At 57.8% G+C, this 139734-nt stretch overlaps 4 protein-coding genes across 5 annotated transcripts; 1 reads left to right on the top strand and 3 right to left on the bottom strand.

The window, feature by feature from the left end:
- Positions 1 to 25202: 25202 nt before the first annotated feature.
- RRM2 (ribonucleotide reductase regulatory subunit M2) lies at positions 25203 to 29799 on the bottom strand (the record flags this gene model as incomplete). 2 transcript variants are annotated; one of them, XM_084234655.1, is made up of 10 exons in its annotated part: positions 29764 to 29799; positions 29613 to 29687; positions 29030 to 29173; positions 28774 to 28890; positions 28058 to 28191; positions 27115 to 27209; positions 26865 to 26998; positions 25638 to 25742; positions 25433 to 25546; positions 25203 to 25355 (listed from the first exon to the last, which is right to left on the bottom strand). In XM_084234655.1, the coding sequence occupies exons 3-10, from the start codon at positions 29069 to 29071 to the stop codon at positions 25203 to 25205; spliced, it is 894 nt and encodes a 297-aa protein (XP_084090781.1). In that variant the 5' UTR covers positions 29072 to 29173; positions 29613 to 29687; positions 29764 to 29799. The 2 variants fall into 2 exon arrangements, with proteins under 2 accessions (XP_084090781.1, XP_084090782.1); XM_084234656.1 differs by lacking the exon at positions 29764 to 29799 and having other exon boundaries at positions 29030 to 29170; positions 29613 to 29654.
- A 19670-nt stretch (positions 29800 to 49469) lies between these two features.
- On the top strand, positions 49470 to 61131 carry CYS1 (cystin 1; the record flags this gene model as incomplete). Its single annotated transcript, XM_084235998.1, has 3 exons — positions 49470 to 49751; positions 58844 to 58896; positions 60936 to 61131. The coding sequence occupies 3 exons, from the start codon at positions 49470 to 49472 to the stop codon at positions 61129 to 61131; spliced, it is 531 nt and encodes a 176-aa protein (XP_084092124.1).
- A 6127-nt stretch (positions 61132 to 67258) lies between these two features.
- On the bottom strand, positions 67259 to 71815 carry KLF11 (KLF transcription factor 11; the record flags this gene model as incomplete). Its single annotated transcript, XM_084235997.1, has 4 exons — positions 67259 to 67539; positions 68632 to 69592; positions 70469 to 70732; positions 71774 to 71815. 4 exons carry the CDS (start codon positions 71813 to 71815, stop codon positions 67259 to 67261), a joined length of 1548 nt encoding a protein of 515 aa, XP_084092123.1.
- Positions 71816 to 91737: 19922 nt separating this feature from the next.
- Positions 91738 to 126993, bottom strand: GRHL1 (grainyhead like transcription factor 1; the record flags this gene model as incomplete). The annotated part of the gene is made up of 16 exons (XM_084234654.1): positions 91738 to 91852; positions 92852 to 92916; positions 95548 to 95633; positions 95935 to 96026; positions 97831 to 97868; positions 98736 to 98875; positions 100021 to 100072; positions 101709 to 101867; positions 115525 to 115619; positions 116511 to 116622; positions 116775 to 116931; positions 118238 to 118314; positions 119319 to 119709; positions 121526 to 121596; positions 123772 to 123958; positions 126974 to 126993. The coding sequence occupies 16 exons, from the start codon at positions 126991 to 126993 to the stop codon at positions 91738 to 91740; spliced, it is 1857 nt and encodes a 618-aa protein (XP_084090780.1).
- Between the last annotated feature and the right edge of the window lie 12741 nt (positions 126994 to 139734).

The following is a 139734-nucleotide window of genomic DNA, read 5'->3' as shown; positions in this document are numbered from 1 at the left end:
TGCGCCTTGGCCCTCAGCTTAGTGAGGGGTGGTGCAGCGTGGCTGTCCCCAGGGCTGGTCTGCTCGGGCCTCCACAAGGGGGGTCAAACAGCAGGCACGTATTCCTCAGTGTGGAGGCTGGAAGCCCAGATCAGGTTCTGACAGGGCTCACTCCTGCTGAACGCTCCCCCTGCTCTGTCCGGGGACACCCCTCCCCTCAGTGTGGGGGTCCTACCACCCTCCCCCCAATGGTGGGGAGCTCAGAGGGCTCCATCACCTCTTCCTGAGCCACAGAGTTAGGCCTGGGTGAGGCTCCAAGCACCCCTGAGGGCTGGGTGGGAAGGGCAGCCCCACCCCGTGAGGGCCAGGCCCTGTCAGGGGAGAGGGTGGGGTGAAGGGCTGGAGCTGGCCTGAGGGGCCAGCCTGCCTCTGGGGGACAAGCACCGCTCAGCATTAGCCACTGTCATTCATGGGGGGCGGGGGGGCAGAGGGGGGCACGCACCAGGGACAGAGGAAAGGAGACGAAGGAGGGAGAAGCGCGAGAAGAGAGCACGGGCTCAGCCAGCACTCGGGGGGGGGCCTGGAGCCCAGGCGATCTGCTCGGCTCTCTTAAGGTCACTTGGGGGGGCTACTCCCTACTTGCAGACGAGGACGCTGAGCACAGGGAGCTTAGTCACCCAGCAAGGACACCACCAGGGCCGCGTGGCTGACCAGGCCTTCAGGGCCTGCGCCGGCTGTAGCGCCCGGGGCCACCACCTTGAAATTCTTAATCATCTGTGAACACGGATGTGGGGAGGGGCCCCACGTTTCATTTTGCAAATGACGCCTCAGTCCCAGATGCCGCAATGAAGCCAACACCCTGGGTGCCCCCCCACGTTCTCGAGGCTGTGCCCGCCGGGCCTGAAGAAAGAGGCTGAGGGGCCCGGCCGGCACAGGAGCGCTGGGCAAAGGGCAGGAATTGTCCTTTAAGCTGGAGGCATAACTCAATTCTTCTTACAATTTCATTACCGGAAAAAAATCTATCGGCCCCAGGAGCATTATGCCCGTGAAACTGAACTGGAAACAAAAGGGCACTCACTGCGTCTCCCCGGAGCTCCAAGCTGAACCTCATAAGTCACTGACAAGTGGGGAGGGCGGCGGCCGGGCATGGCGCCCCCACCTGCGCTGCGGGGAACCCAAACCTCAGAGCAGAGCAGCACCCCCGGCCCGGGCCCTGCCGGCCCAGAGCCGGTGCTCGGCTTCCCTCTGACCCTGCCCACAGGGTGCGCGGTAGGGATTGGCACCCATGGGGCCAGGAAACAAGTCCCGGGTCTCACGGCGAGTGTGGCTGGGTCAGGATCCAGCCCCGGTTTGTCTGGCTCCAAACCCCACGCGCTGTCCCGTCACAGTGCCCCGAGGAGCCCGGCCCCTCTTCTCCGGCCTCGGCCACAGGAGGCGCAGTGCCCGGGGCTCCCCGCTCCCCGGCTCCACGGGGCCGGCGCTTCCGTCTGCCGTGTGTGCTGAGACCCCGTGTCCAGACGGCCTGACGCGGCTGGCACTCGGGATTTTTCAGTAAGAAAAGCTATTTGTGGGCCTCCCCAGTTGCGCAGCGGTTGAGCGCTGAGTTGCGAAGCTGCCCGTGGCCTCTGCAGCGCCGGTTCGATCCCCGGCCGCTCCCCGGCCACCGGAGGAGGGTCCCGCATGGCGCGCAGACCTCTCCTGCCGCCCGCTGCTCCCCTCAGCAGTGTCCTTCGGTCCTTCTGCCTGCTCTGCTCTGCTCCCCGCTCTGGCTCTGGTGAATTCTCTCACCCTCCCGTGCTTCTGACTGTACCCAGTGCTTGTATAGACAAACAAACAAACAAACAAATAAAAGCATGCCTCTATAAAAAAAAAAAGAAAAGCTATTTGTGGGGCCCTGGCTCGGGGGCTGCATGTCCGGACAGGCCGGGTGCCCTGCTCCTCATCAAGGCGAACACGGGGGGACTCAGGGCGCCCGCATCAGGCCACCTGCTGCCAGGACAGCTGGCTCTGGGCTCCCAGGTAGCCCGTGGTCCTTTCAGCTTTGCGGCTCATGTGTGGAGAGCCTCGGGGTACTCGGGGCCAACACGGCCCCAGCCTCACTCATCCCAGTCGCCCCACGCTCAGACCTTTCCCGGCAGCTGCAGGAGCATCCAGGGCTGCACAGCAGGCGGGTCGGGGGCCTGGTGGCCACTGTGGCACCTCCACCCCCTGGCCCACCGGCCTGGCCCTTCTCCCTTGGGTGCCCCAACCTGCATGGCTCAAACGTCAGCATGGGGCAGTTTTCACTCCTTCCCGAGCTTCCCTGGTCACCCCTTCCTCGGCCCTGGGAGTGGGCGGGGAGAGGACTGAAGTCGCTCGCAAGGGACATGGGTCGGGCTGCAGGGGCAGCTGAGTAGTGGGGTTTTGATGCCCTGTGAGCCCCTGACGACTCTGCCTGAGCCCTGCCCACCCGCTGCCCAGGGTGCATGCGGCTGAGGCTCCACACGGTCTGCTCCAGGCAGAAGGGCTCGACGGCCTGGGCCAGGCTGGGTCCCAAATCTCAAAGCAGCGGGCACGGGCTCTCAGGCCTGGTCCCGCTCTAAGGCGCTGCGTCTCCAGCACCAGCTTGTGCCGGGTTTTCGAGCAGCCTCCCTCCTGGCATCCGACTTCTAATCAGGGCTCACCCCCTGCCCGGGGTGGAGCGAGGGCTGAGACTCGGATCTCTCTGTTGCCTGGAAGCAGGCACGGGAAGCTCAAAGTCCTCTGCAGGAAAGCAGAGACCCAGCCTGAAGCCACCGCCTCTCGGTCGGGGCCTTGTCTGTCCCCATTACAGGCCCAAATTGACTGCAGCCACCAAGGGAAGCCGGGCTAATCAGCAGCCAAACATCTTGGCATTGTTCTCCCTCGCCCTCCCTCTCCGCCCACTTACACACGCGCACACGCACGCACACCCCCGACAGGGAAACAAGACAGCGCAGCCTTCCCGGCCCCCCTTCCAGCGTCCATGACTCACTGCAACCCCCCACATGCCTGTGCCCGGGGCTGGCACCCCCACCCTGGCCCAGAGACCCCGCCAGCCAGCCCCATTATGGAACGTTTTGGTTCTAGGTCCCAGTCACCTGCTCAGCCTCAAAATCGAACTCAGAGTCCAGCCACGAAGGAGAAAGCTCAGTGGGAAAATGGGTTGTTCTGGAAGGAGGGAGGAGGGTGCTGGAGGGCACAGGAGCTCACGGCTGAGGAGGCTGGGGGGTCTCTGCGTGCTCCTCCAAGCCAAGAAGCCTGCAGAGAAAAGCAGCCCTTCCCACTCCCCTGGGAGTAGAGCCAGGGTTTTGGGGTGCTCCCGAGCTGGCCTTTAGGCAGAAGTTGGTGGGCTCCCTGTGTCACGTATGAGGATGCTCTGGGCAGGCGGCCAGTGGAGTCAGGCTGCACCCCAATCTTGTTCTCATGGCTATGAGAATGTGGATTCTCAGCAGGTGGGGCCCCCCCTTTCTGTGCACTCAGTGTCAGGAGCTCAGAGAGACTGACTCAGCTTCCTCTCCTCCAGCGCAGCCTGTCGCCAAGGCACCTCCAGCCCCAGGGGCCTGGCCTCGCCCCAGCCTCCAGCCCTCAGGGACCCGGGTGTGCCTCCGCTCTCCTCCCTGCGCTGCACTCCTGAGAAGGCGGACCTCGGGTTCACTTACACCGTGTCCTGGAATCAGGGGGCAGGAGGGGGCTGTGAGGGGGTCTGCACGGGGCCTGACCAGGAAGCTTCAAGGCAGCGGCAGGCCCGAGGGGCTCAGGCCGCCTGGGCCCCCAGCACGCCGGCCTCTTCCTCTCTCACTGTCTCCAGCAAACCCTGCACGGGTCTCACGCAGCGCAGTCTGCAGCCCCTGGTGCTGAGCCGGTGCCAGGGACAGCTCGGCCCCCACAGCACGTGTGAGGACGTTTCGGGAACAATGACAGCCCCTTCGCCAGAGCGAGTCTGCAGCCAGCAGTTCATCTGATCTAATAATAGTGTTAATCTAATCTAATTTCCCTCCTGCCGCACGCGGGAACTACGGGGGGCGGTGGGGGGGTTGCCGGAGAACCGAGAGAGAAGCAAGTGTCCAGGGCCCGGCAGGCTGACCGGGAAGGACTAGGGCCGGGGCCGGGAGCCCGCTCTGTGCTCCCCGGGCCGGGGGTGGGAGCCCCGGGCCGGGGAGCATGTGCAGGGCGCGGGGTGGCCACGAGGAGAAGGCGGGCTGAGGGCGGAGAGTCAGTGGCCGGGGAGGAAGGGTGACAGGGCGGGTGGATGGGGAAAGGAGAGAGGGAGGGAAAGAGGGGGGCACGGGGGCAAGAAGGGGGGCCCCGGGGCCTCCCCGGTGGTGCAGCGGTTGAGCGCTGGGTTGCGAAGCTGCCCGCGGCCTCTGCAGCGCCGGTTCGATTCCCAGCTGCTCCCCGGCCACCGGAGGAGGGTCCCACATGGCGCGCAGACCTCTCCTGCCGCCCGCTGCTCCCCTCAGCAGTGTCCTTCGGTCCTTCTGCCTGCTCTGCTCCCCGCTCTGGCTCTGGTGAATTCTCTCACCCTCCCGCGCTTCTGACTGTACCCAGTGCTTGTATAAACAAACAAACAAACAAACAAATAAATAAATAAACATGCCTCTATTAAAAAAAAAAAAAGAAGAAGGGGGGCCCCAAAGGCCAGCCCAGCTCATTCTTTGCAGCTGTCGGGGTGTCGGGGTGGGGGAAGGCAAGGGGGGAGTGTGGGGACCCACTCAGACCCCGAGAAGTGGCGTAAAGATGATTTTATTTTAAACGAACATTTGAGATTCAGCAGGTGCAGAGACACCTTCGGGGACCGCCCGCCTCTGACCACAGGCAGCCCCCCGGGTGTGAGGCTGCACCGCACCCCCTCCCTGGGAACCCCGGGCCCGCACAAACGTTCACAGCCGCCTCGTCTCCTGCTTCCCAACAAGCCACTCGTCTTTCACGAACTTGGGACAGAAACCGGGGTCTCTGCTGGAGCCGACGGGACCCCCTCCTGTGACCTGCCCGTGAGCTTCGCGGGCCCAAGCGCGCACCCCAGCCCCGGAGGACAGTGTTCCCCCCAAGGTGTGGGGTGCTGCCTGAGCGCTGTCTCCAAAGGGCCCGGAGAAGCACCGCTGGGCAGACAGTCCTTGGCCGAAGGGCTTCCCAGACGCCCCGAGGCCGCGGCCACCGTGGCCTTGCGTGGGAGGGACATTGGCACTGCCAAGATCATCTTCAATTTGGAAAATGGGAACAGGCAGGCCATGCATCATGTGAAGAGCTCCAGTCGGGAACCCGTGATGCAAGCACGCGGGCTCCAGGGGCCCCACCCCTCCCCCATCCTGTCCTGGCCCGTCCGCGCCTCCCCCGTGACGGTCTGCCCGGCTGTGGGGGGCCAGGCTCCCGGCTGTGGCCCTCTCCCCATGAAAACCGGCCCGAGCCTATCTTGGTCCCCGAGCCCATGGGGCGACAGGGTGGGGGTTCCCAACTCCCCTTTTGCCTCCACTTCCCCTGTGAGCAGAACAGGGGGCAACAAACACGCAGGCAGGAAGACACAGGTGTGTGTACAGACACGCAACATGCACGCAGAGATACACACATGCACACACTCACACGGGCGTGCATGCAGACACACAAGCAGAGACACATGCACACAGACACGCACAGACACATCACACACAGCACCGACACACGACACGCACGTGTACACACACGCACACACACAGAGCACCGAGTCAGGCTGCAGCCCGGCGCCCGAGGAAGGGTCAGCGTCCTCCAGGAGCCGGTCTGCAGGTAATCAGGAAGCTGCGGGGGGGGGCCTGGGCTTGCAGGACAGCAGGGTCGGGGGGGGGGCACCCCTACCCTGGGGCACCAGTCCCAGCTGCTATAGTCTCTCCAGAGCACGCCGCCCCAGCTCCTGCTTTCACGGCCCCCCTCCCCGGCTCTGCAAGGCCTGGTTAATTTAGAGGAGTCATTTTAATCAATTAGATGAAGTGTAAAATAACTGCTCTGCTCTGCTCGGCAAATGGGGCTTGTCGTCTTTAAGGCTTTATTGAAAAGGCATTAAGATGGAATTGTGTGTTCCTGGCAGGTGGGCAGCGAGAGCCACGGCGGCTGGGAGGTTGGGGCTGGGAGAGAGTCTGCCTCGGACTGCGCCCACCATCCTCGTGACCCCATGACCATCCTGCAAACTGCCCTGCCCCTCCCCGGCCCCAGCCTTTGCACTTCCATACAAGGGGCTCACATCTGCCCCCCGCACCCCTAGAGACACGGTGAGCCGCCAGTGCAGACCCCACCCAACGCCTACTGGAGTAGTCAACGCAGCCTTTGCAGGCCCCTTGGGGAAGCGTCCTCCCGTCACGTCTTCAGCTGTCCCCCCCAGCTGTCCCGGGGAGGGCACATGGGCAGACCCGTTCACAACCACCTTCGCAGTCTCCACGGCTCCCTCCCGGCATCCAAAATAGGGGTGGAGTCACACAGGGGGCCCCTGCGTCGTGGGGTGTCCACACTGTTCTTCCCACAGAGCGCCCGGGTCCCCCTCATTGGGAGGTCCCACCTTTGGTGCTCAGCCCTGCTCCTGGCTGGAAATTTCACCCCATAGGATTCTGGGACCACATCCCCCCGGAAAACATGGACAGGGCACCCCCTGGTGTCCTATCAGGGAAAGATGACAGTGTAGTGGGCTGCCCAGCTGCGTGGACAGACAGGACGCTTCCCCTCCGGGCCACACGCCACTCCTAAGAGCACCCGGGCTCCTCACAGCAGAGCTGGGGGGCTCCCAGGGCCTGCTACTCTGGCCACCCCGCGCCTGTCACCTAAGGCATGACACGGGCCAGGGCACGACTCAGAACAGTCAACAGCTCCATGGCGGTCAGAGCATCAGCCAGGGGAGGCCAGCCTTGCCGGGGAGGCGGGTGCCGCCGACCCTGCGCCCGGTCTCTCATCTCGGCACCAGGGAATGGTTTACCCCCCTTACCTGTGACAAGGTGGATTTATAGGAGGCCCGGGCCGTGGCTCCGAGTATCTCCTGCGACCCCCAGCGTGCTCTGTGGCAACGCCACTGCCTCTCTGTACATCTGCTCCTGGGCTTCCCTGGAAAAGCGGAGGAAACAGTTCAAACTCTACGTAGAAACACTGTCCAAACAGACACACATGCATGCATGCGGCGTGGACACATCCATGGATGATTGCGCATGTGAACACGCATGCACATGTGCACACATGCTCTGGGGAGGGGGAGAGGACTTACACAGGCCGTGTCCTGATCTACAGCAACTGCAGACTTCCCCGCTGCCGGCGGCGAGCCACTCAGCGCCATCCTGTATTTTGCCACAAAATGGACTCAGTGAGGGCCTCCCCTGGTGGCGCAGCGGTTGAGCGCTGGGCTGTGAAGCCGCCCGCAGCCTCTGCAGCGCCGGTTCGATCCCCGGCCACCGGCGAGGGTCCCACATGGCGTGCAGACCTCTCTTGCCGCGCCCGCTGCTCCCCTCAGCAGTGTATTTGTTGGTCTGCCTGTTCTGCTCCCCGCTCTGGCTCTGGTGAATTCTCTCACCCTCCCGCGTTTCTGACTGTACCCAGTGCTTGTATAAAAAATAAATCTTTAAAAAAAAATATGTACTCGGTGAGGCTCAGAACCATTCCTAATGCCACCAAGCCAAGACGCAAAGCTGAGATCTGAACTTCTGCCTCTGCCTGGGAAGCCGAGGGAGCCACTGGCATTAGAAGTGGGGAGCCTGGAGGGTCAGAGGGCCAGGGTCTACACTGGGTCAAGGGAGCTCTCCGAGCCCTTCCAGCACCTTCTGGCACCATCTGCTCTGAACCCTGCAGCTCCCACCTGCCGTTCCCATGAAGAATGGGCTCCATCTGCTCCTCTTGCACAGCGCTTACTCGCTTGCTTCCTTCGCACTCTTAGGGAAACCAAGACCCTTGGGCGGGACCCTGGCCCAAGGTCACCAGCCAGCCCAGGAGCCGAGCTGAGCACTTCCAGGCGGTCCCGCCCAGGCCCAGCCTCTGCTGGAGGCTCACGCAGACCCCAGGCTCACCAACAGAAGCCCCTTTTTTCCTGTTTCTTCTCCCAACACTGTGCCCTTTGGCTGCCTGGGAAACAGGCTGACATCCACCGTGATTAGCTGGCTTCCCCTCCACGAGGCCCAGAGCTAATTGTCCTGATTTCCTTCCAAGAACGTCTCTCTGAATAGCCTTCGCAGGCACAATTAGGCAGGTTCGGCCTGGCTTTCACACTTCACTTCTGAAAAAATCAAATCAGTGAGGAGGAAGCAGCAGAGCCTCTCGGAAGTTCTCTGAGAGCTCCTTTGTGTGGGGAACAAAGCAGCACATAATTACCTGCTTAGCTGATGAGCTTCTGCCCTGGGCGACCCCCCCCCCCCCCCTTGCAGGGGAGCCCTCCTGCTGCCTCCCCCCAAGACCCCAACCCCCCTTCCTAGGCGGCCACTTCAAGAGAGCCACTGGGGCCCCACTCACCTGTCTCCTGGGATATGCTGGGGAGGACACACCCTTCCCCACCAGGCCTGCACCCACAGGCCAGCAGCCCACGAGTCACCCCCAAAGAGCCCCAACTCGGCCTGGAGATTCCGGGGGGCAAGTGCAGTCGCCTCATTGTGAAGATGGAGCAACGCAGCACAGGGGAGATTCAGCTCCAGCCCCACCTGGAATGCAGGTGTCCAGGCAGGTGCTCTGGCCTCCAAGCGGCCGGGCGCGGGGAAGATGGCGTCCTCTCGGCCAGAAAAACGCGGCCAACTAAAGGGAACCATTCTCCCCCTGAACTGGTCGTGCACCAAAGTGTGCACAGGCCGAGGAAACAGTGGCCAGTACTCTTCCGGGACAGAGAGGGGTCCTCCATCTCCATGTGGAGAAACCGAGGCCACAAGGAACCAGGGGAACTCACGGTCCAGAAACGGCAGAGCTCACCCCTCGAAACACCCACGCTCGCTATCCGAATCCTGGGCATGCTCACCCCGCACATCAGTGACCCCACTCCCAACACCGTGTCTGCAGTCCTAGCACAACAGCACCAAGGACTCAGGGAGCCCACGTCACTGACAGGCCCGCTCCAGAACATTCTAGGAACCAACAACTTTGTGGCCCAGCAGATCAAGAGCTGGGCCCAAGGGAGGTTCCCCTGATCGTGCCCAGCTCCTCCTCTCCAAGGCTGAGCACCCAGCAAGCCCCTCACCCCAGCACCTCTGTCCCTCATCTGTACAGGGGAGACAAGGCTGCCACCTGGCAAGCTGGCCGGCGGGTCCCCCACATGTCTGTAGGGGAATACCCCCCCTCACCTCCAGCAGCCAGCAGAGGCGGAGCTTCCTGCATGAAGCCTGGGTAATCCCCCACACGCCCACCCCCACCTCAGTCCTCCGTGGGCATCTTCCTGGTGCTTTGGAAAGCACCCGCCAAGCCCTGCCCGGACCCAGGCAGCAGCCGGCAGGCTGCAGGCCGCTGCAGAGCAGAACCTGGGAGGGGGGCCGAGCGGGGTGGGCCTCGGTCTCCTGCGGCTGGAGACAGAAACAGACGCTGGGCAAACGCTCCCAGCCAGGGGCATCTCCAAAAGAAACAGGAATTGGGTGTGCGTGCATGAGACTGCAGGGCAGGGGTCAAGCGGGACTGAATGGCTGACGTGGCCTCCGGCGCCCTTGCCGGGGTGACCGTCATTCAGCGTCCGCACCCGAGCCCGCTACGCTGGCCACAGCCCGGCAGCCGCACAGGCCCTGGGACCCCGGGGGGAGCGCCCGTCAACATGGCGCCACAGGCCCCTTTGAAAATGCCATCCCCTCCCCCAACTGCACCTCGCAGGACCAGGGGTAAACAAAACTAGCGCCAGACTTGGTCCGCATTCGAAATGGACATCCGCCTCCCAGCCCCAGGGAGTGACGCGAAGGACTAATTCAGCCAAACAGCTGGTGCTCGAGCCTGGCCTGTGGCCCCCACCCACCCCACCCCAGGCACCACTCTGTCCGGGTCCCCGTGAGGTGGTCCCCAGAGGTGCCAGGGAGGCACTGCCCGGGCCTGCCCCGGGTCAGCCGGGCTTCCGCCTGGATACAGCCTATCAGCCGCGGGACCCACCGCCCCGGCTCCTGGGAAGCACCTCAGCACCCCCCTAACCCCCGCCCGGAATGCCAGGCCTTGCTGGGGTCTCAGCCCCACTCCCTGTCCCGCACGAAGCAGGTTAGTATTTGGATTTACTGTACAAATGTGCACCACGAGTCCAAGAGGCCCTGTTACTGCAGACACGGAAAAGGGAATCAGTGAGTAGAGCAGGCGGCAGCACCTGGTCTCAGGCCCTGGGTGAGGAAGGCAAGGAGTGGGGAGCCCGGCTGCCGTCACTATGTGGCTGGAATGTTCTTTCTGCATGTGGGGGCTCACGCCCACAAGGGTTCCCAGGAGCACATGCTGCGGGGGCGCAGGGGAATGGGGACGGAAGACCCACCTTTGGCTCTGGCAACATGACAGTCACGTGGTAAGCGCATTTCAGAGGTGAAGAGGGCACAAAATCCAGACTGTAGTCAGCTGCAGAGCAAAAAGAGGTGACAAGGGGGACAAGACCCTTAGAATCACCTTTCCGGCTCACCTCAATGACACCGCCTCCAAGAAGTCCTCCCTATGGCCCCCTCCTCTGAAGACCACTTCACGTTAGACACTCAAGGCTGTCTCCAGCGCGTGAGCCGGGGCTCCCCAGGGCAGGGACTGTCTTCATCATCCCTCGTCCTGACACAGCAGGCACCTCAGACATCTGAGCTCCTCTCTCCCTTTCCACGTTGCAGGAGAAAATTCTGAGACTCTCCCACAACTATTCTCCTGTGTAATGAATCATTCCTCCCCAAACAACTGTTTTGGCATTGCTACACGGCGATTATTAGTACAATGATGAGAGCTAATATTGCATTAATTTGGTTGTGAATTATTTGTGTTGTCACAGTCGTTAACTCAGTGATTGCAATTTGGTTTTAATTTAATGTACCTCCTTGTGCATTCTGTCAAAATGTCCAAAAACAAAATAACCCAGAACGGCTTTCAGGATGGACTGGATGTCAAGTTTATGGGAACCCCACCTGTGGAGACCAGCCCCGGCGTGAGGGGGGCCAAAGACAGCGGGCACAGACAGGGGGCCCAGGGTCCTCCCACCTGCGGCCTGTTCTCCAGGCCCCTCAGACCCTTAAAGGCAACCATTGGGTGGACTCACTCTCTGCCCCTGCACGTCCCTTCTCTCTTCCTGCAGATGAACACTCCCCCGAAGGCAAACAGACCCTGGGCCTGCCCCCTCAGTTGACTCAGTGTGTCTAATCCCTGAGGAAACTTCGCTGAGCCCCCAGCACCCAGGACCCCACCCCAGCCGCCTTCTTGGCTCAGGGCGTTCTCGCGGCTCCGTCACTCACTGCCGGGGGCCAAGGGGCTGGTCTCTGGGAGGACTGCGCACGCCTGGCCTGTTACAGGTTGTCTGGCAACTTGGCTTTAGGCCCGGCCACGCTGCCAAGGTCCAGCGGGCTCCTTGGGGTGCCTCCTGGGGTCTTCCCATAGGCCAGGCAGACCCCAGCCTGGGGAACCAGGGCCTTGGGGAGCAGTGTGGGTGGAAGCCTTGGAGTCAGACCATGCGAACAAGGGGCACGGCCTCCCTGGGCTGCAGCCTCCCACCCTGAGCGGAGCTCCTGCTGCGTGGGCAGCTGATGGCATAACGACTCCTCCCGAGGCACAAGGAGGTCCTAGAACCCTGACTCAGCATCGCTCCGAAGTGGGGGGCTCCGGCTCCGGGAGAACTCTGCAGAGTCCTGGCAAAGACAGGATCCGGGAGGGCAGGCACCAACCTGGCCAGGCCCAGAGGTCATGGCTGAGCACCTGCCCTGCTGCCTGTCAAATGAAAATTAGAGGCGCTAAGGCCGAAAGAAAAATTCTAAAATGGAAGAGGGGAAGGAATCAGAAAACTCCAGAGGAGTTCTGGAGGAAAATTCCAGAACCCAAGAGCAATGTGCATGAGAGGAAACCCAGGCCTGCCAGTTAAGGGCCTGAGCTGGGGACACACCCAGATCCATCTGCTTCCAGCCCTTGTCCTCCCCATTCTCTGGGCTGCTTGGCAGCTGACCAGCTGGATGCAAAGGGGAGCCGATACCTCTGTCTGCAGGATCAGACACAGAGGAGAACCTGGGCCAGTGGGGAGGGGTTCGAGGAGCCAGGTCACAATTTAGCATGTGACGTTCACATGCACAAAAAAATTAGCTATTTTGTTTCTCTGCAGCTAATCTCACCATTTTCACAAGACTCCACCCCATTGAAGAATGTGGACTTTCCAATTAAAGGAGCCTCAGTCCAATGGGGCCTTCCTTGTGCTTGAGCAGAGCAGAGGAGCTGCTGCTGCTACTTCTCCTTCCAGAAACTGCCCCAAAGAAGGAGCAAAAAAAATAAACTACAACCCTCCGTGCTTCCACCAAACACAAAAATGAATTTAAAAGGAAACCATAGACCTAAATAAAAGAGCTAAAATTATAAAGCTTTTAGAAGACAACATAGGAGAAAATCTTCTTGGCCTGAGTTGAGAAGGTTTTTGAAAAATGGACACAGACACCAAAAAAAAACATAAACCATAAAACTGAACCATAAACTAAATTTAACCAAAATTAAAAACCTTTGATTTTTCAAGACACTGTTAAGAAAATGTACAAACTGGGCCTCCCCGGTGGCGCAGCGGTTGAGCGCTGGGTTGCGAAGCTGCCCGCAGCCTCTGCAGCGCCGGTTCGATCCCCGGCTGCTCCCCGGCCACCGGAGGAGGGTCCCCCATGGCGCGCAGACCTCTCCTGCCGCCCGCTGCTCCCCTCAGCAGTGTATTTCGTCGGTCTGCCTGCTCTGCTCTCCGCTCTGGCTCTGGTGAATTCTCTCACCCTCCAGCGCTTCTGACCGTACCCAGTGTTTGTATAAATAAATAAAAATAAATCTTAAAAAAAAAATCTTAAATACAGTAAAATGCATAAATTAAAAAAAAAAAAGAAAATGTACAAACCGGAGAAAATATTTATAAATTCTACCTCTTACAAAGAACATATAAAGAACACTTACAACCTAATAAAACAGAATTTGGGCAATTGGTTAAAAAGATCTAGGTATGGGGGTCTCCCTAGTGGCGCAGGGGTTAAGTCTCAGCACTATGAAGCTATCGCCAGCCACTGTGGCCTGAGTTTGATCCCTGGCCAGGGAGCTGCCCACAGGGCGCAGCAGACCTCTCCTGTCTTGCCCGCTGCTCCCCTCAGCAGTGTATTTCACTCAACCTGCCTGTTCTGCTCCCCACTCTGTCTCTGGTAAATCCTCTCACTGCCCCCCTCCACCCCCGCACCTCAGGCCTGCACCCCAGCTCTTGTATGCATAAATAAATAAAATAAATCTTTTTTTAAAAAAAGGATCTAGGTATGAAAAATAAGCACAGGTAAAGATGCTCAAAGTTACTGATCACTGGTGAAATGTGAACTGAAGCCCCAGGGACACCACACGCCCACTAGCGTGGCTACACAGAAAAAGACTGGGGATGTGAAGCAACAGAACATTCTCATGCTCACGTGCTCACAGGCATGTAAAACAGACATCACTTTGGAAAATAGTTTGGCAATTTCTTAAAAAAATCATGTGACAGAGGCAGTCCACGGAGGGGGAGGGGCACTGCAGCCCAGTGAACGGCACCATCCCCCGCCCCCACTTCCATGCGGCCACCTTGGACTACAAGTCCCAGCCTGCCATGGACCAGCCCTCCCGGGCAAGAGCTGATGGCAACACGGGGCGGAGCTGAGTGGACTCCATAACATGGAAGGGGGTAGGTCCCTGCTCTGGCTTTCCGGGGGGGACGTGAAGGAGACATGCAGAGGCGAGGCACGTGGAGACTCACAGGTGAGACACGGGGGCAGCTGACGATGGTGGCCATGATCTTGCTGTGGGGTCTCCTCTGTGACCTGCGTCAGAACCCCTTTCCTGTGGTTTCCCAACCAGAAGGGGCCTGAGACTTGAGGGAATCTTTGGGGCTCCAGTGGCCCTGCTTTGTTTGCCTGGGCATTTGTCCATGAGGGATGGGTAATTTGGGGTGTTTTATTGGGAAATCATTAGTAATATCCTCGTCCCTGACTATACACACCTATTCTATTAAAGTTCTTTCACAGTAAAAATCTGCTACCTTTGCCTCGGCAACAGATGGCAGGACCCCATTTTAGAAAATGCACCCCATTTGTTCGGGGTCCCCTGGGTGCCCCTGGCTGGCACATGCTAACAGATTGAACTACACCTACTCTAGCACCAGCCATTTGCTCCTAGGAGCAGTCATTTGTCACTTACATGCACACACCATGGGGGTCCCCAAGCTGCATCACACAGCCTGGGGTGCAGTGGGTGATACCATCTAAATTTATGTAATTACACGCTAGTGTTCACACAACAACCAAGTCGATTTCTCAGGACATGTCCAGCACTAAGTGCGCATGTCCATATCCGCCCAAGCGCAGCCCTAAATGGTGTCTGTGCCGAGGGTCACAGAGCCTTCCGCATAACAGCCAAGCAGGGGCTCACCCAGATGCAGCAGGCCCGGGAACGTGTGTGGTCTCTCGCCGTGGAAGCAGCACAACACAAAGCAGAAGGAAGCCCGGATGATTTTCAAAATTAATATGAAGAAACGAAACGAGTCAGGCAAAAAGGTTCTATTTATATAGATCTGGACAATGCACACGAACCCAGAGGAAAGCTGAACTTAGCTCTGCAGAGAGCAGGTCAGTGGCTGACTGGGATGGGGTGAGGGTGAGGAAGAGCATCGGGGGGAATCACAAAGATGAGGAACAGGGTCGGGGGGTGACGAGACGCTCAGCAGCTTGATTGTGGGGATGGCTTCCCATGTCAAAAATTATTAAATTGTACACATTAAATCTGCACGGCCGTTACATGCCGAGTCCGCCTTAACGCAGCTGGGAAAAGGCAAAATAAATCACTCCAAAGTCACTCCGAGAAAATCTCAATACATTCCAAGAAGCAGAAACCATGTAAAATATTCCCTAATCACAGTGCAGCAAAACTAAAATTTATGACAAAACCTCGGGGGAGAAAAGTTTCCAGCTCGAGGGAGGAAAATTCTGTTAACTCAAGACTCAAAGAAGAAGCCACACCCCAACCACAGGCCGTGTGGAAACACCAAGACAAAACACTACAGATTCCATGGGAAGCAGCTAGAAGAGGCCTGAGGGGAAAATCCATAGTCTTAAAAACTTATATTTAAATAAACAACAAAAAGAAAATCAGCGCGTGTCCAACAGGAAAGTCAGAAAAAGAACCGGATCAGCCCGGGAACAGGCATACACGGCGGAGCCGCCCTTGCAGGCACCGCTGCCCTCCTCCGAGCTCCAGGCGGGTGGGCGACCCTCCACCCTGCCCGCACCCCGCCCGCCCGCCTGGCACCTGCTCCCACCCACCCCAGCCAGGACTTCAGGCCTCCCCCACTAAGCCTGGCCCGCCAGGAGGCAGAGGTGGGGGGTGAGCTGGTATTTGGAGGGAGGGATGGGGGTGATGAGCAGGTATCTGGGGGCAGCGGGGGGGGGGGGGGGGATGAGCAAGCACTTGGGGGAGGGGAGAGGGAGGGGCGGGAGCACACCTGGCTGAAGGAACTAACCAGCCGGCAGAGGCCGGCCGAGGACAGAAGCCAAGGCCTCTCCTACCCCCTGCCCTGCTTTCTAGGGCAGCAAGCCTGCCTCCTGCCTGCCATTTAACCACGCTGAGCCCCCCTGCACCCCCCACCCCCAGACAGTCCAGGCCTGCCGCTCCACTTCGGTCACCTAGTTGCAAAATCCAAGCGCCACAGGGGCAGACGGGCAGGCAGGGAAGGCAGCGTGGGAGCGGTCTGGAGTCCAGCCCCCCTGCCTCTCGCCAGCTGTGGGACCCCCGGGGCCTCAGTGTCCTCAAGCATAAGATGGGGCCCCCCAAGCAGTGGGCTGGGGCTCAGCACAGGCACAGAGGGGTGTGACAAACGGGGTGCTGAGGGCTGGGCCCCAGGACCACTGCCACCTCGGGCAGAGGAGAGGCCGACCATGTAGACAGGGCCGCCTGGAGCCCCAGGCCCGGTTACACAAGCGGATTCTGGCTGCACTTCAGAGCCTGGCTCTGGCTCGGCGGGCTTTATCCCAAAGATGTGATTTCTATTTTGATGCCACGCGACATTTAATGAAATGACTTTCAGACAGCACGCAGCCTGTCGGAGTTATGAAACCACAGCTCTGGCTCGGCAACATGACGCACTAGGACAGGGCCCCCCGGTTGCTTGGGGAGCCGCCCCACGTCCTGGCGGGGGACACGCTGAGCGGGGATTACCCTGCACAGCCGGCCGCCCTCTGCCCACCCTCCCAGCTTCCCGACTGGGCGGTGACCGCAGCCTCCGCCCAGACTCCTGCCTCCTGTCTGCCTCTTTCCAAATCCAGTCGTTGAAACTGCAGATCACAAACATCCAGGGAGACAGGAAATCAATGGGGAGGGCTGCGAACAGCATTTTTAGAAAAACAAAAGAAAACACTGAAGGCTTTCCATGTGGTGAGTGAGCTTCGAGCTGCTCCTCCCGGCGGTGCAAGTCAGCTTCGCACCGCCCTCTGCCCTCTGAGCTGTCCCTCTGCTCAGATCAACCCCAGGCGAAACTTTCAGAGCAGAGCTCAGACCCCTCCGCAGCACAACGAAAGCCCCTCCAGGCCTGGCCCCTGCCCACGCCCCAGCCATGCGCCCCACAGCCAACACCAACCAGTGACGACCCCAATTTTCCCCCAGGCCCCTCCACACTCCCTGAATACCAGAGCCCCTGCTTGCCTTGCTCCATTCCAACTCCTACCTACACTTCTTCACAAGAAAGACGCCTCCTCTGGGATGTCTCCCTGATTGCCCACAGTCTTGGCAGCTCCTGGCCCCGTGCTCTCTCGACCTCGCCAGTCTGTGGCTCTCTCATGCCTCATCACTCCTGCCCCCAGCAGAGAGCAGGATCACTCAGGCTGAGCCCGTGGGTGCTCACCACCCAGAGTAGAATTGGGGGGCACCCCGACACCTGGCTGTTTCCTAAATGACCCCATGCCTCTTGCTAACCTCCCCTGGACTAAGATGACTTCCTGGACTCTACAGACATATTTCTGGAAGCCTTACATTCAGAAGGAAGTAGATGCCCTACAATTTCTCCACAATTTAGATGTTAAAAATAGGAATCCCACCTGGGCCTCCCCTGGTGGCGCAGCGGTTGGGCGCTGGGCTGTGAAGCTGCCCGCAGCTTCCGCAGCATTGGTTCCATCCCCGGCGGCCACCGGGGAAGGTCCCACACGGCGCACAGACCTCTCCTGCCACCCGCTGCTCCCCTCAGCAGTGTCCTTCGGTCCCTCTGCCTGCTCTGCTCCCCGCTCTGGCTCTGGTGAATTCTCTCACCCTCCCGCGCTTCTGACTGTACCCAGTGCTTGTATAAATAAATAAATAAATCTTTAAAAAAAGAAAATAGGAATTCCACCTACATGCAGAACAGTCAGTCAGGGGTCACTGCAGGGCCAAAATCCTAAGGTCACTCACATGTCCGGGGCCAACAAAGTTGCTGGGCTCAAACGCTGAACATAAAAGGCAGGCAGCTGTCTGCAGCTGGAGCCCCGGCCTCAAGGCCCCAGAAAGTTCTAGAACCACCAGGATGCCAAATGGTACTCTGCCAGTAGTTTCATAAAAATCATTTCCCACATGACAGCATCTGGACCAACACAGGTTCCAAAGAAAACTGAAGACTTGAGCTGCGCATGCAAGTGCTTGGGGCCCATCTCTGACCCCCAAGGACCAAGGCGATGCCTCGGACACGGTGCGTCTCAGGACTCTCCAGCCCCAGGGCCCGTGGGGGCCGCCAGCCTGGCCCGAGGGTCCACGAGTGCAGGTTCCAGCCCTACAAGCTGAGGCTCCGGGTGGAAGGGCCATCCCCAGGGGCAACAGGGCTGTCGCCCGCCACTTGGGGTCAGCCTGGCCTGGGAGAGGAGGGGGGAGGGGAGTGAGTGCCTCCACCCACCTCCGCGGGAGGCAGGGGCTCCTCCATCATGGTCTCGCAGGACCCTCCAGCCATGGTCTCCAGGAGGGACGGTTCTCCCAGGTCAGGCACTCGCCGGTTCAGGCAACGACCATTCACGGAGCCCCCGGGGCGCTAAGCCCAGGCCAGCCGCGGGCTGGAGACGTGAGGACCCCTCCCGGCCTCAGGGGACTCACCGGCCTGGGGGAGCAGAGCCGGTGATAAATGCTAAGGGCAGGCACAGCTGGAGGCCCAGGGAGCAGAGCGGGGACCCCCTAATCCAGCGCCACCGTCCGGGGAGCCCGGGAGAGGCGACCTCGAGGGGAGACCTGCTCGCGGAGGGTCAGTGCGCGGGGCCGCGCGGGGGCCGCGGGGGGCGGGCCTGAAGTCCGCGGGCCTGGGGGTGCGGCCCGGCGGGCACGGGCGAGCTCGAGGAAGCGGCTTGCGTTCTAGAAGGTGACTCTGGCCGCTGTGCGGACAACGGACCGTGCGGGGCAGCGGCGGGCGCGAGGGCCGCGCACACCGCAGGGCGGGGGCGCCCCCTGCCGGCCACGGGCGGCACAGCAGGGCCCGCGGGCCGGACGGCCGCGGCCGGGGCGCGGCGGGCAGTGTCGGGGGCGCCCGTGAGGTCTCGGGCGCGCGCTGCGCGGCGGTCAGAGCTGCGCTGAGGGGCGCTGCGACCCCACACTCCGGCGTGAGGCGCCGGGACAAGCCCTGGCGGCGGCAGCCGCGGCCGGGAGCGAGGCCCGCGCCGCCCAGCGCCGGCCCGACGGGAGGACGCGGGGCGCGGCCACAGGGGGCGGCGCGGGGGCCACAAAGGGTCGGACTCGGGGAGCCGCGGGGCTGAAACAACACCCCTTACCTGCGTGCGACCTGGGGGCGTCACTCACGCTCTCCGTGCCTCGAGCCCCGGCCCTGGCAAGGGACACCGTGAGGTGCGAGACTCGGGGCTTGGAGAGCACAGGCCGGGCCTCCCCGGCGGCGCAGGCGGCCGAGCGCAGCGCTGTGGAGCTGGCCGCAGCCTCTGCAGCGCCGGTTCGATCCCCGCCGCCGGCCTCGGAGCAACCCACACGGCGAGCAGACCCCTCCTGTCTCCCCGCTGCTCCCCTCAGCAGTGTACTTCAGTCCGTCTGCCTGTTCTGCTCCCCGCCCTGTCTCTGGAGCGTCCTCTCTCCCTCCAGCGCATTCGGACTGTACCCCGGCTCTTGTATAAATAAAATAAATCTTTAAAAACAAAAACAACAACAACAAAAAGAGCAAAGGGCCCCGTCTCAAAGGCAGTGGCAGCCGCACGGCGGAGCCAGGGCGGCAGGGAACCAGGCAGGCTCCTTGGGGAGCGCTGGCGGGCGGAAGGAAGCCGGGCCACTCGAGGGGGCAGCGCTCACCCTCCAAGGACACAGCAGAAGGAAAAAGCTGCCTGGGGTGTCTGGGACACCCCCCTCCACACCCCCACCTGCCTGGCCCGCCAGCTGACAGGAACCAGCACTGACCCTCTCCCCTTCTTCTCCCTCCAACCCCTTCCCAAGCCAAACCACTGAGCCCCAAATTGAGGTGCTTTCCAAGAACATGAAGACCCCCCCAACCAAACCAAGGGCCCAACGGGCGGTGGCAGCCTCCTGCTCCCCCCACAAAGGGGGCCTGAGGGGCTGCACTGCCACTGAGGTTTGGAGCTGACTGCCAGGCTGGGAAGTGCTGGAGCAGGATTGAGATTCCAGCTATCAGGCGCCCCTAATCTCCTCAGTGGGTGTGAGGTGGGGTTTGAGAACTGTTTCTAGCAAATACTCCGGTCAGGTGGGGGTTTCTGATCCAGATCCACCAGGCAGACCCAATGGACACACTACCCCTTGGGGAATCCACTCTGGCCCTGTTTGGGTGACTCCGTTGTCAGCCCTACACTGCAGGGCCCCCCAGCACCGAGCCCCTCCTGCGTCCTTTCTGACCCCTTGGGGAAGAGGTGTGGAGCAAACCCAAGGTTGCTGGTGGGACATGGAGGAGCTGGGCAGGGGCTGTGTGCTGCAGGAATGCCCCTTGGGGGGACATATGTACCACTGACCCTCAGGGGTCTCCCACAAACAGCAGGAGCAAGCCACGCAGCCCAGGTTAGCAGGAGCCAGGCCTGTGGCTGCTCATAGCCTACCACCAGCTCTCAGCCAGAGACCTGGCACCTCCCCTCATCCAGGGCATGCCCCTGCCCCCACCTCCTTGACCCTCAGTGCCATGGGCCCCTCCAACCTCCTGCTGGCAGGCTCGAGGGTGCCTTCTGTACCCACTCCCTGGGATTGGTGGCATGGAGCCCCTGCCTTCAAATGCCACCTTAGTAGAAACCCCAGGCTGATATGTGGGCACCTCTGGCTCACACCTCTTCCCTGACTCCAGCCCCGCATTCTCGCCTGCCCGTTTCCCCACGTTTGGAGGCCTGGCCGGTGTGTGGAAGGCAGCCTGTGCCCAGCTGTCCTGTCCTCCCGGGGCCCCTGCTCTGCTTTCTTCATCACAGCTGCCGGCAGGCCCCTGCCAGGTATAGCCAGAGCCTTGGGGGACTCCCTGAAGTCCCCTCGTGCCCCTTGTGCCTCCCACGCAGTGGTAAGGCTGAAGTAGCGGGCAGGCTGGGGCACAGTGAAGTTTGAGGGGTTCAAACCTGCCAGGCTGTGTCTGACTCTGGCTGGTTTGTGTGGCTTTTGTTTTGCTTTTTTCAGTCAGCAAATTTCACAAAGGAAGGTTCTTGCCCATGGTTGGTTGTTCATGCCAAGGAACAGGGACCTCGGGGTGGGGGATGACTTGGTCACAAAGAGCATGGGGAGCCTCAGCGTGGGGGAGACCTCTCACCCTCTTGTTGGTTATGGAGGCAAATAGGACGCTGTTGAGCTGCTGTGGAGAAATATGGACAGGATGTAGGCCCTTCACCCCTGAGGGTCTCCTCTCTCTGGTAACTCAGGCTCTTACCAGGTGGCACCCCTCGACCCTTGACCCAAGGCTGTCTTCTCCAGCCTTGCAGGCACAGCTCCACCCCACTAAATCCTGTTCCCTGAGGCCTCCGACTCTGCCACACTCCCAGGGCGCCGGCTTCCTGAGGGAGCGTGTGTGCAAGCCACGTCATCTGGAGGCGGGAAGGCCTGCCGTCAGAACGCACATGCTGAAGGAAACGCTGGAAAACTGTTCATTCACATTACAGCGCTGGCTAACCTGCTCGTCAGAGCGAACTGGAAGTTTTGAGGGGCAGCTTCAGATTAAAAACCTAAACAATGGATTCACCTTTCAAATAATAAAGAGGTTCTTGGTGAAGAGACTGAGAATCATTCCATCTGGTGCTCAGTGAAAATACTCTGAGTTAATGTTGCAGCAGTGGTTGCGATGCCTTTATTAAACTCGAAAGTCTTCCGTCAAATAAATAACTGAAAAAAAAAAATATGCAGGCAGAAGTTGTTCCCTCCCCACGGCCATCGCCTCTTACCTGGATGGGTGGCCCTGTCTGAGCACGTCCCCTGCGGACGCAGGTCCATGCCGCTGACACCTGGCACACGGGAAGGGCACTCCCCTCAGAATGGGGTCTATTTTTAAGTAGATCAAGTATCTTTTCTTCTTACGTCACTGCTGATTTCTGGACAGTATCCGGAGTCTCCGCTCAGGTGCGGCCCCCATTCTCCCACGCCATCGCGCCCTGACCCAACACCACGGCCCCACGTGCTCCTCCCTCCCGTTTGGTCCCCCTACCCCTCCCCCTCCCAGATGCCTCAGGTCTAAGTCAGCTTACCTGGGCAGACAAGGCCCCTAGAGGCTCACCACACATAACCCCTCACCCCCATCTGCCTCATCTCCCCCTCTCTCTGGCCACAGAAAACAAGCAAGAATTTCCTCCTGCAGGGCCTTTGCGCTGGCCCTGTGGCTGCCAGAACTGGCCCTTCTACTTTCTCCCATCAACCTGTTGTCACTTCCCACTCTGGCTCTTCAGCCCCACCCCAAAGAGGGAAGACACTCCTGCCCTGCTCCCCTCCCCCATCCCTTGTTTCTTCAGCCCTGTCACCTCCTGACCCAGCGCTGTCCTCTGCGGGTTGGTTTTCCAATTTCCCCACCAGGGCCTGGGCTTCACCTGCTTTATTCTTCACCATCTCCCGGCACCTGCAGCAGAGCACAAGAACATGGATATGGGGGGGGTGGGCGGGGTACTCCTCCTGCTCTCACTTCCTCACTCTGATCACACCCTCCTCAGTGTGACCTTGGATGCTATGATCTTAAATGCAGTGCTCTCCAGGGGCCAGGCCAGCCAGCAGGTTCTCCCTCCACGCAGTCACAGGCCTTTGCCTCCTCCACAGCGTGCTTCACAGCCTGCTCTTTATGTACCTTGTGCTGTCGGCAGGTCTCTGAATTGCTCCCTAACCTTCCCATTAGCATTTATTGTACAAACCCGGTTAGGGTGCCCCTGCAGACCTTCCCTTTCAGACTATTTCCAGTCTCAGCTCTAACCAGAGAGGGAAGGCTGAGTCCTGTTAAGATTTTCAGAAGGGGGCCTCCCTGGTGGTGCAGGGGTTAAGACACAACCTATGACACTTATCTGCAGCCACTACAGCATGAGTTTGATCCCAGGCCAGGGAGCTACCCACATGGCACAGCAGACCTCTCCTGTCTCCTTGCTGCTCCCCTCAGCAGTGTGTTTCAGTCAGCCTGTCCTGCTCCCCGCTCTGTCTCTGGTGAATCCTTCCACCCTCCCAAGCCTCTGGCCTGTACGCCAGCTGTTACATAAATAAAAAATATTTTCAGGGCCTCCCCGGTGGCGCAGCGGTTGAGCGCTGGGTTGCAAAGCTGCCCGCAGCCTCTGCAGCCGGTTCAATCCCCGGCTGCTCCCCGGCCACCGAAGGAGGGTCCCACATGGCGCGCAGACCTCTCCTGCCGCCCGCTGCTCCCCTCAGCAGTGTCCTTCGGTCCTTCTGCCTGCTCTGCTCCCCGCTCTGGCTCTGGTGAATTCTCTCACCCTCCCGCGCTTCTGACTGTACCCAGTGCTTGTATGTATGTATGTATGAATCAATCAATCAGTAAATCTTTAAAAAAAAAATATTTTCAGAATGAAGGTGATTGAGCCATCCATGAGCACCAGAGAACCACTCACCTGCAGCAGATGTGGACGGAGTCCCTAGTGTGCACCCACACACCCCACAGGCACGAACCACAAGCCCCCCTGTCAGCAGGGACCCTACACACAGCTCCAGGCCCACCCACTCTGGCACCAAGTCCTCCTTCACCTCCAGTTACCACCAGATCAAGTAGAAGGTCCTGGCGTGGCATCCCAGTCCTGCCCCGCCTCCCTTCCCAACTCTTCCTCCTCCACCAAGTGCCCCCTGCCTCCACCCCCAACTACTCCTGCTCTGGGGCTTTACAAACCCATGTCACCCTTCCTTCCCTGGCACCAAGACGCCACTGGATACTCCCTCATCTGTGAAATCTCCCCCAGCTCCCCAGGCCTGGCATCCCCATGCGGCTCACAGTGCCCAGGCTGACCTGTCCTAGGCGAGTGCCCCGCGGCAGTGGTATGCTGGTAATGTTTAACCGACTCTCTGGGGAGGGGACCCCGGCTGGCACACTCTCAGCATGGAGGTACTGCCCCCCCCGCCGGGCTCATCCAGAGCCACCAGGGCTCATCCAGCGCCACCAGCGGCATCACTGACGGTGGAATGGGCGAGACACTCAGTGGGGCTATTTCCACCACAGGGATACGTAATTAGCCACACACAGGGAGACCAGGCTGGCATTTCTTGAATATAACTGGCTTAGTCCTAAGTGTGTGGCGTTTAATCTCCAGAATAGCTAACCAGCTCAGGGGTTGAAGTCTCCCCCAAATCCATAAACGGAACATCCAACCTCCCTCACTTCAAAATGACTTATTTGAAGACAGAATTTCAAGTAGGTGATTCTGACTGAGGCCCCGTGGGTGGGCCTAACCCCAGGGGACTAGTGTCCTTCTAAGGGAAGATTAAGAAACACCAGTTCTTATATGCATAAATTAAAAAAAAAAAAGATACATAGGGTCTAACACATTTCAAGCAGATTAGGAAGCTGAGTGAGCAGAGGTGAAATCTCACAGGCCAGGGTCGGTAGGCGTCCCAGTCTGCTTCCAACCCCCACCTGCAGCCACAACGCAACAAGGCCTTATTTGTTTTTTTGCCCCCCCCCCAAAGATTTGTTTATTTATTTATACAAGCACTGGGCACAGTCAGAAGCACAGGAGGGTGAGAGAATTCGCCAGAGCCAGAGCGGGGAGCAGAGCAGGCAGAAGGACCGAAGGACACTGCTGAGGGGAGCAGCGGGCGGCAGGAGAGGTCTGCGCGCCATGCGGGACCCTCCTCCGGTGGCCGGGGAGCAGCCGGGGATCAAACCAGTGCTGCAGAGAATGCAGGCAGCTTCGCAACCCAGCGCTCAACCGCTGCGCCACCGGGGAGGCCCAAGGCCACATCTGTTTTGCGCTATGTGGTGTAAGGCCACATAATCTGGACTTACCTCAGGTTAACAATCTTTTAAAACACATTTCATATGACATAAATTTGAAAAATGGACATATCTGTAGTTTTTTTTTTAATGTTTATTTATTTATGCATGCAAGAGCTGGGGTAAAGGCGGGGGGGGGGTGAGAAAACTCACCAGAGTGGGGAGCAGAGGGCAAGTCAGGAAAGGTCTGCTGCACCATGTGGGTAGCTCCCTGGCTGGGGATTGAACTTGTGCTACAGTGACTGCGGACAGCTTCGTAGGTTGTGTCTTAATACCCTGTGCCACCAGGGAGGTTCCTTTTTTTAATATTTTTGCCGAGGTAATGTTGGTTTACATCACTACGTTTTTTTTTAAAAAAAGATTTATTCATAGAGGAACAGGGTACAGGCCATAGCCGCGGGAGGGTGAGAGGATTCACCGGAGACACAATGGGGAACAGGACAGGCAGAGTAACGAAATACATTGAGGGAACCAGCGGGCGTGAAAGAAGAGCTCTGCCACGCCATGTGGGACCCTCGCCGCTGGCCGGGATCGAGCAAACCGGCGCTGCAGAGCTTGGGGACAGCTTTAGAGCGTGGTGCTCAACCGCCTGTGCCACGAGGGAAGGCCCTATTTTTTTAAAAAATATTTTTATATTTTTTGTTTTAAATAGACTGCTGAAGGGAACAGCAGGCGAGACAGAGTTCTGCCGCACCATGTGGGTATCTCCCATGCGGCGCTCAATCCACTGCACCAAAAGCAAGGCCCTGTACAGTTTCTTTAGGCGTCAGAAGTCAGCATCAAGGGTGAATGAGTTCTCTGTGGAACTTGACATCACTCCCATCCTTTGATACTCGCCTACCCTCTTTTCGAAGAAGTTGGTTTTTCCTTCCAGTGAAATATTCTCCATAAAGTCAAATGGATTTTCTACTCTGAAAATCTGAAAAGGTTCACAGGAAAATATAAATACGGAACACCAGTCTCAAAAGAACCCGAGGGACACAAGCAACACTTTACCTTGCTAAAGCCCAGCTCCAGCATCAGTCTGTCGGCCACGAACTCAATGTACTTCTTCATTAAATCGCAGTTCATGCCAATGAGGTTCACCGGCAGGGCCTGGGTGAGGAACTCCTAGGGCCAGAGCACGGTGTCTGGGTGAGACTGCGTGCCCAAGTTCCCTTCTGCCCCCTCCCCGCCAGCACGAGACTCCCGTGCCACCCACCTGCTCTATCCTCACAGCGTCGGTAATTATTTCTTCCACCCTACGCTCCGAAGGCTTGTGCAGCAGGTGTTTGAACATCAGGCAGGCAAAGTCACAATGTAAGCCCTGGAGAAAGACGTTTTAAGGTCACTAATGAAACGGCAAGGCCCCAGTCCTAGAGGTGGGAGGGGATGGCCTTTTTCTGCACTCTGCCGTCTGTCTGGCTCGGCCACAACCATGCCATGCCAGGTCATCAGGCGGGCTCAGGGCCATCTAAGGCCTTCGATGCAGCCACCTGGTCCACACAGCAGGCCCGGCCTGTGCTGTGTGGTGTCAAAGGATGAGGCAGGGAGCTCTGAACTGGCCACTGTTCCCAGCAGGAAAGGCAAAATTCAGTAACTAGGCTAGTGAAGTTTTTAGGATTACATCCTCAAGCCCAGGGAATCAGTAGTGCGATTTCAAGTAGCTTAGTGCTGAGAGCAGTCCTGATGGCCCCGTACAAGAAAGAACATCTTCCTAATGAGGGGAGCTCAACTGCGCTTGATCTGCCCTCTGGGCTGCAAACGGGGAGGAAGGAGGGAGTCGTGCTCTCTTCCTTTCAATGTGACTTAAGCTAAAACATCAGGGCACCCCAGGGACCTTCGCCTTCCTTTGTGTGGTATAATGTGAGTGCATTAAAGACGTACATGGATGGATTCGCACTCCACCAGGTGCTACAACTCCTTTGAAGTACAGAAGATCACACAGAATACCAAGTCAAAGCACAACACCCATGGGACCTCCCTGGTGGCACGAGAGGTTAAGCGTCAGCACTGTAAAGCTATCGCCAGCCACTGTAGCATGAGTTCGATCCTCGACCAGGGAGCTACCCACAGGGCGCAGTGGACCTCTCCTGTCTCCCTGATGCTCCCCTCAGCAGTGGATTTCAGTAGATCTGCCTATTCTCCTCCTCACTCCATCTCTGGTGAATCCTTTCACCCATCGCATCTCTGGCCTGTACCCCAGCTCTGGAATGCATAAATAAATTTAAAAAAAAAAAAAGGCACAACACCCATGACCACTAAGGGCAATCCATAGATACAGATGTGTAACACTGAGAATAAAGTAATTCTAGCAACCCATGTCAAGTATTTTCACCCTGCCACATATGGAATTCACACGGAGACCCAGTATCTCGGGTTTCTTCCAGCGAATACAAGCGTGTAGGGTGTTCGGGGTGCAGAGTAACCTGTTCTTTGAGCGACTCACCTCATCTCTGCTAATAAGTTCATTGGAAAATGTGAGGCCAGGCATCAACCCTCGTTTCTTGAGCCAGAAAATCGCCGCAAAAGAACCAGAGAAGAAGATTCCTTCCACTGCCGCGAAGGCCACAACCCGTTCTCCTAGTTAACAGACACCAAAATATCTCCGGTAACTCCATATTCCGACAAGAGCCGGCAAGCCAGCGGCATCATTTAGAACATGAAGCTTGGGTGTAAGCAGAGCCAAGTCTCCTCACCGTAGGTGGCCTCCTTGTCCCCAATCCAACGCAAGGCCCAGTCCGCCTTCTTCTTCACACATGGCATCGTCTCAATGGCGTTGAAGAGGTGCTCCCTGGCAGGCAGAGGGCGCAGCAGTTACGTTGAGGACTGTCTAAAGAGCTCTGGGACCCAGGCCAAACTGGGACTCAAATGGAAATGCTTTTTATTGGTTTGCTTTCCCGCCAGTGTTTTTCAAAATCTTAACCTTGACACAAATCTAGATACAGTCCTGCCCCATTAACTAAGGGGAAAAACTTGAGAGGTACAGAGTCACTGGGAGATTTGTCCTTGAGCCGAGGTCAGTTATCTACACAAGCCTCCAGGATCCACGCCTAGGCTCTACGCGGGGGCCGCTGTATTGGGGCTTGTCCCAGACCTAAGAGTCTTATGTGGTTCATGAAAGTAGCAGGGACTTGTCACTTACCCATCCTGTCCAGTCAACCTTTATAATGTAAAACAAGCCCTAAGCCACCTTTATTCCTCCTCTATCATCCTCTACTACTAAATATTAAATGTCAGTTCCATCAAACACCCTCTGCCAATGAATCTCACGTTCAGCTGCCACTACAGTGCAGTTCCTCCCACTCAGGCTCGAGGCCTCAAGCTCCTTGAGGCAGGTTACACCCTGGGTGCACTCTCTGCCCTGCCCCGGCCTCAGGAGTAATAGTCAGTCCAAGGTTTGAATTTCTCATGCACAGCCTCCAGAGATGTTTATTCAAAAGGCTTTACTGGATAGTCAACCATATACACTTCACCTCTCAGAAATGGCAGACCCTCACCACTGTTTCCAGGTGAGTGGCCAGGGTGAATTGGGCCTCTTCCTCCAGGCAGACATGGCTCTGGAAAGCCTGTATGTATTCCAAACTAGAAATAAAGTGACAGCTCGGGAGTCCTAAACACGCTGGCACACCCAACACTCACCTTTGTTCGGAATCTTTAATGTAAGTGTCAATGAGGAGACTGTACATTTCAGAATGTATGTTTTCCATGGCAATCTGGAAGCCATAGAAACAGCGGGCTTCAGTAATCTGAACTTCTTGGCTAAAGCGCTCCACCTAATGGAAAAAACAAAGTTCAACCTGAGTAAAATCACCACAGCAGGGCCTCCCTGGTGGTGCAAGGGGTCAAGCATAGCACTATGAAGCTATCCACAGCCTCTGCAGCAGTCCGACCCCTGGCCAGCTAGGGAGCTACCCACAAGGCGCAGCAGACCTCTCCTGTCTCCCTGCTGTTCCCCTCAGCAGTGGATTTCAGTAGATCTGCTTGTTCCGCTCCCCACTCTGTCTCTGGTGAATCCTCTCACCGCCCCCCCCCCAACCTCTGGCCTGTCTCCTGGTTCTTGTATGCGTAAATAAATCCTAAAAAAAAAAAAAAAATCAACACAGCAGCTGCTGGTGGTTACTATTGCTTCACTCCTTTTGGCCTTTCCTCAGGTTCAAGTCGGCACTGCTGTGGGGTAAAGCTGGACATGTCCTCTCATGCACCAGCTTACAGGTCAGGACACCGCGGCCCCCTATTTCATAGAATTTCTGCGAACATGTGATTACTGATGCCTCCTTTCCTAACCCATTACAAAGACCCACTATAAAAACAGAATCCTGAAGTGAATGGAAGCAGAATTTTTGGGGGGTACCTACCAAGTTTTCATTGACGATGCCATCACTGGCTGCAAAGAACGCCAGCACGTGGGATATAAAATGCCTCTCGCTGGGCTTCAGCGTTTCCCAGTGCTGAATGTCCTTGGAAAGGTCCACCTGGGGTCAGACATTCACAGGGGAGTCAGGCAGGCGGGACCTCCCCACACCCCCAGGAGAATGAAAGGGGGAGACAACAACGCATTTCCGACGTCAGGGTCACAGGCCCGCGGGGCTGGGGGCGCCGGGCGCGGGTTACCTCCTCGGCCGTCCAGAAGGAGGCCTCCGCCTTCTTGTACATCTGCCAGATGTCGTGGTACTGGATGGGGAAGACGACGAACCTGCGCGGGTTTTCCTTCAGGAGCGGCTCCGTCTCGCGGCTGGGCGCCGGCGCCTTGGTCTGCTGCCGGCGGGGAGGGGAGAGCGCGGCGGCTGAGCGCCGGGGGCGCCGGGGACCGGCCGGGTGGGGGCTGCGCGCGCGCGGGGACGCCCCAAAACCCCGAGAACGGCCGGCGGGGCCCTTCATTCCCGCGGGTGCCGCGGGCGGCAGGAGGCTGCGGGGAGGCTGGGCTGAGGGGCCGGCCCGGCCGCCCCCGGCCCCGAGGGCTTGCTCGGCCGGCCTCTCCACGCCCCGAGCCCCGGCCGGGGGCGACGCGGCGCCCCTCGGCAGAGAAGGTCGGCCGCTCCGCCCGTCCCGCCCCCTCGGTCTCCGTGAGCGCCCGCGGCGACACCCCAGGGCTGCACAAAGGGCGCGCGCGGGGCGGGGGCCGCGCGGTGGCGGGAAAGCGCGGGGGCGGGGCGGGCAGCCCGACGCCGGGCCCAGCGCCCCCGCCGGCTCCCACCTGCTCCGCGGGCTCCGGGAAGATCCTCCTCGCGGTCTTGCTGGCGAGGATGCGGGTCGCGCCGACGGCCGGGGGCTGCGGGGAGACGGGCGTGAGGGGCCGGGCCGCCGCCAGGACCCCGGGCGCCCCCCGGCCCCGGCGCGGGCCTCACCGTGTTCTCCTTGTCGGCCGGGCCGAGCCCCTTCCGCGGCGAGCCCTTCGGCTGCGGGGCGCCGGGCCGGGGCGCGAGGGGCGTGCGCGTCAGCGCGGCGGCCGCGGACGACATGGCGGCGGCGGCTGAGGAGAGGCGGCGGGCGGCGGGCGGCGAAGGCGCTCGGCGCGGCGCGGCTCCCTATTTAAGGCCCGCGCGCTTTTGGGCCGAGCAGCGTCAAGCGCGTCTCCCCATTGGCTGCGCCGCGCCGACGCGCGATGCGAAACCCGGGGCGTCGGCGCCGCGCCCCCCGCCCCTCGGGGCCCGCGCTGTGGGGCCGGGCGGGGCCGTCCCCGCCCCCCGGCCCGCGCCCCCCCGGCCCGCGCCCCCCCGGCCCGCGCCCCCCCGGCCCGCGCCCCCCTGCCCACGCCCCCCCCTGCCCGCGCCCCCCGGCCCGCGCCCCCCGGCCCGCGCCCCCCTGCCGGGGACCGCAGCCTCGCGGGCTTTGGCGCGCGGGGCCGCTTGAGGGTGAATGAGTCGGGACCCCGCCCTCGGGGCCCTGCACCCCGCCAGCCCGCGGGGCGCCCCTCCTTGTTCTGGGGGGCAGGTCGGCGCCCCTGCCTGGCGCCGCACGCGAAGCTCCTGGGGCGGCCTGCGGTACGCGGCGTGGGGGGCGGGGCCCCGGGCGCGGGCAGATGTGGGGGAGGGCCCGGCGGCCGCGCGCACCCCGGTCCTTAGGGCCCTGGGCCGGGCCCCCCGCAGCGCCCGCGCGGACCCGCTGCCCGCCTCGGGGAGACGCGGCTCTGCCCCCCGAGCGGGACGGGTCACGGAGGACACAGCCGTGGGGCCCGCTCTGATGAAAAATGAAACCCGAAGGCCCTTTGCGGCGCGCAGCCCCTGAACCTCCCAGGGACAAGGGGGGCCCCGCGCGGCCGCGGCCTCCGCGTCGACAGAGTTTTAAAGATTGTAAACTTGGGGCCTCCCCGGTGGGGCGGGTTGAGCGCAGCGCCGTGAAGCTGTCCGCAGCCCCCGCAGCGCGGGTTCGATTCCCGGCCGGCCAGGGAGCGACCCACACGGCGCGGCAGACCCCGCCTGACTCCCTGCTGCTGCCTCGGCAGTGGGATTCGTCAGCCTGCCGGCTCCGCTGCCCGCTCTGGCCCTGGGGCGTCCTCTCACCCCCCGCGCCTCTCACCGGCCCCCCAGCTCTGGTATAAAATACATCTTTTTTTTTAAGATTTATTTATTTGTTTGTTTATTTATACAAGCACCGGGTACAGTCAGAAGCGCGGGAGGGTGAGAGAATTCACCAGAGCCAGAGCGGGGAGCAGAGCAGGCAGAAGGACCGAAGTACACTGCTGAGGGGAGCAGCGGGCGGCAGGAGAGGTCTGCGCGCCATGCGGGACCCTCCTCCGGTGGCCGGGGAGCAGCCGGGGATCGAACCGGCGCCTCAGAGGCTGCGGGCAGCCTCGCAACCCAGCGCTCAACCGCTGCGCCACCCGGGAGACCCTAAAATATATGTTTTTTTAAAAAAATTGTAAACTTGGGCCGGAATCCCTGAGAAAAAGCTCAGAAAATGGCCGCAGGCCTGGGCGTTCACTTGATACTTTGGGGCTATAGCCCGAGGGGAGGCCGGGAAGCTTGGGGTGCGGACGGGACGGGCTTTGGGGAACAGTCCGGTTTTGCTTGGCGCTTCCCCTCAGGCGCGGGCGGCTGCGGGCGGGGCGCCGGGTCGCGAGCGGGCGGCCGCCTCTGGAGAAGCGCTGGTTCTCGGCCCGGGCTCGGCGCAGCCCCGCAGCGGGGCGGACAAAGCCGGCCGCGCGCCGCGGGGCGGGCGGGGTGACGGTTCGCGGTCGGCGGAGCCGGCCCCGCCCCCCGCGCCCCCCGCGCCCCCCGCGCCCCGGCCCCCCGCGCCCTGGCCCCGCTGCCGAGCCCCGGGCCTCGCGCGCGCCCCCTGCGCGGCCCCCGGCGGCTTCCCTGGGAGTCGCGCGCTCCGCGGCCGCCGGAGCAGCACCTCCGCGGGTCACCGGGCGCCCCGCAGCGCCCCGCAGCGCCCCGCGGCCGCGGGAACGCCCCCCCCCCCGCCCGGGCCGCGCGAGGCGGCGGCAAACGGCTGCCCGGCTCTCCGGGGCGGCCGCCGGGCCGGGCTGCGGCCCCGGCACCCCCCGCCGCCCCCGGCCGGGCCGCCGGTCACCCGAGGGGGGCCGCCGCCCCGCGCGCCCGCGCTGGAGCCCCCCGCGGCCCCCGGCGCCGGAAGCGGGGCGGGATCGGCCCCCAGACCCGCGCCGGGGCCGCCCAGGGGCGCTCGCGGAGGCCGGCGGCGGGACGGCGGGCCCGGCCCAGGGCCGTGCTGGGGCGCCCCCGAGGCCACACCCCCCGAGCCGCCCGGTTTCCCCGAGTGTTTCCGACACACAGAAAAGGAAAGAACTCCGCGGGCCCGGCCGCCTGCGGGTCTCCGCTCCCTGTGCTCGCCTTGCCTGCTCCAGGGGGCCGAGGCTCCTGGGCTGCGCGCCCGCGGCCTAAGCCCCTTCAGTAGCCCCGAAGATCAGCCCCTCCCAACCAGCGGCCGCGTTCACCCCGAGGGGAAGGCCCGGGTAGCTCAGGGGAGCGCGGCCTCGGGCTCCCAGTGCCCCGTCTCTGCTCCAGGCGGGGCTTTTTGACCTAAGATGGTGGCCTTGGTTACCTCTTCATGAGAGCTCCCACCCCGCTTCCCCACACATCCCAGGGTGACTTTTTTTAAAAAACATATATCATTGGTATATGTCATTACAAATTTTTTTAAGATTTATTTATTTATGCATACAAGAAGTGGGGGGCAGGCCAGAGGTGCAGGGGGTGAGAGGATCCACCAGAGACAGAGTGGGGAGCAGGACAGGTGGATCCACTGAAATCCACTGCTGAGGGGAGCAGCGGGAGACAGGAGAGTCTGCTGCGCCCTGTGGGTAGCTCCCTGGCCGGGGATCGAAATCGTGCTGCGGAGGCTGCGGACAGCTTCGTAGTACTGGTTGCTTCATGGGCCGGTGCTTAACCCCTTGCGCCACCAGGGACACCCCCCAGGTTGACGTTTTAAAAGTTCAAGCCAGTTTCTTTGTAGAACGTCCCACTTCTACGTGTTGCACAACTTCCCCATTCTGCACTTGCCTGGTTGTGCCCTCCTCGTGTCATTTGACTCCTTTTTCTACCCCGTGTTTATAGTGAGCTGGGAGCGAAATTGAAAGACTATCAGATTTCATTTCTTTTTTTGTGGTAAAATAGACGTAAGCTAAAGTTGACGATTTGAACCCTTCCGAGGCATTAAGTCCACTCACATGGTGTGCAGCCATCTGCACCATCCACCTCAGGGGAGCTCGCATCACCCCTGCTGAAACCCACCACACTGGTCAATGTTAGCCCCCCCACCCCCCCAGCAGAGAGCCGCCCATCTGCTTCCTGCCTCTGAACTTCCGGGCTCTGGCACCTCCTGTGAGCTGAGTCTTGAATCCTTTCGTGTTTCACATATTCCACTGGACAGTGTTTCCTGAGCCACTCATGCTGGGGCATGGGGTGGACGTTGGTCCTTCCTCTGAAAGCACGAGTCCTAGCCACTGGCAGTGTAGCGCGGTCCGTGGAGAGTTCCTTCCTGCAGCCTCTCCCCTGCCCTCCTTGGACTTCTGTTTCCAACCTCTAGGAAGCAAGGTCAACCCTCAAAACTGGGGGCTACTCCAGGTGTGACTCCAGGCACCTCCCTCTTCTTTCTGAAGTGGACACTCCCCTTTTAGACCTTCAGGAGTCCTCTGCTGGGAAACATGCATCCCCCCAGAACCCCCAGGAGAGTGGAAGATGGAGCACCTCCCTGTCCAGGGTAGAACTGCACAGACCAGGTGGGTGGAGGGTGGGACTGGTTCAGCCTCCCTCTGCCCATGAACCACAGCACAGGCACCACCCCCACTCCCACCCCACCCCTAAAACCTGCCAGCAGTGGGGGTGGGGGCCTCACTCTCCACACACCTCCCCCTTGAGCTCTCCCCTCCCCCTTAGCTTACCCTAGCACCCCCTCCTCCCAGGGCCTTTCCTGGCAGCCAGCTCTAGTCTTCCTGCTTTCAGGTCAGGCCCGCCATATCCCCCAAAGCTGTGTCTGAGGAAGATTTCCCGTGGGTTGGCTTAAAAGAGAAAAATAAATAAGAATGTAAGGTCATGATTTTTCAGGCCAGGGGATAATTTTTTACTCGCCTCCTTCCCTGGACAAGGACTGTGTGGTGGGAGGGCCGTCGGCTTGACTGATACTCTGATCTGGTAGGCAGGGAGCAACTTCGCAAGCAGGATTCAAATCCTATCATCAGTGAGCCAGGCGGGCTGGGGAGGAGCAGGGAAGGGCAAAGTCAGCCTGAGCAGAGAGAGAAAACCCCCGGGCCTGGGATTACCACCCCCACGTTTTAGCTAAATAATAACTTTAGGAGGAGAAGAAACAAAAACCAGGTAAATGGATCCTTCATGACTCGATGACTCACTTCCTGGAAGCGAGATCAAGAGCGGGAGTGGGTGCCAGGGGGGCGGGCACAAGACACCACGCCGGGTCGGGTCTGGACTCCAGCGTGATTCTCCTTTATGGGGTGGCCTGGGCAGGTCGTTGGCATTTCCGAGCCTGTTGCTTTCCTGAGAAAGCAGTGAGGACCGTGTCACCCTCACAGGTTTTTGTCAGGATTAAATGGGCCGGGCATTTCAAGCCCGGAGCAAAGCCCAGCCGCCCCCCGCCCCCCGCGGCCAGTCTAGCCCACTCGTGTTTTTCTCACTCTCCTGCTGCAGTTCATGTCCAGCTTTCTGGTTGACCCGGGCCCCAGAGTCGCTGTTCCGGCTCTCTCGCCTCCACGGCATTCTTAGTCTCGCCAGCGCAGGCCTGCTGGACGCTCCGCACAGGCAGAAAGGCCTCCCGCCCCACACAGCCGGCGTGGGAACTTAACTCATTAGGAAGAGGGGTCAGGCCGCGCGCCTCAGCGGTGCCCCATTCCTGCTGCAGTGGACGCTTCCGTCCCCCGCGGCTGCTGTGTGTGAAGCTGGTCTCATGCCCGCCTCCTCCCTGCAAGCCGGCTGCCCGAGGAGGTGCCTGGTCAGGGCGGCACCGAGATGCCTTCTCCACGCCCCGGGCCGCAGTGTGGGAGCCTCCTCCGTGCTCTGTGGCGCGCACTGGGCTGTGGGAGCCGCCTCAGTTACTGTGTGGCCAGGTGGGCCCAGACTGGCCACGTCAAGGAGAGCGGAAGGAAGGCTGCCGTGGCATCATTACGCAGGTTAGAAACGGCGAAGCTCCACTCCTTGCCCAGCAGGCAAGTTGGGAGGCTTAACTGGATAGAGGAGTGATGGGGCTGCCCGGGGAGAAACCAGGCCATTAAACCAATAATCCAGGTCACGAGCCAGGACATGCCAACGCCAGAGGCTCTAGCCAATCACTGATCCTGGGGATAAAGAGGAGTCTCGAGACCCTCTCTGGTGCCCCCTGTATTTCAATAAATACACATTTTCTGTTGTCCACTCTGTCTCTGGTGAATTCTTTCACTCCTGAACCTCTGACCTACACCCTGATTCTTGCCAGCAACAAAGGAGAAGCCTCTGGGGTAGTGGGTGGGGACCCGAGCTGAGGATCCCAAGTGTGCAGGGAAGCACCTCAGAGAACCCACAGAGACGGCCCTTGCCAACATGGGGCAAACATGGCCTTGCACTGGGCCAGGTTCAAGCACAGCCGTGGCCCAAAGAGCGCAGGAGTGCGGGAGGAGCTGAGTTCCCAAGGCCCGCCTTGTCCGATTTAATAAGCATGACTTCCTTGAAATTCACCTCTGCATTATTCCAAGGGTAACAGCTTTTGTTTAAAACAACAACGAAAACTTGAGAATACTACAACACAGTTTTCGTATTGACAGCAAATTAACTATTGCCTGATTCAGACAGAGACGGGGCCATCAGGAGGGCAGCAGGCCCCACATCTCCCACAGACCCCCGCTTTGCTTCCACCCACTTAAGTGAAAACTTTGTGCAACCGGACCCCACTTACGATGGTTCTGCTTACGTTTTCCACTGCCCGATGGTGTGAAAGCAAAACCACGGCCTGTGCTGCCCTGCAGAGGCTTCCCCAGTTTCAACACGCTGGCTTCCATTTCCCGTGGGCTTGTCAGGAAAGAACCCCATCATTAATTGAGGAAAATCTGCGACTAGCTTCTGTGTATCTCACCCAGAAGTGGCCAGGAAATAGTTCCACAGGGAGCCCCCAGGACAGGCAGATGGGGTTTTTGACTTGGGTGTCACCCACAACAACGCGGGTGCCAGCCCATGTTCCTGATTCTTCCGGGAGGATGGACACACCTGAAGCTTGCATCTCAGTGAAGAATTTTCTGCGCAGAGGGACTTGGCCAGCTCCAGCCTCACCTGGACAGGCACCAAGTCTGGGATGGGCAGGACCAGGGCTGCAGCCAGAGGGGTGCGGGCTGGGCCCCTGGCTCTCCTATTGCTCAGGTAGCCCCTAAACTGATGTTCAACAGCCCTTTGTCCACCTTAAAACTGACCCTTAAACGTTTTCAGAAATGTATTTGCAGGGGCTGTAATTTCCACTAACTTGCAAATGTTAACGTTTTTAAAGCATGTTTTTTAACTTCCAAATTCCATGGACTCGAGCCTCCCAGGTGGTGCAGCGGTTGAGCGCTGGGTTGCGAAGCTGCCCGCGGCCTCTGCGGTGCCGGTTCGATCCCCGGCTGCTCCCCGGCCACCGGAGGAGGGTCCCGCATGGCGCGCAGACCTCTCCTGCCTCCCGCTGCTCCCCTCAGCAGTGTCCTTCGGTCCCTCTGCCTGCTCTGCTCCCCGCTCTGGCTCTGGTGAATTCTCTCACCCTCCCGCACTTCTGACTGTACCCAGTGCTTGTATAAACAAACAAACAAACAAATAAATAAATAAAACATGCCTCTATAAAAAACAAAAACAAATTCCATGGACTCGGCACCGTCTGTGTCCTCTATAAAGTCTCGGTCTGTCTCCTCTAAGCTCGTTTTTTGATGGTATTTGTAATCCAGATTGTTGCTTTCTTTTGAAATGTTTTACTTTCTTCGGTGATCTCAAATCTCTGAGGGGGGTGGGGTGCGCCTCAGGGAAGAGCCCACTGATTTGTCCTGGGGAGAAAGGACCCAGCCCAGGGGGAGAGGCCCTGCCCTGACCAGCACCCCTTGGCAGGGCTGGGATCGGGGGACCAGGGCCCAAGGCTGCTTCAGTTGTAAATGGGCACAAACCCAGAACCTACTTTGTAGGATTGTGGTGGGAATTAAATGGGTTAATACCTAAGAAGCATTTGGGAAAGTGCTGGAACCTCTGAAGCATTATTATTATTATTATTATTATTATTGATAGGTACATATTTTTTTTAAAGATTTATCTATTTATTTACGCATACAAGAGCTGGGGTACAGGCCAGAGGTATGGGGGGTGAGAGGATTCATCAGAGACAGAGTGGGGAGCAGAACAGGCAGAATGACTGAAATCCACTGCTGAGGGGAGCAGCGGGCGAGTCAGGAGAGGTCTGCTGCGCCATGTGAGTAGCTCCCTGGAGGGGCCGGGGAATCAAACTGTGGACAGCTTCACAGTGCTGTGCTTAACCCCTTGCGCCACCAGGGAGGCCCCAAGATTGCTGTTAGTTACTGTTATAATCTGGCTCACCAATCCCTTGCTACCAATGGGGCAGCTCCAATTTTTTCACTGCTATAAACAGTGCGTCAAAGTACATCTTTGCATGTCCTTATTAGTAGAATTACTGGGTCAAATGCTGTAAACATTTAAAACTTGGCTAGCTAGCAGTGTGTGGGAGTTCCCTATCTATATATCCTGGCCAGCAGTCTTTTATGGATGGAAATCAATATTTCCTTGTCTTAATCTAGATTTGTTTGATTATCAGTAGAGGTTGAATAATTTACTGCTTTCTCTCCACTTACTGTTTCATTTTGATTCATTTTGATTCACAGGAAGCTCGATGGGTGATGACGCCTTTTCTCTTACAGACGTTGTAATTATATTTTCTTCTTTTTTATATTTAAAGAACAGGTTTATTAGGAAAAGGGACAGAAGAATAAAGGACACTTGCATAGACACAGGTGAGCAGGAAGAGCTGCCCCGAAGGAACAAGTTTGCTAAGAGAGGCCTGCATGGTTGCAGGTGGGCGTCATCGAGGAGCGCGGCCTTCACTGAGGGAGGTCAAGGAAGAGAAGTCCCAGCATGGTACAGGTCACGGGCAGGCAGGAAGCCTGCTGCCCTGCAGAAGGAGAGAGTGGATGAAAAGAAGCACCTGCATAGTCACAGGTGGGCAGACAGAGTGCTGCCTATTGTAATTATATTTTCCTGGTTTATCATTTATGTCTCTTCTTGTTTTTAAAATTAGAACTTTTTGGGCCTCCCTGGTGGCATAAGGGGTTAAGGCGCAACCTATGAAGCTATCCGCAGCCACTGCTACACAAGTTCAATCCCTCGCCAGGGAGCTACCCACATGGTGCAGCAGACCTCTCCTGACTCACCCGCTGCTCCCCTCAGCAGTGTACTTCAGTCAGTCTGCCTGTTCTGCTCCCCACTCTGTCTCTGGTGAATTCTCTCACCCCCACACCTCTGCCCTGCACCCCAGCTCTTGTATGCATAAACAAATAAATCTTTTAAAAAATAAATAAAATTAGAACTTTTTGTTTTGAAATCATGTCAGGCACATGAGGTTGCAAAATTAGTAGAGAGTTCCTGCATATATTTCACTCTGGTTCCCTTAATAGTTTACAAACCCTACTACACTGTCAAAATCAGGAAATTGGCAATGGGCAATATGATTAAGAAAATGCTGACTCTTACTTGGAGATTTCACTAGCTCCACCATGGATTCTTCCCAGGTTTGGGCTGTGACTAATAAAGGTGCTATGAATGCTCAGGTACCGCTCTTGTGTGAAGAAAGCATTTCTCTAGGACACCTGTGCAGGGGGGAGTTGCTTTGTCACATAGAAAAACCTGGGAGGAAGGTAACCACTATCCCCAGCCGAGACATGAAGAAAGTGAGGCAAGGGGGTAGGTAACTCACCTGAAATCCTACAGGGGATACGAGATTTGACACTCTGTCGTCTCTTTCCTGAACTGCTGTTCACATCAAAACCAATCTGTTTATCCTTCCAGTGCTCTGTAGAAACAATAGAATTCTTTAGATTTTGCATTCATAATTATAATTGACAATCTTTGATGTTGATGATTACAAAAGTTTAATTAAAAGCTTCAAAAGAAAATGAACACAGGGGCCTCCCCAGTGGCGCAGCAGTTGGTCGCTGGGCTGCAAAGCTGCCTGCAGCCTCTGCAGCGCCGGTTCGATCCCCGGCTGCTCCCCGGCCACCGGAGGAGGGTCCCACATGGCGCGCAGACCTCTCCTGCCGCCCGCTGCTCCCCTCAGCAGTGTACTTCGGTCCTTCTGCCTGCTCTGCTCCCCGCTCTGGCTCTGGTGAATTCTCTCACCCTCCCGGCTTCTGACTGTACCCAGTGCTTGTATAAATAAATAAATAAATAAATAAATAAATAAATAAATAAGTCTTTAAAAAAAAAAAAAAAAAGAAAATGAACACAGCCCCGAGTGAGAAGATGCAGAGGAGAGAGGGCACAATGATGCAAGATCCTGCTGTCCCCACCATTCCAATACTGCCCGACAGCTGCTGTCGAGCACGCTTGGCCAAGTCCCACAGGTGATCCTAGGTGGTGATCTCACCTTTGTCTTTTCTTCTGAGTAGTCTGAATTTTTGTTTTTGATTTCCACCTTCATCTGGAAAATATAGAATGTCAAAATATGCTCACTGTCCATGTAGTTTGTTTCAATATTGGACAGCTTTTTTTTTTTTAGGAATTTATTTATTTATGCATACAAGAACTGGGGTGCAGGCCAGAGGTGTGGGGAGTTTAAAGGATTCACCAGAGACATAGTGGGGAGCAGAACAGGCAGATCCACTGAAATGTACTGCTAAGGGGAGCAGCGGGGAGACAGGAGAGGTCTGTGCACCATGTGGGTAGCTCCCTGGCTGGGGATCGAACTCAGGCTGCAGTGGCTGGTGATAGCTTCATAGTGCTGACACTTAACCCTTGCACCACCAGGGAGGCACAATATTGGACAGTTTTTAATGTCCACTCTGGTTTTATTGCATGGTGATCAGAAAATGCGGCATGTGCCTTTTCCTTTTTTCTTCTTGTCACGAAAATATCTATAATTCAGAGAGCAACATGGGCCTTGACCTTCTGAGGAGCTGCCCTGCTGCTTTCCACGGCGGCTGCACCACTTTAACACGCCACGCACAGGGCTCGGGTACGCCACATCCCACCTTGTCATTTCAGTTTTTAGATAATAACCATCGTGGTCTTGATATGCATGTCCAGTGTGAACTTGTATATGAGTACTTTAATAGGTAATAAGAATAGATAGATTTTAATAGATAATAAAAATGTAGAGTTTGGCACAAATCAAGACTGCTATCTGCTGCCTAAGCTGTAACTCTGTTGGGTGAAAACATTTTGGAAACACTTCGTAAGAAACATTCATTTGAGGGGCCTCCCCTGGTGGCACAGGCGGTTGAGCGCAGGGCTGTGAAGCTGACTGCCTCCTCTGCAGCGTGGGTTCGATCCCAGCTGGCTGGCAAGGGTCCCACACTGTGCAGCAGACCTCTCCTGTCTCTCCGCTGCTCCCCTCAATAGTGCATGTCAGTGGATCCGCCTGCCTGTTCCCTACTCTGTCTCTGGTGAATCCTTTCACCCTCCCGCGCATCTGGCTTATACTCTGGTTCTTGTATGCATGAATAGATAAATCTTAAAAAAAAAAAAACAGATTCATTTGAGCGGGCACATGGAGCGCAGGGCCTTGCACAGCCGTTGGGGCTAGACACACCCAGGGGACCCCATTTGCCACATCCTGGCCCCATCAAGGCCCTTCACCTCCCTCTTCTGTAACGTCCCATAGGACGTTGTAAGGCTTAAATGAAAGACTTGGTGGTGGAGCCAGCGCAAAGCAAAGCCGGGCTCATTCAGTGAATGGGGCCAATATGGTGCTGGCAGCCTGCCCCAGGGCGCCCAGCCCCACTGACCCTCACAGCCCCACCCGCCCCTCACAGCCCCGCCCCTCACAGCCGCTGGATTGCAGGAGGAGACCTAGCAGGAGGCTTATCTCAGCTGGGTGCCCAGGCTGAGGACAGCTGTGCTGGCAGATTAGAGGTTACAGCCTGGGCCTGGGTAGCTGCCTCTTCAAAAAGCTGCAGAATCAGCCTTGGGGTTGACGTAACCCAAAGCGGCAAGGAGTGTTGCAGGAAGGAGCAGAACAGAGCTGTGGCGGGAAATGCCTGGGTGGGGCGGGTTCCAGGCCCCACCCAGCCCTGCTCCTGCCTCTTCATGCCAAGCCAAAGCCGTCCCCTTGCGTGCCTGCGGGCCCCTGGGTGTGGATCAGCCCTTCCTGCCCTGGGCACAGCTCCTGATCACTTTTGGCGGCATCCGGGCTGGCTCCCAGGTCCCTGCGGTCGTCTCTCTACTTCCAGTGAGGAGACAAATGCTTTGAAAACTGCAGTGAGCCGGCTTAGCCAGGGCCTTGGAATTGTGACCTGAGGGGAAATGAAGTGTAAGGAAACCAATTTGACCACAGGACAAGTGAGATAAAAACATGAAGTTCCTAGGGCAGATTTCTTTTTTTTTTTTTTTTTTAGAGGCATGTTTATTTATTTATTTATTTATTTATTTGTTCTGTTTACACATGCACTGGGTACAGTCAGAAGCGCGGGAGGGTGAGAGAATTCACCAGAGCCAGAGCGGGGAGCAGAGCAGGCAGAGGGACCGAAGGACACTGCTGAGGGGAGCAGCGGGCGGCAGGAGAGGTCTGCGCGCCCTGTGGGACCCTCCTCCGGTGGCCGGGGAGCAGCCGGGGATCGAACCGGCGCCGCAGAGGCCGCGGGCAGCTTTGCAACCCATCGCTCAACCGCTGTGCCACCGGGGAGGCCTAGGGCAGATTTCTGATCATTATTAAGGTCTTGAGCCTCAGGCCCCACGGTCACTCCCAACCCCTCAACCTGGGAGCACATGACTGTCCCTCAGCCCTGTCCACGCAGAAGTTCTGGGGGAGCCCCAGCTCCCACAAACTTGATCTGGGAGCTCACCCTGGGAAGCGAGTCCACCGCTGGTCAGCAGGGGGCGCCCTCGGCCTGCGCGTCGGGCGCAAGGCCTTTCCACAAGGATTGACCTCAGACTGCAGTGGCCGGCAATAGCCTCATAGTGCTGAGCCTCAACCCCTGCACCACCAGCGAGGCCCTGAGTCACCTTGTACAAGTGCAAGGTCAGCTGACATTCTTCATAGGCTTGCGATGTGCTGGTCACTGTGCGTCCTCACAGTTCATTTATTCATCTCATGGGAACGAGGTGGATTAATTTGACGGATGAGGACACTGAGGCCTGACAAGATTAAATAGTCGATGGAATCTACACAGTGGCAGAGACCACTCGCATGTGTCTCCCCTTCTGAAGCACCATGGCTGCACAGAGCCCGCGCTTAGAAGGCGTCTGCACCTGCAGTGTTGGTTGGTGCAGCAACTGCAGACAAGGCAAAATAGAATTTAAGGGGAGCCTGGAGAAGGAACTGAATTGCTGCATCTCAGCTGTTGAGATGGGACAAATCCTGGTGAGGACACAGTGAAGGCTGTTGAGATGACAACGAAGGACTTGACGATGACAAACGTAGCCAATAAAGCAGCGGCAGGGTGGAGAGGAGACTTCACTGTTGAAACAGCGCTGCCGTGGGCGAAACGCCCCCCAAACAGCTCTCCTGCATTCTTTCCTGAAAAGTCAATCAACCCAGCAAACTTCATTGTTGTCTTATTTAAGAAATTGCCACAGCCTCCATCAGGCGGCGCCGTCAACTCCAAGGCAAGACCCTCCACCTGCAAAAAGACTGGAACTCGCTGAAGACTTAAGTGATAGTTAGCAATTTTTTTTGCAATAAATTAAGATATGTACATTCTTTAAGGGATAATGCTACTGTCCACTTTATCATAAACTCTAACGCGGTGGACCGTAACTACTGTATGCACTGGGAAATGAGAAAATTGTGCAATTTGATTCGTTGAGAGTTGTGGCAGTGGCCTGGAACCTGCACTATCTTTGGGGGGTGCTTGTATTTAGTGCACCAACGCCCCCACTGGTACTTGAACGCCATTCATTTGTACATTCCTCAGACTTATCCCATGGTAGCTGCGTTGTAAGTATTTGTAGAGCTGAATCAAACTGAGTAGATGTGGGGTGTATACACTTGTTCAAACAGACTGAATTTCTTTCTCGATGATTTTATTTTGGTATAAGTTTGCTTTCGGTGTAAGTAATGCAAACATACTCAGGTAAGTACTCTTGAGTGAATTAAAAATAGCTTTTAACATTTTCCTAGTGTTCGTGCTTGCCAAGCTGGAAATCAAAAAGATTTTTTTCCTTTGTGTCTGAGTAGGAGAAAGAACAGGGAATGAAAAGGCATTTTATCTGAACATTTTATCTAACATTTTGTCTGAAGGAAAAAAAGGAACTGTAGAAAAGGTAGAAAAATAAGGATGACTTTTAGATCTAGTTTCTGGTTCTTACAAAAGAAGGAATTTGAAAATTGGGGAAGCTGATTCACCTCCAAGAAGTTTTTTCCTTTGGGTTTCACAGCTCAGCAAACATTCTCCCTTGAGGCCCAGGTGAGAATGCCGAGTTAGGTATGGAGCAGAAATAAGTTACTAAGAAGCTTAGATGGTTAATATTAACTTACTTTTCTTTCATGAGTAAACCATATCTTCTGGAACTAATGGATGAAACCCATAGCACTTTCAATTAAGCCAGTTGGCAAACTTTTCCTGTAAAGGCTCAGGCGGTACATATTTCTGGTTTTGCAAGACAAATGGTCTCCGCAACGTCTCAGCTTTCATGGTGATGCCAAATCAGCCAGAGATAGCATACCACTGAATGCGGGTGTAGCTGTGTTCCAATAAAACTTTATTTACAGAAGCAGATAGAAGCAGGTTTGACCTGCTGGCTGGAGGCTACTGATCCCGAACTAGACTCTCCATTTTCAGGTCCAAGTTTTCCATTCTCTTAAGCACACCATGGCTTTGTAAAAGGAAGCCATGTCTACCAAGTTGCAGGGCAGTCATTGATTGCTTAGTGCAGGTGAGCTGCATTCCAGAGGACTGGAGGCCCTTCCAGGCAGGAGCCTGGCACAGTGACCTCCCTGGTCCGTAGTCCCTGTGAGCAGGCCGGGCTTCGACTCCACTTAACAAGCTTAAGAGCTATGAGCGCCAGGGCCAAGAGACCCTCGGTACTGGACCTGTTCCCTTTGCCTGATTGATGCCCTGGTTAATTCTCAGGCCTTCGATGAGAGGTAGGACTGTAAGCATCTTTTCCCTGGGAGCTTGGGCCAGCTCTGTGCAGAAGTGGCCCCCCCCAGACAAGGCAGTTTCCATGGGGGAGAGCTGCCCTTTGTGGCCAGGAGATTGGAGCTGGAAGTGGGAAAGTTCACGTTTGTTGCACACTCTTGTAACCAGGAGGGTTGCAGAGGGTAACTTCTGTGATGCACAGGACAGGGAAGTGGCCACATTTGCAGAGGCCTCATAACCACTCCCCTCGCCCCCTCACATGTTCTCAGGGTGATAAGTAACCCTAACAAAGCCTAGAGTCTGAGGCCAGGTCCTTGAATGAAAACCATCCTGTCCAAGGTTGTCCTGTTATAACCGTGAAACTGATTCCTGGCAGGGACCTCTGCTGTGGTAAATGCATGTGCACCCCGAGTCTGTGTGGGTTCTTCTCCCAAGGGCTCTGGTTTCACCCCCACTCAAAGGTGCGCAGGTGAGGCTCGGAGTGAGTGTGGGGTGTGTGATGGAAGGGGACGTCCTGCCCTGCCTAACTCTGAGCAGCCCTGGTGGGGTCTGGCCCCCAGAGACCTTGAACTACAATAAATGGGGTGGAAGATGAAACACCATACGTGAGGATTTCCTATCAGAAATGCTTTGATAGGAATAAGTTTGCTTATTCTTTATAAGTTTGCTCATGTTTTGTGGCCAGAAATGCGTTGTAGGTGATACCGGAATTGTCAGGCCTAGTCTCCCAGCCAGGAACGGATTCCAGGCTGCAGGGCAGTGCTGAGCCCCAGCCGCTAGACCCCCCACGGGTTGGTGTCTCACGAAGCCGCAGCAGGAACTTCGCAGACGCTCAGGCCAGCAAGCGAGAAGAGGCAGGTTCGTTTATAGAAAAAAAAAGTTTATTGAGGAGGAAAAGAGCAGAAATAAAGTGGGACTCCCAGGCCAGGGAACCAGGCCTGGGAGGGGCAAGGAAGCCCAGAGTAGAGTCGTGTCTCAGGGAATATAGACCTTTTTTCCCTCATTATTCTAAAGCTGCCCCAGTCTCTTTGTGATTGGTTAGTTCTCGTCTGTCTCACTTAATTTGCTACTGAGTGGGGGATCTTCACATTCCTTATCTAACAGCTTTCTCTTTCCCCATTTGTTGCATCTTTAAATTTATGGCCCAGTCTTCTGGATGGGCCTCCCTGCATTGAAGTTAAACAGCTGCCCTTCTAATGTGACCATAAATTAAACCACTCTCCATGTCTCCAATCTCCGCCTCCCTTTACCACCTGAAGGAAACCAGGACCAGCATTAACAATGTTGTCCTTGGTCCTGGCATGTTTGTTTTTCCTAATGGATGGGTTACTTTCCCTTGCTTGTCCTTATCTCTGAAGCCTCCCTAAATTTTTCAGAGGTCCCCTCCTGCACCATCCCTAAAACTGCCTAATAACCCTAGCTTGCCCTGTCTCATAGGTACTTAATTCTTGTTTCTATCAATTGCCCAAGGGTCAGATTGGTTTCATTAGAAGGATAAGCCATTTTGCTGAAATTAGAAGTTTCCAAGAACTGACTGACTACGTCCAGTGAGGACTCGCTGTCTGCCCTGTGCAGTGTCCAGGGCTCCAACTGAAAGTGCAAACAGCCGGGAAGTGTGGTTCACTCACGCGAAGGTGCATGAGCCTCATCTGGTCTCTGCAGCAGACCTGCAGGGCGAGGAGGGGCTCGTGCAGAGCAGCAGCCACGGATTCTGGAGTGGACAGCGCTTCCTGGCACCGCTGCCGAGGAGAGACAGCTTTCACAGGAGTCCTCGAGCCCGGCCACAGCCCGGTGCACCACGGTGTGCATCTCACCTGCAGAGGCTCGAGCGGAGAGCGGCCAGCACCTTACTCATCAGTGCCCCCAGGCCCCGGCACACAGGGATCCTCACACCCCCCCACACCCCCAGGTGAAAAGAAAACTGCAGGAAGAGTCTTCCACACATACCAGCAGAAGAGCTACACCGGGCGCCTGGTCTTTTCCCTCACCCGTGAGCAGGGCGGGATGGGTGGTATGAAGACCTTGAGCCAGTCCTCTGCTTTGCAGACCCACTTCTCACCCCTACCTTGCTTTATGCCTGCTCACCATGCCCCGGAGGCCCAGAGCCTGTCGCCAGACGGCTGTCTCCTCTCAGCCTCTGACGCCCACCCCGGGCAGCAGTCTCTCTGCCGGTCACTCCGCTCCAGCTTCCACCTTCCAGCAATGTGTTGAAATCTCGTATTTGTGATTTCCCCTCCCCCTTAAAGTCCTTCCCCAGCCCTTTTTCTTTTCCGAACTTCCTTTTTAATTTCGATGGGGTCTCACGAAACAAGGGAGCAGGAATGGATTCTCGCACTCAGAGCGTGGAGCCCGGAGAAGTCTCTCGCAGCAGAGAGAATGTCAGGAAGCCTGCGCCGAAAATCTCACTTTCCACCTCTTGTTCAAATGGGATATAAACATCTTTGTTTTACTGTATGTGGTCAGAATATTTTTTTACAATTTATATAATGGGCCCGATCAAACATGGTGTAGACGTGCCAGCTTTGAGGACTGGAAATAGTCGATTTCTGAGCAAATGGCGCCAAGGAGTTCTGTAACTCATGGCTTGTCCTTCATGAAATGTGCTGGTTCTCCCTCACATTCCCCCTACCCCTCATGCCTCCCTCCTCCCCATGAAACCAAATGCAAAAGCTCGGATACCCTGCAAGAAAATAATACCAATTGTATGGGACTCTGCTGTCCCAACAAATCAGCAATAATTAATAGCAACGTACTCTCTCAAGTTACTTATTAAACATTCACAGCAGAAAGGTAGCTTGTATGTTTCAAATGCTGTCGTATTTCTAAATCCTACCTCTCTGCCTATTTTCATACGCAGGTAGCTGCACTATGCGTCTCTTCCTAGGTAACAGTGATGGGTGAGTCGGGAACTGGAGGAATTCTAGCGGCTGTGAGCAGGAGAGCTGGCCTGGAGGGCCCAGAGGAAGGACACTTGGGTGGGGCTTTGAAAGGTGGGTGGGGCTTGGCAGTCCATTGCCCCTGGCTGTGGTCAGAAGACTAGCTTCTCCAGATGCCAAGGGAGTTTGGTTGCCAAGGAGAATCGCTCAGGACTTGTCTCCTGCCCAGAGTACTAACAACTGCAGCTCTCTCCCAAAGTTTAATTTGTTTATTGCGAGAAGTTCTTACTTTCCCGTTGTTAAGCAGGCAGCTCCCAGTGGGGCCTCTTCTCCCCATCAGAGGCAAGGAGCACCAGCGCTGTGTGAAGAAGCCCTGACGGAGAGGTGGGGCTGCCAGGATGATTTACCAGGATGATGTAGGCCAGAGGTGCAGGGGGTGGGGGGGTGGGGGGGGTGGGCTTTGAGAGGATTCACCAGAGACAGAGTGGGGAGCAGAACAGGCAAATCCACTGAAATACACTGCTGAGGGGAGCAGCAGAGACACAGCAGAGGTCTGCTGTGCCTGCAGGTCAGCTCCCTGGCAGGGATTGAACTCGTGCTTCAGTGGCTGAGATAGCTTGGCAGAACCCAGTCTTTAACCCCTGCGCCACTAGGGAGGCCCATGAACCCCATTTTCAACGTCCCTGTATTCCTGGGACTTGGCCTACCTTTGGGGACAAAGAGATTCTTGTTCATTTCCAAAGATGATCTTAGGGGGCACTGATCACGTGGGGGAAGCTTAGGCTGTTTGCTTATTATGGGAAACTGCTAATAAGATCAGTCTGGGTTTAAGCACAGTTGCTGGAAGCCAGGTCTCCAGATGTGGCTGGTTAGAAATAGTCTCGAGTGGGAAGAACAGAGGCTCTAGCGTTGCTCTCCGTGAAGGGGGTGGGGGAACATGACTGGCATCATGAGGGGTCAGAAAAATCAATTGCCCCAGGAGGTGTGGATATATTTAAAGCTCGAGTCATAGGGCTAGACTCAGCTCAGGCAGAAGTCAAACATGTTTTCCTTTAAATGATTAAACTGAGTTGAACTTAGTTCAAGAAAAATTTCTTTTCCTTCCAAATGTTCTCCCTGCCCCCAGGCTCCGAGAGTTTCAGGATGAGACGTGTTTTCTTAAAGAGAAAACGTGCATCACTCGCATCCAAACCAGACAAGTGTGTGGATTTAGCCTGAAAGATGTCCAGTAGTGGGCCCGGCCCCTGCCCCGCGTCTGGGCGGTGCAGCCAGCGCAGGAGGGAGGAGCAGGCAGGCAGGCGAGGGAAAACATTTTCTGGGACTCTCAAAACCCCAGCTTTATTTTCTTGGGTAAAAAAATGTTAATGCCCACCCCTGCAGTAGTAACATGATTGGGGAAGGTAAGCCAGAGTTTCATTTACAGAATTATTCCACAATCCCAGCTGGATTCAGGTTAATTCAAGCGAAGACATTCCAGCCAAGCCCAGGGCACCCGAGTGGCTCTGCCCAGGACTGGGGGTGTCGCAGGAAGTGGGGGGCTGGGCGGAGGGGCGGCGAGCGGCTCCGGGTCCCACCCGCCTCTCCGGGCTTGGTCCCTTATTAAAATATGTGTTTTTCTTTCTTAAGAAAAAAACAACAAACCCACAACCAAGAGTTAGGCCTGATGCTGGCCGGGACCTGCTGGTATTTCCTCTGCTGTTTTTTCTTTCCCAAATGTGATCACTTTTCCTGGCGAGGACTTTCGGGGACGCTCAGCATCTGCGCGCCAGCTCCCCGCGGGCGGAGGGGGGACCCCGAGCGCCCCCGCGCCCCGCCTGTGCGGCTCGGGCCCGCCGGGAGCAGGGAGGGGCGGGGGGGGGTGTCACTGCGGCCTCGGGGCGCCTGCCCCGCCCCCCACCCCGGCACAGCCCCGGCGACGCCGGCGGCCGCGCACCCCACCCTGGCGCGGCCCCGACACCGCCCCTCGGCCCGGGCGCGCCTCCCCGGGGTGCTCGTCGGAAGTGGCCGGAGCCCCCGCCCGGGCGCCCCCCGAGGCGGCCGGAGCCCCGAGCGTCTTCTGCGCTTCCCCGGGGCCCGGGGAGCCCGGAGGGGGGCCGCCCGCGGGAGGCGCCCGGCGGGAGGCGGGAGGGGGGGGGGGCCGGAGCGCTCGCCCGGGACTCCCCGCCCCTCCGCGCCGGCCCGCGCTCCCCACCCCAGGGCCGCGCCTCCCGCCGCGCGGCACCCCCAGCCGCCCCCCCGCGCCGCACCCCGGGCTCCCAGCGCCCCGCGGCCCCAGGCTCGGGCTCGCACTCTGGTCCCCGCGGTGACCCCCAAGCCCCGCACCCCAGGCCAGGGGCCGCCGTACCCTCGAGGCGGGGCGCACCCCGACCCCCCGGACCGCGGCGCCCCGGACCGCTCCACGCCCCGGGCCTCGACCCGCCCCGGCCGGCCGCGCCCCTCGGCTCCGGCCCGGCCCGCTCGGCCCGCGCGGGGCGCCATGGGCAGCGGCAGCAGCCGGAGCGGCCGGGCCCTGAGGAGGCTGCGCCGCCCCGACAGCCGCCCCGCGGGGCCCGGGGGGGGCGCCCGGGAGGGCGGGACGCGGCCCCCGGCCCCGGCCCCCGCGGCCCCCGGCCCCGGCCCCGCGGCGCCCCCGGACGGCGCGGACGACACCCTGCGCCTGCTGGACCAGCTGCTGGCCGAGTCGGCGGCCTGGGGCCCGGGGGAGCCCGCCCCCCCGCGCGCCCCCCGGCCCCGCCCCGCCGCCCGCGCCGCCCGCCCGGTGAGTGATCAACTCGGGGGGCCCCCGGGCCGCGACCGCCGTGCGCCCCCCCCCCGCAGCCGCCGGTACCCCGCCCGGGCTCCATCGCGCCCCCTCCCCTGCCAGCACCCCCCGACTTTCTTCCTCTCCGCCTGTTGGGGTTCTGGGGTTCCGGCGTGTCCCCAGGGGGGGTGACGTGCTGGGAGCGCCTGAGGGACCGAGGCGCAGACTTTCCTGGGCAGAGACGCGCGCGGGCTGGGGGGGCGGGGGGGTCACCTCTTTCCTGGGAACTGCCCTGACCCTGGAGGCGCAGCCTTCGCGGCTGGACCCGGGAGATGGGGGGCGCGGCTGCTTTCCCCTCGATCCCCGCTCCCCTCAACCCCGCCCTGTGTTGGCAAAGGCCGCCCATTGGATGCGGGGGACAAAGGGGCAGGGGACCGCGCGGGGCCGCAGATACAGAGGTCAGAGGTCGGGGAGGTCAGGGCCCGGCCGGCTGGGGGGCAGCGGGACCACCACTGGCTGTGGTCAGAGCCGCGCCGGCCTCTCCCTGTGGCTTCCTTGTTCTGCCTCCCGAACCTTCCAACGACAGACCTGCTGTTCTAGAAAAGCAGAAAACTGAGGACTCTGGGGTGGCACGAGCTGCGCCCAGGCACGTGGAGTGAACTAGATGGTCAGTGCCAGCTGCTGGGCCGGAGGAGGAAGGCAGAGCCAGCCCCCCCTTCCCTGAGCCCGGGGTTACCTTACAGCTGCCAGGGTCCCCGGGAGGGTCTCTCTGGGCAGCCCCTCAGAGGTGGGGGCCCACCTGAGAGGCAGGGGCCCTTCCTGCTCTGCTGCCCCCTCCAAAGTGAGCCAGGACCGAATTACACAGGGAGATTCCTTCAAACAGACCTCAGCACCCAGTTACGTAACACCTCACTCGCTGAAGAACAGGGGGAGCTCCTGGCAGCGTGGAAGCAGTCTCTCAGCCTTCAATTTTCAAGTGTTTTGAGAACTTCCAGGAGAAAACAAGAGATGGGGGTTTCCCTCCTGCCTTGCTGCCATCCCAGGGAGCTTGGGGTACCACATCGTTCTGTTAGTCTCTTCTCAACGGAGCCCCTGCGGTGCGCGGCCTCACTCTGGGGGCTAGAGATGGCACAGACAGGGCACGGGTCTCACCCAAAAGCAGCCCACGTCTAATGGACGGAGGAGGAAGGATCTGCAGGAGAGCAAGTGCAGTGCCGAGCGGGGTGGGGGGCCGGGGAGTCCTCAGGAGGAGCACCTGGCCCTGGAGGAGCCAGGTTGGCGTTCCAGGAGGGCAGTTGGCACTGGACCTGAACTTGGAATGAACAGGGGCATTGCCTTTCACAGATGAGGAAGAGGTGACAGGCAAGGGGACAGTTGTGGGCAGAGGACCCCTAAGCGAAGTGTGGTGGCCGCCACATGGTGCTCTGGATGTGGGGGGAGTCGCAGGCTCAGAGGCCCCAAGAGTGGCTGTGAGTGGCCCAGTAAGGAGTGTGCATGATGCTATGAAGACCGCCCAGCTCTTTGAAGGGCTGGGGGGAAAGACAGTTTGTGTTTTAGGAAGATTGTGTGACCAGCTCCGGGGAGAATGAACTGGGCAGAGTGAGACTAGGGCAAGGTGACCAGGTGGGGGTGGGCAGGGGCTGGAGAGGCAGCAGCGGGAGGACGGAGGGCAGATGGAGTTGGAGGTCCTGAGGCTGCCCTCTGTGGCGTGGGCGGCCACATGAATGTTCTTTGAATGAGTCCCAAGAGCCTCAATTATTACAGCCATAAGGGGCTCTTGAGGCCAATTCATTATTTTCAGGCCTGGGGAGACCAAGGGAAAGGTTCTGGAAGGTCACGGAGAAAGCCGCGGTCTGTGCTCCAGTGCAGAGCTCATGCTTCTTGGCTCTGTAGGTTACATCCTGGGGGAGGCCTGGCCACTGCGCATTTTATGAGACTCTTCATTAACAAGAGTGAGCTACAGGGCCTCCCCTGGCAGCCCAGCGGTTGAGCACTGGGCTGCGAAGCTGCCCGCAGCCTCTGCAGCGCCGGTTCGATTCCCAGCTGCTCCCCGGCCCCCGGAGGAGGGTCCCACATGGCGCGCAGACCTCTCCTGCCGCCCGCTGCTCCCCTCAGCAGTGTCCTTCGGTCCTTCTGCCTGCTCTGCTCCCCGCTCTGGCTCTGGTGAATTCTCTCACCCTCCTGCGCTTCTGACTGTACCCAGTGCTTGTATAAACAAATAAATCAATCTTTTTTTTTTTTTTTTTTAAAAGAGTGAGCTACAGAAAATTGGGATTTTGATGAGTCTGTGTTGAGATCCATATGTAGGAGCTGGCCCTTCTTCAAAATGTTAAAAATTATGTTCTCAACAAGAGAAAATGCTTGATTGAGGATGTTTTAGATTTCTTTAGGAAGGAAGGAGGAAGAAAACCTCCCTTAGGTTAAGAGCTATCTAGTATGTTGGGGTTGGGGGGTGGAGGGAGGTATTCTTCATAGGAAAATATCAAACTTAAGTGAAATTATCCCTTTAAAAGTTTAACCACCGGGCCTTCCTGGTGGCATAGCGGGTTGAGCGCTGCACTGTGAGGCGGTCCGCAGCCTCTGCAGTGCAGGTTCAGTTCCCGGCTGGCCAGGGAGATTCCCACATGGCACGCAGACCTCTCCTGCCGCCCGCTGCTCCCTTCAGCAGTGTCTTCGGTCTGTCTGCCTGTTCTGCTCCCTGCTCTGTCTCTGGTGAATTCTCTCGCCCTCCCACGCCTCTGACCTTACCCCAGCTCTTAAGAAGAGGAAAAAAAAAAAAAAAAGAAGAAGAAAAAGTTTAACCACCATCGATCCGAATTTCTTAGAGATGGATTATGGATATGAGTTACCATTCTGAATTTCATGCATTAGACTATATTCAGGAATAATTGTGGCTAATATTTTAATGGGTTTCAGATATGTATTAGCTCTTTCAATCTTTATCATTATTATCATCCCTTCTTACAGATGAGAAAGAGGTAAAAGCACAGAGAGGTTAAGTAACTTTACCAAAGCCGCACAGTTACAGCAGAGCAGAGGTTAGCACTGGGGAAGTCAGTGTCCGGTGCCCTTAGCCGAATGGCCTCAGACAGCTGCGATTTTGTGCTCGATCCACCCACTTTACCGCCATCACATTTGCCATTGCCAGCCTACGTGCAACCAACCAGTTCCCCCTGTGTTCTCACCCAAATAGCCACCTTTCCCAGCGGCCCGGACCGCCACACTGGAGAGCTCTGTGCTCCAAGCAGAGCTTTGCGGCAATCCTTTTAGTTCTTGGGTGTCTTTTTGGGCATTTCTTGACTCCCGCTCCATCTCCTGCTGCAGTAAAGGTGGCTGGATAAGAACGAAGCCTCCCATGTCCCGTCTGAGACCGTCATTCCGTCTACGGTCAGTCATCTTAAAAACTGCCTCGCCAGGGAGGTCCTTAGCTCTTGTGTAGATATTCTGAATAGAGATCAATCTTTCCCCTGCATTTTGGCAGAAACTGCTTCCACTTAAATTCTTGTATTTAACTGATACTTTGTGATGAAACCCTTCAGCTCTGGATGGTGAGCTGAAGCAACATCATGAGCGAATTAGATGTAAGACACAAATGTGAAGGGGACGGTCATCCTCTACTGGACTGCGTGACAAATCCAGGGCACCTGTGAGTCTCTGTGTGTATTTATATTCACCAAGAATAACTGTCCAGACAGTTCCCAAATAACATCATCAGTGACGTTCTTTTTTCCAGTCCAGTGCCATAAACTTTTTTTGTGGCAAAGCAAATATGCCAGAAGGAAGTGTGTCCCTTTGTGCAAGGTCACCGCAGCGGCTGCTGTGGGAGAGCTGGGCTCTGTGGCTGGTGGTGTGTGCTCACTGAGGAGGGGGCAGGAGGCGGCATTCCCTGCTCCCAGCACTGAGTCGGGGGTCACCCCACGCCACACTTCTAACAGCCTTTCAGGGTACATGCTGCCACCTCCATTTTACAAGCAAGGCCAATTCAGCCCCGAGAGATGGATAACTTATCCTGACACCCAGTCAATTTTGGGGGGAGGCAGAGTTTGTACACAGGTCTACCAACCAGGTCATGCTTACCTTTAAAGCTTTGTTTCTAGAATTCAAATAGGTTATCTGCATGCACCTGAGAAGAAATTTGTTCCTGGAGGGAGCTCCAGGGAATAATGTGTAGTCAGGCAAGTCCAGTGACAAAGATAATACTGACTTAGTGGACGTTAGCAAAGGGAGTGAGTTCTGAGAGGGGAGGGAGAATGGGCCGAGGGCATATGAGGGAAGGCAGGGGGGAAGACATGCGTCACCCATCACCTCACACAACACACAGTCACACCACAATATGCCATCTGTCATCTCACACAACACACGTAATATGCTATCCCTCATCTCACACAAGGCACACAACACACTCAGGTAGGTTCTGGGGTAAGTAGGGGTGCGGGGTAGGGAAGTGGGTCGGGGGTGAGAGGATTTACCAGAGACAGAGTGGGGAGCAGAACAGGCAGACTGACTGAAATTCGTTGCTGAGGGGAGCAGCGGGCAAGTCAGGAGCGGTCTGCTGCACCATGTGGGTAGCTCCCTGGTTGGGGATTGAACTCATGTGCAGTGGCTGTGGATAGCTTCATAGATTGTGACTTAACCCCTTGCGCCACCAGGGAGGCCCTAGTTATTTTCTTTTGTTTTCACATTTCTCAGGTAATATCTCAGTATATAATATAAATCATAAAGTAATTATATTGAAATTGTTTTAGATTTATTTTTAAAGATTTATTTTTTTAATGTATGCATACAAGAACTGGGGTGTAGGTCGAGGTGTGGAGAGTGAGAGGATTCACCAGAGACAGAGCAGGACAGGCAGACTGACTGAAGCACACTGCTGAGGGAGCGGCGGGGAGACAGGAGAGGGCTGCTGAGCCTGTGGGCCGCTCCCTGGCGGGGATGGTGGCTGCGGGGAGCTTCATAGCGCTGACACTTAACCCCTTGCGCCACTGGGGAGGCCCCTTTCTCGATGCCTTAGCGGCAGGCTCCTGAAGCCAGGCCTCCAGAGCAGAGGGGCCCGAGGGGTCAGTCGGGCTCTCTCCCAGCCTGGGCGTCTCTCCAGGGCCTCCTGCTGGCGAGGCCTGTCCTGCTCACGGCGGGGCGCGGGCCCTGCTCAGATGACAGAGGCGCCCTCTGGCGTGAGCACCGCGCAGGCCCTCACGTTCCCTCCCGCCCGCCCGGCCCAGAAGCCCACCGGCACAGCCTGGCCTGAGAAGGGTCATTCTTAGGCAGAGAGGAAGGGGGAAGCCATGGAGGAGGTCGACCCACGCTGGCGGGCAGGCCTCACAATTACGCAGAGGGAAAGAAGGGCAGGTGCCTGTGGTGTGGCCCAAGTTTCCCGCCCTTGGGAGAGTGGCCGACCCCGTGGTGACAAAGCAGGCGGCCTTCAGGCAGGGCAGCAGTGGGCACTAGAACTGGCCAAGGGCACTGTCCAAATAGTTATCAGTCACTGCCTGAGTTTTTTTCCTGCGTGTACAATTAATTGCAAGACTACTCAGGTTTAGAAAACAACAATAATGGGGTTTATTTAACAAATCAGGGAAAAACAAAGAGTTACCGAGGCCTGAAATGGCCATTTACCTCACCTGAAGCAATGGCCAGTGTTTAAAGCCCTAAACAGAAAGCATCTGAGACGGTGTCTTCCCCCGGCCCGACCTCCTCTCCCCGGCGCCCAAGGTGGCGTCTTCCACCCCCGAGGCCCGGAGCACACGCAGACTCTAGGTCAGGTTCCAACTCACAGAGACAGCAGAGGACACAACAGGAGATGCTCCTGGAGCTGCCGAGATGGCCCAGCGCACCACCATGCCAGCAACACTCAAAACAGCAGCTGCAGCACCCAAACAACCCGACAAAGGGCCCCACTCACAGCTCAGCGAGGTGCCGGCTCCGGGCGTCTGCCTTCCCTGCCGGGCTGTGACAGCAGCGAAGCTGGGGACAGTTTCAGTCTCTCGGCTGCTTGCAAAGTGTAATGGCAGGAGGACACGGAGCAGGATCGCTATGACCCGAGCAGACAGGGTAAAGGAGGAGAGAGTCCTGGAGTCCTCAGTGGCTTTTGCAGGCTTTTACTGGGATTTACCAGGTACACGGCAGGCAGGGGTGCTGGGGGGCCGGGAGACTGGCAGGCCTCCCAGCCCCCATTAAGCCTTCACTCTTTCTGGGCTCTCTGGCATTCCTGGTGGCCTCTGCTGCTCTGCTCTTCTCCTGGTCCTTCTCGTGGTCCTACTTTGCTGGCGTCCCTGTGACGCCGCCCTTATCAGCCCAGTCTCAGCCCAGGTGAATCCCATCTACCTAGGCCCACACCCCACTCCAGGTGCCGCCATCAGGCATGCATTCGGGACCGCAGGGATCCATCATCCATCCTAATGGCTGGAGGGCAGAAAAGCCTGATGCTTTTTTACCTTGCCCTACACAAAACCTCTGCTGTTCCTCTCTGAGGTTGGCTGCTGGAAGCCTCTCCGTGTCCTTCAGAGGCCCACACCAGCCTTCTGGAAGATCTGTGCGGTGGGTGCAGAAATCACTGACCTCAGAATCCCTGAAGATCCAAAAGCACTGATTCCTGAACACTGAATGCTCAAAGGCTGAATCCCAAACACGGAATCCTGGGGGCGCTATCTGCAACCCCTTATATTTCTTACCAGTCTCCACCCCAAAATGCGGTACTTTTTAGCATTTTCCCTGGGGCTCCCCATCCTCGCCAGCACCTCCTGCAGGGGCACCACCTGTAACAGTCTTTGGCTTCAGCCACAGATTACAGCCTCAGGGGCCTGGGGCAGAGGGCGGTGCCACAGGGCGAGGCTGGGTGTCCAGAATCCTGATTGTGGAGGCGGATTCACAGTGGCCAGGCCACAGCGCATGCTCTGCAGCTTGTTCTGTGTGAGTGGTCCACCTGCGGGTGGGTGTCCCTCTGTGTGGGTGGTGCCGGTCACTGCCCTATGGACTTACATCCACACAGAAAGCTGCTGGAAATTGTGAAGGGGAGAGTGGTAACCAGAGGAACAGAATACAAGATGGACGATGAAATCCAGAGTGGACTTTCTAAAAATTTTCCCCAGTGGTTCTAAAAGTTAACTTGGAAGGACCAGAGACTCAAGATTCTTCCTCAGTCTGCTCATGTGTTTCCTGCTTTGCTGGTTTGCAAAGCCTCCCTGGGACCCCGAGGAGTGACAAGACCCCCCCTCTCCCCACCACACCCCCTTGCTGGTCCCTGCTCAGTCTTGATCCCAGGCTGGCCCAGGCTCCTGGCCATCCCAGGGGCCAGATGTCAGTGTGGCCGGGAGGTGGCAGGCTGCCAGCTGGCCAAGGCACTGTCAGCTCTAGGCCGGGGCAGCCAGCAGGGGCTGCTGTGTCTCCTCTTCATCCACACAGTGCTCCCAGCTGCTTCCTGGGAGAACAGAGAGGAAGGACACACTCACAGGGCAGGCCCAGATGGCAGCAAACCCCAATCAGATACCACCTGACTGAGCCTTCAGTACACTGGCAAAGGAAAGCCTTCCTCTCCAACCTGGTTTGGGGTCCAGCCCAAGTCCCATGGTTTGTCGTGGGCCAAGGCCAGAGACGCAGAGACCCGTCTGACTGCAAATGCTTGCCCCAGTCGCCCACCCTCTCACGCCAGAGCACAAGACCCTAAGCAAGTGATCGAGCATATTTCAGATAGAACTTGCAGACATGGAAAATGGGGTGACGGGTTCCGGTGACCTGGGCTTTCAGCAGTTTAGACAGAGACGAGAAAACTGGAAGAGAAAACTGAAGAAATGACCTGGGACACAGCCCAGAGAGACGGGACTGGGAGCAGGACAGCTAGAGAGGAAACCACAGCCAGCGGAGGCGAACTTGTGGCTCAAGGAAAAGGCGGCCAGACAATGATGCTGCTGATCAACACCGTTTCCATGTGGTCCTGGGGGTCGGAGCCAGAGAAGAAAGGTCGGGGGGGGCGGGGAGGGTACAAAGGACAGGGAGGGGGCAAATCAGTTGATCCAATATTCCCGATAATATGAACGACAACCAAATATGTGCATACACAGGAATGCACAAGTAGATATTAAGAATAATAGCGGGGCCTCGCTGGTGGCACAAGGGGTTAAGATGCAGCACTATGAAGCTATCCGCAGCCTCTGCAGCACTGAGTTCGATCCCCAGCCAGGGAGCTACCCACATGGCACGGCAGACCTCTCCTGACTCCCTGCTGCTCCCCTCAGCAGTGTATTTCAGTCAGTCTGCCTGTTCTGCTCCCCACTCTGTCTCTGGTGAATCCTCTCACTCCCTGCAGCTCTGGCCTGTACCCAGTTCTTGTATGCATAAATAAATACATCTTTAAAAAAAAGACTAATAATAGAGTTCGGTTTATACCACTAGACACCCACATTTCAGCAACAGCCAACAGATAGAAAGTAATTTTTTAAAAAATTCATTATGTATTTATTTATTTAGAAAATAACTTTTATTTAAAAGAGATGATGACAATAGCAGTATAAACATCAGTTTTCTACAAATTGATCTAAAAAGATCCTGGTCTCAAGGGAAAATGGTAAAACTTCTTAAAAGACATTAAAGAAACCCCAAATGAATGGGAGCTAAAGTCCCTCTTTGTAGATTGGAAGGTTCCTGTAGCAAAGACATCAATTCTCCCAGAATGCCCCGTAGCTTGTGACCCCTCACAGCCCCTGGGGCAGTTTCCTCCTCAAACGTGACGAGGGCACCTGGCGTGCAGACACGAGCGTCCAGAACCAAGGGTGGTGAGAGCACGCAGGCCTGGCTCTGCAGGAGTCACGCTCGCCCAGCACTGTGCTCACCCAGCCAGAGGGCGACCCCTGCCAGGGAGGTGAGGCCCTTTGTAGAGAGCAGGGCAGGTGAGAGCAGGGCGCGCTCCGCGTCGCTGTTGGGGACGCAGGGTGCATCGTGCCAGCTTGGTGCCCTGATGCGTCACTCCCTGCCCAGGCCAGCGTGCCCACCCGTGAAATGGGCAGAGGGACCGGGCTGCCAGCTCTGTTCTTTTCGTCTTGGGCAGACTCAGCGACCCTTGTCTGTGGCAGAGTCAGTATCCATACCTTGTGACGCCGTTTTCTCCTGTCCTTCCCAAGGTGTCCCCAAAACAGAGTGCGGAAGCCCACGCAGCAGGCGGCGGCCAGTCGGAGTAAGTACAGGGGTGTGTCCCTGCCAGGCCTCATGTCTTTGGGCTTCAGCCCCCCAGGTCCTCACGGCCCCAGCTTGCCTAGAAGCTGCCCTCCCCCTCGGGCAGCGCCCAGCTGTGGGAAGTGCCTTTCACTCTCAAGCAGCTTAGCTCCCCCTGAAAGCAGCCAGGATGGAGGGGGCACTGTGGCCTCTCTCCCCCTCCCGCCCTCACTCACCCTGTGCAGCGGAAAGACACAGTCCTGGCCCCACAGGCTCCGGGGAGTGTGAGCTGAGGACCCCAGGCCCAGAGACCGTGCAGGCCCCTGGACTGTGTGGGGAGCAGCTGTCCAGGAGGCTCAGCTGGGGCCATACTGCCCCCGCCCCCCCTCCTGTCCTCCGATGAGTGACAGTGATCTGCCTTGTCCCTGGGACGTGGGGATGGTGGCGCTTAGGGTCACTGATGTCGATATTCTGGCTTAACAGCTGCTTTGATCAGTGATTCCTGCTTTGGGGGCAAGAATGCGGCTGGTTTCCCTGGGTCTCTCACAAGAGCAGACTGGGGGCTCAAAGGGGTCAGAGAGGGGACAGAGGCATCTCTGGGGCTGGTGGAGGAGCCAGGGACGGCAGTGGTGGGAGAGCCTTCAGGTGGCGGGCCCCGGGCAGAGGACAGGCGTGGCAGGGCCTGTGCACGACTGTGGGCGTCGACACAGGGGCTGTGGACGGGCGTGGATGAGGGGAGGTTAAGGTGCAGGCAGGCCTTGAGCCCCACGCACCCCTGAACTGGCCTTGGCTCAGGTAAGAGAGTGATCGACAGGCTCCAGGGCACCACTGGGGGTGGGGAGACAGGGTGAAGCAGTGAGAACTTAGCAGGGCTCCCCACTCACTGCAAGGCCAAGCTCAAGAGCCTTAGCTAGTGGAGAAGCCTAGTCCTCCCCAATGGGTCGAAAACTACCACCTGCTCTGCTTAGCACACCGCCCTGGGGGGACCGGAGACCTGTTGTGTGCCCCTGTGCACCCCTGTGCCCAAGGACGGGGCACAATGCCCACTGCAGTGACTGGTCCCGGGGCCAGGCGCTCCATGCTGAGGACCTGCCCGCTCTCGCTGAAGGCCCAGCTCGGTGCCGACACCCTCAGTTCTGGCAGAGGGTTTCCCTAATTTTGTTTTTTGTTTTTTTTTTAGAGGCATGTATTTTTATTTATTTATTTTTATTTATTTATTTATTTATACAAGCACTGGGTACAGTTAGAAGCGCGGGAGGGTGAGAGAATTCACCAGAGCCAGAGCGGGGAGCAGAGCAGGCAGAAGGACCGAAGTACACTGCTGAGGGGAGCAGCGGGCGGCAGGAGAGGTCTGCGCGCCATGCGGGACCCTCCTCCGGTGGCCGGGGAGCAGCCGGGGATCGAACCCGCGCCTCAGAGGCCGCGGGCAGCCTTGCAACCCAGCGCTCAACCGCTGCGCCACCGGGGAGGCCCGGTTTCCCTAATTTTGAAGGCAACTTACAGTGACTAGTTTTCAGCCAAGGCATTTAGAAGGATTAAGTTCTGCACCAAATGAATTAACTCTTCTTGTTTTTAAATGAATAGGTGGGTCCTTCAACTCCCAGCCACACTCTAGGAGGCGCCTCCTGCTGCTATCCCCGCTATGCCAGGACCCTGCCTGCCTCCTTCCCTCCCTTTCTCTCTAGCCTTCCTTACGGGGCTCAGTGAGCACCCCTGAAAGTCCCCACAAGTTCAGAAAGTGGCTGGTGGGAGCCACTGTCTGAAGCCAGGCAGCAGGAACAGAGACCCACTCTGGCCTGTCCTCAGCACCCGCCCAGGCGGGGGGTGGGGGTGGGGGGTGGGGGCATGTCAGGCACGTGGGGAGGGCGACGCAGCGCTCGGTCACAAAGGCTGGGAGAGGCACCAGAGAAATGTGCGCAGGAGAGGGCGAAGGTCCCCAGGACGCAGGGATTGCCTCGTGGTTTCAGGATGGCTGGACCCTGGGAGGGGCTACTGGGTGGTGCCCATGACAAGCTGGAGCTCCCACCCAGGTCCCTCACCCCTGCCCATCTCTGCCTGCAGAGCCCTGGACAGCAGCCAGCGGAGGCCGGAGAAGCAGCTGGCTGTCTCGTATGACTACGCTGAGGAGGAGCTGATGGCCAGCATCGAGCGGGAGTACTGCCCCGAGGCCAGTGGCACAGCAGCGGTGGGCCTCCTGCCACCTGCCGGGCTGGGCACGCACATCCCCCCTTCTGCCCAGGACTCCATGCAAAGCTGAGTTGCCATCAGCACCATTACTCCCAGATCTCTCAAAACCCATCTCAAACCACATGCACACAGCCCTGAACATGGTGGGCTGTGGCCCCCCGGGCTCGCTGGAGATGCAGGCAGGAGGGAGCAGGGTCCCTGCAGGTGCCTGCACAGGGAATCTCCCAGGTGCGTCTGTCTCCTTCATAGAAAGGCCTGTCCGCGGGGATCTTGGTGCAGGAAATGCTTGTTCTTTCCGGAGGCCAGCACGCCACCTGACTGCAGAAGGCTTGGCAGCTGAATATGGTCCCAACCAGTTGCCTCGGGGTCTATAATGCATTCCACGGTGCTTCTGGATGGTTCTATCATGGAGAGTACACGCAGAAAGTGTGTCCCACAGACCTGGAGGGGTGACCTTCAGTTCTGCAAAGGAACCCCTGAGCGATAAGGTTCTGTTGAGATACAGAATCAGTCTCAGCTGGTCTCACGTCCTCCCCCAACACAGCGGCCTCCCCCCGGCCCCGCCCTTCGCCAGGAGAGCGGTCCACCCACCTGCTACAGAACACGACACCTTAGAGACCCACGATGGCCGCTTGGCACCCTAGGCCCACAGGCCCCTGCGCATGGGCAATCTGGCGCTTCCCTAAACTTTGTTGCTCGACCACAGTGCCTTTGAGCAGCCGCAGCCGGGGGACTTTTACCGGGAAGTCAGAGGATGGACAAGGGAGCCTTTCACAGACCCCGGGGGGCTGGCTCAGAACCTCCCCAGGCAGAGCCGTTTCCCATCCAAGCCCAAACCATTGCTTCTGAGAGTATCGCCTTCGCTACGTGACAGCCCGCCGCCTTCGCTACGTGACAGCCCGCGTGCTTCTCCTGAGGGAGGCTGGTTTCTTCCCCCCGGGAGCTGACTTTGAGTTAACGATGCAGTATGTTTGCAGTCGCGCGCCATTATTTTATTAGAATGGAACACGCTTGGCTGGTTTCCAAGAGAAGTCCTTAATAAAACCCTCCATGAGATGAAAGTGTTAAAAGGAAAAAATTATCCCTTGCATAGTTGGGTTGGTGTAAATCAAGTTTAAAGAAAAGGCGTCAAGGCCGTGTTTCCAGGCCTGTTCCTGCTTCCTCTCTTGCTTCTTCTTCCCTCTTTTTTTTGCCCGTGGTTCCAGCCCTGGGGCGGCCCCTCCCCCGGTGAGATGGAGGCGGGCTGAGCACCCACTCTGCGCCGGGCGCTGTGGGACCTGCTCCCCCGCTCCCCCAAGTGTTGCCCTGCACTGCAGCTGAGAATCTACTCACCCGCAGGGAGGAACCAAGGCAGGAAGGAAAAGGCCTCGGCATTACAGTGGACAGGTGTCGGGGCCTGGAGGTCCACATACATCAGATGCATCTCGTGGGCTCTGTGCGGGGCCTTCCTCTGGGGTGCTACAGTCAGGAAGTTAGAAAACCCTGTCCCTAGTGCTAGGAAAACTCTGGGTGAGGGGCGGAGCCGGGCACAGCCCTCCTGCCCCGCGGCCCTAGGAGCCTCTCCCCTCTTGCCCAGGAGTCCAGCCATCGCCAGCTCCCACCCCTCCTCTGGAGCATCCTCCAGATTCCTGGGCCCTGGGCTGCGTCCGAGGCTGTGCTGGGGGGGCAGCTAGTAGCCGGCCCCTGGCGTTTCCAGGTCACAGGTCACACCTAAGTGCTGCTGCCTGCAGCCCAGCCTGTGTGAGGGCAGGGACCTGGTCTCTGCCCACTTGTGGGGTGTGCCGTTTCCAGGGAAGAGCACCCACATAAACTTGGATTCACCCCGAGAAGGGACAGGCTGCCAAAATAGAGGCCAGAAGCCGCACCGCAGGTCTCACCTGGGTGGAGTTGGGGCCTCTGGCCTGTAGGGTGCTCACAGCTGAGCTCAGGGTGTTTGGGGGCCTGAGGGCAGGGAGAGGGGATATGGCATCCTTGATATTTTGATAGAAAGAGGTGTTCCTCGCTAAACACCCCTCCCCCTAGGGATCTGGTATCCACTCTTTAATTCATACACACACCCGCCATCTCTCCCGCTGCACCCGGCGGGATGCTGCCATTTTCCTCCTCAGCATTCTGTCCTGTGACCCTCGCCACCTTGGTGTTCCAGGACTCTCAGCACCTTGCCCCCAACTCAGGCACTCCTCTGGAAGCTTCCTCAAAGACTAGCCCTGGGTGATGGCAGGGCTTGCCCCCTCATTCCCTGACCCTCAGGGGAGCACCATCTCGCGACTTCAGGCCAGCCCCTTGGGGGGTCCTGCTGTTCTCGCCCCGACCCGACATCCCTGCGCTCCAGGTGAGAGGCTCCACGTGGCCCGCCTTGCTCCACCTTGGCAGAAGTGAAGCTGTGTCACTGGTTCTAATGTCTGGGCTCACCACGTGGCAGTGGGAGGTGCCTGGAGCGACCTCCGCTGCCTCAGCACAGACCCGGCCCTCTCAGAGGGCTCTGACGACACAAGACTTGCTCACCCCATTCCAGGTATTTCTGTGCCCCAAGACAGCTTTCTTTCAGGGAACCTGGTTCCTTTTGGTGGAAGGACAGGAGAGCTAGAAGACCAGGCAGCGGATGTCTGGGGTCTCTACAGTCCTCATTTTATAACCAGGGACACTAACGCTCAGGAAGGTGGAAGACCTCCTGTGGCTCGACGGGTGGGGTGTGAACCAGGCCTGTCTCAGGCCACGTCAGCATTCCCGCCACAGTGGCCAGAGGACGGGGAGGCCCTCTGCTGTGCTGCAGGGCTCTCTGCCTGCTCCTCAGACGCTCGCTGCCGACTGGACACTGGGAGTCGGGCCACCCTCCTCACCTTGTGCGCACCTCTCCAGCCAAGACCTCTCAGCCTGCTTTTCCAGAAGCCCACCCATTTCTTCCCGTCTTCCTCTCTCCTGTCTCTAGTCTCCCAGTGAATCTCCAGTCCCCCGTGCAGGGGGCCAGAGCAACAGTTTCCATTTAGCAAACACCCAAGGGTCACCAGGTGAGCTCACAGGGGCTGGACCTCACGGACACGATGAGCCACAGGCAAGCCTCACCATCCTCACAAGTCAGGAGGGAGCAAGTAGGTAGACAGAGGTTTACCTGACCACAGGGTCCATGAGGATTGTGCTGTCTCCCCGCCCCACCCCCCCAGCCCTCCCGCACCTCTTGCCATGGCAACTAGGACCAGCGTGCCACAGGTCACAGGACCTCTCTGTCCCATCACAACCCAGGTGGGGTGTCCCATCACATCCCAGAGGATGCGTGTGGAGAAAGGCGCCTGGAGCCACATAGTCCTGCACCCAGCCGACCAATGGGCTCAACTGTGAGAAGCCTGGAAAGGGGGGTGCTCCAGTTCTCAGACATGCTGGCTGGACTGATGTCAAGACAGCTGGGTTCTAGAATCAGCAGTTCAGGCGAGAGGTATGAAGGAGACACATGTGCAGGGTCTTTAGGGTAGAGATGTTTTTATCTAAGTCACAGGCTGGAGAAGATCACCAGGGCTGAGGGCCGTGAACTGCAGTGTCATCGCCACCTGAGGTTCCCAGCACTGAGGCATCAAGGCGCCAAAGGGGACAGTGAGGCAGGAGAGCAGGAGGTTGAGGCGTTCGGGGGAGTAACTGGCTCTGTCCTACACTGCCGGCAGCAAACGTGACGACTAAGGACTGACCCTATCAAAGTCTCTGGCTCCCGAGGGCGCACCCTGGCTGGGATGTGGGATAAAGCCCCAGACGGAGTGGATTCGAGAGAGAATGTACCCCAAGAACAGAGATGAAGACTGGCTTCTGGGCTGGGCTGGAGGCGGTGGCCTCCTCCAGTTTTATCTCCTGGCACAAGAGGAGGCTGAGGCTCGGGCTTACCCAGCACCGACGGTCCTGTTCTGCCAGAAGCAGGCCCCCGGCTAGAGTGAGCCAGAGAGGCAGCCTCAGCACGCCTCAGCTGTCGAGGCCTCCAAAGGTGCTCTGAGGAAATAAAATTCCCCTGAACCAGAAAAACAGTTAAGTTGGGCCAATATGCAAAGAATTTTGTAGCTTCTTCCCCACAAGTCCCTGGCATACTGCGGTGTAGTTAAATGACGGAAGACACAGGTCTAGTTTGCGAATCGAAAGTTTTATATGATTCAACAAAAAATGTTACACACACATATTCATTTAAATAAGTCAAAGTCTATGACATAAAACATAATTCTGAAACATTTAAAATTTTATTACTGAAAACTACTTCAAAGGCTCAAAGTCAAAAGATCAAGCAAAACTGCTTAGGCGATAAAGTGCACTGGGGGGCCTGCTGCGCTCTGCCTGACACCCCGCGGCGGCGGCAGGGACCCCATATGGAAACAAGCCCCGAGGGCTCTGGTTCTTAGAAGAGTATTTTTTGGACAGAAACTGTTCCCCAACTTACAATCTTTCAATCGACAAACAGAAGGCAAAAAAGAGCTGATGACAGAAGGCATTTCTAATTCTAATCAGGCGACGAAACGTGAATGCGAGTCATGTGGAACACACCTCGGTCTTCAGAAGCAGCGCTGCTCGGACAAGGAAGCGCTCTCTGGAGAAGTAACGGACACTCGAAGGCCTGTGCCCGCCAAGGGGACACGAGGACGACGCCCACTATTCTGCATAATCAAAAAAAATCCCAATTTGTTGCCATTTTTTTCTAGCACACACATGGTTAGAACCGCTCAGCTGATCTTCGCAGAGAGGAAAGGCGGGGTGCGGGGAAAGGAGCTATATACACACACTGAACCGGGGCTCCTTGCATCCGCATTACGCTAAGACGGGAAGCCTCCTACCAGCCACCAGCACGCAGAGACAACTATGCCAACCAGCTGACACATTAGAGCACGGGCATGAGCACCAGGTCACACACAGCGTGTGACCAGGTGAGGGTGCATCAGACTAAAAGACCTGAACAAAGGCCTACCTGTACTCACTCGCTCTCCCCTTACCACCATTTTAATAAAGGTAAATGCCAACCACGAGGAGGCAAAGCCAGAAGCTAAGTCCTCCAGGCCCGCACCGCCTCCACCACGTTGCCGCCTGGACGCCCAGCCCCTGCCCAGGACCTGCCCGGCCTCCAACCGGGCAGGATGGGCACCGGGTGGCTCCCGAGGGGGTCCAGGGTCTCCTCCCTATGTAGACAGCACCACACCCCATTCTAGGTCATTTTCCATTGCTGCTTCCTTCTGGTGAAGCGAACCCAAGGGCAGTGGAGGCCCACAGCCACGCGGAGAACTGAGTGTGAGGGGGCGTGCTGGACAGACATGCAGGACGCCGGGGAGAGGCCTCCAGTCAGCAAGATCTTTTTCTCCAGAAGTCACCTGATCCACAAAATACTACAGATAAGGCCGTAGCAAAGCAGCTGGCAGATGGCCGAGCCGGACTAAGTGCTCACACTCTTTTTTGAGGTACAACCAGAAAACCGTGAAGTTTGCTCTCAGCAGAAAAATGGCCCCCAAAGACACAGGCACTCGAGTTCCACCCAAGTCCCTGCTCCCAGGTACCTGTGAACATTCCAGGTTCCCCTCTGGGCACAGCCCTCACGATCACACCACGCTCTGCTCTACTTAACTGCACCTGGCACGCCGCAGGCGACAGTGCAGGAGGACAGCTGCCGGGAATTCCTCTTGAAAATGTTAAGAAGCCGCCACCCCCGTTTCTTTAAGAGACCCCTCCTCAACCAGTTCTGATTCTAAAAAAACCCTCATCTCACAAACTTGTGACTTTACTTTTTTGACTGAATGACACATCAAGCTGACTAAAAGCAAGATTATAAAAACATTATCAGACCGTGAAAAGAAGATTGTAAAATCTAGCTAGAAATTGGTGATGCAAGCACCAACAATGTATTTTTATAAAAAACAGTATAAAAATCAGTACCCTGTCTCATTTCTACAAAACATGAATAGAAAGGTTGTAAAAACCCAGATTTTGTAAACTTTATTGCCGCAATGTCTGCCTCAATGCTGGTGATTTAGAGGATCAAATTTCCTTCCGTTACCTTCAAACTCCTGAAGCTACAGAAGACACAGGGCAGGGTCCTAACCGAAAAAGAAAAGTAACACACTCTCATCAGAACCAGCTCTCCCTTCCCCAGCCCCCAAGACATCGTCCTTGATTGTGGAGAGGGCACCATCCATTCTACTCCCGCAGGCTTTAAAAAATTCCCAAGCAGGTCCTCGGCAGACCTTTCAGGAGGCGGCGGGCGTGCTGGCCAGGGCACCTCCAGGCTTCTCTGCTGACGCGATTCTGTTCAGTTTGCCCACCTCGGCCTGCCAGCCAGGGATCTTCTTGGTCGTCATGTGGCGCCGGGCGTGCTTGGTCAGGTGGTCGCTGCGCATGAAGCGCCGGTCACACACCGGGCACACGAACTTCTTCTCGCCCGTGTGGGTTCTGCGGTGGCGCGAGAGTTCATCTGAACGAGCAAATTTTTTATCACAGCCATCCCAGCTGCAGCTGAAAGGCTTCTCTCCTAGAAGACGAGAAACCACATTTTAAAGAAAATACAAATGCTCAGCTCCTCATCTGACAAGTTAATTCATGTCCTTCAAAAATTTTACTCATTGAAATCTAAGTAATAATGGGCCTCCCCGGTGGCGCAGCGGTAGAGCGCTGGGTTGCGAAGCTGCCCGCGGCCACTGCGGCGCCGGTTCAATCCCCGGCTGCTCCCCGGCCACCGGAGGAGGGTCCCACATGGCGCGCAGACCTCTCCTGCCGCCCACTGCTCCCCTCAGCAGTGTACTTCGGTCCTTCTGCCTGCTCTGCTCCCCGCTCTGGCTCTGGTGAATTCTCTCACCCTCCCGCACTTCTGACTGTACCCAGTGCATGTGTAAACAAAACAAACAAACAAGCAAACAAATAAAGAAAAACATGCCTCTATTAAAAAAAAAAAAAGAAATCTAAAAAAAAAAAAAGAAAAAAAAAAAAAAAAAAAGAAATCTAAGTAATAATATCCCGTTACTCTGGCGCCCGGGTGCCCGGAAGTCAAGAATTCCTCCAAGTCAAGAATTCCTCCAAGATGCCTTTCTTCCTACCACACCTAACGGGGTATGTCCCCGCCGGTGGATGCCCAAGTACTATTTTCAAAAGGATTTTTAAGTAAAAACCACCTACTGTTACAGCTCAGGTGGGAAGATTCTTGCAGGAAAAATATTCGTTCCTGCAGTTCACGAAGCTGCAGTCTACAAACTCTCTCCCAGGCCCTGGAAGGCCCCCTCAGACCCACTGATTCCCCCTCACTTCTGACCACACTGGCCTTCAGCTACAAAATGGGTCCCAATCCTAACAGCCACCTGCTGTTACCAGCTTTACGTCGCTGTCACAGTTTCACAGACCGGCAGGCACCAGTCCAGGTCCTCCTGCAGCTGCGGGGCGCCTGCTCCCCACATGTTCTAGAATAACCCCAGGCCCTCCATGATTATGAAGGTTTTTCAGATCCGAAGAAAAATGGCCACATCTCCACCTTCTCCGGTGTCCTTGTGCTTCCCTCCCCACCCACAGGTGCCAAGAGCTTCCACCCGGCCCGGGATCTGATGTTGCCCAGGTCCAGCTGCTTGGGGCTCACCGGTGTGGGTGCGGAGATGGGCCTTAAGGTGGGAGCTTTTGAAGTACGTTTTCCGGCAGCCTGGAAAGTTGCAGACATAGTTCCTCCTTCGGGAAAAGTCTACCTGAGGGGCATAGTGTTGACCCGAGGCGATGAAGACAGGAGCAGGGGCGAGGGGTAGTAACTTGGGGCTTCCAGCAGTCAGCATGCTGGGTGGGCAGGCGGCGGGCGGGGGGAGGGCGCCCTGGGGCAGCAGCAGCATCACTGTTCCCTGAGGCACAGAGGGTCCCACGAACAGAGGCTGGGGCCCTGGCGCAGCCTGGGGGAGGATGGGTTTGACAGTCCCCGCAGACACCGGGGGTGGGGGTCTCAGGAAAGTTGGTAACATGCCACTTTGCCCAGTCACGGGGATCATTTGGCAAAGGACGGGGGGACTAGGGACAGGGACAGAAACTAGAGGAGTGGTTTTTCTCGCGAAGTCATTGTCATGATTCTTTGGTAAGCAGGTCTGTGCCGCAGGGGGCCACCCTGGCTGCTGGCCTTTGTCGGCAGGGGTCCGGCTGCCAGGCTGGTGCGAGTAAGGCCAGCGGGACACCACGTTGGCAGCGAGCATGCTGTCGGCGCGTGTGGCATGCGAGGCCTCAGCCGGCCCCAGGAGTCGTGCTCCTCCCTCTCTGGAGCCTGACAGCTGGTCCTCCTGAGCCAGAGAAGTGGGGGTGTGGGGCGGAGCGGGACTCCCTGCGGTGTGGCGGATGACACTTGTCACCACGGCCCTGCAGGAGGGGCCGGGCGCTGACGCCAGCGGCTCGGGCTTCACACCAGGCAGGCCCCTTTCTGCCCCCCTGCCCAGCGCTCGGGAAGTCCCGGCAGAGGTGGGGGTGTTGGTCGAGCCCCCAGGCGCTTTGGACTCAGTCATTTGGGAAGAGACAAGCACCCCTGGCGATGGCTCAGCGAGATCCGGGCTCTGAGGAGGAGTCATGCACTTAAAACAAAAACAAAAACAAAAAACCACCGTGTGAAAGACTGTGTTGGTCAAGCTTTAAATAAATTTACTTTGCTCTGTTACTCCCACTGCCTTTAAACGGCATCTGGAAAAGCCTAGCCTGCGCCCTGTCACACACCCAGCAGACATCAAGGTCTCAAGGCTATGCCCTGACCTTTCCTTTCTGGCTTCTCCACACTTCTGACTCCCTCAAACCCGCTCACGCCCAGACCAAGGCCAGCAGCAGCGCTCAAGCCACTCCAGGGCGCAGCTCCCGGACCACGCAGCCTCAAAGTAAGAGCTTTTTGTGGGTGTTTCACATTCTCCAAGAAAACCTCCGCTTCTCAGGGGTAACCTTCTGGGTGCAAGGTGAGCCCTGACAGGACCGTCCCCCAAGGCCATGCTCTCATTAGAAACTAGGGGTGCAGAGACCTCTGCACTGTGCCCTGCAGTTCCATTAACTCCCAAGCCCCGTGTGGAGAAGCCAGCAGCCAATAGCACCGGAGGGCTCAGCAGCCAGGACACTACCTGCCCCCCCAACCCCTGCTTCCCCCAGGTCACCCTGCCCAGCTCCCTAGTGCACCTGGACCACGTGATGCTACTCACTGAGGGGCTGGGTGAGTGGGGTGGCTCCTCTACCCCACCCCCATCCCGCACAGGGTCCCTGGCCCTCACCCCACACCCCCTGGTTCCCAGGGGCAAGGACACTGACTTGCTCAAGTCTGCCCGCAGGTGTCACCCCATGGACCCGAGGCTGTAGGCGGGGCTTGGCTGCTTTAGAGAAAGCGAGGAGCCCCAGGGACCTCAAGAGGGGAGGCGTGGAACCCGCCCAGCCGCCCCACCCCCAGACTGGCCTGCAGACCCCCGACCCCTCACCAGCGTCGCTAGAGAGTGGAAGTCCCTCGGGAGCTCCGTGGCCACCGCCTCCACGTACACAGCGCCATCGCCGGCGTCAGAGACTGGGGTGAGGGGCCTGACCCGCAGCAGCTCCCCCTTCTGCGAGCGCTGGCCCCAGGAGCTCATGCACACCAGCGCCTCCACCGCCTCCATGTCGGTCTGCTCCAGGACGCTGCACGCCGACCGCTCGCTGTCGTGCCGCTGCCGCTCCAGGATGGACTCGCATATGTCCATGATGTCCACCTGCGGCCACACCGCACGGCTCGTGAGCGGGCAGGCGCGGCGGCCGCGGGGCCGAGGTCTAGAGCCGCAAGCAGCGGCCCGGGACACCCCGATTCTTCCAAAGATCAAACCCGCCTTTCCCCTGGCGACTGACCGCGCCCGCCAGGGCCCACGTGGCGCTCCACCCCCACCGCTCCCCAAAGGAGTCGCGTCCACCAACCCCTCGGTCCCGCCGGGTCCCCCCCAGGGCCCCAGAACTCACCGACGCCCCGGGCCCGGCTTCTGTGCGCCCCGCGAGGGAACGGAACGGGGCGCGCGGCCAACCAGCGAGCCGGAGCCGGGACCGGAACGCCAGGCTCGGCCGCGCCTCCGGGCTCCCGGGCCCCTCTCGGCGCCTCGACGGCCGGTCCCAGGTCTGGCCCGGACCCGCCGCGCCGCCGGGGCCGCAGAGGCCCCGCCCCAGCACGTGCGCCTTCCCGCCAGCCTCGCCCCGCCCCGCGCGAGTCTTCACCCTGCCCGCGCAGTCCTTGCCCCGCCCCCGCCTTACCCCGCCCCTCACCTCGCCCCGCGCAGCCTTTGCCCCGCCCCCTGGCCTTGCCCCGCCCCCGGTGCCGCCCCTTGCCAGCCTTTATCCCGCCCGTCCTCGCCCCGCCCCGGAGAGCGGCCTTCCCGCCAGCTTTGCCGCGCCCCCCGCCCCGCCCCCGCCCCGCCCCCGCCCCGCCGCCTCGGCCGAGCCCAGTGACGTCATGGCTGGAAATAGCCGCGGCCGGCGGGGAGGGGCGGGGCGGGGCGGGGGGGCGGGGCGCCGGGCGCGCGGGGGGCGGGGCGCCAGGAGCGCGGGACAAAGCCGCGCGCGCCGCGCAGCGAGGCACACGCCCCCTGCCCGCCCCGCGCCGCCGCCCCGGCCCGCCCCGGCCCCCGCCCGGGCCCCCCGCGCTGCCTGCGGCCGCGGCGCGCCCCCGCCCGCCCCCCGCCCGCCCCCGCCGGCCCCGGCCCGTCCCCGGCCCGTCCCCGGCCCGCCCCGCGGGCGGCCGCCCGGCGCTCACGGACGGGGCTACTCACCGCGCGCGCGTCGCCCGGGCCCGCCGAGCCCGGCGCGTGCATGGTGCCGGCGGCCGGGGCAACAAAGCGGCCGCAGGACGGGGCGCGGGCACGGCCGCGGCGGCACGTGCGAGGCGGGCGGCGGCGACCCGGAGCTCCAGCGGCCGCGCGCGCCTCCGCCCGCCCGCGCGGCTCTGCCCGGCGCGGCCCTCGCGGAGCGGGAGGGGCGGGGCGGCCGCGGAGGGAGCGGCCGCGGGGCGGGGCGCGGACGGACCAAAATACGCCGCGCCCCGCGGGGCGGGGCCGGGCCCCGCCGGCCAATCCGTGCCGCGCTCGTGCGCAGCCGGCCAATGGGCGCCGCGGGGGCCCGCGTGATCGGAGCCTGGCCGCGGCGTGATCCGCAGGGCGGGAGGCGGCACGTGTTGTGGCCGGCGAGGGGGCGGGGCCTGAGGCCCTGGAAAGTGGGGGAAAGGTCGCGGCGGGGTGGGCGGGGCGGGCGGTGCCGCGGCCGCCGGGGAAGTCCCTGGGCGGGGCGCCGCGCTTAAAGGGGCCGCCCCCGCCCCGCGCCCGCGCGGCCGGCCGAGGGGGGCGGCGCGCTGGGTGGCGCGCGCGGAGACCTCAGCCGGCGCTTTGCGGGCCTGTCTTAATCCTCTTCAGGCCGCCGCTGGCTGTTAGGTGCGTGTCCCGCCTCCAGGCGACCGTCCTGCATCCCGCTGCACTGCGGGCCTGGCTGCCGGGCCTGCGTCCGCCTGCGGCTGCTCCCCACGCCCCGCTGGGGCGCCCCTTCCACTCTCCCCATGGGGGAGGAGGGAGACGATCGTGACCTGCAAGGGGCGTGGTGGAGCGGGCCAGGGCTCCCCCAGAGCCAGCAGCGGGGTCACCTCCTCCAGGAAGCCCTCCGGGGTGCTGTTGGCCCCGGCTGTGCCCCCCTCCTCGCGCGCCCGCCGCCCGTGGCTCTGGGGTGGCTCGCACCTTCCGCAGCTGCAAGGTCTGCAGCGGGGACCGGCCGCGTTTATCTGTGTCCCCGCGGCCCGCGTGGGGCAGCTCCTCCCCCATGCACGCGGCCCTCTCTGAGCTCTGCGATGGCACAAGGGACAGTCCAGACCTGCAGACCCGACTGGCCCTGGGCAGTGGCCGTGCGTGAAGGACCCTTGCTGGGGCTGCCCCGGAGCCGGGCAGCGCTGGGTCTGTGCCAGCCGGGCAGCCCAGGGTGCCGTCAGAGAGCAACTGACCGCGCTGGCCACGTGGTCTTCACGGCCGGGGTGGGCCGGGCGGTCAGGGCCAGTTTCTCTCACCTCATCTTCGCAAGGGCCTCCTGCACGCACCTGCGTGGCCTGCCGCTTCTCTGTTTCTTTAGCTGCTTGCTGGAGGGCTCCTCACCAGGAGCGCTGCCAGGGTAGGGTGCTTGTCTGGGTCTAGGTGAACCCCGGCACCCGCTCCTGGAGGACTCACGGGCCCAGGGAGTGGAGGGGCTCCAGCACCTCTCGCCCCCCACCACCCGGACATCCTGAAGATACTGCGCATTGGGTGTTCCGGAATCTGAACCCATATTCTACCCAAATCTGGATTGCTTGCCCCAGGGAAGGTACCACCAACTACCCTGGCCCTGAACCCAGAAATCTGAGTCACCTTTGACCTTTCCCCTTCCTGCACTTATCTCCTTTAGCAGTGGGCATCCTCACTCCTAACGCTCCAGGGCTCCTGGCCCCTTCCCTGGGGTGCTGGCCATGGCTGGAGGAGCACAAGGTTGTGCCAGAGAGTTGAGGCACAGGTCTCAAACCAAATCGGTTTTTTTTTTTTTAAAGATTTATTTTTATTTATACAAGGTGTAGGCCAGAGGTGTGGGGGGGTGAGAGGATTCACCAGAGACAGAGCGGGGAGCAGAACAGGCAGGCTGACTGAAATACACTGTGGAGGGGAGCAGCGGGCGAGACAGGAGAGGTCTGCCGTGCCATGTGGGTAGCTCCCTGGCCCGGGATCAAACTTGTGCTGCAGAGGCTGGTGATAGTTTGATAGCAAGAAGGCTTAACCCCTGCACCACCAGGGAGGCCCGCAAGTCATTGTTATTTTGGGGGGAGGAAATTGCCTGGCGAGTCCACACAGAACCCCTTGCTCAGGAGAGAGATGCTAGTGATACTTGTGGAACGCATTGGGGTTAAAGGAGGCGCGTTTCAGCAGACACAGGTTTATTAAATACCCCGACAACTGTGCAGGGAGCTGGCGCCTCATCCCTTAGAAACCTCTGACTTCAGCCCCATCTTACAGGTGAAGACACGGAGGAGCAGAGGGAGGCAGGACCACCCTCGCATGCATCCCCAGTACTTCCTTCTCCCGCTTGGAAAACAGGCATTAAGAACACAGGTGAGTTCCTGTGAGCGGACCTGGGCGGGGTGGGGGTAGTGCCCCCCCAGGACAGAGGGGCCGTGGGTTCTGCCCCTCCCTGGAGGGTGAGCGGCTTTGTCCTGCTGTCATGGCGGATGCTGCCCTCCCACCTCCCGCCCGCCCCCAGCGCCCTCCTTGCTGCTGCTGGTGTGTCTCCAGCTGCGGCTCGCCCTCTGCACGCACACTTTGTCTGCAACTTTACGAGCGGAGACTTGGTCAGCCGCCGGGCTCCGCAGAGGGGCAGGGGGTGGCCCCAGGCAGCGCTTGCCAAAGGCCAGTCCGAGGGTGGGAGGGGGCACAGCGGCCCCTGGAGGCTCCTCCCAGAGCCGGGGCTGGGCGGGGCTGCCTGGGGTGTGGGAAGGAGAGCCAGCCCAGGGCCCGTTCAGGGGGCCACAGCGGGGCGAGACCGACCCTGCCTTTTGGGCCCCACCCTTGGGCAGGAGAGGCTGATCCCGGACACAGCAACGTGTCCCACGCTGGGGCTGAACTGGAGGCTCGAGGTGCGGAGGAGGAGGGGCGCCAGCTACAGTGACCGTGGGCTGGAGGGAGGGTGGCTCCCCGGGGAGGTCCGGGGAGCCGGTGGCTTCCCCTGGGGGGTCATGCAAACTGGGAGCCAGTGACAGGCACTGTGGGAGGCGGCCCTCCGAGAGTGGAGGTGACACTGGGTTTCCTTGTGGGTGACCATCCTGGGCGCACACCATCGCTGCCCAGGGGTTCAGAATAAAGCTGGGAAGGACCTACTACTGGGTCCACTCGGGCAGCATCAGGACTTTCTGGAGGGCACGTTAGGACACACCCCCTACGTCTACCCCCAGCTGATGACTCAGAGGGCATCTGATGGGATCTGAGAATCTGCATTTCTGATGAGTTCCCAGAGGTAGTCTGCACCCGCAGTCCAGGGACTGCTGGGGGTACTGCTGACCCACTCCAGCCCTCATTTTGTGGGAAGAAAAACAGGCCTGGAGCACAGACAGACCCGTCCACATCACGGTGTATGTGTAGAAGGCGTTGGCACCCGCCTCCAGGCTGACTGCCCCGAGCCTCCACCCCATTGCAGTCACCGGCCGCCCCTGGATGGATGCCCAGGACCACTGTCCGCAGAAGAAAGCCTACGGGGCCAGTGTGGCACTGGGCAGCAGCACAGACTACCTGCTGGCCTGGAGGCCGCCTTCCAGGCGTCCCCGTGGCTGTGCAGCCTGTCTCCTGGCTGGCTGCCTGTCACTGGTGAGCTGCCAGCTGGCTCCCCCAGTGACCCACTGCACACTGGCACCAGCCCAGAGGGGCAACGGCCAGCTGGGGCTGCTGCTGTGGGCCTGGGCAGTGTGGCTGGTGGAAAAGCACCCTGATGCTAACCAGTCAACAGGGGACCCTGAGTTTCTGGGGCCTCAAGGTTGCACTGTCTCTGGGGTCCTGGGCAGTTCTCAGCAGGGTAGGTGCCCACAGTGCCCCCGACTGCATTCCTGCACCTGGCAGCCCATTTTAGCAGCCTCCTCGCCCAGGGAGGAGATGCCCGTGCTGTCTCCCAGAGCTGTGTGCCAGAAGCCGTCATGATGCAGACCCAGGTGACACCCCCATTCCAGCGTACACGGGCACATTGCAGAGTGGGGTTCGGTGGGGTTTGGTTCCAAACTGCAGTAGAGCAAATGTTGCAGCAGTGAGTCACAGAGTTTTTGGCTTCCCGGTCAGTGCATATAAAAGTTCTATTTAAATTATCCTGTAATCTGGGCCTCCCCAGTGGCGCAGCGGTTGAGCGCTGGGCTGCGAAGCTGCCCGCAGCCTCTGCAGCACCGGTTCAATCCCCGGCCACTGGGGAGGGTCCCACCTGGCACACAGACCTCTCCTGCCTCACCCGCTACTCCCCTCAGCAGTGTATTTCATCAGTCTGCCTGTTCTGCTCCCCGCTCTGTCTCTGGTGACTCCTCTCTCCCTCCCGTGCTTCTGAACTGTACCCCAGTTCTTGTATAAATAAATAAATCTTTAAAAAAAAGTTATCCTGTGATCTATCACGTGCGGGATGACAGTGTATCTGGAAAAGTGCACGCCGTAATTCTCTGCGACAGACACAAAGCAAGGAGGGGTCGGCAGGCTTCCTGGACGCAGGGTGGCCACATGCTTTGGTTTGTGAAAAGGCGATGCCTGAACAGCAGAGTAAGAGAAGAGCTGAGAACAGCGGGTGCCTGTGCGCCACCCAGGAAGCGTCGAGCCGGCCAGGCGCTCGTCCTGGCGCTCATACCCCCGCACCAGGGGTCTGCCGAGATGGCAGCTCCAAAGGTTGGCTGGGGTCTAGGGAGGAGCCCCGAAGTTCCTCTTTTTCAGTGAGTGCACTTCCTCTTTTCGTGCCCACACATGTGCTGCTTAGGTGCCCGCTTCTCCCTGGCTTGGGGAAGCTGCTTGGACCAGCTCGCGCAGGGGCTGGGCCCCAGGACGTGAGTCCAAGCAGGAGAGGCTGACTGGTCACCCCCACCCTGAGAGCGTTCCTCCTGGACCCGCTCCCCAACCGGTGCTCGGCACATTGGTCCATTTGTTTCCTAAAGGGCTCCGTGCCCAGGGGCTTCCGGCTGGCGCTGCTGGCAGCAGGAGGATGGAGGAGCTGTGTGGCTGCTGGGTGACACTGCCACCTCCCCTGGAAGGGTGTGGGCTGGTCCCTATGCAAGGCCCTCTGGGCTGCACAGGGGGGCAGAGGGGGCCGGGGGGTGGGACTGGGGGCGTCTCCATCCCATTGCCCTTCATCAGGAGGCCAACTGTGGCTTCTGGCACATCTGGTTCCCACGCGAAAGTCATAGCTGCCTCCGTTCCCTCCGCCCGCCGCCCCCATGTGCCCTCCTTGAAGGCCTGGGGTGCGGCCTGGAGTGTGGGGCTAGACTGTGGTGAAGTCAGATGTTGGCAGCCTAGGTGTACGCAGGGCCAGAGCTGCCGCACCCCCAGGTCCCGTCTGCCTGGACACCCGCTGACTGCACCGGGACCCAGAGCAAAGCTTCCCAAGGGCCCAAAGGAAAAGCAGGTAAACGCCTCGGGAAGTTTTCGGTTTAAAAATTGTAGCAGGGGGGCCTCCCTGGTGGCGCAAGGGGTTAAGCACTATGACGCAATCCGCAGCCTCTGCAGCACAATTTTGATTGCAGGCCAGCCAGGGAGCAACCCACATGGCCCAGCAGACGTCTCCTGTCTCCCCTGCTGCTCCCCTCGGCAGTGTGTTTCAGTCGGTCTGCCTGTTCTGCTCCCCACTCTGTCTCTGGTGAATCCTCTCCCCCCTGCATCTCTGGCCTGTACCCCAGCTCTTGTATGCATAAATAAATAAATCTTTAAAAAAAATTGTAGTAACCATCGCCTTGCACATGAAGACAGACTAAGCACTGGACTTGTGAACACGGGACTTGTGAACATGGGATTTGAGATTTGTGTCAAATGCTCCCAGTTTCTCACTATCATCAGGAGCACGGGCAGTGTGAATATTAGTGAGTGTGAGCAAAGAACTCCAGTCTGAGCTGTTCCATCACGCGGTGTGCCTGGCGCGGTGTTCCCCACAAATGGCAAATTCATACGCAGACTTTGCCTTGGGGGTGCCATTAGCCCCATTTTACAGAAGGGGAGATTGAGGAAGGGGCGGTGAAGCAGCTCGCCCAGAGACTCACGCGGGGCATGGGGGTTGAACAGAGCCCCCTTCTCCTGACCTGGCCCTGGAGTGCAAGGTGACCCGTGGCTTCCTTCAGGAGACCCTCAGCGCTCTTGGGGCTGGTCCAATGGAAGTTTAGTTTATGCCACATAATTTCAGTAGAATGTAGACTCGCAAAAGCAGTCCGTCCTCGCAATGGAAAACCGAGAAATACAGAAAAGTTCTCAAAAAGCAAGTCATTTTCTCGCGCCCTCTCCTCTCCTCCCCTGTCTCACCATGTGGACGAAGGGGTGAGCCCAACCCTCCCAGGCAGCACCACGCCAGGCACTTCTACCTGCACACGTTTGACTCGGTCCAGGGTTGAGTTTTATTTATTTTTTTAAAAGGTGTATTTATTTATGCATAGAAGAGCTGGGGTACAGGCCAGAGGTGTGGGGGGTGAGAGGATCCACCAGAGACAGTGGGGAACAGAACAGGCTGACTGACTGGAATCCACTGCTGAGGGGAGCAGCGGGGAGACAGGAGAGGTCTGCTGCGCCATGTGGGTAGCTCCCTGGCCGGGGATGGAACTCGTGCTGCAGAGGCTGCGGACAGCTTCATAGGCTGCGTCTTAACCCCTTGCTCCACCAGGGAGGCCCTAGGGTTGAGTGTCAAAGGCACATGTGCATCCAGAGCCGCGCAGGCCATGTTGCGGTCTGCTCTTCCATTTCTGTCTTATTTCCACACAAGCCCGCTCTGATTGCCTAGGTCCATCAGCTCATAGACCCTCTGGGAGGGTCCATCAATCATCCTGAAGCCTCAGTTTCTTTACCTCTAAGATGGGAGCAATAATACCTGCCACATCGAGTCGTTTTCGGAGTTGGAGATGCTGTTGTCTTGAGCATGGCAGCCGTGGGCCATCAAGCCGCCCCATATCCAGGTGTTCTTCAGGACCAGCGGGGCCGCCCTTTCCTGGTGTCAGAGCCCTTTTGTGTGTGATGTCGGGTGGGGGCACGTGTTTATGCCGGGGGGAGGTGCGGACTGCTGGAGGTTTCACATTTATGTGGGTTGCATCCATACCCCAGATGTGGGCCCCCCACAACCTTGGTGGGGGCAGGGGGCATCTCTCGCATGAAGGTCCTGGGTGTGCACCCCAAGCAGGTGGGCAGGGATCCCAGCATGCTCTGGAGGGGGGGCTCCTACAGTCAGCCTGGCAGCATTTTCAGACACACACTCTTTGCAGCTCCGCTTGGGGCAGGGCTTGGAGACCATCCAAGGTCCAACCCTCTGGCTTCCTGGCGCCCCTTCACAAAGCTCTGTGTGGGGAAGGAAGGGAGGGGACCGGTGTCGCAGCCCAGCGCATTCCTCCGGGTGGAGGCAGGTGGGAAGGGGTGTTGGCATCTCCCACAGGGGCCCACTGAGGGTTTTGTCTGGTTCTGGGAGCAGGAAGCTCCCACCCTGGGGAAAATCCCTCCCCCTCCCCAGCCTGCGGAGGGCCTGGCGGCCACTGCCCTCCTAAACAGCACACCCAGAGGCAGGCTCCCTCTGCCGAGCCTCAGTTTCCCTTTTGGGGCATGAGTGGGCATTGTGAGTTTGGGGGCAGTGGATGGCAGAACCCGTGTGGCTTTGACCAGTCTCCCTGGACTGGTCAATGACAGTCCAGGTGGGGAAGAGAGTTGGGGAGCCCCATTCATGTGAAGCTTCCAATCTTGACTATTTGATTAAAATAACCGCCCCCGCCCCCCATCCCCCGTGTGCCCCTGCATGAAAAGGTCGAATGACTGACTCCCAGCCGCTCAGAGGGCGGCCGCGCCACGCTGCTGGCGCTGTTGTCTGCCGGCGCGCAGTGGTGAGCTGCTCCACAGGCCCCTGCTGATGGCCAGCCCTGAGCTGGTCCCGGGGTTCCTGAGACAGGACGTTTTCTTGCCCTGCCAGAGAACACGGGCTCGGGGAGAACGCAGGCAATGGCGGGGGGCCAGAGGACTGCGTGGGGAGTGGGCGTGGGCAAACGCGTCATCCAAGGGTCAGGACCCCGCCTCCTGGCCGCGCTGGAGCTGACCTTCAAGGAGAAGGGGAAAGGGGTGTGCGTGGCACGCGCGCGCGCGCGCGTGTGTGTGTGTGTGTGTGTGTGTGTGTGTGTGTTAAGGAAGGGGCAGCACGCAGGGTGAGGGAATTGACCTTCACCCCCCTCCAGGCAGGTAGCATTTGGGGCAAAAGTCCGTTTATAAGGCTAGCTGAGCCAGGGCCTGGCAGGCTCTGCTGGGGGTTTGCATTTAGCTGTGAGAACCCCGAGCAGCTGCCGCACCGGGAGGCCGAGCGACCACAGGCCCTGATGGCGGCCCGGAGAGCGGGGAGCGGGTGCGGAGCCGCTGGCAGCCCTTCTGGCCAGGGCTCCCCCGGGGGCCCACGCGGTACGGTGCCCGGCATGTCGGTCCGTTTGCAGGCAGAGGGACGCGTCTGTAGCGATCATCTGCAGGAGAAAGGGAGTGTATCTGTCACATGCCCCGCGTGAGAAATCATCACAGATCTAGAGACGCAGGACGACGCGCGTGCACTAGTGGTCTCCGTGAGATGAGATGTGAGTCTGGACACGTCCCAGGGCCTTTGCTCAGGGTCTGGTTCGTCTGCCTTGGAGGTCCCAGCAGGCCGTGCCCTCGCCTGGAGGCCGACCGGGCAGACATGCACCCCGCTCCGAGCTGGCGGCAGAACGCGTGACCGACAGCCAGGCTTCTGTCAGCCGGGGCCTCCGCCTCAGGGCCGGCAGGAGACACTGCTGTCAGCTAAGACGGGCCTTTAATAATTCAAGGGGGCATAGCAGCACTCGGCCTGTCCCATTGGCTATGAGAGCCACAGGTTCCACCGTGTTCAAGGAGAGGGGCTTATGAGGGGCGTACCCCCGGTGGGCATGAAGGGGGCCGACTCAGAGTTCTGCCTGCCACGAGGCCTCCTCTCATTATTGTATCCCCCGTTCCAATGTCCATGGAAATCTGAAGAGTGGATTTTACCTACAAGCCCACAGTCCCAGGAGGTGCTCTTGCTGGGTGGGGGCCTGAGCAGGGGGCTGGCCACAGAGTCAGTCATAGATGGAGCATCTGCTTGAAGGGTGAGCCCGTGGTGTCAGTTAGACCCAAAGGCTGGCAGGAATGGTGGGGTGTGCGGGCCATAGCTCTGACCACAAGGAGGGAGCCTGTCAACAGAGAGACTGAGATCAAACCGGGGAGACAGAGGGACCCCGTGAGCGATCTGATGACTCACGGGAGCCCCTGCAGTCTTCCCAACTGTGGGCAGTTACAGCCCCGACCCTTGTTTTTTGGTAACTGACAGTGCTTAGGTGTCCTGATCGGTCCCCTGCGGGTGGCCTGGACTTGAGCTTGCGATTTGCTAGGGGACAGTGAGGGCAGGTCCTCCCGGCAGACTTCACCCACGGGAACAGTGTCACTGCCTGAGGACCGTGGCTGCAGGCTTGTGGCCTTACCTATCTGCCAGGATTTTTTGAAAAACTAACTTAAAGATAAAAATTACATTCAATTCCAGGAGCATGGATGGATGTAGGTACCTGTGAGGTCACCCCCTGTGTTCAGGTCACAGCATTTCCATCACCTCTAAATTGTCTGGCCCCTCTGCTCTGAACTCCCCCCCTCCACCCTGGGCCGATTTGATGGTCATGTGGTAAAGCTCTCCCTGCCGGCGGCCATGGTCATGGACTTGGGCGGTCTGCGCACAGTGGGCAGCGGGCGCACTGTGGGTCTGTTACGGGGTCTCTGGACAACACACTCTGAGCACGGGGTGGCCTGTTACAGCCTGGGGCAGGCGCACTGGGCACCGGCTTCACAGCCCTCCCCCTGTTTGGTGCTCATGGCAGCCGGGCGAGCCCCTGTTTACAGATGAGAAGGCTGAGGCTCAGAAAGGCCCAGACGCTCTGCTCCCGCAGTTTCTCAGAGGCGCACGCAGTGGAGGCCTCGCCTGCTGGTCTGGGAAGGCAGGACAAGGCTCCTGCCCCAGATGTCCCTTAGACGGTGGGTTCTGGGACACTTGGGCCTCAGGGAAGTGGAAACCGCAGTCTCCAGGGTCTTCCCTGGATTACTAGGAGACGCTCACAGGAGGGAGGGGGAGCAACCCCCGCCCACCCCCCCGCCAGTGGACCTCCCTTTTCATGCCTGCCTTGCTCAAGAGTGCTGGGCTCGGCCTCTGCTCAGCCCCTTCTCACATGGAACCCTCTAGGGGGACTAAGGCCCCAACATCCTGGCTTGGACACCCCCACACTAGGTTATAGCTTCGAGAAACAGGCACTCAGTGCCCTTCAGAGCCCCCTGGCCTGCCTGGATCTGTTTCTCTGAGCTCCAGATGTGAAACTGAACTTAGGGTCTCTAAGCACCATCCAATTCCATGCCAGGGGTTTGAGACAGGACCACAGACCATGAGTTTGTCCACCCACACTTGGCCGAGTCTTGGCTACTGCAGTGTCTCTAGGGTTTTGCTCCTGACCCTGGATTATCCTTCCCTTTTGTCAAAGTGTGGCCCCAAATGGTGCAAACATTGTCACCAGCTCCTGCCCCAGCTGGGGACCAGGACAGGACGGCGGAAAGGCATGCGAGCGTGCATTACAAAGAGTTACTGTGAAGGGTGCGCACTTGTGCAACTTTCTAGAAAAGTCATTTGGCAACATGGATTAGAAATGTCATAATTGTTTATATCCTTGAAGTCAATCTTTGCACTCCTGGGAATCTAACCTAAGGGACTACTCGGAGTCAGATGGAGAACACAGTGTTATTGCAGCGTTAATTAGAACTTGAAAATAACCTAAATGTTCAACTGCAGAGAGTCAGTTCATTGGATCACGTCCTAGACACCTAATGAAATATCTCACAGCCATCAAATACTGAAATTGCAAAGAATTTTTTGAAAATGTTTTTGAAATGACATTAACTGAAAAAGAATTGAAGAGACAGTTTGAGCTACATTTAGGAGAAAATAATTCAGAGAAGAAATTTACCAGAACACCAACTGTGATCATGATATCACGGGTAATTTAAAGATTCTTGTCATTGAATAATCCACTGAAAAGGATATCCAGAAAACCAACAGACATGAGAAATATATTCTAGTATATATAAAATATATACTATAATTTCTTATAGTAATATAATAATTATAAGAAATAATATTCATCACTTCTACTGAGAGAGAGGCAGGTGAAAACCACAATGAGATTCCATCTCACACCTCTGAGGATGGCGCACATTAAAGAGACCCCCCAAAACAAGTGTTGGAGATGATTCGGAGAAAGAGGAACTGTGGTGCTGCTGCTGGGAGTGTGAACTGGTGAGACCGTTATGGGAAGTGTCCTGGATTGAATTTAAAACTAAAACTGGGGGGCCTCCCTGGTGGTGCAAGGGGTTGAGCACCGCACTGTGAAGCAATCCGCAGCCTCTTCAGCACAAGTTCAATCCCCGGCTGGCCAGGGAGCAAACCACGTGGGGCAGCAGACCTCTCCTGTCTCCCCGCTGCTCCCCTCAGCAGTGGATTTCAGTCCGTCTGCCTGTTCTGTTCCCCACATCCCCACTCAGATGTGCCCTCCCGCACATCTGGCCTGTACCCCAGCTCTTGTATGAATAAATAAATCTTTAAAAAAAAAAAAAGGAAGGTGGCAGTTGGGGGGAGGCAGGGACTGTGAGCCTGAGCACAGGTGTGTGCTGGGGGCCAAGGCCACGCCTGCCCGTCCCCAGCCCTGCAGGCCTCACCTGAAGCTCCGGTACTGCGAGTGGACCCTCCTTGGTGCCAGAGCCCCTCCTGGCTGGCTCGCGCAGGCCTCAGGCCCAGAGCGCTGGGGGGGAGCAGGGACAGCAACACGTGACCCCCTTACTGCGGGGGGCCTGGATCATCTGGAGGCCAGAGCTGGAAGTAGGGGAAAGGCCGTCGCGTCGCGCCAGCAGTGGCTGCGTTCCAGGCCAGCCGGAGAAAAGCTGCCTCCGTCCAGCTGGACCAGACACCCACGGGCCAGCCCCTGCCTGGCCGCCAGCTGCCCAGCAAGGCTGCACAAGCCTCGCCCAGGCCCGGCCAGCATCTGGTGCTCGGCGGGCGGGCAGGGAGTCGGGAGGGCTGTGGAAGGCCCCGCAGCGGCCTGCCTCCTCTGCCTCTGGCCCTGCTTCTCCTGGCTGGGCCCAGCCTCTGAACAGGAGGGCTTTGGGGGCTGGGGCCAGATGCAGAGAGAGGCAGCAGAGGCTGGCAGGGCTGGGGCTGGTGGGCGTGTGGTTTCGAGTGGCCTGTAACCTCCCATCATGCCACACCAGAGGCGGAGGCTGTTAGAGCAGAGACTCAGAGACAGAGGGGTGAGGAGCTCAGCTTGTTTCCTCCTTGGCTGACCTGGTCACACAGGGTCACAGCCAGGGCATGGGAAGCGTGTCCAGAGGGCAGGGCTGGCTGGGGACAGGTGATTTGCTGGGTGGACCTGCCCACCCACCTGTCCTACCCACTTCACACACCCTCATCCGGATGCCCCTTGGCCTCCCTGCTGACCCCAAGCCTCCCAGCAAACGCGGGCCTCTTGGCTGGGGCACAGGGGGCGGGGTCGAACATGCAAGGCTGTTTCCAGATTTTTGCTGAGTTGGTTTCCTGGCATGCAGAGTAGAATAAAGCCCCATTCCACCACTTTCTAGAGCTGCCAGCTCCCAAGAGGCAACTGTCCCAAGAGGGCTCCAGTGCAGTGCAAGTGGGTTGGGGAGGCACAGGCGGGCCTGGACCGGGTGGGGGGTGCTGGCTAAGCTGAGGGTGAGGAGGTGTCGGGCAGGTAAGGGACAGCTTAGTCATGCGGGAGGCTTTCCTGCCTGGTGTGGCATGGATGGAGCGACGCTGATGACAGCAAGACACGTTACGAGCCCCTCTGCACCGGGGAAACCTGGAGAAGGAACACGATTCTTTTCGGGGAGTAGATCCAGGTAATCCTTTTAATATAAAAAAAAAAAAAAAGCCAGCTTAACTGAGTTGTATTTCATATACCACAGGCTGCACCTGCCTAAAGCCTGGCCACATGGGCATGTCCAGGACAACCTTCAGTCAAGGAAGAGAACACCCCTCACCCCGCGAGCTCCTGCGCCTCAGGCTCCCTTCCCAGTCCTGACCCCCGGCCAGCACTGGTCTTAGTCACTGACCCAGTTTGCATCTCTAGTTTCTCAAGAATGGAGTCGGCTGGGTCTTCTTTCTCGGACTTCTACGTCGCTTGGCACACGGTTGTTTTGAGATCGAGCCACGTCCGGCGTGTCTCAGGAGTTTTTGCCTTTCGCGTCTTAGTAACCCCCTGTATTCTTCGGCTGCCAGGGAGCCTCGAAAGTTGGAGTGACAACCAGCAGCCATGATGATGCTGGGTGTCACCGAGGGGGCAGAGCGACTCCAGCCCCTTCACAGCCCGGCTGGGCGGTGGGCACGGTGAGGCCTGCCCACTGGCCCCTGGAAGCACCTGCTGGCAGGGCTGTTGTTGCTGGACCCACTCAGGGCCTGCCTGGTGCACAGCCTTTCCCCCAGGGCGCTTGTCAGGAATATCTGGAAGCCTCCGCCCAGTGTCCTGGCTGCCCCAGGAGGTGGGCAGAGCAAGGTGAGCCCAAGGACGTGAAGGAACCTGGCCGAGGCAGTGTTCAGGGCAGTGCTGCCCGGGGCCTGGAGGACAGCAAGGTCCCGGGCTGCATTCCCAGGAGGCCTGAGCTCCCTGGGGTCCTGGAGTCCCGGCAGCAGAGGGAGGGTTAGGGCGGGGTGCTGAGCCCGTTACCCCCACAGAGCCTGGCAGACTGAGGCACCCATTGGCTCCAGCTGTTCTCAGTATGTTCAGCCCTAAACGAAACCAGGTCCGAGGCACAGAAAGCAAGCGTGAGGATGACTCATCCGGGCACCTTCGGGGTGAGCAGGGCTGGCCCCAGCGGCCCCACACCCTTCTCCACTCCCAGCGCACGCTGCCCGCCGGAACCGGGGCTGGCCGGGACTAGGCGTCTCCTCACCCACCCACCAGCCCTGAGGGAGTGGGAAGACACAGGCCAGCGGGGCCTTAGGGAGCAGGTGCCTCCGACTTTGGGGACCCCAGTTTCTACTGCAGGGGGCACAGCCTGGGTGGAGGACGAACTCCACACGAGAAAAATGGACACAGGGCGTCAGCGATTGAGAGGGAGGTGGACGCCGGAAGGGACAGGGCTGTCTCCAGACAGCCTCGCCTGTGGCCCGGCAGGCCCGAGATGGCCAGCTGCCCCCCTCGCGCTGCAGGCAGGTGCTGAGCCACAGTCTGCTTCTGTCCGGTGAGCACGGCCCCTGCCCCCCCCACCTCACAGACTGGAAGGCAGAGCCGGGTGGGAGCACCGCAGGATGGGCTTCTCCTTCTCTCCCCTTCCCCCCGTCCCCGCCCAGGGCCTGCTGGGGGGCTGTCCCCAGGCACCCACCCTCTGACCATGCGCCCCAGCCTGCCTGGCCTGCAGGATGTTTGCACGCTTTTATCACAGCCGGTCGTCAAACAGAGATGGAGTGCTCCGTGTGGGCACCTGGAGACCCGGCCGTGTGCCAGCTGCCAGGCCAGCCTTGCTCCGCCCTCAGCCGAGGGACTAGAGTCCTCTGCCCCGGACTGGCCCAGTGGGGTGTGAGCATGGGTGGGTGCGGCCCCAGGAAAGTCCTGCTTGCTGGGAGCTGGGCAACAGCAGCCCAGAGCCACTTGCTCACCCCCAGAGGAGACTCCTGGATCCTGGCTTAGATCGGCGCCAGGAGCAGGTGCTCAGGGCCTCGGACCTGTTAGGGAGCACCTGTGCAGGACTTACTTTATCCAGACTTTACTTCTTTGACTAATTTTAGACTCACAGCAAAATTGAGAAGTAGAGATTTCCCAAGTACCCCCTCTTCCCCCTCCCCACACCCCATTACCAACACCCCCCTCTGGAGGAGAAATCTAACAGACAGCGAACCTGCAGTGAGATATCATCACCCAAAGTTCAGACTTGATGTTGGGGTTCACTTTTTTTTTTTACATATTTATGTATACAAGAGCCGGGGAACAGGCCAGAGATGCAGGGGGCGATTGATTCACCAGGGACAGACTGGGGAGTAGAACAAGCAGATCCACTGAAATCCACTGCTGAGGGGCGCAGTGGGGAGACAGGAGAGGTCTGCTGTGCCATGTGGGTTGCTCCCTGGCTGTCCGGGGATCGAACTTGTGCTGCAGAAGGTGCGGACAGCTTCATAGCACCGTGCTTAACCCCTTGCACCACCAGGGAGGCCCCTGTTTGGGTTCACTCTTGGTGGTGTATGTCCCATAGGGTTGGCCACGGTGCAATGTGTGTACCCACCGTCACATGACAGTGTTTTCACTGCCCTAAAAATCTCTGTTCCACCTGGTCGCTCCTCCCCCCAAAACCCTGACCCCCACTCGCCTATTGTGTCCATAGCTCTGCCCTCTCCAGAAGCATGCGGCCTCTTCAGATTGGCTTCTTTCCCTTAGTAATACGCACCGGAGTTTCCTCCACGGCTTTTCCAGTCTTGGTAGCTGCTGAGCAGCCACTCCAGGCTGGGAAGCGTCGCTGTCAGTTCTTGGCACACAAGTAAAGGAACTTTGGAGGCCTCGGTGGAGTTTCCACGTCTTTAACACCGAACAAGGGAGACAACAGCTACAGCCCCTCCCTCCGAGTGACGTTGCCCTTTGATCCCCTCCCTTCTGGGCCCAGGTGTGTGTAGTTCCACACGTGCCTGCCCAGGCTCCCTGGGCCAGGTGTCCATCATCAGGGAGGACAAGCGCCTTCCTAAGGAGGCCAGTAGCAGAAAGGGGCCAAAAACCTGATTGATTCATTTACCTACAGTAACTCGTTTCTTTTCAGTGCTGAATAATATTCCACGGTCCGGGTGGACCCATTTATACACCCCTACTGGGGGACATCTTGGTTGCTCTCAAGTTTTGACAATTATGACTGAAGCTGCTGTAACCAGGGCGGGAAGGTTTTTGTGGACACGTTTTTAATGCCTTCAGGTAAACACCAACCAGCCCGACGGCTGGAACGTCTCGTCTCATTTTGTAAGGACCTGCCATGTCATCTTTCCGCGTGGCTGTGCTGCGTCTCACCTCGCCAGCAATGAAATGCCCCCATCCTCACCTGCGTTTGGTGTTGTCCTTGTTCGGGATTTGGCTGCTCTAACAAGGACGGTATTTCATTGTTATTTTACTTTGCATGTCCCTGATGCCCATATGTCTGTCCACATCTTCAGCCCATTTCTAAATTGGATGGTTGGTTTTCTTATCACTGAGTTTTAGGAGTTCTTTGTATAGTTTAGGTAACAGTAACGAGGTTTTTTTTTTTCCCCATATTTCCCCCCAGTCTGTGGCTTGTCTTCTCATCTCTCAACATCTACAGAACAGAATCGTAATGAGCTGATCAGGCGTTTCTTTCACAGACCCTGCCTGTGGCATGTAGCTGAAAGCCATCACCATGGCCAAGGCCGTAAGAGTTTCCTCCTAAGTTGTCTCCTCGGGCCTCTGTAGTTTTGTCTTTTGCGTGTAGGCCTGTGATTCATTTTGAGCACATTTTTTGGTGAAGGGTTAAAGATTTGTGTAGTGATTCATTTTGGAGGGAAGCTCTGTAACCCTCGAGTAAAACGTACACAGAGTTGTTTTTCCTCAAATAGTCCCAGCGACACGCACCTGTGAGTTCCTTCCCTCTCTTCTCTGAAGGCAGCCCGAGCACAGGGTCTCATGAGAGCCTTGCTAGTGAGTTTTAAGCTTTCAGGGCCTGAAGGATCACACCTCACCCCTGCAGAAGCCTCCCCTCGCTGCCTAGATACTGAGCTGCTAAAATCCTTGCGCATTTTCATGTCCCAAATTCCCCTGGTCAGCAATTGAGGTCTTGACATATGGTAAGAAGAAAGGAGAAAGCTAGCCCTCAAAGGAAACAGGGAACAAAATCCCCAGCTAATTTGTACTATTTTAATCATTTAGGTTTTCCTGAAAATTGTTTCCAGTGGGGCAAAGCAGCCAGGTCATGTGACAAATGGAGAGCGAGGTGATGGAAACCTGTAACTTGTGTTGCTGGAAGGCTCCAGAACGCAGGGCTGGTGCGCGCCCGGGGCGAGGGGCTGCGGGGCTCCACTTCCCTTTCTATGAAGAGTGGCATGAAAGGAGCAAAGCTCAGAAGAATACCCCACTCAGGCCACTGCCACGCTCCCTTCCGGTTTTCCCACGTCAGCTAACCCTAGACTCCGGTGCGCATTGCTGGGGCTCTTTCAGGAAAAACAACTTTTTTTCTAGTGACTAAAAGAAGAGCCACGCACCAAGGCCTAATAGCCCTCCTTACATCTGACAGCTTGGAAGGGAGGCCCGTGGAGTTCCTCTTCAACGGCAGAGCCCAAGAGCAGGACGCGGAGAGCCCAGAGGTCTCCCCGGTGCTGCCCTGTCCCCTACCACACAAGTGCTGGGAAATTTGGTTCTCAACAGGAAACAGGTGGCACCATCAAAACAGGACATTCAGAGGATTTTTATAAAGGGGTGGTTTGCCAAGGCAGGACACAGGGTTGCTGAGGGGCCAGCGCTGCAGTTCCCCAAGGGACAACCTGTGGCCCTGGGCCCCCAGAGAGGAGCTGCCCGCTTGATGAGACGCGGGAGCCAGGGGACCTTCCCTTGTCCCCAGGCCGCACAGGGTCAGGAGGCCACAGAGGTGCCCCCGGGAAGTGAAGGGGGAGCACAGGTCTGGGGGGCCACACAAGACACCCGCACTGGGTGTCCTCAAGTGCCAGCCTCGTGGGGCTCATCGGTGCACATGTCAGAGCAAAGGCCGTATTTTGGTGGAACATTCTGGCAAGGGGGCCAACAAAGTAAGCATAATAATCTAGTAAAATAAGTACAGCTGAGAAGGAGGTAGATGAAGGTAAACATGATGCTCTATCTTCTGAGCCACCCCCTCGCCGATGCTGTGCAAGTGACTGGGCAACACAGGCCCCAGGCAGCTGCTGTGGAGGTAGCACTGGGCCGGCTGCCAGAGCTCTGAGGGGACAGGCTGTGAGGAGGGGCAGGGAGTCAGGAGCGGAGTCTGGGGTAACCCCTCGGGAGGTCGGGGAATTCCCCGGGCCAAAGTCAAGCTTTGAGGCAGAAGAGCCCAGTGACAGGGAGGGGTAGGAGCAGCAGGACTCGGGCATCTGTCAGGTGGAGGAGACGGGCTCGGCCAGGTGAGCCCAGCCTGTCCCTCAGGGCTCCCGGCTGTGGCCCCAGGATTGGAGGGAACAGACCTGGTTGCCTGGTTCAAGAAATGGACTTCAGGGCCTATCAAATCTGGGTGCAGCAGCTGGACATGCTCAGGCCGGCTGTTTCTCTCAGAAATCCTGATGAAGTGAAACATTACTTTTCTGAACCAAATACTTTGTCAACCTCTGAAAAACTAAGAAAATCTAAGATTTTAGGTCTGAAACTGTTCACCTGGTAATAACTGAAAAATTATTCAGGGTGCCCTGACGATCCATTACTTGGAGGGTGTCACACACTTGCGGGGGAGGGAAGCCAGAGGAAGAAGCCCTGGAACACGCGGTGGAGGCAGCGGGAGCAAGGGGGCTTCCCAGCTGTGCTGTGTGACGCCTCAACCTGCTATCCTGACAGATGGACAGAGGGACGGGCAAGAGGATGGCGACACGCTGAGTAACAGGAAACGACATATTACGAAATGGACATATAAAATTTACTCCCTTTGGTTTAAAATACATCAGCATCAGCACAATTACAAACAAGCAGTATCACAAAACAATGGAAAATACTATCCAGTGACCTCTTATCATAGGAAAGCAGTAATTTAGTCCACATAGCTCATTAGAAGGTCGTACGTGAGGATGTCACCACCAGTCCCTACACACACGAAGGATCTACCATCTATCAGCCCAACCATAGTGTGATTTCACTTCCACTACAAAACCTTGCCTTTTAGAATTTTTATATATTTAAACGTTTACGGAACAGCTATTGCCAGTTATGGTCTCATATGGTTCATGAATGCTCTCTAGAGACTGTCGCACCAGGTCCGGAGGGGACGGGCCCGGAGCTAACAGAAGCCGCGTCTCCGCGTGGGGAATGGGGCACGCGTGTGGCCCCTTGTGCCCAGCGTGTCTCTCCCCCGAGCCGCCCCTCTGGGGGTGCGCCTGCCCTGCCCCCCACCGCCCCGCATGCACCAGGCCCGGTCGCAACAGGGTGTTCTCTACATGTCATTCTCTCTACAGTGCAGAAATCCCAGTAACATTCTGAAGAGCCAGAGGTCTCAGCATCTGAGGAGGTCTTGCTATGCTCGGGAGCGCCCGCTGGGCTCGGGAAGACGGAGGAAGCGGCTTGCTCTCTGCTTTGTTCACATCATCAGAAATAACTTAACCTTTTATCTAGGAAAGTGTTTACAGCCCACCTTATTGCATCTCCTCCCCCTCTGTACAGGCGCCACAGTATATATTATATATTCGTATCAGACACGTATGTACACATTTACAGACATGGCCTCGGAGTATTGCACTTACACCCAATGGGCCGCGCTCAGCCGGGTCCACCGTCACTCACAACGTTCTTTGGCAGCAGTCCTGGAGCTCGAAGAGATCTCGGGGGAAGGTTTCACAGACAGGCCCCGTCTAAGCAAACGTCTCTGGGGCTGAGGGCAGACGGGGGGAAGGGCACACCTTGTCCTGTCGCGGCCCCTCCCGCTGACCGCAGGGGCCAGCGCTGCCGATTCAGGCCGCCATGCCCGGTCTGTCTGCAAGCCCAGCCCGTCTCTCCGCTCTGAGCAGTCCTGCCCGCAGCGAAGAGACAAGGTAGAGACCCGAGGTTTCATAAATAATGGAGCAGGTATCCTAAAGGCTCCCAGAGTCCCTTAAATTGTGGGACAGAGTTTTCATTTTCAAGCCTAAGTATCTAGATCAGAAAATTCAAACATCATGGCGCGTGGATTTCTCTGTCATCTGGAAAACGCCATCTCCACCGCGAGGGAGGAGACCGTCCGACGGAGACCCGCGCCACCTCCCTGGCCCTGGGCGGGGCTGCAGGGGCCTAGATCTCGGTGAGGGTGAGCTTGTAGGAGCCCCCCGCTTCTTCGATCTGCAGCTGGAAGGTGTCCTCGTTGGAGTAGTGCTTCACAATGTTGTCGTCCATGTTCACCAGAATCCTGGGGGAGGCAGACAGACCACTCAGTCCCACCACCGCGGCGCCAGCCCTGGCCTGCGCTGGCTCCGGCGCCGCAAATGACTTGGCCCTCCCTAAGCCTCAGTTTCCTCATTAAGTGCAACGGGGATAACAGCAGTGCCTCCCTGACCGCTGTGGGGACCGAGGAGGGGCTGAGTGGAGTCTCGTAGCAGCGCGGGGCACCGTGAACAAGCCAGCTGGCTCACAGCCCTCACACTCAGGCCACAAAGCCTGCCTCGGAGGAGGGTCAGTTAGATCCAGTCATGCGGGCTGAAGCTGCAGCTCCCTGACAAGTCACCTTCCCTTAAAGTCTTGTTGGACTGCTAAGTCCAGCCCTTCCTGCTAGGCCTATCTAGAAAATTTCAATTGGGTTTGCTCAGGAATAAAGCCAGGAAATTCTCATGCTGTACCCTGCTCGTCCAGGCCCAATAGCCCACACTCAACTTGAGCACAAAAGGACCCAAACCACTGATGGCTGGAGCAGGCAGCGAGGGTCTGTTTGACCACTTGGCCCAGCAGAGGGCCGAGACTGACCCTGAACCGTGAACTTGCCTGACCTGTTGCCTGACCTCGGGCAGGCATCAGGCTCTCTGGCCACAGCTGCCTTGCCCATAAACCATGACCAGCAACCCCATCTCCAGGGCAATGTGAAAATTAACACGTGGGATGCTGGATTAGCACCTGGCGGACAAGAGGGCAGGCCAGTGTCCCCCGGACTCTCCCAAGGCCTCCTCGGGGGAAGGAGGAACTGGTGATCACTTTACTGCTCTCACGTGTGGGAAGAGCAAGTGACAATTTTACCTGAAAAAAATCCACAAAGCTGTCTTAAAAAAGTAGACTTAATTCGATGTGGGTAATTTAAGAAAAAATAAGTTGTGCGTCATGTTTCTGCAGCTGCGTCTAGACCGGGCACACATGTGTGCATCTCATCCGAGCTCTGGGGTGTGACATACTGAGAGCCACGAGGAACAGCAATGCTCACCCTTTTTTACATTTCTTGAATATCTTCCCAATCTTGTCATGGGGAACATCGTATTTGTCTGAGATCTAAAGAGCAGAGAGAAGGAATGACAACATGCTACTTCCGTGGCTTTAACCATCAACCTGTACCAACCTACTCATCCAGGGCAGGAGGTTGCTCAGCGTGTTTCTCAAGGCCCCAGGCACCCCCCCAGTTCACAGGTCTCGGGAAGTGGCCAGTCACAGGCTTCTCTAAGTGACTATTTCATAGAGAAGTTTGAAGTTTGTGGGGAAGCTGAGCAGGGCGGGCGGCATTGCTCGGCACCACACACTCCCCCTCTCTGCTTGTCAAGTGGGTGTGGACGTCTGCAGCGGACAGCAGGGGTCACGCTGACGTGTACGGCCACCTGCGTGTCCCTCCACCGCAAGCACGAGGCCTGGCTGTGGCGTCACCAACAGCGACACCAGAGCGGCTCTGACGCACGCAGCGTGCCGTGGCCGTTCAAGCTCCAGCCGTGCCGCAGTCATGTCTTTCACAGACTGTTGTTTCAGCTAGAGAACTATGTTGATTTCCCACAGTCCAGAGCACGATCAAAGTCCATGACGCAAGCCACGAACTGGGTCTCCCCTGAGAGCAAAGAGGGTTGTCCCAAAATCCAGGCCAGGCTGGGGTTGGGGGGCTGCAGCCCCCCCCCCCACACTCTATGAGCCACACGGACAAGTGACATCCCTGTGACATCCCTGTGCTGTGAACTGAGGGGCGGTCCCATCAGGGCAGAGAGGCTGAGCAGCTCCAAGGACGAGCAGCTGAGCTGGCTGGGGGGACGAGCCATCCAGACCACCCCTGATGGCGGGAGGCACCCGCCCTCCGTGTGCAGAGCAAAGCTGGGGCTGCGCAGAACACCCCCAAGACTGCTCACACACTAACAAAAATGCACCCGCCCCCCACATCCAAGCTCCCATCACACAGACACGCACATCTGCCAGTATTGGGGTGACAAGACATACATTCATGGCCCCCCCGGCCCCAGGGGATGGATGGGCTGCGGACAGGCCGCAACTGCCCCCATCTCAGCCTCTTCATGCTCGCCTGTCCTCGCAGAATCAAGAGTCTGCGTGATTCTGAGGGAATGAGGAAGGGCTGTCAGAAGGAGCCAGGAGAAGTTTCAGGAGGCAGGGAAGGCAGCGTGCAGGTGGGCAGGGGACAGGGGACGCCGTGAGCGCAGAGCGTCCCTGGGGAGAGCAGCCACTGCTCCCCCAGCCACTGTGACCTCACCCGCCTTAGTTTTCTTTCTTTTTTTTTTTTTTTTTTAAGATTTTATTTCTTTATACAAGCACTGGGTACAGTCAGAAGTGCAGGAGGGTGAGAGAATTCACCAGAGCCAGAGCGGGGAGCAGAGCAGGCAGAAGGACCGAAGTACACTGCTGAGGGGAGCAGCGGGCGGCAGGAGAGGTCTGCGCGCCATGTGGGACCCTCGCCCGTGGCCGGGGATGGAACCGGTGCTGCAGAGGCTGCGGGCAGCTTCGCAACCCAGCGCTCAACCTCTGCGCCACCGGGGAGGCCCGCCTTAGTTTTCTTGATTGCATTGACCAGTTCCTGGAAAACGACACACCAGCTTCTCCGCCTGTTTGATCTCTGGCGCCTTCACTAGAACCTGAGCCCCACGTGGCGCGGTTTCCGTCACCTACCCCTGCAACTCCAGCGCCAGCAGGTCCCACACTGCCCTCCACCACTGCAGCAGGCGGGGTGTGGGGGGGTGTTCCCACCCAGCTAAGCACGTGAGTGAATCTTTGAGCTCAAAGATTCCTGTTTTATGGGGTGAGGTGGGGGGCAGGGTGAGAGGATGCAGAGTTCGGTGTAAGGGGCTGTTACTTGAATTAACCCTGGGGCAAAGCTAAAGAGACAATCAGCCTAGTGTCCTTTGGTCTCACAGATGTCCCAAAGGCACACTGGGGTCAGCTGGCTCATCAGCCCTTTGTAGAGACCCTGTAGAAAGGACCTCTGGTCATCACCGGTCACACATGTTCAGTGGTTCCCCGGTGCCCGGATGCTCAAAGGCAGACCAAGGAACCGCTGATTTGTGGTGATGTTTTTAGGATTTTATTTGATTGAAAATGTTTTTCGTTCGTCTGTAACCGGCTTGTTAAATGGCAGTCTCCCTTAAGCCAAGTATATAAGAGCTCCCCTGGGCCTCCCTGGTGGCACGGGGTTAAGCACAGCACTGTGAAGCTGTCCGCAGCCACTGCAGCACGAGTTTCATCCCTGGTCAGGGAGCTACCCACATGGCACGGCAGACCTCTCCTGACTCCCCGCTGCTCCCCTCAGCAGTGTGTTTCAGTAGATCTACTGAGATCTGTTCTGCTCCCCACTCTGTCTCTGGTGAATCCTCTCACCCCCTCCCCCACACCTCTGGCCTGTACCCCAGTTCTTGTATGCATAAATAATCTTTTAAAAAACTCCGCTATTTCATAGGGCGTCACAAATTCACTCACTTTAGGAGACCGGCCATGTGGAGTGAGTAGGCTACCGGCTAGCGTGCGGGGCAGGGCCGAGTGAGGGCCACGTGGCTGCGCACAGGCCGGGCGGGGCATGCAGGCAGGGGAGGTGTCAGAGGACTCAGAAAAACAAGGTGTCCGGGCAGTGAGACAGGACTGGCTCCACAGAAGCCCACGCGCTCTGTCCACTGACTCGAGCATCGAGGCGCCGGCTCTACTTACAGCCTCCATCAGGCCCTTGAGGGATGGCGTGTTCAGCATCAGGGCGTCGAAGACCTCCTCCGACTCCTTGCGCACGTACAGCAGCACTGCCCGGCGGAGAGAGGAGAGAAAAGCCACTCACTCACACAAGCAAGTAAGAAAAAGGGTCACGGTCAAAATAAAGAGAGACACCGGTCCCCAGGAGGAACCGGGAGCACTGACGGGGGAGGATGCCCCCCTAGGCCTTGTGCCCCGCCCCCTCCCCGCAAAGCCAGGAGCTGGCCAATGGGGGCCACCCCCAGAAGCCAAACGGGGCAAGATTTGAGCAAATCATGCTTGTGAGAATTCAGAACTCACCTCTATTTTACCACCCCCCCACCAGCCCCCGGGAAATCTAAGCCCACGCACCCCTCTTGGGCTCCTCCGCCCGGGGCAGCTTGGCAGGAGGTGGAATCACAAAGTCATCTTCTGATCCAAACGGCCCCCTTTTCAAGTTGGACCTGCCGACCGGAAAACAGGTGATTAGTGGCTTCAGCTTAAGTCCCTTGAGAAGCAGAGCAAGGCGGTGAGTCACCGGGCTCTGGACTTGAAATGACTGTCACCCTTTATCTGGCCCAGCTTCCTGGGCTGGTGCACGAGACCCTGGGACCTCCGAAGGCACTGGCTGGTCCCGGGCTTGAGCGGAGCCTGGCGATGAGGTCTGGCCAGGCTCCCTGCTGACACTGGATGGAGCTGCGTCCTGGGGCAAAGCCTGACAGAGCAGGCAGGGCCTGTGATGTGTGCGGGGGCGTCACAGGAGAGCGTGTCACAAGGAGGATGTGGGAAAAGGCCACACCAGCTTCCAGGGGAGATGGACCCACAGGGCAGGCTGGGTACAACGTGGGGCCCCTGCCTGTTAGGCCTGGAGGCCTTGGAGACTCTATGCTGTGAGTGTTGGAATCTGCTGAGGATATGTCCTCCGAGGTGGGGGGAGACTCGGGGGGCTCCAGACCAGAAGAACCTGGTGGGGCTCTTTGTGGACAATCACAGCATCTGAGCCTAAAGGGACAGAATATGGAAATAAACCAGGAAAAAGGCCTTTGAAAAAAGAAGAGGCAAGACGGTGGGGACTGGCCACCACAGAGCAAGTTATGGGGTGCTCAACGCAGTGAGGTGCAGTGGGGCTGGCAAGCAAACAGTAAGTAGCTGAAAATGAAGAGGCGAGTGGTTGTGAGTAGAATGCTCATGTCCAGGATAGTCTGCCTCAGCTCCGGCCCCCAGGAAAGCACCTGTGGGTTTATCTCTGCAAATGTGCGTGGTAAAGAGCCAGTGGGGACCACCCGGGGGAGGGAACGGGCCTGGTGTGGCCAGGCGCTGGACGGGGCTGGGGGGAGCACAGCAGAAGCTACACAGCACCCAGGGGCCGGATCTGGGTTCTAAAACCCATTCTCCACCAAAAGGCACCGGATTCTTGGGGAAGTTGATTCTAGGGTTGGAGAAGGGAGAACACAAGTGCCTGGAACATGAGCGTGGGAAGTGAGGGGCACCCCAGGAACTGGGGGTGGGGGCAGTCAAGGGTCCTGAGAGCAAGCCTGGGGGACAGTCTGAGCCACGCAGAGGACAGACAAGGATGGATGCAGCTTATTGAACAGAACTGGAAACCGTGAGTCTGTGCTGATATAAACAAACAAGCTTGACGTGTGGTGAACAATAAGGCCTTCACACAGCTCCAGAGCACCTCCCCACGTAGAGCACCTGCTCTACGAAGGGACAGCACCATCCGGGAGGAAGAGGGCAGGCCCACCTCCACCAGGAGACAGGCGTGAAGAACGCCGGCAGTGGGTGCGTGACGTGTACAGACGGACCGACAGGGTCCCCTGGCATTAGCCTCGACCCATCTACTCCCGAGAAGACAACAGACCCGCTGCGGGTCACATGGCCGCTGCCTGCGCCTTCGGTGGCGCCGGGTCCAGGAAGCAGGAGATACTGACAGCCCAGACGGCAGGAGACTCGGGGGCGGGCGGCACCGCCTGCGTCTTGGGGGGCCCTTCCCGCTATAAAGTGCGTCGGGAACGGCTGCGAAGCCCAAGTGGGGACCAGGCCTGGTGCTGACATCCGGGGCCCACATCCTGGCCGAGACTTGAGCTCTGCGGGAGAACGTGCCTGTGTGCAGGAAACACCCGCGAGGGGGCCCGGGCTGGACACTCCCCCTCAGGGGCTCAGGGAGAAGCGCGTTCTCTGTGTGGCGTTTGCGGATGTTCCGTAGTTTAAAATTGTTTCTAAATGAAAAGGATTTATTAAGGCAAAACAAAATAAAAATCTTACCCTTCACCCTCCAGTTCTTCTGAGGCAATGGGGAGGACCTGAGACAAGAAAAAAAAGACAAACAGCTTTTCGAGGATGCATTAGGATGTCGCAGCCCACAAGCGACTCCTGAAACGGAAAAATGGGAAGTGGACCCACCTGAAGCAGACCCTTCTGCAAACCCTTATTTTCCAATAACCAGATTCTCGGCCACTCGACAACCCTCCCTCGGGGCTGAATCTAGACCCACGGCCGTTCACGTGGGCAGGGAGCTCACCGCAGGCCGCGGCCACAGCACCCGGGGCCGGGCGGCCCCGCAGCCTAGAGCTGCTACCAGCAGCCTGTCAGGGGCGTCAGCCGAGCCCCGAAGCTTCTCCTTACAGACCGAACACCCCACATGGCTCCCCGTGGGCCTCTGAGAAACCTCTCGTCTGGACACACCTATCTACACACAGGGACTGCCTTTTCGGAGTTTCCTGGGGCGGGCACGGGGAGCCCGCCCAGCCCACTCACACCCCTCTTACTCGGCTCTGCTCCGGCTGGGCCGGACCCTCTGCTCAGCCCTCGCTTAGTCACCGGTCCACGTGCCCGGGAGGGCAGCGCGCGAGAGCAGGCGTGAGCCCCGCTCCTGAGGCCACCGCGGCCGCCTGCCCCAGGTTTCTCTCTACCTCCTCCGCCCTGGTCCGGCCCTCAGAAGTTAAATCCTCGAGACCACAGACTCGAGCTCCAAGCTCTGCACTGTTCCAGCGTCTCTTGAGGAAGCTAAGCTCCATGTGAACACAGGAGACCAGACTCCAGCCGACGCTCTGGCTGTGCTTACGTCTCCCCGTGGGCAGCGCTGGACCACACCTGGCTGCTCAGACCTCCCGCAGCCCCGGCCCCTGCCCCGGCCTCCCTGCGGCCCCGGCCCAAGGCCCTGCACCTACGTGGCTGCCCCGCTGCAGGTTGGCGAAGTGCACGTCAGGGATGAAGAGGACGGGCTGGGTGTCCAGGTCGATGAAGGGCTTGAAAACCGTGATGTCCATGCGCTTGTGAGAGGGCAGCAGCGGCACTTTCACGTCGGAAACTGAAAAAGAACGAGGATGCCACCGTCAGTGCCCTCTGCGTCCACACTGGCCGCGCCACAGCCTTTCCCACGAAGCTTGGGAAACAGGGGTCGGAGAACTTGGGTCACGGCGCTGGGACTGTGCAATCACAGCTCTTGTGACGGAGGAGGCGCCGGGGCGCCTGTGTCCACCCTCAAGCCAATCGAGCGTCTTTTTAAAGCCAGAAGGGAAGCGGGACCTTTTAATACAGACACGCGGGAAAGCTCGGGCCAAGTGCCCTTAGTGTCTGTCTGAAGGGCCAAGACTGACAGGCTCCCCTCGCCGAGGCGCTCACACCCCCGCTGCGGGCTCAGCAGCGACTCCCAGCTGGGCTGCCGACCTGGCTCCTGAGCCTGGGGGCTGCCGGCCTTCGGCCTTCCCCTGGTCCAGCCACAGCCCCCCTCATCCTCCTCGTCTGCCCTGATGTCCCGAGTGAGAAGCTGCGGGGACTGAGCCACCCCAGGGGTGTGGGCCTGATTCTGCTGCCAGAGGGGGACCCGTGGGTGCGGCCCCACCGCCCGCGCACTGCAGGCGCGCTCAGCTGGCACGGGAGAGCTTTTCTTCCCCGTAAAATAACTAAAGCACAGGACTTTGTGGCTATGACTACCGGTTACATTAAAATAAGAATAAAAAACTTTCCTGATGAAATACCCAAATGGAAGGCGCAGAAGAGTCTGCACGTGCTCGAACATGACTCGTGAGAAAACTGCACCACCCTGAATTCCCAGGGGTGCTGTCATCATTAAACAACACTAAATGCAGCTTTAAAAAAAAAAAAACAAAAATTTTCGTTTTTATGAACTGTTATCGTCAGTTGTTCAGGTGGAGGGTGTGGTTTTTCAGGACTGGGCCAGCGGCCCGAGCAAGAACCAACTGTCCAGCTGGCCAGGACGCTGCAAAAGCTCAAGACTATTTCGTGTGGTTCCCCAAGGAAGCCACGGAGTCATTCCTGGCGTCTGTGGCTGGCACTGGAGCCGAGGCCACCACTTCACAGCAGCAAAATCACACCCACGAACCAATCCCCGGCCTGAAAATTCAAACCACCACCTAAGGGAAGGTCGAGAGGCCCGGAGGAAACGGCTCTACTTACAGGCGTTCACCTGGGAGCTGGGGTCAGTGCACTTGCCTTTTCTCTTGCTCTGTTTTCTTTCTTCGTCCCTGATTTTCCGCTCAGCTCCCTGCAGGTCAAGGGGAGACAAGACAAGATTCTGTTTATCGATCGGCCCTGCTGGGGAGGGGGCCTCCTCTCAGAAGGGGGTCTTTCACGCACTATATCCACGGAGCTTCTTGTAGTCGCCCCTCTAAAGCGATTTCTACAACTATTTGCAACTACATGAAATCACAGGGAAAAACAGACTCAAGAAACAAACTGAGCACAACTCCCCCAGCAGTGGATGCTGAGAAGCTGAGAAAATCTGCTCGTGCCCCTCACGGCCTCCAAGACCATGAGGGGTTCTCCTGTGGCCTGGGGGACACAAAAAGGAAGGAAAGAATCCACGCGGACTCTGCTCTGAAAAAGTCGGGGCTTCGGGGCCTCCCCGGTGGCGCAGCGGTTGAGCGCTGGGTTGCGAAGCTGCCCACAGCCTCTGCAGTGCCGGTTCAATCCCCGGCTGCTCCCCGGCCACCGGAGGAGGGTCCCGCAAGGCGCGCAGACCCCTCCTGCCACCCGCTGCTCCCCTCAGCAGTGTACTTCGGTCCTTCTGCCTGGCCTGCTCCCCACTCTGGCTCTGGTGAATTCTCTCACCCTCCTGCGCTTCTGACTGTGCCCAGCGCTTGTATAAATAAATAAATAACTGTTTTAAAAATAAATAAATAAATAAAAATAAACGGGCCTTCTTTAAAAAAAAAAAAAAAAGTCGGGGCTTCGTCCAAGGACGTGGCATCAACTACGGGGCACCTGCGGCCAACCGCCAACTCTCAAAAGCAATAATTTGACTGAAATGTGCAGCGTCACCTAAAGGAGCCGGCGCCCCCAGCACTCGGAGGGCAGCTATCCTACATAGCACATTTCACGGTATGTGTAAATACTGACCAGATCGAACACCTGAAAATCAAACGTCACTTATGTCTTTAAAAAAGTGATAATGGACTTCGCTTCCACTCAAGATGGAGTGACACGGACCAGATTTTCCCTGCGTGCTGGAGCAGCGGAAACCAGGCCTGGTGCCTGGAACAGGGGTTTCTATGGCCCACTGGCAACAAAGGGCAGTGACCCCTGAGAGGCAAACAAGCAAGGTGAGCCCCGGAGCTCCCACCACCTTCCCTAGTGTCCAGGCTGCGGCCCCGGGTGGCAGGGGTGTCCAGGGGTCTCCTCCATCCAGCAGCTGCAAGGCCACAGGGCTGAGCAGCAAAGAGGGGCTACCAGACAAGAACACAGCGACCCAGGGCCTCCCCAGCACTCGTGCCAAGAGGTGCACACTGCGAGGAAGTGACCAGAGGGAATGGAAAAAAGACTAGCGCCTGCGCAGCGCGGTGTGGTTCGCCTGCAGGCACTTCAAGATGCGTCCCGACGCCGGCCGCTGCCCACACCCGCGGCAAGCTGAGGGGCCACGAGGAGGGTGCACAGCCGGGCTGCGGCCCACTCCGACTCTGCCAGACGTGCTCTACAGAATGCACTCACCCCCCGCCCTTTCCATTTTTCTGATAAAACGAGTCAGTTTCCCTCCCCGGGTCATGCGCCTCTCGCGGGGCTCACCGCGCGGCGAATGTAAACTAGCACTATGGCCACTGCGCTCTCGCTGAAGCGGCTCAACACAGGGAGCCCCTGGCCTCTCTCCGCGGGAGGACGTCCCCAGGTGCCGCGGCCACTGTCACCTTGTCACAGAAGACTTTGATCTGGCAGAAGGCGCGGTGCACCGGCTTGTTGCTGCGGTTGTTGTAGCTGTAGGTGTCGATCTGGATGTTGAGCGGCAGGCCCTTGACGCCCTTCTGGGAGGAGAAGTCCGTGCTCAGGCAGTTCACGGAGATGAAGACCTGCGGGCGGGAGAGGCCGTGAGGACAGCGGCGGGTCACCGAGAGCCGCCCCACAAGGCTCCCACGGGCTTGACAGCCGAGCTCGGCTTCTCGTTCGAAAGAAGCATCTATTCAGAGAGGGAGCAAAGGCTTTACTGTAAGTCATAGGAGTGGCAGGCTTCGAAGGGGGAACACAGATGGCAATTTTGACCCTGTCGATGTTGCTTCCAGAGAATTCTACCACATGCAGCAGGGCCCGGGGTCTTTGCTGGTGCGTTTCTGAATGTGACCCGTAGTCACATTCTCTCCAGCTGTTGAAGGAAACTCTCTGGGCCTCTGCCCGTGTTTCCCCTGTGGTTCCCCAGATCCCAGTGCTCCGGAGTTTATGGAATCACCGGGTCACATCACCAAAGTGGACCAGAGGCGGTTACTTAGAGGAATGCAGGGGAGGCTCTGCCCAGCAGGTGCACAAGTCCTGTTGCTCCCTGTGTCTGGGCTCAGGGTTTGAGCCGGTCCCCACAGGGTCACCTCGCTTCAGACTTCACTCCTGGCGTGTGAGCACCACACAGTGGATGCTACTGAAACTGCAGCTTCAAAAATGAGGTTGGCACAGTGCGAAGGGCACCTGGAGGCAGCTTCCCCAGCCCCTGGCCCCAACCTCAACACAGATGAGCCACAGAGAGCGTGGGGAGCTCGGGCTGAGCCAAGTCCTAGAGAAGGATGTGTGTCCGCCTGGACGGGGAAAGAACTACAGGATGCGGTACAGAGAAGAAAGGGGTGTGGAGAAGGGGTCAGGACAAAGGACCCTTTCCAGAAGGAATGCCACACGCGGTTTTTATTCTTCTGTAGTCACCATGCTATTCTAAGTAAGAAAAGACCAAAACATTGTGGAAAGATGGAAAACTTGTCCAAGCAAACAGCTTTAGCCGTCACGCTCAGCTCGCTCTCCTCAGCGTCCTGGGACACGCTCCTGCCAGCCTGTCCATGCCTCCTTCTGCTTCCCTCCTGTCCAGCCCCCTGCAGAGTGCCTCTCTGCCATTCTACATCAACTCGGGTCCCTCCCCAGGACACCCCCTGCACTCCGGACTTGGGTGTGGAGCGGAGAGCAGAGACACCAGGCACGCAGCATCTGAGGCACCAGGACCCTTGAGGGCGTCCCCTCCTGGGGCATAGAGTCACCACCCTCTCCAGGGCGGGGGGGGGGGGGGCACCGCCTCCTGCAGGTGAAGCTGGACAGGTGTCTTAAAGGGTCCCTGGAACAAAAAGCAAGGGCCTGGAACTCACATCAGCCCAGGGGGCCTCTCTCCCGGATCAGCCTTGGCCCCCGTGAGCATCGGCTTGTCCTCACTCCCCAGAGCGCCTGCCATTCTCGCGTGTGCTTATCTCTCTGGCTGGACCATAGCCACCACCGGCCTAGCCGTCTTGTCTGCTCTGCACCATTCGATGCTAGGCCTGCCACATGTCTGCTATGATTATTTTCCGTTTAGCTCATTTTCAGTACATAAGCAAAGCGCATTAAAGTCTTGACACTTAACTCTAGCTATGTCGGCAAAAAGTGGCACTCGTGAATTTCAAATGCATGACAGAAACTTGGTACTTCGACTTTCTGTCTTCGGCTGTGTTTGAAAAAAGCCCCTCGTCTGCAGTCCACAGATACGAGGTGCAGAGACAGTCTACGGGACAGACGGAGACAGACCCCAAGACAAATGTCCACGCAAGCACCTGGGCACAGACACAAACAGCTCATTTCTCCCTTTAAACCTGAAAGACAAACCTGAACTTTCCTCTCATTCCCTCACGGCGCACGGCTCGATTCCTAGCTCAGAAACAGCTGCCTGGGAAAGTTACACTTTACGTCGCTCAACAATTTCAGGAAGTCTTTGACCCAAAGTGACAGTCCCTTCACAAGAGGATTTCACAGTAATCCAACCTAAAACCTCGCTCCCCCTGCTCCCCAGTTTCAAGTTTCTATTCAAAGCAGAAATAAGCAGGAGCTTACTGGGGACCCGGGCGAACACGGGCCGGGGAGACGCGGCCCTCGCTGTGGTTCAGGATCATTCGCCATCACTTCCACAGACACTTTCCTCCTGCCTTATTGATCAATTCTTTCTACACTGGGCAATTTCCTAAACGTCTCAGTGAAAACCGCATGGCATTCCTAACTCAGCATGTACAGCACCACCCTGTCTAGACAGAAACAGACATCCCAGCAGACACAGACAAAGAGGCAGACTCAAGCGTGCTCGGCCGGGTCACAGGTGCGGGGGGACAGTGGGCTGGCCCCCCCAAAAGGGGAACTGGGAAAATGCTCACAAAGTCGCTGACAGCTGGTCCAGGGCAAGAGAAGCAGGATGGTCTACAAGCCATTCTACTGTATGGCCATACTACATACTACACACTACATACATACTACAAGCCATACTACACGCAAGGTTACCAATGAAAGTAATCATCAAAGCCGCTTATATATGTTAGGAATGTTTCAAAGCAGCGGTTCTCGAAGCGCGGCAGCAGTACACCCCACTGCCTTGAGCAGAGGCTTCACGCCAACTCAGGAGAACTTGGAGCGTTGGGGGCTGCAGCCCTTCTTGCTGCTCTGGCCATGTCTGGAGGTTCAGCTCTCATGGCCTGGGGGGGGGGGGCTCCAGGCAGTAGGCCTATTCACCTGGGCTCCCCAGGTTATTCTAGAGAGCAGCCAGGAAACGGGGCACCCCTGTCACTTACACACTGTGACCCACAAAAGGCCTCCTTGGACTCTGAGTCCTTTCTTTAAAGAGTCTGGATATTCTTATATGACCGTCTGTGTATCCCACTGGCTTTTGCTTTCACTGAAACAATCAACACAGAGGCACAACCCTTTCAGGTAAGAGTATGTGTTTCATCAGCCCCCTCAGCCTGGATGCTCCAGAACTCACCAGGCACAAGCAAGTGACAGGAAACACCCCCTCTCGGCCACTCCCTGCACGCCTTCCTCGGGGGACAGCAGTACCCTGAGGGGTGGCCCCTTGCAGGCTCCCAGGGATGGAGACCACCCCCCAGCATGGGCCTCACCATGCTCTGAATTGAGGAAGGAGGCGCGCGGGGCGAGGAGAGGACGTGTGTGACCCGGGGGCAGTGTGAGTGGGCACAGAGGGCTTCAAACCTACTTTCCAAGCCACAGGCCAGCCAGCTCCTCTGCCCCAGGGCCCACTAGCACATGCTCCCGCTCTGGGGAGTGTGAAGAAGGCCCCCGCCAGCTCCTTTCTTCAGAGAGAGTGGAAGTTCTTACTTGGACCTACAAGTGTCCCATCAGGTGAGTTTTTAATTAGAAAAAGCTGTCAACAGAGGCACAGCCCTATCAAAGAAGAGAGCAAATGGGGGACTTGATCCAGTCACTAAAGTCTCATAACTTTATTGGCACAAACGCATGGCAGCTGGCCCGCCGGGCGCTCCCGTCTGCCGGCTCTGATGTGGCCCGTTTGCCGGCCGCTCAGACGAGCTGGCCCTGACATCACCGAGCGTGGCGGCCAGCGAGGAAGTATCATTTCCCTCTTGTCACTCAGTATTCCACCTGCCACACAGGCGCTGCCAGGAGCCTTCCTTAAGGAAGGCGGCGGCTCCCAGACGGACGAGGGGAGCCCCGCTGGCTCCTGAGGGGGCAACCACTCTGCAGGCTTTGTTCTCAGCCTGATGACCACCGAACGGCAGCCTACCAGCTGACCCCGCCCACGAGCAGCGCATCCGTCACATCACCCACATGTGCCCACATGCTAGCGTGCACACACACAGCACACACACACACTCACACACTCACACCACACCCTACAGTCTCACTCTGCCGTGAGAGCGGCTGCGGCGACATCCTTCTCTGGAAGGTACAAAGATGTCTGCGATGGCGCCGAGAGCTAGAAAGACGACTCTCCTGTTTTCATGCTTCCTTGAAACTGATTCTGAGAAAAAGTTAATTTTATGCAAACAATCAGATCCTAACTCTCAAATGATGAGCAACTAATGCTCCCACCCAAAATCACCAGGAGAGGAAGAAAACCTCCCCACAAACATCAACTACCGAACAGGCTGAAGATGCGCAGCGCGAGTCCTTCCTCCAGGCCGCCGGTTCCTAGACGGCTCCTCGCTCCTGGCGGAGCCCGGCTCTCGGGCCTCTTCACGAGATTCCACTTTGCGCCCAAACCTCACTTTGCAAACAGGAGGCAGACGACAGAGTGACGTGATCTGTGTTCTCAAAGGCTGATTAACCTACACAGACTGTTTTATTCAAACCCCGACAGGCACAGAAAGCAGCGGGCGCTCCCAGGAAGCGCAAAGCAGCTGAGGTTGGCGGCACTTTCTCCACCCCACTCCTCGGGGGAGGCACTCACTGCCCACGCCCCCGTCCCGCTGAGCCCATGTCCCTCTGAGCCTGGGGAGAAGGCCCCCAAGCAGGAGTCTGCACCCCCGTTCACCTCCCCATTTCGGGTTTTCTCATTCAAGTCACAAGCCCTGGTGAGAGCTAGCGCAGCCCGGACGGCACTCAGCCAGGAGCCTCACGTGCCAGTTTAACGTGTGGGGACAACGTACAGAGGTTCTCCCAGCCCTGCCTCATAGGATGGAAGCGTGAACGAGGCCCCACTCACCAGACAAGTTACAAAACTGTAAGGAATTGAGGCAGAAGCTACATGACGCCTAAGTCCACGCCATCAGGGTATTTTTCATGAACAAGCTTTTTTTTTTTTTTACATTTTTCAAACAGTTGCCACAGTGACGGCGAGCTAGTTCTATATCATCATGCGCACGAAGAACTTGCCAAATAGCAGGGCGGTGCTCTTTCCCCACTGAGAGACTCCAGTTTTGCACATTTTCTGACAGAGCTGCTGTGACTTGACAATGGTTTCCTCGGGACGTCCGTAATGGTTTTCTCAATAAGTGGTTTTGTCAAATGTGAGCCCCTGGCTTCACCGAAGACAACATGGACCAGCTTGAATAAAGGATAAAGCTTCTGGGGCCTCCCTGGTGGCGCAGGGGGTTAAGCACAGCAAAGCACAGCACTATGAAGCAATCTGCAGCCTCTGCAGCGCAAGTTCAATGCCAGCCGGCCAGGGAGCTAGCCACACGGCGCAGCAGACCTCTCCTGTCTCCCCGCTGCTCCCCTCAGCAGTGGATTTCAGTGGATCCACCTGTTCTGCTTCCCATTCTGTCTCTGGTGAGTCCTCACATCCCTCCACATCTCTGGCCTGCACCCCAGTTCTTGTATGCATAAATAAAAATAAATCTTTTAAAAAAAGGATAAAGCTTCTGATCTGATTTTTTTCAGGGATCTGATTTTTAAACTAGTCCTTTCTGTTTACTTCTAGCACCCCTGGGTGAGTGACCCCAGATGCCTAAACTCCACCCAATAAAAGATACGCTGCTGTGATAACGAGCCGCAGGTACTGCGGCCCACAGGCCCTTCTGGCCACGAGACCGGCGCTCCTGACCCGACCCCGCAGGGAGGAGCCGAGGTTCAGAGCTGGGGTGAACACTGGCGCCCTGTGCCCCATTCCTGTGGGGAAGCCTGTGGCGCTTCCGTACAGGCTGCACTATCTCCGGAGCTAGCGAGGGGGAGGGGAGGGCAGAGACAGATGCGCGTGCTGAGTCGTGACGTGACTTTCTGTCCCATCCGCTCACGCTTACACGTTAAACCACCACCTACAGCGACCACCTTTCCATCACAGCAACTGTGGACACTTGAGATTTTGCATTTGGTAATTAAACATGACTTCCCGTCTGTGGGGCGCCAGGCGCACTGACAGGCGCAGTCACGCTCCACAGCGCCTCAGCTTTGGCCCAGGAGGTAAGTCCGTGAGCCAACCTCCCCCCACGCCGAAGCCCCGTGCAGCCCGGCCACCCCGTGCATGTTCCCACCTACACTGCTGACAGCTACGGCAGGGGTCAGGGTGGGGGAGCAACTTCAAGGGAGAAAAAGTGGTTTCTGGCTCTTGCAGACCCGTCACATACAGCGGCCTCAGGAAAGCCTCAGAACGCAGAGCCGGAGCACGCTCGTGGCCGGGACCAATGTCAAGTGTCATCCGTGTTAGGATGCAGACAGTTCAAGCGCAATCTAACCGCCTGACAGACGTAAGAAAAGAGAAAGCTGTGTTTGAAGGAGGAAAAGGAAAATAAATGGGGGGCTGACGTGACTCCGGGAGACGCTTCAGAAAGTGGCACCTTAACACCTTTAACCCAGAGCCGCGCCCAGGCGGGGCTGAGGCTCAGACTGTGGCAGCTCAAGGGTAAGGACACAGGCCAGGCAGGCCCTGCACCCCTGTTCTGACTGTGATGCACCCCAAGCCACTCTCGTGGTGAAGGGCAGGTTCTGAAGCAGCACCTACCGGGGAATGGTTTGGTGAAGCGGGGAAACAGGGGAAAGGGAACCCCAAGTGGCTGTGGGCAGAAGGCTGTTGTCTGATCACAGGGGCGAGACTCAAGGCCCCTGTATTTCAAATCAAAGGGCGCGCTGGCCACGCTTCCTATCCCACATCACACGGTGCAGGACGGGGCTGGCCACGGGGCCGCTACCCTGGGCACAGCCTGGAGCCTTGCTCCTGGGGGTCTGCATTAGTGTCGTTTCCTACTGGCCGGGTATGGAGACTAGCACAGGCACATGCAGACACAGTAGCCACCGTTTCGGTCCTGGAACATAGCCGACCTATTAAAGTAAAAGTAGAAACCCTAGAACAAATTTTAATTCCCAAAAAGACCACTCAGACCCGTGTCTGAGCAGCTCTTAGAACCTCCTCACAAATGGGATTTCAAAGTGAGGTCAAAAATGTGGTTTATTTTCACCCCAATTCCAATAGCGCTAACTGGATGGAATAAAGTCACCCTTTGCCCCACATGTTCATATAAAATGACATAAATGTCACCAGAGCAGTCGGGGGCAGGGAGAAGCAAGCCCCGACTGTGAGCTCCAGTTCGGTGAGATGGGGACATCCCCAACGCCTCACGGCACACACTCCGTCCTCAACGACACCCCACCACAGAGACACCCCAGCCAGCCCCCCCCCCTCGGTGCCTGCATCTGCGTGAGGCTGGGCAGGGCCGACTCCTCCACATGTGCAGGTCGCAGCTAATTAAGGCCAAGAAGGGGCGCGGATGAGTCACGAGCTCGGCTGCAGAATCCACCCTGACTCCGGGGTCAGCCACGCAGCCGCTGCTAGGAGGCGACCCCGGCACCCAAGTCCAGCTTCTTTCTCAGCCGATCAAATGGCCGCCCAGAGAAAGGAGAGGGGCCGGGAGGCTGGGGGCGGGGGCGGGGCTGCGGGGGAGCCTGAGATCTGCTCCCTATACACGGGGCGTTTCCCTGAGAAGAAAAACAGGGATCCAGTCATCACCTTTCCTGTTGCCACAGCGCTGCCTTCCCACGCCGCCCACACCTCAGCTTCGGTTTCTGCCGATTGCAGGGCCAGGGAGTAAGTCACCCAGACCAAAGGGGGGGGGGGCACAGGCGACGGCTTCCGGAGGCACCTGCGCGCCCCTTCCCTGTCACACGCGTGGGCCGCACCTGGTGAACTTCAGGACGCTTGGCAGGCACAGTTGTTTGGCACCTGGTGGCCCAAATAAGTAGAATGTTTGTTCTGAAATATGCAGAGCAGGACGTGGGCGTGACGGGAGGCAGAGGGCCCAGCGCCGGTGCAGAAGGGCCGGGCCGCGGGCGGGTCAGGGGGGAGGCTGGCCGGGGCCCCACTTCCAGGGACGCGCCCGATCAGAGGACATTTCCCACTTTAAAAAGCAGCCAAACACCTGCATGAGCAAGGGCGGCAGAGTCCAGGTCTGCTGACCAGCGGGTGATGTCCCGCGGGGACAAGAAACCCCGGGCGGCCCGTCGCCGCTCAGGTCAATCCAGCGACCGCTGTCACGCGAGTCAGAGTTGTCGGGTTCAGCTCCCAGGTAGCAAAACCGAGCGAGGTTTAGAAAACGGCTTGAGACGGCCTTTCCAGGAAGGCCCGGGGAGAAGGAGGGTCAGGTGACACGCGGTCAGAGAAGAAGGTTCTACAGAGGAGCCTTTTGTTTCTTGACAGCCGTGGGTGGAGGAAGGAGGAAAACCAGCCAACCCCAAAGTGAACAGAAGAGGAAACCCAGCGGCAGCAGGAGCGGCAGCCACATGTGCACGTCTCCCAGCCCATCCCAGGCCTCCCGCCACACCCAGGCTTGCTCCAGCCACCAGGAGACACCTCACAAGCCCCACACACTCACTCACCCCACCCTCAGGCGCAGGCGAAGAGAAAGGCCCCTATCGCTACCCGCGCCCACCTCACCCACTTTGTGCCCGACGGGCCTCCCGCACCCGCCGCAGATGCACCCGGAGAGGCTCCAAGCCCATGTCCAGCGGGCGGGCCCTGAAGAGGACTGTCCCTGCCAGGGAGGACTCTTCTCCCTGCCAGGCCCAGAACTGGTCTGCAAGCTGCAGACCGGTCAGCGAAAGGCTCTCCCCACACATTCGCCGTCGAGAAAAACGCCTCATCATCTCCGATACTCCGAGCTGCACCTCTAGAGGCCTCACTCCCCACAGAGGACTGCGCCCACTGACACTCACAGTCTGCTTTCTGCTTTAATACGTATTTTCAAATCACACAGAGGCACCCCCGGAGGAGCACGGCGGTCAATCTGGAGGCCGCCGCACAGTCCGGCATTGCTGGAGTCCCAGGGAGGACCAGGGCCCGGGTTTCAGCCCAGGCAGCCCACACCTGCCCAGGGCCAGAGGCGCTGCCCTCTGTGTTAACAGTACGAGGCGGCCCGGCCTGGCGTCCTCCATGTAGGCCAGGGTGTCTACGCTTCAGTGTTAACTCTTCGGCCTGCATTTAATTGCAATTGCAAGTAAGATGTTTGAGTCATTGCTCTCCCTCCTCCCACCCAAGCACACTGGGAATTTGAAGTTGGGAAACAGACCAAACCTGTCCCTGCTTAATGCACCCCAACGTGGCAACACCTTATTTTAATGGGGCCGCGACTGATGCTTCACTAGAATGGAATCCCTATAAACGCAAGCCATACGCTCAGTCCAAACAAATTAAAAATTACTCTCACAATGAATCCCAAATATTATGCTCAGACAAAACAACAAACTGTTATTAAACTCATAAACCAGCATCCCACAGGCGAACACAAAACGTCTTAAGTTCAAGTTACCAGCTCGGGCACGCCCTCTCAGGGTGAACTCCACAGGCTCTGCGGTCCCTCCCGGGAACCCCACGCAGGAGGGGAAGGCGGAGGCACACACACAGGTGGGGGCGCTCCTCAGGGCGCCGGCCTCGGCCCCCACTCAGGTCCCCTTCGGAGACAGGAGCCTCTCCGTGGCACACAACACCCCCAGGAGGACCGTCAGGAGAACGCGCCGGAGCTCCTCCCCCGCACAGAGGGGTGTACCGCTCAGCTCAGGGCTTCTCCTCTGAGGACCAGGATGCTCTGGCTGCAGCCCACTCTGCACGGCCCTGCGCCCAGTGGGTGGGAGCGGAGGGAGCCCAGCGCCCAGAGAAGACACAGCGCAGCTGCAGCTGGCGCAGGCCCCCTCCAGTGTCTGCCAGAGGCCGGACCACAACCTGAAGATCTGATGATGACATCAGACGCCCCAAGTTTCCACCCTGCACTGCAGGAGCCATGCCCAGACCTTCAGGGGGTTCCACACCCTAAGCCTAGTAAGATAAAACAAGCCCCTGCTTCCAGCCCCTTCTCTGACAGACCCCAGGCCAGCAGCCGCAGGCACAGGGCTGAGCCGATGCTCTGGGGACATGTCCCACTCGGCTGTGACCGGCAGCTCAGCCCAGCCCACCAACTGCGGGGACCAGGCGTCTGCTGGGGAAGGCCCTGGCGGGGCTCAGGCCGCTCAGTACTCAGGGGGAGCAGAGCCCAAGACCCACGAGCTCTTGAGCTTTGCTGAGCCACAACTATGTCCCACCTGCCCAATGTCTCCTGAGCACCAGATACAGTCCCACCCGCCTCGTGCTCTTTTCCACGGCTCCCTCACCCGGGGCAGGTTCGGTGGCCACTGGATTCCTACACAGGTGTTCCTGGCTCAGGCGTGCCCTCCTCTGCAGCCAGCACCGCGCAGGCACCGGCCAACGCCGGTCATCTCTGAGCAGCGAGGGGGCTCGCCCCCTGCAGGCCTCAGGGCGAGCCCACACCTCACTGTTACCAAGAACTCTGACACTCTCATGCCCCCGACGGGTAACTCAGCATCCACTTCAAGATCTAGCGTCTCACCTCCCAGGGGCCCAATTCCGCCCACCGAGCAGCCCGTCCTCGGAGGACTGGGCGCCGAGCACAGCCCTGGCCGGAGAAGTCCGGGCACCGGGAGGCCCCGAGGCCCAGGCATAAACGGAATTCCCAGAAGCCGATTCGCCCCCTGCCTGCTGTTTCCTCTGTTTATTTTAGATCCTTAGGCTTTGAGAGGCGCCTCCTTCATGTCGCTAAGCAGATCTCAAGCTGTGGCCAACGCGCTGACCAATGACCAGCCTCGCTCAGCTCCGGGAACACCAGCCCTGGTGCCGAACGGAGGAGCCTTCCCCTGCACCGTCACCCACGTCTCCAAGGGCCGCTTGTCAGGCAGCACAAGCCCCGGGCGCACCTGCCCTGAGCAGGCACAGGCCTCTGCTGGGGCCTCCCCACGCAGGCCTCTAAGCCAGGCTCCGGAAGGTGAGGCTATGCCTCCTCCCGGCGGCATCAGCAGGGCTCTGGGGCCTCGGACCGGGTGGGCACTGAAGGCTGGCTGCGGGGAGAGGCCCCGCCCTGGGGGCGCTGCACAGCTGGGTAAGTGCCCTCCCCCGTCCAGGGGTACATTACCCTCGTCCATGGTGACAAGAGCCCTCTAGCTCGCGGATTCAGAACGGCAGCCCCGACCAGGCACCAGGCTCTCATGGCGCGGCTGTGAGTGCTTCTTCCCGCTGCCCAAAGGCCTCCACCGTCCATCAGGAGGCGCGAGTCCTGGAGCAGTGGTTCCCAATGAAATATGCACCGGATGAACTTTTACCTGTCCAGAGAGCCCGGGCTCTTTTTACAAGATGCCTGACCACCCGCGCAAGTCTGACCTTGTGAGGGGACCCCAAGGTGATGAGACGGGGCACCCGGACAGGAGATCAGGGCCGCCTGAAGCGGGTTTCTAGGACATTTCTGCTGTTCAGAGCAGTGTCCTCCTCCGTCCCCCGGGGACGGGCTCATCGCAAAGAGCGTGACTTGGACAGCATTTCCCGAACTAGAACATCAGCCCAGGTGTTCAAGATTCACCCTGGTTTGTCCTCAAAATAATCCCCTCCAAAACAAACAGCAGAAGCTGCAGCAGACTCAGCCGCCACCACCGAGCCGGCATGTGGGTCCTACACATCCTGGTCTGGTCAAGGGTGGACGAGCGCTTACAGGCTCAGCGTGCGGGGCGCGGGGGAGGCCACACGTCACCAGGAAGCACTAGCGTCTGTGGGGAAGCGCGAACTGAAGTGAAGAGTCAGAAAACGTGTCCTCAGCGAGAATGAGAAAGTGGGCAAAGAAAGTGGTACTTTCACTCTCTCAGGTTTGGAAACACTGAAACTGGAGCAGAACAGATAACCCCAAAAAGCAGCCAAAAAAAAAAAAAAAAAGATGCGCACCGGATTCCGCATGTGTATTTGCTCACGCTCGCTGCCCTGGGGCACCAATTACTTTAAGTGTAAAAACAAAAAACATGGACTTGGCCAGGGAGAGCAAGAATCTGAGCTGCGGAATTCCAACCAGGGCTTCAAGTTGCTGCCTGACAGCACCTTCAAAAGGGAGCGGCCTCATTAAGAAATGGCGCGGCCCTCAGCGGGCTGCAGGCCTGAAAGGCTCCCAGCGCTGGGGGTCTGGACAGGGAAACGAGACGGAATTTACCGACATCAATGAACGGCTATTAAGGCTACTTAGGACACGCCTCCAATGATATTTCTCTTTCATACAAGTATGCTGAAGGCCTTCCGAAGAAAAGCAGCCATTACCCGGCTCGTCGCCCTGGCCTTCGTGACTCCGCCCTGGAGTGACACGCCACCGCCACGCAGACCCGGGTGCTGCCCGGCCCACGGGCCCGGCTCTCGCGCCAAGGTCGCCGCCCGCTGACAAGTGCTTGTTCATCCCAAAGACACCCCCACCGAGAGGAGATTCGGTTGCTAGAGCCCTTTATCTTCCGGGGGGCCGGAAGGGAGAACACTGAGCTCGTGGTCTAAGGGACTCACTAACCCCAGGTCCCAGCTACGTCAAAAAGTGAACTCAGGACTGACAGGCGCCTGCTGGCCGCCTCCACGGCTCTCAGGGAGCATTTCCCTAGTTTGCTTCCGGAGCAGAAGCACCTGGCGGGCACAGAGCCAGCTCTGCCACAGGCTGCTGTGGGCAGCAGCTCGAGGCTAACCTGAGATTCAACTTCAAAATGACCAGCAACGACTACGTGAGGCGAAGTTTCCTTCTCCGCGTGGCTCTTCCTGACGTGCAGTCAAGCCCAGGACTCTGGCCTAAGCGGCCTGAGGACGCGAGAGGCTGGGGACGAGCGGAGACCCAGGCAATCACCGCCCTCGGAGTCTCCCTGCAGACTGGGACCCCGGGAGGATGTGCCGCTGCCTGGGGGCCGCATGGGGACCCCCGGAGGACGGCTGCAGGGACGGCGGGTCTCAGGGGTCCAGTCACAGGACTTTCAAAAGCAATCCCAGGTAGCAGAAGATGCAATTCTGTCATGCTACACGCGACAGCGTCTTCTCCCATCAGCTAAAACTCTGGGTGAATATATAAAAGAACATATTAAAAAGGAGAGGTGGCGAAGGGTGGGAAGGTGACCACAGTCGGCACCTGGGCCGTGATGGAGCATCTGCAAGGCGACAAACGCCAGCGCGCGATCCTATCTGAAGGACTCTCCAGAAACTAATACGCTCCTACTGGGATGCTGGGGGTCTGGGGGTTCCAACCTTTAAAGTAATCCAAAGAAAGAAAGAACGGACAGCACGACAGCACTCTGGTGATAACGAGATTATACAAAGAGGGAAGAATGCTGTGGCAAAGACAGCGATGATTTTTAAATATGCTTGTTTTTTCCTTAAAAAGTATTAAAAACTCCAGTGAGAACGGTCCAGCTGACCCGGAGGTGACTCGAGGCAGAAGACTCTGGACCTCCAGGGCACCTTCCGGAACACAGCCCTGCCAGGGACAGCCTGAGCTGCAGGGCCTCTCTGCAGACACTCCACAGCTTCACGGGCTGTGTTTCAAGAACCCTCACCAGATCCCTGAAGGGGGGAGCGGACAGGCGTGGAGTCCAGCCTGCAAGTAAGGACTGGAGTCCAGTGGACGCGGGCCGAGGGGTCGCACCGCGAGCAGGGCAGCTCTGCGGGAGTGACCAGCTGCAGGGTCTCCTTAGAGGACCGACAGGAGAGAACGGGAAGGAGAGCGTCACCACGGCTGGAAGAGGTTTTAGAAAATGTAAAATAATGGGGAGAAAGTGAATGTTCAGCTGGCATCATAAACAGGCCGGAAAGGGCCGAGGAGACGCCGGCTCCTTCCCGGAGGCTGCCCAAGTTCGCGCTCGGCAGGCCTGGGGCTACCACCTAGCTTCTCGGCCACGCCGACCCTCTCTAGAACTTAGCAACGGAATCACAACAGGAAAAGGGTAAAGAGTCGTCACATCCGCAGGCGCCTCCACTGCTCAGAGGCCTGGGCTGTAGGCAGCGGGACATCGACCTACCTTTGCTTCGTCGTTAATGTCCCAAGTGAAAGAAATGGCGTTGTAGGCAATCTCCTCGATGTTACTGATGGTGTTGAAGCTCTCCTTGTAGTCGGCTGTGAGAGGGAGGGAAACGAGAAAGGAGTGTGACTTCTTGTTCCCGCGCGAGGCGACGGGTTCAAAGTAAAGTTGTTTTCATATTATCACCTCTGGGAAATTTACGTGAACGCCGCGCCATGCTGGGCTGGAGGGAGTTCCAAAACAATGAAAAAAGGAATCACAGAATTTTGAAACTAGAGGCTAACTTGGGGATATTTAATTGATGCCATTATGTCAAAATGAGGAAATTTGGATCTAAAAAGCTTAAAGAACCATCCGAAAGCCACAAAACCAGTGCAGAGAATCAAGATCCAAATTCAGGTCTCTGGATTCTTCTGAGGTGGGAATGGAATGTGAGGAAAGGCGAGGACAAGGTTGCAGCTTGGCCTTGCAGGAGATGACCCCCGGGGAGGACGGGGCATTCCTGACGCTACTTCCACACACAGGGAGTCGCACAGGCCTGGCACTGCCCCCAGGGCCCTGAGCAGGTGGAAGGGTCTGAGACAGGTCTCAGGTCTCAGCACCCTGAGCAGGGAAGGTGGCTAGGGAGCCACCCCGCAGCCACTCTCTTCCTGATGATTTGCTTTATTTCTTCATCTTATTATCATCTCCAAATTATCAGGCCTCCTAAGGAAGACACCAGCCCTGAAAAGACGGGCCAACTGGAGCAGCAGCCACTTCTGCGGGCCGCTCAGGGGGTAGAGTCGGCCACTGTGGGCCTGACCTCATGACGCAGGAGAGCCGAGCGTGGATTCCCTGAGGCCAGGGGCAGAGTTTGGAACAGATCAGTCGCTGGCACAGAAATGCAAATGCTTTCAGCAGGAAGCTGATCACGGCCAAAAATAATTGGATTTAGAAAGCTGGAAGCTGGCACCCCTGGGAACAAGAGCCACTCGGGAGCTACCAACCTATGTCAATGCATCTTTGTTTGGCCGTGTGCTGCCGCGAGTGCCAGTATTTCCAGTGCCTCAGCTGATCTTCTCGGCTCTTGTCCTCGGCAAAAACCACCATGATCACGCTCTGCAAAGGCACAAGAGAAAGACACAACAGGTAGGCATCTTCTGGAAAACTTAGGAAGCTTTAGACCTGATAGCAAGGGCTGCCCAGCTGGAAGCTGAGAGCTCCGGGTGGCCCTGCTTCAGGCCTCCTGCCCGGCAGGCCCACTCACTCACCCGCACTTTGCTGATGGGGTGGTGGATGCCCTCGGTGCTGCTCACTTCCTTTAGGGTGACCGGGTAGAACTGGCCTTTGTTCAGGTACGTCATAGTGCTGTCCCCTGGCTTCTGGCGAAGCGATTTGGAAGCTTCGAGAGTATACTCAAAGTTGTTTCTAGAGAACAAGAACAGCCACAGAAGTCCAGTTCACTCACGTGGAAGTTTCCTGTGCGCATCAGCTCCAGCTCGCAGGGCTCCAGTGTGGATGTGTGCAAGAAGCAGACGCCCCAGGAGCGCCCTTTGCCCACATCGTGGGGCGCACACATGCCACTCTCCCGGGTAAGCCTGATCTTAAGCCACCAGACATTCTCAGTTCACCCAGATGTGGGGCTACAAAATGGCCACTAGAAACTCTGATGAGATGTGAGCAATCAGGAAGCAGCAGGCTGAGGGCACGGAAGGTGCTGATGGCCGCAGGGGACTCTGGAAGGAACCTCATGGGACACGCCGGCCACCTGGTGTTTACCCAGTGGAGGCTGCAAACCGTGCCTGGTGGGCCTCAAATTCCACCTGGTCTGCCGGGTATGTGCTCTTTCTGCTTGTCGTGGGAATGTCTGCAGATGGACGCCCCACGATTCTTACTGTGACCCTGCAGTGCCAGGCTCACATCCCCCCTGAGCTGCTGAATGACCTTCTAAGTCAGGCGTCAGCAAATGATGCTACTTTTGGGAATAGTCTGCTTGAGCGCAGCCACACCCACGGTCAAACGTTTCCTCTGGCTGGTGTGGGCCACTGGCAGGGCCGGGCAGCTGGGGCAGGGCTGGTGGCCCATCGAGCCTCGGGTATTTACTCCCTGGGTTCTGCACAGTACTGTTTGAAATATTGGGTTGTCGGAAAAACAGAAAACACGTGTCGTGACTTTTCCAATAACCCAATAGCATCGCTTTGTTTTTAAAAATATAACACACATAAAAAAGTACATGAAACAAAATTACAAAATGAAATCCTTAGACTTTCTTTCAAAACATCCAAAGGTGTTTTCATATGTTCACAACTACCCTGGAAGATAATCCCATCCCCAGAGTGAGGCAATACAAACAAATACAATTTTAAAATAGATTAAAAAGTCCTCGTCTACCTGATACTATTCCTAAATTCTCATTGTCCTTTTGGGAACAGAAGGGACCTCAGAATTCGGATTCGATCTTCTTCTTTTAGGTTCCATTCCGCCACCGTCACATAAAGAGACCGAAGGAAAGAGCAAGCACCACCACCAGGAATGAAGGGAACGGGAGACGCAGGTGAGAGGTCCAGATTAAGTGCACGAAGCGAGCGTCCTCGGCCAGGGAGCCAGCGCAGTCACCATAACCAGGGCAGGGGCGAGCCCGCGGAAGCCACCTCTGATTCTCAGTACCGAAGGATCAGGAAAGAAATGTCATAAAAGCTGGAAGTTAAACATCAAATTAAAAGACAACCATTACCCAGAAACACTGTCAAAAACATAGTCCTCTGAATTCACGCCAGGCATCCGCAGGCTGAGGTCCGAGGGGAAGAAAACCTGCAACATCAACGGGACAAGCCACGGCTGTGGGACTGGCCGTCGGCTCCGGGAAGACCCAGGCCGCGCCGCGCCAGAGCCTGCGGCTCCCGGGGGACCCGCCGCTCTGCCCACGCGCATTTAAACTTCAACGCTATGGAAAATTTTAAAGAAAATTGGACAGAAAGAAAAATATCCACTTTGCATCCCACTCAGGGAAACCGAGCCAATCTACGCAGGGACGCCCTCACAGCGCCGCATTGTCCCCTCCCGCCCGTCCCACGCACGCCACTCGCCCCGGCTCCGGACTCTGCAACCAGAACCTCAGGGCCTCGCCAGCGGGCAGCCCAGTGCGGGGCGGGGTGAAGACACACGATCACGTTCCCCTGCTGGCTGGGCCTTTTCTCAGAAGGGGGGAACCATGCTGCTCCCAACTCCGTAAACGGGGAGGAAGCTCTCGACCCCACGGGTCATGACATCCAGTTCCAGACACCGCGGGTCCCTAACTTTTACCCAAGCAAGGTGTTCCTCACTGGGAGACCCGCCAAAGGCTATGGAGCTGGTTTGTGCACCTCACACGTGCATGTGTGACAAGCCCTCCCGGGCTCTGGTAACGGCCCCGAGCGAGGGGCACCCGGCAAATAACGAGCCATCGCTTTCTCTGCAGACCGCTGCAGGGAGCTTGTCTGGTCTCGGTCCAAAGCCAGAAACAGACTCTGTGGCGAGACCTGCGGTCGAAGGGCGGCTGCGAGGACCAGCCTTCTCCGGCAACTCACGGAGCTGAAACCATCATTGTTAACTCAGCTGCTGGGAAGATTAGCCGTGTGCCCTGATAATAATTTCTGGTTTTATAGGTTTAGTTTACAAATTATACCCATGGGCCTTTTCTCTTAAAAAAAAAAATCTTTTGTTCCTAATCTATTCATTTCAGGCTGAGTTTCAAGCTTACATAACAAGGAAGGGGTGGAACCCAATACTTAGACAAACACACAGCCGGCTGAGGAAGATGCTTTCGTTTCCTGTACCTCCTGCACGCCTTCCTTGAAGGTCTCTGAGAAGGTAGAGTCTGGAGTCCGCCTCTGCGCGTTTGGGGGCTGGGCGCCAGAGCTGAACTGGTCAGGAGTAAGGTTCCGGTCGAAAACCACCACCCGCTCGGCGGGCTCCGGGTGATACACGGCCGGGGGGACGCCCACCGTGAAGCCATGGGGCTCGGTCTCTGTCTTGATGGAGTGGGTAGGCATCGTTGCGATGGAGACAGTGACTGTCGTGTCGGGAGCTGTCAGGTGGCCTCTCTTATCCATGCCCAGCTGGTTGCCGTGCGGAAGCACAATGTTAAAAGGCACGTTTTTCAGCACTTGCACGCGGTTTTCTCCAGGAGAGATGAGGGGCTGCTCTGGCACGCTGGGGATGCTGCTTCTTTAAGAAAAGAAAACAAAACTGGGCTCTCCAGCTCTCCGCTGACACCGTCCTTGGGCAGCTTTTATCGAGCTAATGGCACGGGGCTGCAAGGTGCAAGGACAGAGGTGCAAGACACTTGCCGGATAAGTAACGTGCCAAGGGCACGTTAGCAGAGAGACAAAAAGACTTTATTCTCAGAGAGCAAGTTGAATCCAAGGGTACTGGGCCAAGCCGCACCGGAAGCGCTGAGCCCGGCCTTTCCCGGAGCCCTACGCGTGGCTCCCCACAATCTGATGGAACCGCCGGGTGTGACCAGGCGCCCGCGCCTACCGGGGAGGTGAGTTAGAGCGCGTAATTCAAGTCCGGGCCCCAGAGTCAGGTGGCCCTGGTTCAAATTTGGTATGACCGTGAACAAGCTACTTCGGCTCACCCCTAAACGGGGGGATCCTGGGGATCCACCCTCCAGACCGGCAGAGACAGTGACAGGCCTGGCACGCGAGGACGACAAGATGTCACCACCTAACCATCGCGTTTCCTACAACTTATGCTTAACTGGTTTTCTCTTCCGCCAAAAGAAACCCTCTGATGACACTGTACCAGTCAACCTGCGTGCATGAAATTACTCTTGGTTTAATTCTGGGCAACAGAAGAGGATTTCTAGTCTGGGCAAGATGAGTGAATCTTCAAAGCACTTCACATCACACACACAGCTGACACCCTTGAAGGAGAAACGCGATCTGGCAGTTTTTAGACATGTCCAGATCAATAACATGTTCAAACTGTGAGTCATAAACTCACTCCCAGTAGTTTATCCTAAAGACAGAAGGAGGAAGTTGCACTCGTGAGAGAGTAGATATAGCCGTCGTGTGGAGAACAGTCAGGGTTTGCTTTAAAAACACCAGCAAAAATAAATAAAATAGAAAATTAATTTAAAATTTAAAGAAACAGGAAGAGCAGATCAAACAGGAGGAATTATGTCAATAACTGCTGAAGCTGGTAATTAGGTGTGTGGGATCACACTGGTTCTCTCATGCTATGTTTGAAAATGCCCGTAATAAAAGTTAAAAAAAAAAGCTTAAGCCCTTAGATAGTAACACATGACCAGAACCAGTTCCAGAGTATTATGAAGATTAAAACAGCAACATGGGAAATACTTACGAACACACTAAGCAGACGTGAGCGCTGGACAGGGCCTGTCTGTGAACACAGCTGCGACCACACCCAGCGCACAGGCCCCGAGCCGGGAGGGGGCCCGGGGGGCCGGTTCTGAGGGGTCATCCTTTCTTTAAAAATGTCTCATTCCTTTTTACTAACAGAGTTTGAAAGGTGTGTTTACACTTTTTCCCCATGGCTATAAAAGTCAAGGCTTGATTTAATTTTCCAAAAGTTTTAACCTAAAATATTTCAAAAATAACCAGCAAGAGTCTGGATGGACCTCAGGTTTACTCAGGCAGTCATTCCAGAGTCCTTGGAACCTGATTTTTCTTTTGGTTGATGGACCCACATCACTGCGTTTAGCCACTTCCTTCTTAAAGGACATCAGAGACAAATAAGCACACACTTCACTTCTGTGTTACAAAATCACAGCCACATGTTAGCAGGAGGAAGTTAGTGCTTTTGTTTTCTAGAAAAGGCAACTAAGCCCAGAGAAACTTGTAACGTTTCAGAGCAACAGAATCATGATTAAGAGGGAGATCAGTAATGAAATCTTAATCTAGGTATTAAAAATCCCACTTATCTATTTCTTCCACTACCGTTTGTTTCACTCATTTTATTGTCACAAAAATGCAGCATCTTTCCAGTGTACTATGTTTTGTTCTCTACGGAACGTTACCTTTTGCTGTGATCTGGCTCTGGGTGCTCAACATCTGGCTTTGCTATCGATGACCTTCTCTCTCTCGGAACCTTAGATATGAACACATGACCAGAATTAGTTCCTACTCAGTGACCTCGAGATACAGCTTCTTACTTTTCAGTTGAGTTCCACCATTCATAGATGAGTGGCTGGCGGCCTACCAACCCCCACATGATGAACAGAAAGGTGTCTGCCCTCAAGGAGCTTACAATCTAGTTGCCAGGTTGATATGTAGAAACCAAGTGTTACTTAGTTACCAAATAAACTCACAAATTTACTGTGCCATTGAGTTTGGGTTTCACTGCTTGCAAGAAATGCCTCTGGCCGGTTTCGCCATATCACGGAATAGAGAAGACTACTGGAAACACAACTGGTTCTTCCAACTGTCCCGCTGTCTTTCTCCACTACCTTTCCTTTCCAATCAAATGCAACGTCAACAGGACCCCTCATGTTAACAATCCACTTCCAAGCTCCAATTTTAGCTTCATTTGATAAATTTCTTTGGATACTTGGGGATTCCCACTGTCCACAAAGTCAAATCTTACTCTGCTGGTTCTAGTCCTCCTCTGATTCTGCTCCTCTTTGCACAGGAGGCGAGGAGCAGGCAAGAGTTAGTAGGTACGTGTGGACACTAACCCAGCTGAGAACAGAGTCCCCACATGTATCCCACAATTGCTAAGAGAGATGCCTGGGGGGATTCTATTACTGCATTCTTGTTCCACCCTTAAAAATAAAATAAATGACTGCTTCATGTATTAACCACGTGCTTATAAGGCTTGACATCCAGATGACTAAAACAAGTCAGTCAGTTCATTTTAAAAAGAAAATAACCCTACCCTGTCCTCAAGAAGCCTGACAAGTGCCACCAAGACTGCCACCCTTGGTGGATGGGCACGAGGACCAATCTCCTCCTAGGAAGGATGATACTTTGAGGAGCCTTGATGTAAAACACACTCGCGTCATTACATCGATCTCTCTGGCACTAAACTTGCTGGTTTTCCTCCCATCCTCAGAAATTTCACTTAGAAATATGCATCTTCAAACTTGGTAATATCTGGGGGCTTGTTTTTTTTTTTTTTTTTAATATTCGTTGAGTCACCGTAACCGTAAGAACAGGTTGATAAGAAATCCCAGTTGGAAGGGAAGCTTCCCAGCTCCTGATCCCCAGGCTTCTGCACCACTGGCGCCTGCACCAGTTTGTAGTCACTTTCAAAAAAAAAAAAACTCCCAACCCAGTCCCTCAAGGCTAACACCAGAAGATAATCTGGCTGACGTGGGCCCCACCCTAACAGCACACACCAACCGCTGCCTCCCCCGGCATCCCTCATGCAGGAACGTGCCACGGAGGAACAAAGGGCGCCCAGATGATGAACTCAGGAGGATGGGGAGCTGGCGATCCCATCATTTTTAAGTTTTCTGTAGATTTGGAAGTTTCCCCCCAAAAAGATGTCCAAAACCCACATCCCGTCTGCCGTGGGCTGGAAGGAAGAAGGCGCACTGCCGAGGGTGGGCTGAACACAGCCCGGCGACCTGAACCCCAGCCGTGTGACCTGAGGACTTCACTTCTCTCATCCCAGGAAGGGGGTAACGGCACATATTCTGCCAGGTGATGGGCGGGAATGGCACCGGGCATGAAGCGCAGGTGACCAGTAGGGGCGGTCAGGGTTAACAGGACACAGGATGCTGCTGGGGCAGGCCCCGGTGCCTGGCCCCAGGTAGGGGCACCCACGTTATATTTAGCCGAGGCTGATGCACGGCCTAGAAGCAGGCAACAAGGTATATCCTGTTCCTGGAACTAGAAAGACCAAGACTAGAAAAAACTGTTCTCATAGATCCGGTAATCCAAGCAAATCCACGGCTCTGTGATGTCCTTCAGGGAAGAGGAAACCAGCGTGACAACAGAGGAAGAGAGGCGGGCTCGCAGCGAGGCACCGAGAACCACCTTGGTGACGTGTTTCATCCTGGACAGACACTCAGCAGCTCCCTGTGCGCAGCTGCACCTCCGGATGGCGCGGGCAGCGCCCCCCCATGCGCCGGAGAGCAGCCCTTTGATTCTGCGACGGTGCGTTTCCAGCTTTGAACCCACAGTAAATCAAAGTACTCATTAAACCATTTATAGCCACTACAGAAGCAACTTGCCTTACATTCTACCGACAAATTACTGTTTTATACGCTGGTGAATCAAGTGCGTCTTGGGCTCGGGTGCCCAGCACGCAGGCGCCCACCTTGTAGTAGTCGTACAGCAGGCCCAGCGCGGCGGCGCTGTCCTCGTCGCCGTTGATGCTCATCATCGCTTTGGTGGCTGCCGTGAGGGGGTTTTCCAGGAAGGACTTCCAGGCCTCGTCCTCGCTCGTGTAGGAGCGCCGCTGCGGGTAAAGCGCTTCATTCTGAAGAACCAACACTGGCCGCTTGCTTCAGAGGAATTGAAAAAAGAAAACCGCGTGAGTGTGTGGGTGGGAGGCAGGGGGTGTGCGTGGGGGTGCGCACGCACGCATGCCACACTTGCACGTGTTTCTTCTGAAAGACACACTTTTTCAAGATCCACATAGCCAGTTCCTTGATGTTCCCATAAAAGAGTCCATCGCTTCATCAAAGACCCTCGTAAAGTCAATTAAGACCAGAGCAGAAGACAACCCACTTAGATGCCGGCCAGCGGGAAGCCCTGGAGCCAAGAGGCGTTTGTGCAGCCAGGGAATCTGCAGGCAACCCACACGGGGACACAAGATACACTAGTTGGAAAAAGAAAAAAAAAAAAAAGTCCAAGAAAGCGCCTGACTATTCACACACTTTCCATAAACAGACACAGGGACAGAGTCAGGTGAACCAGGACACCGATTCTCTTTAGACACAGACCATCGGGCCTGGACACTCTCAGAGAGTGTGTCTCCTCCATCATCCCCCTGCTCCATGGGGGTCCTCTCGTCTCCAGTGGACTTCACGGCTTAAAGAATTTCCGAGCAAGAGGAAAGAAGGAAGGGGCAGAAAGAAAAAAAACGATACCTCCTTTAATCCTGGGGGTATGAGAGAAAGTTAGCATATTCTCCCGATGACCAGCAGATCGAGCATGGAATGCGGCCAAAGGGGACTGTCGATCAATCAGGAGGACAGGCGCAATTTCTGCCCAGGGAGTGAACTGTTTATCTTAGAGATAAACACTTAAGAATCTACAACAATAAATGCAGCCACGGCACAAAATGATTTTTAAGAAAACAGGTGGGATAATCAGTTTTTAAAAATCTCTACTGCTTCTCCCCACTGGGCGAGAACTGTCTCATTTGAACACTGCAGTTTGGTGGGAAAAATCCAGACACTCCATGGAGATCTTAGCAAAGTCTTACAGATTTATTTTAAAAGATTAAAGCAAACATTGCTGATTCCAAAACCTTGAAATGTCAACAGCCTCAACAACTGTTCAGTTGGTATTATTTAATAAGTCAATAAAAGAGAAGCAGTGAAACACTAACTCCAGCAAAATGAAGCAATTTTTTAAAAGGAAAAAAAAATGTTTCTAATGTTCAGAGCTCCTCTGAATGATGGCAATTTTAACAAGCAAACTGAAGGACCTGTTCTCATTGCAACACGCAATGAAATGTGTAAATGGCCTAAAGGTCACCTACAGACTCTAAAAGTGAATGTAGAAAGACAGATTATCTTCTCAAGTAATCACCAAAGGTTAGGGCTTGGCAGGCGCCCGGGCCCTTTAAAAACAGATGCAGATTCAGAAAAAGGCGCACATCTTTTACAAGGGGGAAGGGTGGGAATCAGCAGCTCAAGGTAGCCTCAGCCTGAAGTCTAATTTCAAAGCCCGCGTCTTCACTTCCCAGGAGCTTCTATTTGGCAGGAGGAGAAGTTTTGAGGTGGGAGCTATTTCAACACAAAACAAACATCGTGGGTCGTTCCCAGCAGGCAGCATGTTTAAAAATGAAGACTGTTACACACATCCCAAATGAAAAAAAAAGCAAAAAACAACAAAAAGCGCGGAGCAGACACAGAGAGGCGTTCTCGGGGCCCCTGGGACGGAGGGGAAGAGCGACCGAGCGATACCGGGGTGATTCAGCGGGGCCCTGCCGGGCTGTTATTAGAGGGTAATAGCTACTTGCAGAAGATCAGGACAGCGCCGGGCTCCCTCCATTTCCCTAGTGCTCGTTTTTCAGCTTCGCTTCTCCCACCCCCACCCTCAATGTGCACAAGCAAGAGAAAATGAATAAAATGTTTCTCGCGAGTGGCTTTGCTTGCGCTCACCCTGAAGGTGTCTTCCATTTCCAAAGTGCGCCTAAGGCCAAAATTTTAGCTTTGGAAATGCGCCTAATCTAAATTTTAAGGCCAGCTGCGTCTCAGCCGCCTCCTCCCGTGACAGCCAGGCGGGTGCTCGGCCCAGAAAGCCCATCCCTGGCTCCCCCGAGCCCCAAATTCCTCCCCAGGGATGCGTTTCTCAGCCACACACGGGGCGGCCTGTTCCAGGGGCGCCTCCCCCGGCCGCACACCGGGCGCCCGGGCCGGGCCGCCCACCTGCCGGGCCGCCCCCGCTGGGTTGACCGACCTGAAGCAGCGCCCGGGTCGGAGCGACTTGTTTTCTCTAAAGAACTTTTCCTCGGAACCTTCCGCAGCCGCCGGACAGCCAGAGCGCGGCCAGCGGAGGCCCGGCCAGCCTCGGCCCGGCGTGCGCACCCGGCGCGGACCTGGCGTCTCCGCTCCCGGCGCCTCCCGAGCATGTTCAGGGGCGCCGCTCCCCACGGCCGCCCTCCCCGCCCGCGCCGGCTGGGGGGCGCCCGCGCCCGCGCCTCGACTTCCCCCCCGATTTCCCCGCCGGCGCCCGCGGCGCGGGGTCCTCACCTGGAGGGGCCCCTGTGGCGGGCGCCGAGCGCCCCAGGAGCGCCACCAGCGCAGGGGCCGCCGCGCGGGGCGCCCCCCCCCCGCCTCCCTGCGCGCCCCGGGGAGCGCCCGCGGCCGGGAGGGGGGCGCGGGGAGACTCCCTCGGGGCCACGTCCCGGCTCCCCGGGGCTGCGACGGGGCGCGGGCGGCGGAGGGGCAGCGCCTCGGCGGGGGGAAAAGCGGGAGCCGGCCGCGCCCCCCCCCCAGCGCCCCGGTATCGGCCTGGCTCGGCTCGCGGCGGGCGCGGGGCGCGGGCAGGGGCGCCGGCAGGGGAGGCAGGGGCGCGGGGCGCGCGGGGCGAGGGGGGCGCGGGGCGCGGGGCCGACAGGGGCTCAGGGGCGCAGGGGCTCAGGGGCGCGCGGGGGGCGCAGGGGCGCGGGGGGCGCGGGGCCGGCAGGGGCGAGGGGGCGCAGGGGCGAGGGGGCGCGGGGTGCGCGGGGGGCTCAGGGGCGCGGGGTGCGCGGGGTGCGCGGGGGGCGCAGGGGCGCGGGGGGCGCGGGGCCGGCAGGGGCGCGGGGCGCGGGGGGCGCGGGCAGCGCCCCGGCGCGCACTCACTTGTCGTACTCCTGTGTCATCGCGCCGTCGCCGCGGCCGGGCCGCCGAACTGGACTTTCGGGTCGGGACACCCGCCGGGGGGCGGAGGCGCGGCGGGTCCGGAGCGGGCCCGGCGGGTCGGGTCGGCGCTGCTCGCTCTGGGCCGGCGCGGCGCGGGCTGCGCGCTCGGGGCCGGGCTCGGCCGCCCGTTGGCTGCGCGGCCGGCGGGGCGGGGCGGCGGGCGCGGGGCCGGGGCGCCCCGGGATTGGGCCGGGCGGGCCGGGCGGGGCGGGCGGGGGCGGCGGGGCGCGCTCCGCGTGGCCGCGTCCGGGCGGCGCGCTCGGCCCCGCGGCCGCCGACCGCGGTCCTCGCTGCGCCCCCGGCCCCGCGCCCCCGGGAAGGGCGCCCCGCGATCGCCGGCCGCGGGTCCCGCCCCCACCCCGCCCCGCCCCGCCCCGCCCCGCGCCGCGCCCGGCCCTGGCGCGCCCCCCTCGGGCCCCGGGGTCCTCTTCCCCGAGGCCCCCCCAAATCCTGCCTTTACCCGCCGTCCGCTCCCCGCCTGGCCCCCCGCGGGCGCAGCGCTGGCGCGGGACGCGGCAGGGGAGTCCCGGCCCGCGCCCCCCCCCCCCCGCCCCGCGCTGGGCACCCGCTCTCGGCGCCGCCTGCGCCCCAAGTGCCCGCCCCGCCCCCTCCCTGCCCCCCACCCGTCCCCCACTTCTGACCGCCTTCCCCGCTGTCCTCTCGGACGCCCACATCTGGGCGCCGGCGGCTGCCCCCTCCCTGCACCCCCCGCCCCCCCAGCTGCTGGGGGCAGTGTCACCCCAGCCCCCCCCACCCCACCCCCGCCGCCACCGTTCTCACCCCCCCCACCCCCCGCATCCTCTCTGACCCTCTCGGGGTTGCTCTTCATGCGGGAAGGGCTCGGGAACCGCCCGCTCCGCACCCCGGGCGGGCGCAGGCTGTGAGCAGACGGCAGGGTCCTCCGCCCTCCTCCAGCCTCCGGGCTGGGGGGTCAGGGGCCGCCGTATCATAAAGTAGTGAATTCACCGGTTGGAGAGAAAGTAGCAAGTCCCCGGGGGGAAAATAAAGGCGGGGGGGGGGCTGGAGCATGGGGCCGGGGGAGGCTCCGGCCCCGAGGGGCTGGGGGGCCCAGGCCCAGGCGGTGGCGTCGGGCAGCGACGGGCCGCGGGCTGTGCAGTACCTGCCGGGCCTGGGGGGCGGGTGGGCGCGGGGCGACTGGACGGAGACACAGGAGCTGGGCCGGGGGGCAGGATGGCCGGCGGGAGCGGTGGATGCTGGATTCTTCTGAAGCCAGAACCAGCAGAGCTGCGCCGAGCTGTCCAGTGACCTGGCAGGGGCGCCTGGCCTGGCGGAGCTGGGGAGACGCCGGTGCATGGAGGGGGCCGGCGGGAGGGGAGGTGGGCCCGGAGCCTGTTTGGGGCCTAGTTTACAATGGTCCTGGCAGAGTGTCCGGCTGTGAGCCTGGAGCCCAGGGGAGGAGCCCGGCCACCCGGCCCGGGGCCTGCGGCGTAGAGATGGCCCTGGAAGCGCCAGGTGGGAAGAGTCTGCAAGGCAGGGCTGGACCCTGGGCCTCACCCCAGAGAGGCTGAGATGGGGCTCCAGCGGAGGAGGGCGGGGGGATCACTGGGGCGAGAGTGGCGTGTGTGTGTGTGTGTGTGTGGCTGAGCCCCATCCTGCTACTCCTGTTCACCAGCCCTGGGGACCCAAGTCACAGCCACAGGCCCTTCTGTGCCCCCGACCCTGGTACACCCTGGACCCCGTTCCCTTCCCTAGCTCCCTATTTCACAAATCACATTTTTAAATGAGTTAATTGAAGACGAACAGCTTCACACCCAGGGCCTGACGGAGGTGAGCACAGAGCAAATGTGGGACAAATGAGCCAACACCCACCCCTACAAGCGCGACAGGAGAGTGAGGGTCTGAGGGTGTGGCAGCTGAGGTGGAGCAATGGAAAACACGGGCCTCGTCTGTGAATCTGAGTATCGGACGGCTTAGCTTGTCCCCAGGCGCGCTCCAAAGTGGAAGCTAAAATCTGTGTCTATGAGCCATTGGCCGTGTCTTCTTGGTTTTTAATTTTTTGATTTTTTTCAAAGATTTATTTATTTATACATACATACAAGCACTGGGTACAGTCAGAAGCGCGGGAGGGTGAGAGGATTCACCAGAGCCAGAGCGGGGAGCAGAGCCGGCAGAAGGACCGAAGGACACTGCTGAGGGGAGCAGCGGGCGGCAGGAGGGGTCTGCGCGCCATGTGGGACCCTCCTCCGGTGGCCGGGGAGCAGCCGGGGATCGAACCGGCGCCGCAGAGGCCGCGGGCAGCTTCACAACCCAGCACTTCAACCGCTGTGCCACCGGGGAGGCCCAATTTTTTTATTTTTTTAATTATAAAAATAACACATGTTCATACTTTCAAAAAGAAGCAAAAAAAAAGGAAAGAAAGAAAAATGTAATTATGGATGGTTGAGAGCAGAGATGACCCCTGTGAGTGGCTTTTGTGTCCCTCCAGACACGTCCTGTGTGTCTACGAGCACACGCATGTGTTGTTTGCTCACACGTGGCATCTGCGCAGCAGCCCCTCATCCTCCGCTTCTTCTGTGTGGACTTTGCCACGTGGGCACCTGCCCCCGCGGTGCGGGAAGGCAAGGCCTGCCCGTAGGTGTTGGTGGACGATGGCTCAGCGGGACACTCCGGGGGAGCCAGGAGGAGCTTCTGCCCCGGTTGTTCACAATCTCAAACGTGCTGGAAGAAACAGCTAACAAATAGCTAACGACACGCTTTGCACACTTGACCGAGCGCAGCCAGGGGACAAATCCCCAGAAGCAGAGCTGCTGTGGAAAAGGCACTTCAATGGCGGCAGCGCTCAGGGGCCGGGGCAAGCTGTCTTCCGCAAGGCTGCCTGCTCCGGCTCCTCCTGACAGGGCGCCGGCCCTCGCCGAGGCCCCGCTGGACGGCGCGAGCGAACTTCGCTCTGCTGGTGGGTTACGCGAGAAGCAGTGGCTCGCTGCCGTCAATTGGCATTTTTCATAATTATAAATAAGGCGGGGCCTCTTTTTATTTGCTTGGCAATAAATAGCCTTTGCAGGCCCGAGGAGGGAGTAGTGGTTTTTGAGGGGAGGCGGACATTTGATCCCAAGTCCTGGGCTTCCGCCGAAGAAATGACTTCTGGGCCCCCTGAGGCCAGGTGGTTCGAGCAGGCGTGTGGCCGTCACGACGTGGGCGCTGGGGGCCAGCCTGAGCCACAGGACCTGGGGTCTCGCCGGGTTCTCCTGAGCCACTGGGTCATGTCAGCGGAGTCCTTTCTCTCCAGGCCTCAGTGAAAGGAAGAGACGGGCCAGGTCACCTGGTCCCCTCCCGCCCCAAGGGTCCCAAACTCTAGGAAAGGCCCCAGAGTAGTTCTGGCTGCAGAGACCCGCACTCACAGACCGAAGTTCCGGCTCCTTACGCCTGGTGTTTGAGGTCCTTCTCCGTCTGTGCCCAACATCTATCTCCAAACAGAGATTCACGCTGAAAGCCCCCCAAGCCCCTTGACCCCGCCCCAGTGTCCCCAAGTGCGTCCTGTCATTTCAGACCCGGGGCGTGACGTGGGTCCCCTTCCACCTCACCCCCCCACGCACACTTCTTTCAATGCCAAAGTCATCTCCGGCACCCTGTTCCACCCCCTGCAAGTGACCCCCAGCACCTCAGCTCCCCTTCATTAAACCACGCTCCCCGTCCCCGGGCAGGACTTGGAGCGGCTGACGTCAGTCAAGCAGTCGGGGCGCAAGTCCCAGGTCTGTCTCCTGCTTTCACCTTCGGCCTCGATTTCGCTGCGGTCGTCAGTGAAATGCGGGGAACAACACAGGTCTGCGGAGTCAACAGAACCCTCGCGCTGGCCCTCACAGAGGCGCCCAGGGCTGCCCCCCTTCCCGAGAGGCCAGGCAGGCAGGGCCGGGCCAGCTCCTGGGAGGGCGCCTGCTTGCCAGGTGACCTCATCACACCTGGGGCCGGGGAGGCCCCGCCCTGACGAAACAGCCTGTGGGAAGGGACATCTCCAGGCCTCGCCAGATCATGGCCAGGCCTTGGTGCAGGGAGATGTGAGTCTTCCACTCTGGAGCAACAGGGTGTGGACCGGAGGGCGTGGCATCTCCGCGCCTGCCTCCCGCTGTGGCCTGGGAAGTTTCCTGACCTCTGAGCCTCAGTTTCCTCCAGTGGGGCCCAAAGGGCGATAATTCCTGGGGCGAAGGGGTGGGTGGGTGCGTTTTGTTATGTGGCTAGTGTCTCAAACAGGCACATGATAGGAACTCAGTAACTCTGAATGCCCCCCCCCCAGCATAAACTACTTAAGGGTCAGACACTATATCTCTTATTTATTTATTCATTTATTTTAATTTTTTAAAAAGCCCTGATCGCCCAGCACAGGGAAAAGCGCAGGACAGAGCCAACACTGGCTGATATCCAGGACGACACTGATATTAAGCCCCTTTTGGCAGAATTTGGGGTTCACTGGATCACGCAGGGTGGGCCCTTCAGGCAAGCACAGAGCAGACGGGGACAGTGCGTGGTCGGATGGGGACAGGCCGGAGGAGACCGGATGCCATGCTCCACGCCTGCAGCAACTTCAGGACTTAGCCCACCTTCCTGCTTCCCAGCCCCTCTCCCTCCAGGTGGCACGTGCAGGAGCTGAGCCTGTCGGGTGTGGGGTTTAGCCTGTGGCCCCTGACCGAGCAGCCTGGACCCTTCTCTGTGACCTGGTTGTGGCTGGGGTTTCGTGGTGACCTGTCTGCCGGGGGGAGGGTGGCATCTGATCAACACCAGCTGAGACGCAGACTTAGCCGCAGGCCCCTCTGTTGGGGTCCCCGTGGCGTCTTCTCTGAGAGTCCTCGGCGGCGTGGATGTGAGCGCGTTCCGCCGCGCCCGCCAGGCTGACCACCTACCCCGGGCCAGTCTTCTCAGATCCCTTGGGCTTGGCTCATGCCCTCCCCTGCCTCCAAGTGGGGGCTGGACATGCCAGGTTGTGTCACCTCCTGCTGGTGACCAGAGCCCAACCTCTCACGTTCTTTTCTCCTGGCCTCACTGGAGATGCCCACTTCAGCCAAGGCCTGACAGTTGGGACACAGCTGCCAGCAAGCCCTGGGCTGAGGATCCCTGGGCTCCAGCTCCTGCAAACCTGCTGTGACTAAGGCTGAGCCGGAGGCACTGAGCTGTCACCTGAGGAAAATGCCCCGGCAGAGGCAGACCCGGAGGAGTGGCTCGGGGACATCTGCATACTTCGCTCTTGGAAGAACAGATTACGAGTGGTAACGCGTCAAGACAGACATTAGTGTCTCTTTCCAAGGAGGAAAGCAGCAAAGAAGATTCCCTCACATCCAAAGGTGACAGGTCATCCACTTGGTTTTTCTAGATTCTTCCCCCCACCGAGAGTTTTCTCTACCTGAAGTACTTCTGGGCTCACTTTTGCATCTTTTTTAAAGCATGGGACAGTCGATATTCCAAGATCTGCAAGTTTGCGCTACTCCTGTTGCTGATAACTAGAAAAGGTGGGAGGGAACCTTGACGAGGTTTCTGCAAGAAGCTTCCAGAGAGTGAAGCACGGAGGCAGGCCCTGGAGCTGAAGGTCAGCCACCAGGCCCGGAAGCCCAGTCTGAGCGACCGGGAGCCCTTAGGAGGCTGCTCAGCCGCACCTTAGGCTTCTTCATCCGATTAAGAAAAGCTCCTTCAAGCACTGCAGAGTGCCAAGGGGCTGCCCTGGGACCATCGTGGGGGTCAGCTCAGGGGACACCAAGGCTGAAGCAGGGGCTCAGGGGCCTTGGAACACAAGTGGAGGCCCAGGCGGAGCTCCAGGTGCTGGCATGCTGGCTCCATCCCCAGCAAAGCAGAGCAGAGACAGGGCGTCTCCTGAAGATGAGCGTGGCTCCTGAGCTGGGGGAGGGGGAGCTTGGGGGCGTGAGTGGAAATGCACTGTGCAAGCCTCCCTGTGACAAACGAGATGCGTAACGCCCCCATCCGCCTCCTTGGCCCGCCGCCCGCCCGTGCTATTTCTTCTCTGTAAACGCTGCGTTTCACATCGGGGCTCTGGTTTCCCAACCGCCTGGCCAGCCCTGGGGTGTATAAAGACCCAGGGGATCAGCCGGCTCTCAGGCTGCTGGGTCGGGACGCGCGGGCACCCTGGCAGAAGTGTTGTAAGTTCCCCCAGGGAGGTGTGCCTTCTGGGAGTGATGACACCCCTGGGAGCCGGAGGGGAGGCAGAGGAGAAGGCGTCGGAGGAGGGCCGTAAAGGGAGAATAAAGGTCCTGCCAGAGGGCGGCCCAGGCCGCCGGGAGCAGCTGCACAAAGCCCTGCGGTGAGAGCCGTCCAGGGACCGCTGTCCAGGAGTCCCCGGTGGATGGAGGGGCGGGGACAGAGAGCTGGGGGAGACACCCGCGAGTGCTGTGCTCCCGGTGTTATTTGGTCTATTTTTGGGAAAAAAACTGGCAGAGGAGTGACAAGTGCTTGGCCAGGGGAGAGGCACTGCCACCCTGGGACGGGGCCGCCAGGCCAGGTGGACGCAGATTGCACAGGCAGGGCTTGGGGCGAGTCCAGGCTGAGTGACAGGCAGGGAGGGGCTGCTGATTTCTGGCCTGGGCCTGAAGGTGACGGTGCTGTGACCAGAGGTGGGAACAGGGAGGCCAGGCAGGTGGGGGGAGGCATGTGGGGGCAGCGCCCCTGTAAGCACTGGTGATTTAGACTTCGAGCAGCATAGGGGTCCTTAGGCTCTGAACTGACGTCCCAGGGGGTGAGGTCTTTGAGAGGCCACCCTGGGGGCCGGTGAGGCTGGCAGGTCCCGGGCCAGACTGCCTGGGTCAGAGCTTCTCCATGTCCTGTTTGTGAATTTTTTTTTAAAAAAAGATTTATTTATTTATGCTTACAAGACCTGGGGTACCGGCCAGAGGTGCGGGGGCGGGGGGATTCACCAGAGACAGAGTGGGGAGCAGAACCGGCAGATTGACTGAAAACACTGCAAGGGGAACAGCGGACAAGTCAGGAGAGGTCTGCTGCACCATGTGGGTAGCTCCCTGGCCAGGGATGGAACTTGTGCTGCAGTGGCCGTGGATAGCTTCATAGTGATGAGACTTAACCCTTTGCGCCCCAGGGAGACCCCCCTGTTGGTGAAATATTACAGGACCCCATCACGGGATTAACAGAGGCCATACGTGCGCTCAAAGTGCTCAGAAGGTCTCGGTCTCTGGCACCTCCTAAGGAGCGCGCAGATACCTATAAGGTCACAGGTATGCCGGGGCGAAAAACCTCACCATTGTCTCCCCTTCAGTCTTAACAGAATTTCACTTTGAATCAAAACCCACATTTTGAAAGCACACGGCTGAGTTCATTCATTAAATAGCGAGCATTGCCCTGCAGCCACCGATAAGAAAGTAGGAAGCTTTTTGAAAATTTCCATTTTTATCATCATTACTTTCCTCAAAGATATTTACTGAGGGCGTCTCCTGGCGGCGCAGCGGGTTGAGCGCAGCGCTATGAAGCTGTCCACAGCCTCTGCAGCACTGGTTCGATTCCCAGCTGGCCAGGGAGATTCCCACATGGCGCGGCAGACCTCTCTGTCTCTGGTGAGTCCTCTCACCCTCCCACACCTCTGGCCTGTACCCCAGTTCTTGTATAAATAAATAAATCTTTTAAAAAAAGATATTTATTGAGCATTGACTGAATATGGGGCCCTCTCTCTATGGAGCCGGAGGAATGGTCCCCATCTCCAGGCCCACCACCTAGTTAGGGAGACAGAACTCAGGCACCGGGCCCCGCAAGAGATGCCCAAATAGGATGTGTGGCCCTTCACAGTGGGAACAGCTCGGGTGCCTGACGACGGAGGAGCGGATTAAGAGGCCAAAACCTAGATCCACACAGGGGACACTACTCAGTCACAAAAAGATGAAATTTCGCCATTTGCACCAGCAAGGACGGGCCTCGAAGGAATCACGCTCAGTGAAATAAGTCAAAAGGAGGACGACAAGCACCGTATGATTTTACTCATTGATGGAATGTTAAAGAAAGCAAAACCAAACCCTTGAACTCTGTCAACAATGGCTCTTGAGGGGAAGGCGGGGGTGGGAACACCTGGGTGGTGGGTGGTGACTGGGCGTGGCGAGACAGAGGCACTAGAGGTGAGAAACTGGACACCCCAAACAGGGGCAGTGTTTTAACGGTGTCACCTCAGGAAAGGATGTGCTGTCAGCTTGGAGGAATTGCGGGAACGGAGCCATCCCTGGCCAGAGGAGGGACTCGGGGGGCCTTCAGAGAGAGAGTGGAGGAAGATGAGGGACCGCAGGCTGGAGGGGAAGCAGGTGGGGGAGTGCGTGAGGGACTCAGGGTGCCAGGTGAGAGAATGCGGACTCTGAGGCTCCGCACCCAGGGGACCTGCAGTGAGGAGGCGCCCCTGGGCGCCTGGATGCAGGTCCCTGGGCTGCGGGTCAGAGGGACGGTGGCTGGAGAGGGAGGGGCAGCACGGCTGCCGGTCACAGGCTGTGTTTGGGACAGGGGACAGCGGTCAGCTGGGAGCGGGAGCGGAGGCCCAAGCAGCTGACACTTAGGAAACAGGAGCCTCATGAGCGGAGACTTCCAGGGAGACTTTTATTCTGGTGTGAATTTCTAAGGAGAAAAAGGTGAAAATAAGTCAACATGTTATAAACTAGTTCCTTACCTCTTGCACAGTCAAGAAGATATTTTTCCTACTTTTAACTTCTAGTGTTTCTAAGTTCACAGACCACCTTTCGCATTTGAGGTAATGTTTAACTTCATCACTTAATTTGAATGAATGTAGACAACAATGGTGACAGAAGTAATCACATTTAAGTGGTATTCTACCTTAAAAATTCCTTTGGGAGTAGCTGTGAGTCACCCAGTTCAATGCAAATATCCATAAAACCTGTACTAATTGTTCCAGAAGGAAATAATTGTTTCAGAAGGGCAAATGGCCAAGAGAGCAGAAATACCAGGTTCTTAATTTATAAAGTCAATAAAAGCAACTCTTTGTAAGCTCTTCCGAGTCCTAGTGTGTGATCAGGTAAGCCTGGCACCGAAATCACTTTCTGCTTTAAATACTTCACAAGGGCACAGAACAAGAGAACAAACCCTGAGAGCTTCTCGAAGCGTCTGAGAGAGACTTAATACTGTGTGAATTCACTCAGCGTTCAAGAGCACAGAGGCCTTTCAGATTAAGAAAAAGTCACTGGCCACCCACTCAAGATAAAAACATGCCCTTGTAACAATCTGCAGTATGTAATCATTCGCGGGACTTTTACAGAGGCCACACCTGAGAAATTCTATTCAAGGTTTTCCTTAAGACTCACAAATAACGCTCTTTCGCTCCTCTGAGAACTATCTCTCCATGTAAATACAGGTTCAATTAATGCCTCTTTTTTCCCTTGGTGGCTTTGTGCCCACGGAGGGGGAAAAAAATGCTGGCGTGAAAACACGGAAGTACAAGTGACTCCAGCTCCCTGCTGCTCGGGTCCCGGGGTCTCCCTCCCAGGGGTTTTGAAGGTTCTGAGAGGCAATGGCCGGGCCTGCAGGGTCTGGAGAAGCTGCTTCCCCGTCCGATGCCTGAGCTCCTGCAAGAAGCATCCAAAATGGCAAGTGGAAGATCCACCCTTTGCTTCTGGTCTAGCCCAGGCCTCAAACTGTAAAGAAAACGGCATTTTTTTTTTTTTTTTTTAAGGATTAGAAAAACCTCTGAAACCTAACACGGCTATATTCAAAATACATGAGATCTCCTGTGGATTAGTGAAATATTGGGCCAATGTACTATATTCTCATGGGGCAAGACTCTCACCGTACATTTACTGATTACAAAAAATTTTTATTTAAAACTGAAGTTTTTAGCTGACAGCAACCGAAATTTTAATACAGTCACAGACACATAGGTTTATCTAGCTATATTAAATGAGAAAACATATAAAATGCTCAAGAGAGGCGCTTACGAAACGTTCTGCAGCTGTGTCTTCATGTTTTGATGATCCAAATTTGATACGAATGTAACTGGAAGCAGGAGCTCTCAGCGTCAGTGCCGGGGTGTGATGTCTGCGTGGCTAGCAGCTCAGGCGTAGAACAGCCTCAACACTCGTTTTCCCAGAAGTATCCGCTGTGTCTGCTCCCCCCCAGGGTATCTGATTTCGCACTTGACAATAGTCATTGGATCTGAGGCCACGTGAAATCTCTGGTTTGTGTTTCCCGTCTGGTTTGTGTTTCCCGTCGGTGGCCATCGTTGGGGAAACGCATTTCATTGTAGTGGGAAGGGATTTCATTGAAAAAATAAGATGTGTTGGTAACAGAGATTCCACCCCCAGCATTTCAGTGGCAAAATAATTTATTACTTCCCCGGAAAGGAGATTAAGATGGGATCCTGCTCCTGGTGGGGCAGCTGGGCAGCAGGGACGGCCCCTGGGAACGAGCGCCTGGGCCTGCCATCCAGGGTGCTAATCTCTTCCTCTTCTGCGCCCTCTGAGCGCCCTTTGTGCCCAGTGTGACGCTTAACCTCCTTGTGCTGGGTGTCATGACTGTGAGCCTTTCAGTGTAGAAAGAACCGAGCCAAGATTCGGGGAGAGGCAGGGCCGGAGACCACCAACTGGGGGCCTGCCTGCTCAGGCCCCCCGGGGAAGGGATCTCCAAGCACCTTGGTTGGGAGCAGACAGGGCCGTGGGTGGGGTCGGCTGGGCCTTTCTCGTGGAGGTCCGAGGAAGGCGGGAGCAGAGGGGCAGGATGGCCACCCCAGGGCTGGACCCAGAGGACTCGGCAGAGGGGGGCTCTCCCCCTGGAGGCCATCTGGGGAGGAACCGGAAGGAAGCACAGCCCAAACAGGGACCTGAACTTCAAGGTGACTTTCCCTCTTCACTGCCCTCCACCCTCCCCACCCCGCAGGAGGGGGGCTGAGAAGCAGAGGTGATGAGTTGTTTTAAGCCCAGTGTGGGGGTGAATTTTGACCCTGCTGCATCGCCAGCTCCTCCAGGGTAAAGACAGTTGAGTGTCTGTCGGGAGGGACAGGCTAATGCTCGGTTTATCCCTGACTTCCTGTGACTGTGGGCCAGTGACTCAACCCCTTTGGGCCTCAGGCTGTCCAGCTGTAAAATGGGGCTCGCTCTGCCCACAGCATGGAGATAGCGCGAGGATAAGTCAATAATTCATTTGTCAGTATAACTCAGTTGTTACTACGTAGCGTGGTACTAAGCTTCATGTGCCGATGGTAACCTACAGCATATGATCTTGTATAGGGCCGCGTACATAAGACAGTGCCCGGCCCGCGACAGACCCCGCAGAAGCGCTGACTAGCGGGGCATTCCACACAACGCGGACACATCCTGATGGAAATAAATTTCCCAAATGGTGGTAGACGATGAGCAGAATTTAGGGGATTGTTTTATCTTTAACAGCATCATATTTTCACCCGTTAGATGATATGACTTTGACCTCGAGACCCAAGACCAATATACTGACACTGTTCATTCCCTGTGCAACCTGTCACCAGGCCCCTGACTTCGCTCAAGTATTACACAAAGAGCCTGATCCCGGGGGAGAGGGGCTGCATCAGGACAATCTAAATGGGTTTTTTTTTTTTTATTTTTTAAGATTAATTTTTATTTATTTATTTATTTATACAAGCACTGGGTACAGTCAGAAGCGCGGGAGGGTGAGAGAATTCACCAGAGCCAGAGCGGGGAGCAGAGCAGGCAGAAGGACCGAAGTACACTGCTGAGGGGAGCAGCGGGCGGCAGGAGGGGTCTGCGCGCCATGTGGGACCCTCCTCTGGTGGCCGGGGAGCAGCTGGGAATCAAACGGGCGCTTCAGAGGCTGCGGGCAGCTTCGCAACCCAGCGCTCAACCGCTGCGCCAACCGGGGAGGCCCAAGATCGGTTCTCTTTTGCCATTTAGGGCAGATGGTACAGCTCTGGCCCGCGAGTGTCTCGTAGAGAAGCTTTTCTCACCAGAGACTCGAGTCTTTGGCCCCCAGCCCCTTCCTATCCTGATTGGCTTGCGTGGAGCTGAGGCTCCCACACTGTGACCACCGGGAGCAGACGCAAGAGCAGAGTCACATGCTGACAGTGGCAGAGTGTGGACAGCACCTGGGCCGCAGGGGACACGGGGGAGCCCCTGAACCAAGTCTGGAACAACGTTACTTCCAGAATCCTCCTTGGAAAAAGAAACACCTCTCATTTCAGAGGGGCTCCTCTACATGCCTCACCTCACATTCCACGTCGCTTATTTTTGAAGCTTTATTGACGCACGTCAGTGGATTGCACACGGTAGCGTCAGAATCACTTGGTTTGTCAGAGCAGATTCTGGGTCCCGCCAGGAGTTTCGGCCTTGGTAGGTCAGTGGTAGGGCCTGAGGTTCTGCATTTCTACCAAGTTTCCAGGTGATGTCAGAAACGAAGGCCTTTAACATCCACTGGATCTGAGAGGACCCGGAGTGGCCTAGTGGCCAGTTCCCCTCTGTACTCTGCACCCTGATAAGGTCCCCGAATCAAACACTCCTCACCAAGCGGAGCCACCAAGAGGCGGTTCCCGCTTACCTGAGTAACGGGTTTCAGTTCAGGGTCTGCCGTGGAAGCGCGGGAATAAGCCAGTCACACTCTCCTGCCGCAAACGGCGTCACCCCACCCTCCCATACTAGAAAGCTGGCCTCCCGCCGTCCCGACTGCTCACTGCTCCCGCGTAGACCCCGCATGACTGTGGGGGTATGTGCTCGCCTGGGTGATGAGCACGGGTCATTAATGAATTGTTTGTCTCACCAGTTTTGTGT

The sequence above is a fragment of the Talpa europaea genome, assembly GCF_964194135.1.
Source record: "Talpa europaea genome assembly, chromosome: 6".
NCBI lineage: Eukaryota > Metazoa > Chordata > Mammalia > Eulipotyphla > Talpidae > Talpa > Talpa europaea.
This window is presented reverse-complemented; position numbering and strand designations above follow the sequence as displayed.